Here is a 144179-nt window from a genome sequence, read left to right as displayed (position 1 = left end):
CAGCCACCCCAACCTCCCCCTCCCCCACCCACCAGGCCTGTGCGTGTAAGCCCAATGCCTGCACCCATAGGCCCTGATGCCCGGGCCTATGGGTTCAGGCTTTGGGTTGTGCCTAGCCAGGCCTCGCAGGACTTACAGTCAAGTGCCGAGTAAGGATCACTCCTTACTCGGCACTCGGCCGTAAGTCCTGTGAGGCCCAGGTGCCGAGGTCAAAGCCTGCACCCGTAGGCCCAGGAGCTTTGGGTTTATGAGTGCAGGCTTTGGGCCTACACACCTGGGCCCCGCAGGGCCTACAGCTGGTCGATCCGAAAAGCAGGCTTGGAGCCAATCAGCTCCCGCCTTCCTTTCATTTCAAGTCAGTTTTTGTTCGTTGGAGGTCTTTCTGTTTTGTGCCATCCCAATGGACGATACGAAACAAACACAAATGAGACAAATAGTAACCTTGGTGCAAAGATTTGCTATTTCTCCTCTGTTGTTAGCTTGCACTTCCAATAATCCTGATTCAAATTGTTGTTTCACCAACATTATTATTATTAGTGAGCAAATAGTTGTCCTTGCATTGGGAATCACTGAGATGGAGCAAGAGGATTTAACTTCATGCTACTTGCCCCCCAAGCAGAGAAGGCTGTTTCACTGCTGGTATTAGAAGCAGAGATACAGCATTCTTTTTCCTGCTGCTGCCAATGTCTGATCAGCTGAGGCAAGGAAAAGTAGGTAAAGAGCACTAAAGCTCCAGAGACCATGGAAAGAGCAGACAGGGGTTATGTCCTTGCCCACATGTGGATTAAGACATTACATTATTGGAAGACACTCTGCTTTAGGGATCAAGAGAGAGCTCTGGAGAAGCTGTCAGCAACAGTTTTATCATCAAGCTGGCACAGGGGGTGAGGCTGTGTCTCCTTCAGGTTGCACAGTTACCATTCATGGCATGGGGTCCTGGAATATATGCCTGAGGGGCTCTGACCCCTTTGCATCTATTCTTGCTGTGATCTTCCCCATCCCTGACTTTGCCTTTACATTCCTGATAAAGGACATGGATCCAGAATAGTTGGGTTCAAGTCCTTACTCAGTCTTAAAGCTAATGTATGTTATGGCTGTAAGCCAGAGGCGACTTTGCTGTTAGAATCACCTCATATGGTTGTTGTGTGGATAAAACAGGATAAGCCCTCTATACACTGTGCAGACCTCCATGGTTAAAGTGTAAAATTATTGTTTTTAGAAAATGGTGCTGTATGAGAAGAATACTTTACAAACACCAAAAATAGATACCTAGAGAGTCTCTTCATTTCTTTAGTGGTTGTTTCCTTCATTTCTATGTTTGCTTGATTGTTTAATAACAGAGTGTGTGGTTTATTTTCTATAGCTTGCCTGTCAAACAGCAGAACATGTTTTGCAGTTAACCCTCCGTGATCCCTGGGTATTGCTAGGTGGCGGCTATACAGAAATGCATTTGTCCTCATATATCAGGCACATGGTATGTAGAGCTTTGGGAGGGTATTTAAAGCTGTTTAATGTACTTAAGTCCAGCCAGTTTATAAGGGATTATGAGAAGTAGTGAAACACCTTACTGATCTTGTGCATGTTTTGCAGATGTCTTTGATTCAGGGTTTTTGTGCATTTGGAAGACAAAGTATCCTGGATAGGCTGTGAAATAAAGCAAAAAACCATACCTAGAGTACTGTGTCCAGTTCTGGGCACCGCAGTTGAAGGGTGATGTTGACAAGCTGGAAGGTGCCCAGAGGAGGGCAACTCAAATGATCAAGCCCTATGTGGAGCAGTTGAATTCTAGTCCTTGCATCCTATTACTGTTTCCTACCCAGAGTTATAGTGCTCCACTTATATCGCCCCCTATCCCTAATCTTTCCCTTCTGACATTGCACTTTATCCATCAGCCTCATAAATTATTCTTACTACCCCGCCTACCGAGCCCAGAAACTGTTTACTATTTTAGGTCACTGGTTGTTGTTGCTATTTTATACTGTGTTATATTGTTGTTTGTTTTATATTGTTTTATGAAGCTGTTATGTGAATACTAATATGTTCATTTTAACTATGTCGTTGAGTTTCCCCATGTGAGTCCTGAGTCCTTTCGGGGATATATTATTATTATTATTATTATTATTATTATTATTTATTTATTTATTTATTTATTTATTTATTAAAGAGCTGGGTATGTTTAACCCACAAAAAAAAGGCTGAGAGGAGACATGATACCAATGTAGAAATATGTGAAAGGATGTCCTAAGGAAGAGGGAGCAGGCTTGTTTTCTGCTGCCTTGGAGACTAGGATGCAGAACAACAGCTTCAAACTACAGGAAAGGAGATTCCACCTGAACATTAGGAAGAACTTCCTAACTGTGAGAGCTGTTCAACAATGGAACTCTCTCCCCCGGGCTGTGGTGGAGGCCCCTTCTTTGGAGGCTTTTAAACAGAAGCTGGATGGCCACCTGTCAGGGGTGCTTTGAATGTGATTTCCTGCTCCTTGGCAGGGGGTTAGACTGGATGGCCCACGAGCTTTCTTCCAACTCTATGATTCTATAAAAAGAAGGGCATGTAGAAGGAAGTCGTTCAGCCCCTTGGTTTTTTTTAACAATGCTCCTCCCATGCAATGTTCATGGGTCACCTCCTTTGCAGTTCTGAAAACTGCATATCCCTCCCTCATTGTTGTGTTGTTTATGTTGGAATCCGCCTTGAGTCCCCTCGGGGAAATAGGCTGGAATACAAATAACATTATTATTATTATTATTATTATTATTATTATTATTATTATTATTATTTATCTCAACCACAAAAATAGGGAGAGGAAAACCAAATACAGCATCTCTGGCCATCATCTTTGTTTTCCCCAAAATCTACGAGCCAGAAGTATTGCACAGGACAAGGTTGCATGTTGACATGCTAAGGTACCAAGCTATGTTGAGGTGAAAAGTCATACAACATCCCCCTCCCCCAGCGTGCATTTTGTAAAACCTAAAATATCAACCTGCACGAGTCCTGATATCATCAGGAGAGGCCCTCCTCTCAGTCCCACTACCGTCCCAAGTATGGTTGGTGAGAACGAGGGAGAGGGCCTTTTCAGTGGTGGCATTGTGGCTCTGGGACTCCCGCCCCAAAGAGGTGCAATCATTCCCCTCATTATTGGCCTATTGCTCCCAAGTGAAAACCTTTTTTATGGAAGCTGGCCTTCCCCAATAACGTACAATAGGAGCCATTTCAGTCAGACAAGACTCAAGACTTATATGGCCAAAGATATGGAGCTCTGAACTATTTAGATGAATGATTTAATGTGGTAGAACAACCTCCTTGGTCTGAGGTTTAGAGTTTTAAAATAATAATGTGTTATTTTTATGCTTATTTATATTTATGTAATTTGGGTCTATGCAATGTGTTGTTTTATGGTGGGTTGTGGGTTGTGGGATGATGGTTTTTGTATTATGTAGTTGTTTTCTATTTTGTACTCCACTTTGAGTCCCATTTGTGGGAGAAAAGCAGGAGAAAAGTAAATAAATAATAATATTTAGAACTTATTTACAAAAGGATATGTGAGTTTAGAATCCATTCACAATCTGAAGCCTCAAAGTATAGTTTACTAAACTAATATGTGTCAATCTGACACTTCTTGAAGGCTTTGAGCAAAGAAAGAAAGAAAGAAAGAAAGAAAGAAAGAAAGAAAGAAAGAAAGAAAGAAAGAAAGAAAGAAAGAAAGACAGAAAGACGGAGGGAGGGAGGGAGGGAGGGAGGGAGGGAGGGAGGGAGGGAGGGAGGGAGGGAGGGAGGGAGGGAGGGAGGGAGGGAGAAAGAGACTTCTACCACTCTGTCTGGTGAACAATGGTGCTGGGAGAAGTCCAAGACAATTATAGTGGAGTATGAAGAGTGACAAGGCAGTCATGAGTAAAGGAGAAAGAAAGATTGGAATCTCTGTGGATGTGCTTATTCTTGCCCACACTATAATCCATTGAATATAATAGGACATGCACACAGCTCTGATGCCTATTTGTCATAATTTGCTAGAGCAATGAGTAACACTTTAATAATTTTTCCCCACTTTTTTGTTCTAGACCTCTACTGTGGAAGGAAGTATCTTGGAAGATCTATCCTGTTCTTGGGCAGAGTTCAGGATGGTGGCTGATGCCTTTTGCTCTTCACTAGAGTCTGTAGCTTGCTCCTTAGACCATGACGGAGGCAACATTTGCACAGATGTGAAATGTTTTTGGTCTGTTCCGCCTGATGTCCCCAGCAGATCTGATTGGTCAGACTTAATTTGGAAGTGTGGATGTGGTCTTTGCAATAAAGAACAAGGCCTCCATTGGAGGATGCTGCAGTGCTGTGCCAGTCCTTTCCCCCCACAAAGTTGTGTTCATGAGTCTTCTGTAACCTCCACAAACAATCTGATTCTGGACTGTTTTGCCGCAAAAAAGAATGGCCTGCAGGTTGCAGTGGAGACAGCCAGTCTGCTGCTAGATCTCTCATATATAATTGAAGACCAAAATTAGCAGTGTTTGCAAATCCTAGTGGTGTTCTCCATGTGCAGTGACCTTCTCAGGTACAACATCCAACCACATCTCCCTGCATTCCCAAAGAACATCTTAATAAAGGTTATAAAGCATCCCTCTCCAAAAAGAAAGACATGTAATATTTTATAAGCAGCTATAGGTGGAAAGCAAAGTACTGTTCCTCCTGCTTTAATGTGGAAACTTGCATGTTCAAAAAGATGGCATCTTGCAAAGACACAACACGGTCATTGCTCAATTCAAAATATGTATATGTTGAGCATCCTGTATCCAAAATTCTTAGAACTAGAAAGGTGCCATATTTTGGATTTTTTCAGATTTTGGAATACTGAGATACACACGCACACATATCAGAACCCATGTCTAAACATGAAACTGATTGATATTTTCTATATATACAGGCTTATATACATAGCCTGAAGGTAATTGTATACACAATATTTTTAATAATGTTATTAATGAAACAAAGTTTGGGTAAACTGAACCATCAGAAAGGAAAGGAGACACCATCTCAGACAACCATGTGGGCGATTTTAAATTCTGGAGTATTTTGGATTCAGAATTCTGGATTAGCAATGCTCAGTTTGTACGCCTATTTGTGTGTACACTTAGTCTTACCCCACATGTAATCTGTACATACATTGATAATGCATTTTATTGGGAGGTCTTACAGACTAATAAGATCAGAATGCAGCAAGGTGGTAACTGACAGGAGGCTAAGAAAAATCATATTGTCACAAGACAGTTAAAGTGATGCTGGCAGAAATGGAGCTGAAGTTCCTTTATAGCCACCTTCTGAGATTGTTATTGCTGTTCAAATGATAGCAGAAATCTGTCATCCTAAATGTTAAACGAGTTAGCTGTGAATTCATAGTAAGTTAATTACACATTGCAAAATCAAGCCATATATCAAAAGCAATGTAGGTCACAACTAATTCATTTGAATTTGTGTCGATGGCACATCAAATAAAGCTGTAAAATGACTATTAATTGTATTAATTGTTCTGGAATTGTCAAAGCTTTAAACTATTTTTCAGCCCTAATCTATAGTGTTGTTTTATGTTTGGTGACTGTAATTTAACCAAAAAAAATTAAAAGGATCTTAATTCTGTTGCTTGCTGCTATTTTCTTTGGAGATATTTATCAAAAAGTAGATTGTTTCATTCTCATTTTTAAAAAATCATTTAAATCGGTCATTAAAATAAGCAAGTAGAAAAATGAAATGTTTGTCTGTTTTCCTAATACCAATTTAAAATTAGTCATATTGGATCTTGTATTTTAGCAGAATTTAAATTGGTTTCTGAAGTAGTATCCTATTGTATATCTGTTCAATTTGCATGAGCCCGGTTGTGTGATGTCCTTCCTTGGCTCTGATGTGGTTTCATGCTAACACTAAGATAGCAATCTTTCAAAGATTAAAATCTTTTGAGTCTAATGATTTAATCCAAACAGACACATGTTTATGATTTTAAACCATTTAAATGGTTAAGTAAAGCCTCTTATTTTTACTGTTTTCAATTTTGAATAATTTAAACGGAGCTTATTGAAAGCCACACAGACCTTATGGTATAGGGTGGGTTAAAAATACTGCAATAACACAAATAACAGCATTATTTCCTCTCATGATAATCCTGCTCACGTTTTGTCACTGTCTGGAACTCATCGGTTGTTTGTTTCTTTCCTCTTGACAAACCTATGTCCCTCATTCATGAGTGCAAATGGGTTAAGCACAGTCTGTATATAGTGAGGCTCATTCAGCCTTTGTGTGATGAACTGTCATGTTTTTTCCTGACAAGGTTTATAAAGATTTTTTTCCTTCCTCAACTGCACCAAGATCTTTCCTTAGCTGCCCTGTTGTTCTTTGTTAATATTAATAAAAATGACCACTGGCTCTGAAATTAGAAATCTTTTCAACACAACTGGCGTCTCTTGAAATGATTGTGTAGAGACATGGGACTTTATCAGATGAGAGTGGCATTGAAACAGGATAGTAGTGTGTTTGGCTGGTACTTATTGCACAACATCACATCCAACTTGCTTTTGCTTTGCATCTCATCCTTTACTGTAGTGCAGTTTTTCATTTATGGGGAAAACCTGTCAATGGCTCTTGATATCACTGTCTGTCTGTTACTGCCTTTTGTACAGTCAATCTCAGTTGTGATATGCCGGCAGTTATATGGAATCGGTGAGCATAATATTCCTCCTCTCCCTCACTTCCCCTCACTGCTCCCATGCAGGCTGTTTTCCATTCTTTTCCTTTTTCTCCATATTGCCAATGTTATGAAATTGCAGTTTTTTAAAAAACAAATCTAAAGGCACACTGACTATGGCATACAGATGAGAGAACATAGGACCAGAGATCAGCATAGTGCTCCTGCGAAAACATGTGAAAATTAACATAACTATCAAAGGATGTTTGCATTCCCTTAACTAATGCAATTGCAGTGAGATGTCAAACTACTGTGATAAAATCTATGAAAGATTTACATCAAAGTTCCTCATTCACATAGCTTTTAGAACTAGATCTATGATGGGAGATGTCATTAGTTGTGGGTTCACCTACTTAGAAATGGTCGTGAAGCTCACTGGGCTCAGGCCTGGAAATAAGTTCATTTCAAATGTGCCCCTCAATTCTTCTCCAGTTTGAATGGGTAATGTATTCATCCATTACCTTCTCATCTTCTTTTTGGGCATAAGACCCAATGCAATTTACAACATAAATTAAAATACAAGAACGAAAAACAAATCAATTAAATCACCAAGGAATATTTTCAAAAAAAGGGCGATCATGTTAAAACCAAGCAGTGAATTAAAACAGTTTCAACACATTTGATCAACAGAATAAGAAGAGAGAGGGAGCAGTGTAATAAGAACTTCTTATTACACTCCCAATATCCATGATGAAGCTGCCTTGTTAAGAGTAGCTCAAGGCTTCATGACTACAGTGATAACCACGGGTCTGTCCCAAATAGCATCTGGCACTATTCATGCTGCTAGGACACACTCTAGATTTTGTTTTCTCTGCTAGGTAGGATATAGGATGTGGAGGACTTTTTTTACAAAATAATTCTAGAGTTGCATAGTTTTATAGTTACATATTTCCATAGCTATATAGCTTTATAGTTGTTTTATCGTTCTATTGTCATGGGTAGATTACTTTCTTGTTGAGTTCACTGATTGGGACTCAGCCTTGAGAGGTATGTCTGAGCAGTTAAGATGGCCCACTCCAAGAATAAGTCTGACTCTTGAGGATTTTCCTGTTACCTAGGCTGGTGATTCTGTTAAAATCCTGGTTGATTTCTGTAACGGGTAAGATGGTAGACATTATAGCTTCTGACTGTCCCATTTATGGAGTGAAGCTGTCAGCTTTTTGTTTCTCTAGGAAGTTGTTAGCGACAGAATAAGTGAAATGGCGACAACAGTGACATTGGTGGAAACTCTCTGACTGAACACAGGCTAGAACTTATTTGAAGCCTATTTCATGACAGTATGTGCATTAAAAGCATTTTTCCCCTCTGTCACATTGCATTTGCAAAAAAAACAACAGAATGGTTTCAACTGCTTAGGGGGTCTCTCTTGTACCTTGACCTATATATTCAGAATTTAGCTAGAGCTTTTCCAAACATTTCATGTCTGTGATACACTTTTTAAACATGCATCATTTCACAACACAGGAATTCAGTTTTACTAATAAAAAAACCTGGAGGTTAAACCAACCTTTTATAAGACATACAAACACATACAGTAGAGTCTTGCTTATCCAAACTTCGCTTATCCAGCGTTCTGGATTATGCAATGCGGTTTGCCTCCCGCCCGGATCCAGAGCTGTTTCTCTAGGCAGCAAGGATTGAACTTTTTACGGATTTAACTTCCAACAATGTTGTTACTCTAAGTTTATTTTATGTAATTCTATTTTTATTTGTAGTCAATTATTAGTAGCCAATGTTTTTGTAGTCAATGTTTTCAATACATTGGGATGTTTTGGTGCTAAATTCGTAAATACAGTAGTTACTACATGTGTATTGAACTGCTTTTTCTGTCGATTTGTTCTAAAACATGACGTTTTGGTGCTTAATTTGTACAATCATAATGTATTTTGCTGTTTAATAGGCTTTTCCTTAATCCCTCCTTTTTATCCAACATTTTTGCTTATCCAATGTTCTGCTGGCCCGTTTATGTTGGAAAGGTGAGACTCTACTGTACTTAAATTGTAATAACCAAATATATGGGGACGCAACATACATGATTTGTATGATACTAGCTGTGCCTGGCCACGCGTTGCTGTGGCGAAGTATGGTGGTATGGGAAATAAAGTATTGAGGAATTGGTGGTAGTTAAGGTAAAGGGTAAAGGTTTTCTCCTGACGTGAAGTCCAGTCATGTCTGACTCTGGGGGTTGGTGCTCATCTCCATTTCTAAGCCGAAGAGCCGGCGTTGTCCATAGACTCCTCCAAGGTCATGTGGCCAGCATGACTGCATGGAGCGCTGTTATCTTCCTGCTGGAGCAGTACCTATTCATCTACTCTCATTTGCATGTTTTTGAACTTTATGGTTGGCAGAAGCTGGGGCTAACAGTGGGGGCTCTCTCCGCTCCCCCAATTCAAACCTGCGACCTTTCGGTCCAGAAGTTCAGCAGCTCAGCACTTTTAACACGCTGCGCCATCAGGGGATATTATTTCCTAAAGGTTGTGAATATACAATATTTCTGATTTTTTTGTCTGTTGGAGGCAAGTATGAATACTGCAATTAGGGAAAATGATTAGGATGTAATGGCCTTGCAGCTTTAAAGCCTGGCTGTTTCCTCCCTGAGTGAATTTTTTGTTGGGAGGTGTTAGCTGGCCCTGATTGTTTCCTGTCTGGAATTCCCTTGTTTTCAGAGTGGTGTTCTTTGCAATATTAATTAGATAATCTGTGGAAGAGGCCTAAGTGAAGCCTAACTCTGCCTGTCCCCTGGGGTGAGTCGGTTGCTAGGAGACCAAGTGGGCAGAGCTTAGCCTTCTAACTGGCAGCAATTAGATAAAAACAATTATTCCTCTCCCTCTAATTAGGACTTTATTTTTCTTTTCTTTTTGTTGTATCAACCTAGAGCCGTGGATGATGGGTTATGTTGTCAAATTTCGAGGTTGGGAGGCCTGTAGTTTTGTTGTTTTGTCCGCTGCCCTGATGCCATCACTCTTTTATATACAGTAGAGTCTCACTTATCCAACATAAACGGGCCGGCAGAATGTTGGATAAGTGAATATGTTGGATAATAAGGAGAGATTAAGAAAAAGCCTATTAAACATCAAAATAGTTTATGATTTTACAAATTAAGCACCAAAACATCATGTTATACAACAAATCTGACAGAAAAAGTACTTCATTACACATTAATGCTATGTAGTACTTACTGTATTTACGAATTTAGCACCAAAATATCATGATATATTGAAAACATTGACTACAAAAATGCGTTGGATAATCCAGAACGTTGGATAAGTGAGACTCTACTGTATATAGATACATATTTTTGAAATGTTTGCATGGCATACCTACGCACTGCAGCTGACACATCAACATGTGGCAACACACAGTTGCAGCAAACCTTAGCGCTCTTCTCTGGGTGCTACCATCCTTCCCAGACACATTTAATGGGACTGACAGAGTGGGCCTTCTGCTCTAAGACTCTAGAGGTCCATTACTTGGGTGGCTGGTCTGGTCCCTTCTTTACTGTTCTTAGCAGGCAAATCAATTGTGTTACACAAAAGAAGGCCTTCTTTAGTGTGCTGTACTATTTTTATTCCGATATTTAAATCATTGTTTAAAATTGTTGTAATTCTTTAGATAAATTAATACTATTTTTGACCCTACCTTGTTTTTTACTTCTCTTTTAGATTTTGGAAGCACATTTGGGTCCCATCTTTGGGAACAGGATGGGGGATACATAAAGTAAATACATGCAATGTGATAGATTTCCAAGGCTGGAAAAATGGCACGGAAAAATGATCCAATTTCTTTTCCATTTTAAAGAAAGGAAATTGCATCATTTCTGAATAAACCAGAAGGAAGTGGAGGAAATCTCACCCACTGCTGCTTCTAAGCTAAAATATATTTTCTTTGCAGTTAGTCAACCATATGCTCTCTGTTTCTAATTGATCCATTGTGAAAAATTTAGATCTGGTCTACACATACAGCAGAATGGGGTGGTAGACTGAAAGCTGGGCATTCTGTTTTGTCTTGGTTCTTTACATATAAAAAAATCCTACAAGTTAAAAAAACTATCAGAGTAATGTTCTAAACCAATTATTCTAGTATTCTATATTTGGGAAGTGGTTTTAAAGGTAGAGGAACTTTTAAAAAAATGACTCCTCTAAGTTACAGCCTTTCTTATAAAAACAATACACTCGGGGACAGAGACTCAACATTTTACATGGTTATGAATACAGCTTGTTTAGTTTTTATCTGGTTTCGTTTGGATTGGTTAGGGGTTTTTTTTTCTTTTTTTTACAAACATTGCAAAGGAAAACTGCACACCATTTCTGGTACCAGTATATAACCTGTTTAGGTCAGCTGATTGATCAGCTTTTATCTTTTGTAGAAAGGAAGCATTAAATTAAAGAACAGACCTCGGTTGAGTGCATACGTTCTATGATGGCCAGACTGTCGGCTTTTGATCCCATGCTAATGGTATTCTGGCTTCCTCAACCAAGTTCTGCCTTCTCACCACCCCTGGATCCATTTTGTAACTGACCTCTTTTGTTGGGCACAAGGGACAGCTGGGCTGATGCAAAAGACAATTCCCCTAGACCACAGGTACTTATACCATTTGCTTCTGTCTACTAAACTGACTGCTTGTATGGTCTCTTTAGTAGGCTTGTGCAATTTGACCAAAAGGCATTCAGTTTTGGTGTTCATTTTCAGCTATAACACTAAATATTAAAAAATTATTTCTAACCTGTCCTCTCTCCCCAGAGGGCTAACCCCTCATTCTGTTTATGGGGAAGTTACTCAAATTGAGAAGAGTGTTCCCATTTTCATTCGGCAAAGATTCAGCCCATTGGCTACAGTGGGAAACTTTAAAGGCTTGACCCTCAGTCGTTTTAAGGCCAATCTGCATGCGACCTACCACAGTTTTAGACCCCATTTGCAACTGCAGGTCTGCCAAGTTTCAGAACAATTCGCCAATCTACTAATATTTTAGAATTATTTAAAGCCTACTCTTTAGCACAGGTTTCATTTCCAGAAGGAAGGGGCAGCCAGGGTGTGTTTGTGTGGCCATCAGTTCTATATGTTACCTTAAATTAATTTTGTGTACTGTAATTGAACCTATTTTTTTGAAATAAGGTAATGTGCTGTCGAAGGCTTTCATGGCCGGGCTCACAGGGTTATTGTATGTTTTCTGGCCTGTATGGCCATGTTCTAGAAGTATTCTCTCCTGACGTTTCACCCACATCTATGGCAGGCATCCTCAGAGGTTGTGAAGTATGGAGAAACTAAGCAAGGAAGGTTTATATATATATCTGTGGGAAGTCCAGGGTGAGGGAAGAACTCTTGTCAGTTGGAGGCCAGCATAAATGTTGCAAATAATCACCCTAATTTGCATTGAATGGCTACATCTACTAGCTACTTTCTGCCTGGGGGCATTCTTTGTTAACTGCCCCTAGTTCCCATGTCTCAGAGTGTTGCTTCTTATTTACTGTTCTGATTTTTGAGTTTTTTAATACTGGTAGCCAGAATTTGTTCGTTTTCATGGTTTCCTCCTTTCTGTTGAAGTTGTCCACATGTTTGTGAAATAAGGTAATGTTCTGTTATCTGGATAGTTGCCACAAGGGGGCAGTAGAGAGAGAAGGATAGTGCATTTAACAGGGTGGAGGGTGGGTTAAAGCAGTAAAACCACCCCCCCCCCCGTTTTCCTGTTATTAGCCCCACCCATGCCTTCATTTATGACATGGGAAGGGGGAAGGGGAACAACCAGTGAAAACGGAGGAAAGCATTTCCCTCTTTCAACCCCCCCCCCCCAAAATGAACTATTCTTCTCTCTCTACCACCCCCTAGTGGCCTCCACTTGGTTAATGGAACAGTACCATAAATAAATATTATTATACATTTTTCTTATCTAAATTGTCACTTCAATTTTGAGGTGATTCTTTGTTTTAAAAAATCATTTTTTCACTAGGTCTCTTTGAAAGACATGCCACAGCTCCTGGTAGTAATGAAGCGATGCTAAAAAAATAATCCTACTGACCTGAAACAAAGCCACTAGATTGGAATGGAAATGCAACTTTGAATGCTAGCATCTTTAGATATCAATGTATCTGTAGGGCAAGGATGATTACTATAAAAAAATCTGCTTTTAATCAGCCAAGGCAACAACTTCTGTAAATAAAGTCTTTGGACTAGTGTTCACTTCTTCTGTTTCTGCTTCAAAATTACTAGTTTACTAAACAATGTTGCTAATTTTTTTTTTTGGTAAAAGGTTCTTTAATAACTGATAGTAGCAACCTAGACAAAGAATATTTCATTCAGCCACCAAAACTCATCTCATGAGAGGGAGAAAAATCCCTATATCTCCTTCACTGAGCTAGCTCCAGAGCATTACAACACAGAACATTGCCCAGGGGCTCATCAGTGGTATCATTTAAAACAGGGGTTCTCAAACCTTTAAAGCAGAGGGCCAGTTCATGGTCCTGCGGACTGTTAGGGGGCCAGACTATAGTTTGAAAAAACATATTCCTATGCACACTGCACACATTTTATTAAAGTTAAGAACAATTTTAACCAACATAAACACATCAGTATTTCAATGGGAAGTGTGGACCTGCTTTTGGTTGATGAGATAGTCAAGTTAATTAGGACTGTTGTTGTGTGCCTTCAAGTCTTTTCAGACTTAGCGTGACCCTAAATCTAAAGTTTAGGGTGGGGCAGGAGTAAATGACTACATCTAATCCACAGGCATTAGTTTGAGGACCCCTGATTTGAAATAATTAACAACCATTCCCAACTCTCACTTTCCCCTGAGGCTCCACAGGATTCAATCTTACCCTCCCTTTGACCTTCTCACTCATTTGTCCTCTTCTGCTCTGATCTCTTCCTTCACTATTCCTAGCATCTAACTTTGATAACTAGTACATTAATCCTGAATGACACCATAGGCTCCAAGACCAGCAGAATCCCTATTTGCCTGGCAGTGCTGGCATTTTACAGAAACTCCAAAAAGATGCAACATCAGAGATTTCTCAGCGTGCATGTCCTGGCTGTGTTTGTGTGAGGGGATGACCGCTGAGGATGATATGCTTGAGAACACCACAAATCCTGTTTTCCAGAGTCATCATCCAATACTCTAAACCACAATGTCATGCTGGCTCCTTTGGCCATATTTAATAGGAAGGCTTGCATTAGAATATAAGAAGGATATGTTGCAATAGGTGGCATTTTAGATCTTTGTACAACTCATTTTCATATGAAAAAAATTAAACATATAAGCAGATGTAATGGAATAAAAGCATCAAGAAGCAGTGACTCCAGCACTAAAAACAGTTCCCACCTCATAACTCTTTGGGACAACAGAGCTTCTTAATCTTCCTTCTTTTAATATACCTCTTATCAGCCTAAGACAGAGATTTGTATACTATATACAGCCCTGTGTGGGCACCCATTCACCCACGCTGGTCTGTATATAGTATCCAAACTATTTTGGTAAAAGTGACAGAAAATGACTCTGGTGACACTTCATTTGACAAGCAACCCTCCCCTTCTCTGTCAGCAAAAAAATCACATAGAAATAATAAAGTTCAGTACATAACATTATTATCCATTTGATGCCATTTCATCACATCTCCAGTTGGCTGCCTGAGAAGCCTGCCTCATGCTGCCTAACAGGACAGGTCCTGCCATTTATAAAAGTCCCATTTGTTATTGTTCATCCTTTGAATGCATATGTATCCTTAAGAAAAGAATCAGTGCTTGAAGGCAGCTCTGTTTAGTTTGATCCCACAAGAAGACTAGAATGGCAGAAATCCTTTTCTTTCCCCTTCACATTTCCAGTTGCCAAGGAAGATCAAGCAATTCTTGTTAATGCTTCCCCCACCCCTGCCGCCTTCTTCCAATTTGCCTCATTTTCTGCCCACATGGGACAAGCTGTTTTTTGCATTCTTTATCATAAACTAGGTCTGAATTACTCATGCAGGCAATCTTTTTGTCTCATGCTCCTTCCAATTTGTACAAAGGATGCAACTGTAAGAAGCTGCTTTCTGTAATTCAAATTAAAACATATAATTAAGTGCTGATCTTCCAGTACTTGCCTTTCCCTCTCTCCACCCACTCCCCAAACTCTGTTTTCTTAACTCTGCAACTTTAGGGGCTAGAAACAAGCCCTCCCCACTACCATTTTGCATTTATATGTACTGTTATCCCTTCACATTCATGAAGTCAACCATCCATGGCTTGAATTTTTTAAAACAAAAAAAAAATCTAAAGAGAAAACTTTGATTTTGCCATTTTATATAAGGAACATAATTTTACTACACCACTGTAGAGAATGGAAGTTGAGCATCCACAGAAATGATATCTATGAGGAGCCCTGGATCCAAAACCCAGCAGGTACCAAGGACCTATTATATGAGTAGAAGATAGAAGTAAATGAATGAACTAAACCACAGAAGAATATTTCTAGGCATACCTCAATTAACAACACTTCTGTTGGCGGTGGGGTAGAATCTCTGTGGGCTCAGGTGATAGCAAACTGCCGCAGATTGTGTATTCTTCCTCATTAATAATTTGTGCTGCTTTGGCTATTATTTGAAAACTCAGACCCAAAAATGGAGCACAGATGGTTGATCTCTCAGTGTCCCCGCCTAAGATCAGAAGCAAGAGAGCCCCAAGCCTTGAAGTAGGACACAGAAACCTTCTAAAACAAGTAGGTTGAAATATCAGCTGGCAGTCAATCATTCAGAGACATAATATTTCTCATCTAAACTGATCTAAAACTTCATCACCATAACCCAGCTCCCCATGGTCCCATTTAGGGAGATCAGGAAATCCCATCACCTAAAGGCCATTCCATCCAGATCAATGACTATTGTCCCTATTATCATAGACCAACATTTTACCCAGAAAGTCCCTTTAAGCAGAAAGGGGATGGATACCAGCAAAACAACAAATTCATATTTTCTCCAATAAAACTTTATTGAAGTTTCCACCATACACAATGCATGAGTCACAGCTGTGAAATATGACAACAATTAATGTATATCAAACCAATGAGAAAATGGATTTAAACTTTGAACCCATCAGAATAAAGTCCATTGTTTCTGAAAGACCATAAAATACTGATAGCCACAAACAGAAGGCATGCCAGATCTCAGATTCTCTCTTTCCCCTGGCATCCTTCCTTGATCAACGAAGCAATAAAATTGACCTCTGATTTTGCCCTCATCTCTGTGTGTCTTGATTTGGAAACATTGGAGCTAGCATGCTGAGGATGGACCCAAATTCAGTGGTGTTGTTTGGCCTCACATGTTTTCATTTGCAACTGTTAAATGTTTGAGGGTCTGGATTCTACCACAAATAATTTTGTTCAGCATTCATGTCTGAAGGAGTGCTATGTTTCTGTCTCCTCTCCAGTCCTTAATGCACAAATATATTAAATGTATCCTGATTCTTCTCCTATGTTTGAATTCTGTGATTTATTTTGAAGTGTTTAGCACCAGCATCTCTTCACAAGAGATGCCTTGTCTGTTGTCACATTCAAGGCTGAAACCAAACATTTGAACAGACTACTCATCCTGAAGCAGTGCAAAGAAAAAAAATCACCTTTTTACTGGGAGGGTCGTGATTACAAGCATTCTGTTGCCATCTGCTTAATAAAAAATGACTTCAAAAATACAGAAGTGGGTAGGAGGTGAGAAATGAAAATAATTCTTTAGATACAGTAGGTAAACAGAAGATGTCCCTCTTGCTTTTAGGCATTTAAAACAGGAAGCCTGTTTGTTCAGCCCAAAGGAGATTTGTTTAAATTATTAATATCTTATTGCCATTAGGGCATGTTAAGACTTGGTTAATATTCTCAATTGAGCCAGTGATTTCACCACCAGCTAATGTCTTTCAAACCTCTTCACTCCTACTCCTATTTTTCCTGTCTGCTGAAAAAATCTTTTGTGTCGTCATACATTGGGGAAAGCGGCGAAGGGACTGAAAACAAAAGCATCATTCTTTTTTGCCAAGTGAATGAGAAGAAATGATAGTACAAATACATTCAGAAAGCTTGTATGTAGGGCAGCTAAGCTCTCTGCCTCCAAGACATACTTGATGCATGAATAATAGGCTATGAAAGGATTTTAAGGATCTGTCTTTGCTTCAAATGTACAAATGTTATGCAAGATGACCCCCCCCCCCTCCTCCTGCCCCCTGCTCTGCCACCAAAAGTCAGTGGTACCCATGGAGGAAACATAAGATTGGATTGGATATCTTCAGGGAGGGGGCTCTCTTCCACTCCCAAAGCCTTGGCAGGATGCTTCAGAAAACAACCTTATGAAAGTAATTGCATGTTTTGGTAGCTAATATATGTCCCACACATGCACATAAAGGAAGAAATGTATGACTACAAAAGAGGTCAGATTCTCCCCCCCCCCTACTAACATGGACAGAGAGGCAGAAAGACAGATACATGCAAATGTTAGAAATTGGGAGGAAGGGAAACAACGTTCACCATTATTCTTATCAGAGTCTCAATGTGTCCCCATTTTTCTGGAAAACCAGGAGAATAATACAGAGGAGAATATTTTGTGCAGTTTTTGCTGGTCATTTGCACATTCTAATATCTTTGAAAAAGCAAAACCAATTTATACAAGCCAGAGGGGGGTTGCTATAGCCTCCCTCTGAGGGCCCTTCCACACAGCTATGAAACCCAGAATATCAAAGCAAATAATCCAAAATATCTGCTTTGAACTGGATTATCTGAGTCCACACTGCCATATAATCCAGTTCCATGTGTATTTTATACAGCTGTCCAGAAGGGGCCTGAGACTGAGAGAGTGTTACTTGCATCAGATGAACTAGTGAGTATGTATGGCCAAGTAGAAATTCAAACCCCAGTCTCCAGAATCATTATCCAATGCTCAAACCATTACGCTGTGCTGCCATTTATAGTACTGTAAAATATACCCTGGTATAGCATTACTTTTGATGATCTACAATGAAGCACCTTTTAATCTGATTGTTGCTCACACAGTGCTTGGAGAATTAAGCAATAATTTTTCCTCACTGTATCCTCCTCATTCATTTTTTTCTTGTGATTTCTACCTCTCCTCTACTTCTCTTTGGTTTATAGCCACAAATTTACAGCACTAAGCCACAAACTTACAGCACTATCCCACTGTGGTCTTTCAGCATAACAAACAACAATTCTGACATTTGTCAGAAAATATTATTAGAATCAAACTGTATCTTACCCTCCAAACGTACAGTTTTAGCAGGAATAGTTCCAATAAATCCTCTGCTGTTCTATCTTTTCAGCTGCTTTTAAAATGTCCTGGTTTTTATTTCCTTTGCCCACCTTCCTTTTTTTGTCCTCATCTTATTCAAATCGCTGCAGACAGTGGAAAGTGATGAAAATAGTTAGCACTCAATTAACTTAGGGGAAGGAGAGGTGAAAGGAGTATAATCTTGCCTTTCTATTGACTCAGGCAAACCCAAAGTGTTGAAGCCTCTCCTATTAGTGCTTGTGCCCTTCCTCTTTTCCAGTCTTACCACATTCTGCCATTACTGTATGTACTAGTTTCCCTCTGTGAAATGTTGGGGGCTATGGTGCATATCTCCTCCCAAAATTTGCTGTATGACATTTCTAAAGTTCTAAAATCCATTTACTCAACTACAGTGGCTTTTCTAAATATTAGGGAGAGGAAATTAGATCTGCCTTTGGCAATTTCCATGGATCAGAATTTGGGAATCTTTGCTCATGCTGAAGAGTCAGGAAACTGCTAAAACAAGAGACAGTGCTAAACTCCCAGATGTAGATATCAGGACAGGAAAACAAATGTACAGTTCTGCTCAAAAGATGTAATTTATTTTGTCACTGAATGACACGGGAGACATTTTACAGTGGCATGAGCCATCATAAGTGCCCCATATTTTTGACAGTATATAGACACGTACATATGGTAATTCAGTCCCAATCTTATTTACGCCTCTTAGTTTTTAATCTTTTCAACAAGAAAACCTTTTCAACAAGCAGCCGAAAACTGCTGAAGTAAAGGGAGCAGTAAAGCTGGTGGTAATTACTAGGTCTTACAAAAAAAAAAAAAAAAAAAAGAGAGAGAGAGAGAGGAAGTGTTAGGAAATGTGAGAAATAGATTTCTGCAAATACCCAATGGAGGAAGAGATGCAACTTATTTCTGTGCTGCAGGCAAGAGGATTATTCTTGTACAGAGAAAGTGAAATGCATTTACTTGTCTCATAATCACAAGAAAAGTACCTCTGTCTCTCCATAGAGGGATAAAATAGGCCGATTATTTTTAGGACACCAGGAAGGCTTAAACATTAATAACGAAAAAGCATGTGGTAAAGATTTTAAAGTGTTAAAGTTAAGAAATGGTCGGGTAAAGGGTCAATACTTTTTTTACTGTTTGGATTAATAAAGAAATAGAATTAGCCAGTGTACACATTAAAATGATGGGATTTCAACCTTTGTTATATGATTTGAGCTCCACTAAATCATGGGCTCGAAAGCCTGGAGTGCTAAGCAGCCAGAAGGTCAAAAGAAGCACAGGCGGGTGTGAAGGCTTGAACAGAAGTCTTTAATTCTAAATGGCCAGAGAGGATATCAGCAGAGCTAGTGCCCCAACTGTGAGCACATGGGTTATTTAGGTACAGTGACATATAATGGAGGATTCCCAGAGCGTGTCCAGCTAGGTGCTATCGATGATGCAAGTTCCCAGAAAGAGATCAAAAGAGGGCATTGGGCATCTTCTGTGACCTCTGGTTTAAGTGCATTGTTTGATGATTATGGTGATTTGGGGCATTGTTTCTTGGAGCCCAAGGCGTGGTAAAGCAACATTCCAATGAGACTTGTGAAAGGTTCTTTTGCAGGTAAAGAGGGAAAAAATCCAATGTGCTGTATTTGTATAAATATCTTGGAGAGATTTCCTGTTGATCTGGGAACTTCCCTTTGGGGGTGTGACTTGCTCTGTTTGCTGCTAAGGCTTTTACCTCCCTCCATTATAGGTGGCAGTCTGATTTGTTGGAGAACTCTGTTTAGACCTGCAGGTGCACCTATTGTGAACCTTATAAAAATCAAGATAGTAGCCCTCCTTGGAATTTGTCCCAGTTATTTCAGTTTTTTTTATTTATTGGGTTTTTTTAAAGTGATTTGCAAGAAAGGAGAAAGAATAAAGAAGGGATTGAGAGAATACAGAAAATATGAGCATGGGCAAGATCATATACATTATGAAAAGTAATTATGCTAAGATGTAACATTTATTAACCACCAGTGGTCAAAAGTCTTTATTCCTTTAGCTTTATTTTATAGACATCAACGTTTTGGCCCCAATGACAGCCATTGACACCAGCTGAGGGGGAGAAGAGGACCATGCTTTCCAGCTCTGCCCACACATCCCTGTCATCTGTGAAATGTTTGTCTTGTTTTGGTGAAGGCAGGAGGGAAGTTCTGCTGTCTTTTCCTGTTACTAGGATGGCGACTCCACACTGGGTTTTGTTCCAGACATTTAGAAAAGCTATCCAGAGTGCTGAACTGAAAGTTATGTATTTTGGAGAACTCCTCTAAATGAAATTTGAAAACTCCAAATGGAGTCACGGTTTCACAGATATGGAAACCAAAAACTGCAATTAGAAAATAGGAGTCCGCTCTATGTACTTACAGTTCTGTGATACAGAATTCATATTGTCCAAAGTTTTACATGAAGGGAAAGCAATGGCAGAAAGTAAGCTTCCTTCTTCACACTTCCCACCTCAAGATTGGGTGGCAGGAAAGGGTTTTAATGATGACAAAGGCTGTCCCCTTTGTTAGGCAGATGTGATAGTGTGTCAGGCAACTCATTTCAGGTGTCATAAAAGGGCATTCATATTTACATCATTGAATTTATTGTTTTATGAGCTAAATTCCCACAATTACATGTTAATTTACTACCTTGCCAACTTACTATCATGAATTTAACTAAATTTTAAAACCTTCAAGAGTTATTTTTCTGCTCTTGTTTAAAAATTGTGAAAAAGTTGCCAGTTTTAAAAATAATCAGGTTTTTTTTACTCCTTAACAGCATAGTTAAGTTGTGCATTTCTACCATCTCAAACACATTAACTACTCAATCTTCCCATCTTTTTCCATCTTCTGTTTTGTACTGCAGGCCATCAAAGTCCGAGTATTGCAGAGTTTCTGTTGCAATAAGAACACTTACACATAATATAATTAACAGAATTCATTAACAAGAAGTAACAGTGGCTGAGATCCTGCATCACAGGATGTGCTGCACAATTTTAGGATGATGGAGATACTTCACCAATAGGAGAAGCAACCCTGATGATGACACACAAAGGAGACCATGTGAGGTGTTCCATTATGAAATGAGCCTCCTGCTGCACAATGAAGTACCATAAAAGATGGAGGCATCTCTCCAACCAGGCACAGGCACCCAAGACCTTCCATTGCACTCCATTCTGGATTCCCAGTGGCTTGTGGCTCTGATGGAGTCCATTTTCCTCTCTCCTTGCTCTGTCACTTCATCAGACAAAGGGAGGAGGGGTAGGGGAAAGTGAGGTAAATTGGGGAAAAGTGAAGGGAACTGTCTTACTCTGTTCCATCTTTCCCCATCTTGAGGGATGACCTGCCACCCAACATCCTTACCCATTTTTCCCTTGCGTTCTCTCATCTTAAGGCTGTTTGGAGTTGGGTAACACCCGACTCCTGAAAATGGGTATAGGGCTCCATTTGCATGTGCTGTGGAAATGAAGACCCATGGAGTCTCATCAGAAGTGTTCTTATGTCCTGTGATGATCTCTGTGTGGCTCCCATTGGTCTCTGTTTCCAGACTGCATGGAAACGGTGTCCCTATACCCAATTGATAAGTCCCGAATAAGCTCAACCTGTCCTGCAGAGTGCTGTACTGTTACCCATTGGGTATATATTGCAATGGCCACACTGCTCACTCCTCTGTTCAATGGTCCTGGTAATGCAGCTAGGACAACATTCCCCAGCCAGGCACAGAGCTGAATCCCAAGTTGATTTATGACATCATACATTTCCAACAGGATACCAGCCATTATTTTTAATGAGTTAATTCCAGTTTGACAGCCTGGATTGACAGTGTGTGTAAAATCTCTTAACCAAGGTTCTGGCTTTCTCCGTGTTCATCTCTCCCTCCCTCTCTCCCTTCTTTCACTCCCTCTCTCTTTGTGAGAGAAAGCTAGAGTATTATCTATAGAAAGAATTGTCTACTCAGAACCATATGGATCTGTCAGAAAGAAAGGGGGTTGGCTGGGGTTTCCTCGAAAGATATCCTTAAACACAGACAATTAAGTTGATTCCAGAAGAAATAATAGCCCAACAACCATTTTTGAAAGCTGCCTGTCATCACATTAGTAACACAATATGTATAAGATCGAGTGAGAAAATGCAACAGATGACAAAATATTCCTTCTTCCCTCCCTCCTTTGCCTTGGGATTCCTTTCAATTAAAGAAATGTCCTTTTAGCTCTGCTGACATTTCACAAACTCTATGGTCTTTGAGAACAACTGGAATAAGTAACATATGCAGCTCTGCAGTATCTTTCATTGTTCAAGTCAATTGGAGACTATCAGCTTGTTGACATTTGTGTCACCTCTCTTACTCTTACTGTACTCTTACTGTTTGTAGAGAGGTTTACTTGACAATCCAGCCTCCGCTACATCTGAGACAAATATAAAAAGAAGGAAATAGTTTAAACAAAGAGGAGGATTCTTGCATGCACCAGAATCAGAAACAAGGGGTATATTCCTGAACTTACTGTGGAAAAAGGAAATTGTGGATACTAGCAAACACTATTGAAAGGAATTACTTCTGCCTGATGTTACTACATAGTTGCTCTAAAAGTCTTACAAAATTCCTAGGGAGATATTTTCTATACGAATTTGCTAGTTCCCCCAACAGAGCTCTATGATAACTTTCAGCAGAAGTATAACATAGAATTGCTTGAAGGACCTAGAAAATTCCTAGAGTGGACGTATTTTGTCAGATGTAGGTAGATGAAGCTGCAGTACGGGTTCTGCAAGGATAGAGGACCAGACTGTATATAAATTAAGCCCATGCATTCAGTGTCTTGTACTGAAGATAGCTGCTATCAAGAAAAATCAGAACAACGTGAAATAAAATTTTAAAAAAGGCAGAGGATGTCTTGGCACCGTTCCTTCTGAATCAGAGAAATTGGAGGGCATATAATCAGGAATCACCTGTTTAAAAATATGCAGGACCCAATTTAAGGATGCATTCTATCACATGCAATGAAGAGAACCCAGTAATTCCTGCTCCAAGGTTTAAAAATGTTAACTTTCTGAAAATTAAAAATCTGATGAGTTGCTGTTTTGTTTTTTTGTTTTTAAGCAATAGGTTACCAAGGGCTGCTTTGCACTATGGAAATTTTGACAGGCCTGACTGGATTCATTTGAGATTAGCACTCTATTACATTCCCCTCTTTCAGTTTGAATGTTAGCTTAGCACAGTGAAACCTGTCTAGGTCATTTAAGGAAATGACAAAAATTGTTCTCTTGCAAAACTAACAGTGCTCTTGACAAGCAAAACAAAGCAGAAATGTATGGGGAGTGCTGAGGTCCAAACAACTGATCTAGTTCAAGTAGTGGAAATATAAGAAACTAGAAATCCTAGTTCTTTATATTTGGTGTATCCACGACAGGAGAAAAAAACTGATCTTCTAAAAGAGTGGTTCTTAATTTAGGGTCCATAGATCGCTGTAGGGTTGTGAAGGATTGAAAAAATGCTATGAACTTTTAATTAAAATAGGAAAGAAGGTAAGGTGGCAGGAAGGAAGGGAGGAAGGAAGATGGCTAGGTATATAGATGGGCATTAGACCTGTGCGATCAATGAAAAAAGTTTCATTTCTCATTATAAAATTAGGGGGTGGGGAAAAAATAATTTCTAAAGTGTTTCTGAAATTGGACGGAATCTGTATCATAACTATAATGAGTTAACTATCTTTTTGTTACTATTCGTTAAGTAACTAATTGTGCCAATGGGGAAACTTCAGGGGCATCTTTCTCCCTCATTGTTAGAGCTATTGGCATGACATTTGCTATGATTATAGGACACATTTACTACTGTTAGCCCATCAAGTTTCAGAACATTTCACTCATCCACTGATTTTTGGGAAATTTTCAAAGTTTTTACAAACAACATTTTTTTAAAAAAATCCCACAAGAGCAATCTTCTTGAATTTTATATGCAAGGACAGAAGATAACAAGGACAGAAGGGGATCATCCCACTCAAGTTTCAGAAATATTCATACCTCTACTGGCATTTGGATTTTTAAAAAAGTTTTGACAAAACCATTTTTTAAAAAAGCCACAACAACTATCTCATTGAATGTCTCTCATGTTAACCAATAGAACTTCAATTAAGGGATGTTTCTTCCCAGCCCAGCACTGATTTACTTTCTAATAATAAAGTATCAGTCAGTCCTCCTGTTTGCTGATTCAATAATTTATTGGAACTCTGGCTGCTGCCAGGAGGGACAAATCTCTCCTCTATCCTAATTGAGATTTCTGATGCTGAATAGAATTCTTGAAAATGTAGTTTAGGGCAAGGCCTTTTGAATTCTCTGCCATAGGACTCCTTGCCTTCCCAAACTACATTTCTCAGAATTCTTTGCTATCTCAGTGTCTTTCACTCAGCTCGCCAGTCCTGCTGCTTTCCTCTCCTCATGGCGAGAGACCATTCATTTAAAGAGGACTAGCAGCCTTTTTGTGACACCTCAGGGCAGTGTGAGCACTTGGAATCAGACACGAAGGTCAATAAACAATCTAATATCTTTATTAAGGAAATAAAGGAGACAACTAAAAATAAGCAGAGTATATAGTCCAGCAGTAGACCTTTCAGGAAAGGTCAAATATAGTCCAGTAATATGAAAGTAGATGTCCAGTATTAGAGTTCGAAGTTTTAAATCCAATAACCGAGACACACTCAAACCTTTCGGCTGAGTGGGGATTAAGGCAAGATCTGTCAAAGAATTCCAGGGCTCAAATCCAAGGCTAGGATGCAAGGCAAGGCAAAGTTAGTCATGGTAAAGCTGAATCGCTGTCCAGGCTTGACAGGGAGACGAGATGCAACGCCGGTCTACTCGAGAGTAGCGCGCTGCAGAACTAGAGTCGATGTGAATTCCTCAACTGACACGTTGAACACCGCAAGGGACAGTTGGCGCCCAGAACTTTTATGGGACTTCGCTCTCCTTTCCAGCCAGGTGTCTGAACACTCTTTCCCAAAGGAAAGTGGACTAAGTCAACAACTTGCCAGCTGCAATCCTCCTGGGAAACTCTCAAGGGAACCGGCTTAATTAACGCTTGCTCTCTCCGCTAATCTAGCGCTTCTCCTCAAAATCTGTTTCTCCGCGCGAGATGTTTCCCAAAACAATTTGCGGTCAAACATAGCGTTCTCTGGAGAACCGGGCTGTGAGTCAAGGCCCTTTTTAATTAACTGTGGGCTAAAACTGTCAACAGGGGACATCTGGAAGGGAGCAGAATCGTGCGGAAATGGCACAAACCCCATCTCTTCTTCGGTCTGATCCATAATGGCGACGGGGTCACGACTCAGAGGTCTCTGAGACACTACACTTTTTGGCTTCCCTCACTTGTGCTGGAAATGAAACTGACTTTGATAGGCTTCCAAGCATTATAGAATTCAAATGAAAAAGTATTAGGTGAGTTTTGATTCTTAAATTTTTGCGAGGGGAACCCCCGCCCATGTTTCTTAATATCTGTTCATTTATACAAAACTTACAAATTAGATATGACTTTTTAATTAAAAATGAAATTTTGCACACCCCTAATGGTCATACATTGATCTCAAAGAATGGGAGTCTTTCCACTGCTGATTGATATCATTGATGCAATGTTTCATTACAGTATATCAATCCATCCAAAAGAAAAATGAAAACAACTGTTTACAAAGGAAAAAAAAACATACTCAGGACTTTCTCTGTCTAGATGTGCTGAAAAGATACAAGTGAATGACACTAAGTGGCTGAAAGCACACAGCATTTCTAGGAACTGTTCCTTCCAAATTTCTGGGCTCATTTACAAACAGATTTTCTGGAACTATTGAAGAGGGATGAGAACGTACTGATGCCTTTCATAAAAACATAATTGTTTGAAAAATCGGTCTCTGCTCTCATTTATCTTAAGAATATAGAAACTTCTTGGGAAAGTAATCAGAACTTCGTTTCAGCTATTAAGATTTGTAAATAAAATGCAGTACCAGTCTTCTACATAATTCATTAAGTAAGTAAAATTAACAAATAATATTAGGCCATTGTTAGGTGTTCAGGTATTATTAGTGACATCATAATTATTGGTAGACATAGTAGTATGACATTGGTATAGAATCATTCCAATAAAAGTATTCTAATAGCAGTCTATACCTTTACTTATTTCTGCCTTTTCTCCAGATTTGAAGACCTTTGATACACAACTTTAATTAAATATTTGATGGGTTTTAATCTTAAGTTTTTGTGCTTTATGGCAACAGAAAAGCCTTAAAGGGAATCCATGGTAAAGAAAAGTTTAAGAATCACTGTTCTAAAATAAGAGCCTCTACTTAGTAAGAGTGAGGGATGTTAGAAGGTAACCATGATGAAAGAAGGTTTAAAATAAAACCATGAGCTCAGCAAAAGACCAAACAAAAGAGTTCTCTTTTTCTGGAACTGGTTGAAATTGCACCAAAAGAAGGGAGACACCAAGCCTACTCCATTGGGTAGACTAGAACCATTAACATTTGGCTTTCTACTCAGTGGTCATTCAGCAGCATCATTACACGATTGGCATATTTTGATACCTGTCTTCCCCTCTCTTTTCTTTCAATATCTTTCCCCCTTCTTAAGCTGTATCTTCTAGTTGGGATGGGCACATTCCAAAACATTGTGAACTTCCAGAGAGCCCTACCATGAACATCAGAGCCACCATGGATACTGACTTACTCCAAGTTGTCTTTTGGGACCTTTCTGGGAGGTCGTTTTGCTGCTCTGAGATAGAGGCACCTGAAATAACATTTTATAATGGTTTGGGGTGGTGGTGAATGTTTCTCTTTTGGTGGGCTTTGTGGTTATAAACAGTACATGGAACTACATGTGCCACCCCATAGGGTCACATGTGGTCTGGAGATTGTACAGTTCCCACCTCATTCTAGACTCATAGTATGTCTGAAGGTGAAACATCTGCCATTTTTTAGTGCTTGCAGTACTGTGTTCCCTCACTACTTCACAGTTCACTTTTCGTGGATTCGCTGTTCTGCGGTTTTTCAATAAACTCTAAAAGAATATTATAAATCATAAAAAATTACAATTTACAGCCTAAGGAAGGGAGGAAGGAGAAGCCAAAGGGAGAGAAAAGGAGTCCAAACAGCAACGGGAGGAGAAGGAGGTGATTTATCAACACACAATTGGTTGATAAAGACTTAAAATAGTGTATAACTACTAAAATAATGCATAAATATTAAAATAAATATAGCGTCCCTACTTTGCTGATTTTCATTTATTGCAAGTGGTCCTGGAACCTAACCCCAGCGATAAGTGAGGGAACACTGTACTAGAAAATGTTAGTTACAAGATATACCGTCCTGGATAAAAGTGCAATCCATTGGCTGAAGCCCCTTACATAGCCCCAATTTTTAAAGAAACCCCTTTAAAAAACTGATAACTTTGATTCAATAGAGGTAAAACTCTTGGTTGTTATCACAACAAACATCAAGGTCTTTTCACTTCCATTTTGGGGTACTTTCTTTTCACTACAAAAACAACAACATTGGGGGAAAGAGCTATCACACATATTTGGAGATAAAAGTGCTCATATCTCCATAGCAACATATCTGCAACAATGGGGAAAAAGCAGAACATCACATTGTGGTTGTCTGATTAAAATGGGCCTACTGTTTGAATAAAGGGGGGAGGATGGGGATGGTAAGTGCAAAGAAACCTATTTTTCTGCCTCCCCCCTCCCGCCCCATCTCCCATTAACCTAATAATAAGACAATCAAAAGATGACGTGTCAGTGGCAATGTGGGTTGCGAAGAATTGGCAATCTTTTCCAAAACTTCAGAGAAGGCAAAACTTCATTGGAATTCAATGCGTTTCTCTGCAGGCAAGGAAACCTGCCAAGAATGTTCTATTTAAAAGGCACCATGACCCATTTATGCTATCAATATGGCAGCAGTATCTCACTTAAAAAGCAATGTGGATTTCTGTCACATATAACTCCATTATTCTTATAAAGACATGTTTGAAAGGGAGAAAATATGAGTGCCTCCACTCCCACTCTCAAATTCTATGGCACATCTCCCTGTTGACCTGGCACGTCACCATGTGTGACCTCATCAATGTGATGAGGTCCCTTGACACCTGCAAGAATCATAATGCAACAATATCAGTCACAACCTTAAGCCATAAGCTCTCTCTCTTTCCAATGTTTGATGAGTCCTCACCTCCAGAATGGTACAAGTAACTCAAAAGGTTATAGCTGAATAACAAAAGGAAGTTAGTAAGTTAAGGTAAAGGTAAAGGTTTCCCCTGACGTTAAGTCCAGTCATGTCTGACTCTGGGGGTTGGTGCTCATCTCCATTTCTTAGCCGAAGAGCCAGCGTTATCCGTAGACACCTCCAAGGTCATGTGGCCGGCATGACTGCATGGAGCACCGTTACCTTCCGCTGGAGCGGTACCTATTGATCTACTCACATTGGCATGTTTTCGAACTGCTAGGTTGGCAAAAGCTGGGGCTAACAGTGGAAGCTCTCCCCGCTCTCTGGATTTGAACTGCTGACCTTTTGGTCAACAAGTTCACCAGCTCAGCACTTTAATCTGCTGTGCCACGTGAGCTGCCTGGGTTTGAACTTGGGACCTTTCGGTCTCCAGCTCAGTGCTTTAACGCACTTCGCCACCGGGGTTCCGTTAGTAAGTTAGGCCTTGCCAAATTAGAATGACACAGGTTGAGTATTCTTTTTGGGAAATGCTTAGAAGTGTTTTGCATTTTGATTTTTTTTCCAGATTTGGATTAGGAGGTAGGACCCAAGTCTAATCATGAAATTCATTTATGTTTCATGTACACCTTATAAATATAGCCTGAAGATAATTTTATAACAATTGTTTTTAATATTTCTGCATAAAATAAAATGAACCATCAAAAACCATCAGGCCAATTTTAGATTATTTTGGATTTTGGAATTTCCAGATAAGGGATGTTTATGCTAGAGAACCCTGGATCATCTTAGGCTAGATCTACACTGCCATACACTGCCATTTGAACTGTATTATATAGTTAATGTAGACCCATATAATGTAGTTCAAACTGCATTGAACTGCATTGTATGAGTCTACCTATCCATATAATGTCGTTCAAACTGCATTATATGGCAGTTTAGATCCAGCCTAAGACAGGATTGGTCAGTGATGCTAAGACTGGACACAAATTTCTCCCCTGTACCCATCACTGTGAATCAAAGAATTGGAAAAGACAACATGTTGCTACTGGTTTCATTTTCATCCCCAAATAAGCTTTTTTTTTTCAAGAGTGGGTGGGTTTTGGTGGTGAGTAGGGCACTGCCCAAATTGCTGTATTTAAAGATCATTTAATGATGAGTTTATTTTTGTTTTAATTAAAGAGCAACAAAAAATCCTCCATCCTTCCATGACAAATTTCTAATCTCTCCCTACAGCTGTCTTTCCTTTTTCTTTCTCTAGCTACTCCTCCAATCCTTCTGTTTTTTTTATGTACACGTACAGTCATAATTGCTTAAATAAGAAATATTACCCCCTTCCCCCAGTCAAAAAATTATTTATAGGAAGATGTTAATTGGGTGTGGCTGGATCCAGTGGTAAACAGGGCTGGATTTAACCACCATTTTTTATTACAGAAATCTAATAAACTTCTATCCTTTCTCACTCCTGACTATGATGGCTAGAGCTGATTGGAACTGCAGTCCAACAATCCAGAGGACCACACAGTACCTCTGCACTATGGTATTGACACAGTCCTCCCAATCATTCCCCTACTGACTTAGCTTTCCAAAGATACATACAGCCTGCTGGAAGCAAGCAGGAAGAGAAGGCTACTACCTGTAGCATATATAATCAATTTGCAAGCTGCCATTTTGAAGCCTGCTCTTATCCCATGAGGATGATCCTTCTTAGGCCCCTTCCACACTGCTGAATAAAATCCCACATTATCTGCTTTGAACTGTAATATATGGCAGTGTGGACTCAGATAACCCAGTTCAAAGCAGATATTGTGGGATTTTCTACCTTGATATACTGGGTTATATGGCTGTGTGGAAGGGCCCTTAGTAAGTTAGGTCCAGGTGGTGTATATACAGGTCCTAAATGAAAGTGCACAGAATTGAAATTTGCCAGGAACTCCTCTCACATTATGAGAATGAAGGGGGCGCCTTTCTCCTTTGGGGTGACATCTTCTGCTGTCAAAAATTCAATGACTGCACGTTGCTTAAGTCACATTGACCTGTGCAGGGTTCCATACTTCGCACTTTAACAACACAACTGTTCAATGCTAAGGCTTCCTGCCAAATGGAACTGTAGAGGAGAGTCTACTGAGCAAGCCAGTACCTGTCGCATACCAGTACTGCCATCTGTTGTGGAGTTACGAAGGTGGAGGCATTACTTTTAATTCAACCCTTGTATCTCATAAAAGTCACTAAAACAAATTCTAGTCCATGGCCACAACAATCTTGAGTTCCCCCAGCCTTTAGCCATGTTAGCTGGAGGAGTACTTAGCCATAAACAAGTGACTTTTCCACACTATGCTCCTAAATCAACGATGTGTTCCATGCACACTCATAGAAAGCTACCATATTCAATACTGGGTTTAAGTGTTTCTTAATACCTAAATGTATATGTTTCTATTCTATTCTGATGCTTGTACATTTTCTGTTGCTGGTGATCGACTGTAATAAATAAATATGTGTACTCATAGACAAGGGAGGTCCAAGGTAATTTTCAAGTGTAGGTGAAGAGAAACTTTGCCCCCCCCCCCCAACCAATCACTGGAAAATAAAAGTGTTGATTCTGGTCATGACAACACACAAATAATAATAATAATAATAATAATAATAATAATAATAATAATAATAATAATAATGATCTAAAAGAGCAGGATGTGAAAATAGTTCACATTCCAGGATACCATCCCAGGCTTTTCTGCCTGCTACAGCAGGCAGAAATTTAAATCAAGGGTCAGTTGAGCACCATGACAAGGAGGCAAAGAGAGAGGACCCTTGCACACAGCCATCTAACCCAGAATATCTGGGTTTATATATCTGTGGAATGATGTCCACTGGGAAAAAGAACTCTTTTCTGCTTGAGGCAAGTGTGAACGTTGCAATTGGCCAGCTTGATTAGCATTAAATAGTCTTGCATCTCCAAAGCCTGGCTGCTTCCTGCCTGGGGGAATCCTTTGTTGGGAGGTGCTAGCTTTCCCTGATTGTTTCGCGTCTGGAATTCCTCTGTCTTCTGAGTGTTGTTCTTTATTTACTTTATTTATTTAGAGGTTTTTTTTTAACACTGGAGCAGGATGCCCGGGGCAGGGAAAATGGTGCCAAACTGCCCGGGAGCCTGCATATAGATGCACCTGAGGGGCACCAGGCAGTGGGAGGGGGGCTGGATGGCAGGGGAGGAGGGAAAGTGAGGCAGAAGTGGAGAAGCCCGAGGGAGCTCCAGTTTTCCTGGAGGCTCTTGGTTACTGTTTAACCCCTGCCCCCACCCATGTTTCAGTAGTAAATGGATCCGATGAGTCCAGGGCCCCTGTTCTCTTGGCCTGGCAGCCATTGAACCCAGGGGCTGCCTTCTTCCCTCGAGGCAGAAGGCAAGGGGAAAGGCAAGGTGCTTGCGGCCTTCCCTTCAGACACAGCTCATTCTCAGCCCTGGCCTCGAGTAGGGGTGGGGCCATGAGGGTGGGGCCACAGGGCACAGGGGCGGGCCAGGCCACGCAGCCCCGCCCCTGCACAGCCCCACCCCCTACAGGAAGGCCTGGAAAGGAGGAGGAGGCGGTGGTGGTGCCACCCTCCTGGGGCCTCAATGGCGCCCCCCGACGACGGCGCCACAGGCAAATGCCTCCCTTGCCTGGTGGTTGGACCGCCTCTGCTCATAGAAAATGTTTGAGAATCTGATTTGTGACAAAACTCTCTTTTCAGCATCCTAGTTTTTTACTTTCAGATGTTTTGGATCACATTGCCCAACATTTCCAACCAGCATGGCCAATGGTCCGGGATGATGGAAGCCCAAACATCTGGAGGGACCTAGGTTAGGGAAGATTATTATCTATCATCCTCCATTTATCCATTTCAGGCTTTTGTTTTGTGTTCAGTTCAGTTTAAAGAGAAATGGGATGACATGAATTTCAATTTAATTTCAGTTTTTATTTGAAACGGTGCTCCTGTCCAGTATATATTCTCTACAAAGAGGATCACATTACATAATTCATTATGTTTGTGCCTCACTGACGTTGGCAGCTAATCCAGTTTAATCCCTCACTTTCTTTGAAGAGCTACATTAAAAAAAACCCAGCCAGGGTACATTTTCAGGTCAGATTTTAATGGCTGCAAGCCCATCATCCCCCCTCCCCACCTCCATTAGCACATTGTATGTTGCATCAATCAGTAAATATGAAGATCAAAGATTAGTGCTGAATGAATTGCTGATAAACTATAAAAATACTGTACTTGATTCATGAATTTCAGTTTTCCACTGAGAGGTTGTGATTGGAAGGATAAAGATAATATTGTTGAGAATTTTTGGTGATAGTGCACTGGATTTCCATCACAATGTAAAAAAGGTCTTTATGAGCTTTCCTTCCTTCCTTCCTTCCTTCCTTCCTTCCTTCCTTCCTTCCTTCCTTCCTTCCTTCCTTCCTTCCTTCCTTCCTAATATATAGCCAGCCTTGTGCCTAGGATAGCAATCTAATAAAAATGGGCACAGTTTCATTATTTATGTATGTATTTATTTATTTGCCCTATTTCTACCCTGCCTTTCTCTACCCCGCAGGGGACTCAAGTTGGCTTACATAAGGCAACTATTAGATGCCTTAAAACACATACAAACAATAATATTTTTTAAAAAATAAGATTAATATATATTAAGCATTCAAAAACATTACATTCAATATTAAAATCACACCATGCAAAAATCATAGTCCAAGGCTGTTCCGTCATCATTCTACATATTCCATGTCTATTATTGCATTGTACTAATCACTGAAAGCCTGATCCTGGAGCTAAACTTTTACTTTTCTTCTGAAGGCTAGAAAGGAGGGGGCCAATCTAATGTCACTAGGGAAGGAGTTCCACAGCTGAGGGGCCTGTCTCTCATCCCCGCCAGTCGTGTCTGCAAAGCAGGAAGGACCGTGAGCGGGGCCTTCCTAGACGATCTTCATCTCCAAAGGGAGATATGTTATCCAGGCAGAAGCCACCAGGGAGTGCTAGAGAAAGCTTAGTCCGTTTTAGGGGACTGGATAGTCCATTTCCCCCTGTTTTCCTGTTATTCCCCCCATTCATGTCCACATCGTGGAAACAACCCTAGTTTATGATATGGGAAGGGGGGAAGGGGAATAACCAACAAAAATGGGGGAAATGGTTTCCCTCCTTCAACTCCCTCCCTGTAAAATGGACCATTCTCCTTCTCTCTCTAGCACCCCCTAATGACTCGCACTCGGATAATGAAGACATTTCATTGTCTTTGCCTGTAATAGCCATAATTTATAACTTACTAGCTGTGCCCGGCCATGCGTTGCTGTGGCGAAGTATGGTGGTATGGGAAATAAAGTATTGAGGAATTGGTGGTAGTTAAGGTAAAGGGTAAAGGTTTTCCCCTGACATTAAGTCCAGTCGTGTCCGACTCTGGGGGTTGGTGAACATCTCCATTTCTAAGCCGAAGAGCCAGCGTTGTCCGTAGACATCTCCAAGGTCATGTGGCCAGCATGACTTCACGGAGCGCCGTTACCTTCCCGCCGGAGAGGAACCTATTCATCTACTCTCATTTGTGAGGCCTAACTCTGCCTGTCCCCTGGGCTGAGTGGGTTGCTAGGAGACCAAGTGGGTGGAGCTCAGCCTTCTAACTGGCAGCAATTGGATAAAAACAATTATTCCTCTCCCTCTAATTAGGACTTTATTTTTCTTTTCTTTTTGTTGTATGAACGTAGAGGCCTGGATGAGGGGTTGTGCTGCCAGGTTTAGTGTTTCTGGGATGTGTAGTTTTGTTGTTTTGTCCTAGGCCGAAATTTCATTACCCTTTTATATATATAGACTGTCAATTGCTCCATTTGGAATGGCTATCGCTCAATAGCAGAGCAGCTTTCTTTGCAAAAGTCCCTGTGATCAATCCTTGGATTTTTCAACTATGAATGGAAGGAGGCATTTTCAAAACTCCAACATGCTACTATCAGTCACTGTTGGTAATAATGACTTAGATGGCATGTGGTAACACGGTTTCCAATGTTTTACCTTAATTTGCCTGCTGATATTATTTTGAGAGTTAAATAGAGGCATTAAAAAGAAAACAGATTCACTATCTTGATACAAATACAACAAATACATTCACTCACAATTAGGCCAGGTTGTTCTTCATTTCTTCATATCATGAGGGCAGCAAATTTGAGATATCACAAAAAGACAAAACTGATTCGGCTCTTTAATTATTGGGCTTTTACTGTCAGGATGATGGAGTTAGGCTTTAGTGGGGTTTTCTGTTGCAACTGCTGTAATAACTTGGTTGTCTCTAAGTATTGTTTACCTTGGGGGGGGGGGGGAGATTTTTTGCTCAGGTTTCAAACATAAGAAATATCATAGGCTGTGCCAAGATGTGACCATTTTCATAAAGTATCCAACAGTCTCCTGGATGTTCATAGAATCATAGAGTTGGACGAGACCACATGGGCATCTAGTCCAACCCCCTGCCATGCAGAAAAAGCACAATCAAAGTATCCCCAAAAGATGGCCATCCAGCCTCTGTTTAAAAGCCTCCAAGGAAGAAGCTTCCACCATACTCCAAGGAAGTGAGCTTCACTGTTGAATGGCTTTTAGGGTCAGGAAGATTTTCCTAATGTTCAGGTAAGATCTCCTTCCCTGTAATTTGAACCCATTGCTCTGGGTCCTAGTTCAGAACAATATGGTCAACTTTTCTCAGAGTGGAAAAACAGGCCAACTCCTGTTGTAGCTTCCTCCCTGAAATCACATCCTGTCTCTCTTGAAGTACACGCAAACAGTGTATATAACAGAGACCCCAGAGGTATTTCAGAATAAAGCTTCCAAGTTAAAGTTCCAATGTACACACTGAAGTCTCAGATAGTATATTCCCTTAAGAGCCACTGGTTCCTAAGACAGGAGCAGTGTGCTTTATCTTCTCTAATACATTCAAATCATTCCTACTAGGATCCTGTTCTCTCTGCTTTTTATTTTATCATGCAGTTCTGTATTACACATGTTTTTCAAGTCAGTTTCTATAGATGACTAATTTGTCTTCTCCCACTAATGTCCCTACAGCAAAGAGCGACTGCTCCTCTGATAACTTCCACTTTTAATTGCTCTTCTGATGTCTGTTATGGTGCTGGCTTACATTTATTTCAATTTGAGGCTAGTTAACTGGTATGACCTTCTAAAAAGAATTCTTCTGAATCCTTTCCACCAGGAAGATTTGCATCCCATCATTTTAAAATATATTGGTTAACGTCTCCTGATAAATGCTAGACAAGCTGTCTCCTTCTGAAAATAACAGAATGCCTGAGGAGACAGAATTCATATCATATGCCTTCACAGGAATATTAAAATAGTCTGCCTCTGTTGTGCATACTTGGTCTCATCATTTCTCTCTTGTTTCTTCTTCTAATGTTTCTCACTCGTTTCTCTGTCTTAAAATATATAATTTTGAAATATTGTAAAAGCATAGCAGGGGGTTGGAATGGATGGGCCTTGTAATCTTTTCCAACTCTATGATTCCGTAGTTCTATGAAAATTGCAGCAGGGGAATTTGGTTTATTTTGCCCTGCTTTACCATTAAGCTAATAGAGTTCTTGGAATAGTATTTTGCCTTGGAAATATATCTTTTCTAGTGATAGAACTGCATGCAGTCATTATACTCTAGTACAGATGTCTTGAATGGTCATGAGAAGAGAGTGCAGGACACTCAATAAACATACATCACACACAAAGCTAGTCAGAACATGCACACTCATACACAAAGGCAAAACACACACAGCAGTCCTTCCTAAGTAGATTCCCAGATCAAAAGCTGGAGTTGGTTCCTGTTCTCTTAACTATTGTGAAGAAGACACCACGGGGAATAAAATGTTGCATTTATGATTCAATTGCAATCCAGGCAATTCCTTATCTGGAATTCTGGAATACTGCAAAATCCAAAATTGTCCACAATGGTGGCTGAGATTCAAAATACATTCAAAAATACATTCACTTATTCCTTCTCTGCACTCCCTGTCCTCCCTATGCAGAGCCTGAATAAGATCCAGTGACTGAAGTACAGTGGTTTCTTGGTATTTGTTGGTATTTGGTTCCAGGAAATATCTCCTTCTCCCTCCATAGATAACAAAACATGTGAATGCTCAGGACCCATTATATACAATAGCATGGTAAAATGGTATTCCTTGTATAACATAGCAAAATCAAGCTTTGCTTCTTGGATTTTTTAAATATACATATTTTTTTTCAAGCCATGGCTGGTGGAATCTGAGGATGCAGAATCTGTGGATATGGAGGACTGACTGTAAAATGACCACCCAGAGCTGGTCGTGGAGAGCAGCATTCAGATGAATGAACAAAAGCAAAGTGGGCCCAATTACTCCAAAGGGGGCTGCCATTCCCAGTAGGTCATGCATGCCATGCATCTTTATCTATACAAGCAGTCCCCAAGTTACGAACAAGATAGATTCTGGAGGTTTGTACTTAGCCAATGTGTGTATATGTATGTATGCGTGCACATATATATATATATATACACGTTTTGGGCAGCATAGGGAAGGGTTAACACTCCTGCGGTGTTTGTTTTACTGTCTGTGCCCTTGTTCAGAAGATTCCATCTCACTTTCTGTCCCTGTGATCATTGGATTTGGAAAAAAAATGGCTTGTTGTGGAGACAAGGATTGGTGAGAAAACTTCAGTTGAGATACCTTTCCCACATGGTAACTCTTCCAGGAGTGAATTTTCCTTCCTAGAGGTAGATTTCTTCTCACTTCCCCTTGTCTCACCTTTGTTCTTAGTATGAGTCATTTGTAAGTTGGATATTTGTAACTCAGGGACTGCTTGTAGTACCATTGATATACAGGAGAGTTTTCTGACCCTGTTGCTGCTGGAACTTTTGGAAGGTTCCTTGCCAGTTCTTGGGGAGTTTTCTTTTCCAGGCTATGTGATGCTCCTTCTTTTGCCAGCACTTATAAAAGAAGGAGTGGCAGTGCGTCTGCTCCACTCTGTTTTCTTCAAATGGCACAAGAAGCACAAATGTCTCCTTTCCCTCCCTGAGTCTCCTCTTCTGAATCCAGGCAAGTGCATGGATCCATATCCACAAGTCGATCACTGCTATTCCAGCATCTCCCAGGAGCAGATCTTTGTAAAGTGGAAGAATCCCCATTTCCAATTCAAGCTCAAGTTTTGAATGAGTGACAACACTGGAAACTCACTGTAATAGACGGTTGCTGGAAATTCCATCTCCTACTTATTCTGTTAGTATGAGGGTGGCAGATAAAAGTGAGAGGAAACAGGAAAGCCGGGAAAGATTGGCAGGTGGTGTGACTGTCCCGATTAATAAAAAAGCCCCACCACTGACTCTGCTACACTACATCACATTGAGGTACTGAAGACAGGCAACAGCGGGGAAATTGGTGGGGCAGTGTAGCAAATTCGTGGAGCAGCAGAGGAAATTGACATACATTTGTAACATTTATCTAAGTAAGTGCATTGTAAAAGGGAAGATATGGAGGACATCAGTAGAAGTTGTAGTATACAACAAAATAGTCATTGCTTAGAGTATTTACATTGTTTGGGCCTATTTTCACTACATAATTATAACATTCTGATGTCACTTTAATTGCTATGGTTCCATTCTACAGAATCCTGGGATTTGAAGTTGGGAGGGGCCATTAGAATTGCCTTTGACCAAACCAATTTTCCTCTTTCCTACTCAGCTTATTTCATTTGGTGAATATAGGCACAGTGTGCAAATGTAGTGTGCCATCAATTGATAGATATGCGATGTATGAGATCACTAGTGGGGATAGGACAGGAGTAGGTGGAATCTAACTCCTCCCAGTAGGCACAGGCAAAAGCAAACTGCTGCAGCCTATCCTAAGTTGTTCTGCTCTTTCTCATTAATAATTTTTGTCACCGTGACCACACTCCAATATCGCTAGACCACACATGCTCCAGTTTTCGTGTGTGAAATGCTGACGGGCACAGTGCTGTTGTTTAACATGGAAACAATTCTTCTCTTGAAATGGTCATGGTCCATGGAATTTCAGGCTGCCGTGGGTATTTCCAAGAAATAGGAAGGCTGTGTGTGCTGTATGGCACATAATCCCCTTCTTCCCAGTAGATTGAAACCATCATGGTATGTGCGAGCAAGAGTCAAAATCAGTAGATTAAAGAAGGCCTTCGAAAGTGTCTGAGGTCTATAATTTTTAATATTTTTAAACTAGCTACAAAATGTCAATCACGTCACAAACTGACAGGAGACAGAAGGAATTTCATATTACATGCGGCAACTATATTTAATTTCACAGTTGTTGTTGTTGTTTTAAATCTAGATTTCATTCATGTAGGTTATTTTTATTTTATTTTATTTTATTTAATAACAGCTACTAAACATCGCAGTGATTTTGGTGTGCATAGCTCTAGGTAAGCAACAGAGAACTGTACCAATAACAAACCACATTGGGGGAGAGGGTGGGAGAGAGGAAAGAGAGAGAGAAAGAGAGAGAAAGCTAGAAAGAGAAAGAGAGAGAGCCTTATAAAAATTACATTTCTCTGCAACACTTCATTGGGTAGTAGCCATTCTCTCCCCCCCAAAAAGACAGTCTTTGAAAGCAGCAGACAAACTCTATATATTACACTTATTTCTTAGTTGTTGATGCTCGCTTTTACTTTTTTAAAATAACCTTGACATAGTTTCAGCCAAATGTTTAATTTGCTGGCGATGCTTAAATGATAAGTGCTTAATCAATTGATTTTATTTTGTAATTAAAGTTTGAAGGGGGAAAAGAAGAGAAAAGGAAAGAAATGAACATGTCTCATAACTATATATATATATATATATATATATATATATATATATATATATATAAAATTGACAAGAAGAAATAAAGTGGCACTACTGCAAACCTGCTGGTATAAAATAGTCCTGACAGTGTTCCAATACCGAACATGCGCATTTTTTTGTTTAGTTTTCTTTTGCCGTCGCTGATGTTGCTACTGCCATGGAAAAGTCTCACTTAAGTTAAGGAGTCTAAAAGTCTATTTCTCATGCAATAAATGCATAAATCACATCACTTGTTTTTTTTGTTTTTGTTTTAGTGCAATGCTTGTTATAAGTTATATAATTCCACATTGTTTAATCATGAACTCATAACAACAGATGACAGCGATGGAGAACTGAGAGAACACCAAATCCTTAAGTGCTTAAACAATATGACACCGGAAGAAAAGACTTCTGGGAGTAGCTCTGTGGAATGTTAACAGTTTTACAAGAACAATACTGTATAGTTAGAAGTTTAACAGCACGTTGAGCATTCCTACATTTTTGTCATTCAGCAATAAACATTGTAAAGGTTTAAAAAAACAAACTCACCAACCAAAACAGACAGACAGACAGAAAGAACGGGTGAGGGGAGGGAAGGAAGGAAGGATAGAGAAAGTGACAGGATAAAGAGGGGAAAAACCAACAACAAATGAATTGAACATTGTTATGAGCTATAGCCAGCAAATTAGTACTATATACAACATTTGGAAAGAAATAGATTTGGAAAATAAAAATAAATTTACAAGTATCATTTTTGGAAAGCTGACAACTTACACAGGACAACATTTACAACGGGGGCCCCAAACAGGATTGATATGTGCATGTGTGCAAACCTAGTTGGTAAATACCATGAGAAAAGCATGAAAGGACTGCCCACAGGGACAGTGCTAAGAAGAATCTCCACTTTGCTGCATTTAACCGCTGCCCAGCATCTTTGTTGCACGTTGATTGGCCTCATCAATCCTGGTTTTGTTGGAAACAGCCTAGAAAAGGAGATGATGGAAAGGGAAATTTAGTCATGAGGAAGGCAAACCTGTAACTTGTGGTCTGAATGCAACTCCCAAAGATCACCCCACGTCTCCATCTCCCAAGTCTCCACTGTCTTACCCCCAATTTTGGCAAGCCCTATAAAGCCTTGAGAGAAGGCTTGAGAGAAACATTTCAACATGTTTGGGACGTTTTCCTCTGTTTTAACCCTATAGACGTTTTTCTTCTGGCTTATGCAGACTTTTTATTTTAAAGTAAGAAATGACTGGAATAATCACTTCTGTGGATAAAAAATGTGCTAAATGCTACCTTTCATAGGAAGGAACTAGCAAACCCACTTCTGAGTAACCCTTGTCTAAGAAAATCCTATGAAATTAATAGGGTCACCATAGGTGACAGGTGACTTGAGGGCACATACGCTCACCATTACCAAAGTCTTCAGGCTAAATCTACAGGGTGTGAAAGTGGAGGTCAAATCTGTTTGAAACCCAGTCTGAAAAGTATTTCCAGAAATATGGGTATGTCTACCTATTAGGGATTGAAAACAACTGATTTTACTGTTGTCATTGTTGTTATCTTCCTACAAGACAACTCCAACTTTTAGTAACTCTTGTACAGATTCTTGGAAAGCTTTATTCAGATGAGGTTTGTAGCTGCTTTCATCAATCTATGGCAATGTGATTTTCCTAACACCAGCCAGTGGGTTTCTATAGCTGAGCAAGGATTTGAACTCTGGTATCCAGCAGTCCTATAATGGAACCACTACACCACAATTGCTCCCAGTAACTACATGAAGGCTGTAGGATGTGATAGAAGACCTTACCTTCTCCATGATCCTGTCAATTTGGCGGTTCTGTGTGTCAATCTCATTGCCCATATCCAAGGCCATGTGACGGAGATTTCCAATTATGCCGCTGACCTGTTCCAGGTTTTCATCCATCTCACCTTCTCGGGCATCATTTGTTACCCTGTCGAGAAAGGTGGAATGACATTTATCAGAGCATCACATGGTGATCTATAATTGGCTTTCTTCGATCTTTCAAAGGAATAGTCTTACACAGTTTCTACTGTTCAGCCATGTTTATGAGCCTGCCTGTGGCCTAAGACTTGTAGAGGAAGGCTTTCTCTATCCCAAGCATGTCTCTCATGAAGACAAAAGAGAGAGCCTTCTCGGTGGCCATTCCCATGTTATGCAATTCCTTTATCTAGGATGGAGCTCAGGTTGACCATCTGCCTGCTGTTTTTCCTCCAACAGGTAAAGATCTTTTTATATAATAAAGTATTCAGTTCTACTGTGCTGCAGCTGATAAGGCTTTGAATGGGGTGAAGGTATGTGTAGTGTTTTTATTTGATTATTTTTAAGCATCTTTTAATATTCTGTTTACGTAATTGCAGTTTAAGAGTGTTTTAGATTTTGCATTAATGAGTTTAAAACCTGGTATTGTCCTTTTAAAATGTTACACATAACTGTGAATCCCATACAATTTATATCTCATACTGGGATACAAATTAAGCAAAAACAGAATAGACTGCTGTCCTTGAAACATTTATATTGTAGTGCATACATTCTCAATACAATGACACAAAATCATTTGGCACCATGATACTTGCTCTTGCATATATTCTCTGTTGTTGTGACAGGTTTGCTACAGTTAATTGGTTGTTCTTGAAAACCCTCACAAAAAGAGAATTTCCTTTTTTCTATTCAGTAAGTGACCTGTGAATCCTAAATATGAACCTTCCAAAACAGGCATAGAAGATTAGGCACTCAATGGAGAGATACAAATAAAAGTATATTGAAAGCAAAAACAAAATAGCAAAGGCTAGCAAATTGTTGTAATATCAGGAACAGGGCTGGAGGATGCCAACTTGCTTCTAAATTTATGCTTTACTGCAGAGCTTTCCAAATTATGTGTCACAACACACTGCAGTGTGTTGGCTGCAGTGTGTAGGTGTATAGTATGAACATGACAAGAAATGACAAAAACCTTGGAAATGCATGTCATCATCTTAGAAATAATATATTTTTAAAAATATAAATGAAAGGTTTTCACAAGATATTTTGTATCCCCATAGATTTCATTATTATAATTTAAGTATGTGCCTATATCTTTTATAAAGAGTTGGTTAAATTCCGATTTGCGAGTAAAACCGAATTACTGTATCCTCAAATAGGCTTGTGCAAAATTTTCAGAAGTTCTGTAAGTCTTATTAAAATTCATTAAATCTGTACTTCCAAAGTGATATCTGACACGTGGGTATGGCCTGCGCCTAAAACCTAAGAATCAAAACTTACCCAATCCTTTTTCGTTTTAATTTTGTAATGCTCGGAAGCCTCCCAAAGTCAGTTTCATTTTTATGGCAAGTGGCCAAAAAGGCTCCCATTCCTCTTCAAATTAGTGGCCTTTCCCCATTAGGAGAGGGAAACCGGGGAGCAGAGTTCACTGAGAAAGAGACTGAGAAGGCACCGAACTCTGGGAAATGTAGTTTGGGAAAGCAAGGAGTCCTATGCCAGAGAATTCAAAAGACCCTTCCCTAAACTACATTTCCCAGAAATCTGCTCACATTAAGGGGAGAGATTTATCCCTTTGTAGCAGCAGCCAGCCAGAGTTCTAATAAATTATTGAATCTGCAAAGAGCAGGACTGACTGATATTTCTAATAAGTAAATCTCTGTACTGGGCTGGGGAAGAATTTGTGTAAATGGATGGCCCTTGGGGAATCCTTCCAACTCAATAGAGGAAGTATATTAATTAGTTTAGAGGGGGGATGAGTTTTACTGGTGCCCTTATGCCTGGAAAAAGGCAGTTGGACTAGATTGCCCTTGGGGGTCCCCTCCAATTCTAAGGTTCTATGAAAATGTAGAATTGGGCCTTCTCCGTCGTGCCCCCCCGGCTCTGGAACTCGCTCCCCAGGGAGATCAGGCAGGCCCCTACCCTCCTCTCCTTTTGGAAGAGCCTGAAAATATGGCTCTTCCAGCAGGCCTTCAATAACTAATCCAGTAAGTCTGACCTGTTGCATTTCCAATAATAGTCCCGTATTTACGCCTCTTCCAGCACCTTGAAGGCGACGACAATTTGGATAATCCACCCCTTCCTGATGATTTTGACAAACTAACACTTTGGCCCAGGTTCCTCCAGATTTTATCCAAGATTTTATCTTTTGTCCTTGTATGTGATTTTTTTATGACTTGTTTTTATTATTATTTGATCTGTTTTATTGCTTTGTTTTATTGTTGTGGACTGGGCCTGGCCCCATGTAAGCCGCCCCGAGTCCCTTCGGGGAGATGGGGCAGGGTATAAAAATAAAATTATTATTATTATTATTATTATTATTATTATTATTATTATTATTATTATATTGGTTAATATGAAAGATATTCAATGAGATAGCTGTTGGGGCTTTTTTAAAAAAGTTTTTGTCACAACTTTTAAAAATTCCCTAAAATCAGTATATGATATTTCTGAAAGTTGGGGAAAATGATCCCCTGTTTTTTTGTGCCATTATATAGAAAATTCAAGCAGATTGCTCTTGTAATTTTTAAAAAATATATTGTTCATAAAAACTTTGAAAAATCCCCAAAAATCCAAGAATAAGGAAAGTATTCTGAAATTGGGTGGGCTAACAGTGATAAATGTGTTCTACCATTGTAGCAAATTTCACCCCAATAGCTGTAGAAATGAGGTAGAAAGGACCCCCTGAAGTTTCACCACTTGAGCAATTACTACAACAAAAAGTAACAAAATTTTGTTACTCACATTATAGTAATGAGAGTGGAAATGAAGCACTAGCACCACCACCACCCCAATTTTGTAATTACTTTTGAAACATTTTTTTATCAATCACACATGCCTATTACCAAGTGATGCATGTCTAAAAACTGTGCCATCAACATGAAATGTTTGGAAAGCTCTGCTTTATTGTATATGTTGAGGGCACTTTATGAAAAGTTGGATCAATGTTAAATGAAATGTATCTGTATAAGTATGTTTATGTGCATAAGTAAAGGTAAAGGTTTCCCCTGACATTAAGTCCAGTCATGTCTGACTCTGGGGGTTGGTGCTCATCTCCATTTCTAAGCCGAAGAGCCGGTGTTGTCCATAGACACCTCCAAGGTCATGTGGCCGGCATAACTACATGGAGCGCTGTTACCTTCCCGCCGGAGCGGTACCTATTGATCTACTCACATTGGCATGTTTTCGAACTGCTAGGTTGGCAGAAGCTGGAGCAACAGCGGGCGCTCACTCTGCTCCCAGGATTTGAACCTGGGACCTTTCGGTCTGCAAGTTCAGCAGTTCAGTGCTTTAACACACTTTGCCACCGGGGCTCCTATGTTTATGTGCATATTTGCCTTCTATTTTTTTATTCAAGAGCCAGCAACTACTTTTCAGGCAGAAGCCTTACAACCTGCCCCTCTTGTTGGGATTTGATAGATTATCAGTGGAGGCAGTGGCTCTCTTAATGCCCTCCCATCAAGTCCAGTACCTAATAACTGGAACCTGATTGTGTCTGAGTACTCTTTCCACAATCCCAAGTGGTGGAAGGAGAAATGGAAAAGAGGAAAGAGATGACTGCTGGGTTCTGCTGTGGCAGTATTAGCTCCTAAAGCTTCTGTCAAATTAGAAATTGTCGTGAAAGCCAGGAACAGCTATAGGAGTTCAGGCTCCTCTCTCTCACTTCCACTGTCTTTGCTTCACAGAGGAAAGATTGATTTTACCAACCTATGTTTTCAAAAGGCTGCTAACTTTGGGTTCCTATTGCCTGACCTGGATTAGAGAACCCCTCCCAAGTAGGATGTGGAATGTCAGTGGAAAAATTTGAAACAGTTGGAATAATTAACTTGGCCATGACCAAGTGGGAATAAACAACAACAAAAACACAAAGACCATATGGCAACATTCTCAATATGTCAGCAACAGGAAAGAAGGACGGGGGAGAGACTGAAAAAACAGCAGCAAACACAGTCTTCACCTGCGGATAAATCCACCGCTGATGGCCATCTGTTCTCGTTCATCCACAACACGTGCCGGCTGGCTGGCTACAACTCCATCTTGATTATTGCCCCAGGCTTTTTTATAAGCATCACTTGATTTAAGCCTATGCAAAAAGAGAAGGTGAGTAACAAAGCACCCAATGGGGAGAGACAACTGAAAAAAAGAACCTTGTTATTTCTTCAGGCTAAGAGCTGAGTCAAGCAAAGGAGTGTTTGAGAAGGGGAACATTCTGGTATACCGATATATCATAAACCTTTTTTCCCCAAAAATAAATTGCTGCCACGGCTGTGTTGCTTGCAAATTTAGTATCCAGTGGAATCAATTGTAATTTGGCCACATTAACAACAATTTTGTTATTTTTGCTGGCTTTCGTTTGATAAAAACGAACATCAATAGAGAACATTCAACTGTATTTCATGACAGATGTATATTTGGACACATAACACAGAGAATGCACTGCTAGACAGACATGAAAACAAGTCCATGGAGGGTAGTGTGTACATCACATCACAATAACACACCAATTAAATTTTTTAAACAGAACAGAACAAAACTTGGCTTCAATTTAAGGATATCACCTTGGGGAAGGTTCCTTTCTTTTTGACATGTGGCACTGTGAACCTTTACACCCACCAAGTGTTCAGCTATAATCATGGCAACTTTGTCCTTTTCACCTTACAGAATCATCATTTGAGCAAATGTTTAGATTTTGTAATAATATATCGGTACTTGGGAAAAGTAACAACAGTTGACCCTTCACATTTGCAGGTTTGTATTTGGCAGATGTGATCATTCATAGATTTGATTAAAACATTGTCTTGGAATCTCTAGTGTGCCTGCATGGTCACATTCTGCCAGAGGTTGGTCACAAAATCATATTGGAGGACCTAGAAATTCATAGAGAGAATAGCTCTCTAAGAATCTCTAGGTCTTGCAATGGGATTCTGTGGTCATCTTCTGGCAGAGATTGAGCATAGTGTCTTGCCAGAGAACCTAGAGATTCCTAGACAAGTGTTATCTCAGGTAAAATAAATAGCAATTCTTTATTCATGGCTTTTCATTTTGCAGGGGTCCTGTGCCCCCAATCCTAGTTAATGTGGAGGGTTGACTGTATATATCAGGAGTTGATGTACAAACCTTTGTCCACAGAGACAAAAAGTAAAATCAGGTCATAGTGAGATGAGTGCAGGAAAAGTAATAAAGAAGAATACAAGCATGTGCAGCATCAGAAAGGGAAATTTCTCTATGTGTTTTTTTCATGCACCAACTACAGGCATGAATAAGAAGTGAAGCATTCTCAGTAAAGCATAGCTGCCCCAGTGGTTTGACATTCTCGTGATGGATTCGCAGAAACAGCCTACGCAGCATGTGGGACACAGGCAAAAATGGACCTCCAGCTGCTGCAGAGAATCTTCAACATCAGAAAAAATCTTGGGAGAGCCACTATCTGAACTTAACTGCAGAGAGTTTCAGAGGGGCCATCTTTGACTTAGCCATCACAGAGAAATTAAAATCTAGGCATACCAGGAGTGACAAGTGACATCTTCAGCATCTGTTTGAGTAACAAAACCATCCTAGATTGCAAACTGGATTTGACAGATCTTATGATTTGATATAACAGATCTTATTACAGCAGTTTTGGCAGGTCTCTTCAGATTAAGGCCCCATCTACTCTGCCATATAATCCAGTTTCTGAGTCGAAATTATCTGCTTTGAACTGTATTATATGGCAGTGTAGACTCATATTATCCAGTTCAATGCAAATAATCTGAATTCAGAAACTGGGTTCTATGGCAGCGTAGATGCAACCTCAAAGGAGAAAATTATTATTGTTAATTTATGACCTCATCACACAAGGTCTGGGCTCTGTTGTTGGATGCTTTCAACATGGAGCCAGGGTGGAGCCGGAATCCATCACATGATGCAGGGCTATTTCTGGCGGGGTTCCGTCCTGACTCTGTGTTGAAAGCATCCTACGACTGAGCCTTGAGAACATGGAAGGCTTCCCGTGTTTTCATAAGGTAGCACGGGGAAAACAAGAGGGGAAGGTGGGTGGTGATGCTTCCTTCATGGGATGGGGAAGGAGGCGATGCGGGGTGCAGGCTGAGGGGTTCCCAGCTTGCCCTCCAGATTTGCCCCACTGCCTCATGGAGGGCAGCACGGATTTACTCCACTGCCCCCGCTGTTCCTCAGCTTCAGGATCTCGATGTGATGAGGTCCTAAGTCTGCACAAATCTGTAAACTTTCCTATCTGAGGAAATATCATTTGAAAATTCATGTCAAATGTTCAAATAAACACACATAGGATAATAATACATTTGATAATGTTTAAGGTGCTACAAGATTTGGCCATTTCTCGTGTACAGGATGAGGTTGCATATGAATTTAAAAAGGCAAGTAAATAACTATGAAAGTGAATACTAGTATGACTTTAAAATAGCCCAAAATATAGGCATGAATGACTTTATAGTGCTAAAAATTAAGAAAGGAGAGCCATTTACATGAAACGTGATTCAAATTTGCTTTTTGTATGACTACATTCTCTTCCTTTCAATGTGCATATTATTGGCGGGATCCAGTAGTCCACCACAAAGTGGTAGTAAGATGAGGGCTGCAATCCTATAGACATTTATAAGAAAGTAAATTTCATTGAAGTCCATGGAACTTAACTCTGAACAAAGATGCATAGGACTGCACAATGCCCTACAACTGTTGCAAACAGCACTATCCAGTAACTAGGACCACCTTGTATTTCCACACAAGCACAGACTTATCTTGTTTAACTTCACAAAGAGCCTGTGACTAAGTAGCACACCATTGCATAGGCATATGTATTAAGCTGGGTAGCTCTGTTTGTATTTTCCCTCTTTTCCTAAGAATTTATTTTGTCAAGGTGCTTTCTCTGAATGATAGCTGATTGGAGTCAAGGCCCCAATGTAGGCACCAAAGATAGTAAACTGCAGAATTTGTTTTGTATTAAATGGGCCACTATTTGCAATGGATGGCTTTCAGTTCTTGAAGGCTTCTAGGTGCAGCACCTCATCTTTTTTGCTGATTTTTTTTTTCAGGCAGCATATAGGTCTCAAAAGTGGCTTTGGGGGCCACCACTATGATAACAGAAGAATAACTACACAGATAGTTGTGCATAAAGATACTAGCATTCATTCATGTGGATTTTGTAAGGGTTTAGAACCCTCCTTTGTGTTTTATAGGAAATTTGACCAATTTTCTCTACTCACGCTGGGATTGCTTAGACAGATTGATCTTGCAAATAAGTGAAAGGAATATAGCAACTTAGAAACACATTTTTTTTAAAAGATCTTTGCTGCTTTTCACCCACACATATGTACATCTCATGGAGCACTGTATCATTTGGTTTTAGTAATGTAATTACTCAGTGGTAAATCACGCAAGATGTGTGGGTGAATAAATACAAGAAATTGAGCTCTAGATAGACAATGGTCTATGAGTCCACAAGGCCAAAAGACCCAAAAATGAAAACATTACATAGGTGACAGATAAACATATCATTTTAAGGTTGCCTACTCATAGACATTTTTAGTTATTCATTCATGCAACAACCCAGTGCATGCTTAATCTCTTACCCATAAAGAAGCCCACTCTTTCATGTCTGCATTCTTACTTCAAAATCCACACATCACATTTTTATGCTGCATTTTCATTTTGTGACACTAACATGCAAGCAAACTCAGCATGTTTCAACATTTCTGTTTGGTGTACACAGCCAATTTAAGGCATAACAGTGGGTTCGGTTTTCCTGCCAATTTTTAAAATAAAAATTCTTCTTAATTTGAGTTCAAACAAGAAGTCAGGATACATCATCTAACTGTGAGTTGAATGATATTTAATGAAATATCAGTGTGGTGTCATTTTGTTCCAAAGGATCACTTTGAGTATTTTTGAGCCACAAGGCTTGAGCAAGAAAGACTTCCATTTAAAAATCTTTGGAGGTAAGGGAGAACATTCAGAAATAAAGAAGCATAATAGTGCCATAATATTTGAAACATAGATTATTAACGCAATGTAGTACACACATTGTAAAATGTTGAAATTTTCATCACTAAAGTGTTCACAGTAAAGATCTCATTGTGGTATGCCTGATTTTAATGCAGCTACAGTAATCCCACTATTGTCTACACCAGTGGTTCCCAAACAGTAAAACCACAAGAAACGGTTGCTTTCTGAGATGACAGGAAGTGGTTAAGTGATCCACATTTATCCCAGCCTCAACTAGTCCTCCATGTCACAGCAGTACCATCCATGGAGGGGAAGAGATAGCTGAATTGTCTCTTCCTTTTTTCTACTGGGCCTAAGGGTTGGCCACAGCAACTTGTGTCAGTATTCAAGTTTCCAGCCAATTATTTCATAGGAGGACAGACTCAGAAATGGATCGTTGCCATCACACCGGATCCCCACTAGTTGGGAATTTGAATACTGACAATGCGGTGAGTAGAAGGTGGCTTGGGAAGAATGTCACGGTCAGGGCAAGAATGCATTGTTAGCTTGGAAAGTTTGGGAACCCCTGGTCTACGCTATGAGATGAACGCATTGGAACCAGGACTGTTTTCTCTGCATGCCACATGCTCATCCTGCCCAGGTGCCTTAAGCAAGGATGAGCGTCACAAGGCTTGGTGCTTTTGAAGGCAGCCTTGAGTGCTCAAGAAATCAGGCAGGCAGGCAGGCAGGCAGCACCTACTTGTTACATGGACAGGCACAAAGACCACAGAATTTTCCTAGGTCCGTCAAATTCTTTTCTGCTTCTTTCATGTCCTTATTGATTTGGTCCATTCCCTCTTCGATGCGTTCCAGTTGTTCTGATTAAACACAAGTATTTTATCCCCACAGTATGAAGCGGATGGAAAGGGACAAAGAAAAGAAAAAGACAAAAAGGAAAGAAAAAGAAAGAAAACAACTTCAGACATTCACTCATGACAAAGAACTGGACACTTACAGAGCAAAGCTGGTACCCAATACCTACTTGTTACAAGGACATATGAAAAGGCCACAGCATTGCCCTAAATCTTTTAAATTTTTCTCGGCCTCCTTCATGTCTTGGTTGATATGGTTCATGCCTTCTTCAACACGATCGAGTTGTTCTGGTCAGGACAAAGGGATGACAGTGTGGAATGAATTGAATTTTGTTGTTGCTGCTGTAGCTGTTTTTCTTCAACAGAACATGAAAAGATGGTGGATGGAAGAACTGAATCACTATGGAGGCATTTCAATGCATAAATTGCAGCTGATGCATTGAAGCAAAAGTGAAAGTGAACTTTGAAACTAAAGAATGATGCCCTTTACTAATATGTTAAAGCGCACATACATTCACATACAAAATAAGTAATGTTTTGATGTCTATTAAACTGAACAAAAATGTAAAAGTGGAGGAGGAGCTACCAAATACCTCAGTGTGAAGAAATATAATACAATACATCCAGTTACTAAGACATCAATGACATCCAAGAGAAAGAAAAAAAATGAGGTTATTACCTTGTATTTATGTATGTTAATAAAATATTTAAATGATTGCCTGTCATGGAAAATATCTACAGTACTTTCACTTACAAATGTATTTGACTTGGACAATGGTTGAAAATGTAATTGGTTTGATTTTGAAAATTGGTGGAAGAGTACACAGTTATTAATGAGGTTAAGAATGGATATGAGTAGTTAAGATCCATGTCCAGATACAAACTTTTTCAAAGACTGAGGCTCTTCAGATCTGAATTTTTGGCTGTGGTCCATCTTTAAAGAAGAGAAGACCATGGGTCTTATTCCTCTGTCAGTGACATTGTTATATGTCAGGAGTAACCCCAATGGAGTGAAAGGAATTACATAAATCACAGGACCCAATTCCATGTCCAAAGAAGCAGATAGACAGATGATCATAGACTGAGGCATTCAGAGCACATGATATAGATGCATAAAAGACTAAAATTATATTTTATTTTCTTGACTGCCATCATAACTATTTTGTTGCCTACCTGATCTTCCCACATCTTCCAGGACATGATTAGGTCAATGTTATTCCTTTCACTTTAATGCAGTTACACCTGATTTGCATCAGAACAGTATAACTTAAGTATCAAACACACCACAGAGGACTTTTATGCAAATAATGAATGACTTCCATGAACTGCAGTGGTCTGTTTCTTGCTTAGGCTAGGCACATAGGCTATATTTTCACAAGTAAAGGAGAATAATTTTGTATCATCATCATCATCATCATCATCATCATCATCATTACTACTACTATATTCAAATGGGACAGTTATGTCAAATATTCCGGGATTTCCAACTATACAGTAAGAATGCACTAATAGACAGGCAAGATATTCCAATTCATGTTTACTTTGAAATTAACCCCACTGCATCAATAATACTCCCAGATAAGGATGCCTAAGATTCCCATGGAACAGTGTAATCCTATACATGACTATTCAGAATTATCATTGAAGTCAATGAGCCTTATTCCCAAGTAAGTGTGCATAGGATTTGCACCTCAGTGACCGCTTCTCAATAGTTTTGCAGTACCACAAAACCTTTGTTTAATCAGCACGTTACCAGCTAGCCCCCTCCCACTGAGAATCTGATTCAACATCCATTTTTCAAACAAAGTATGATGGACAAATAGGAAATAAAACATTATAATCAGAAGAAAAGAATTATTCCAGCTATATAGGTTTAAAAGAGAAAAATTAATATTAGATTTTTGAGGCAGGTTTAGTTCCCACTTTCTTCAATAGAATAAAAAATTACAGATTCACATTTCCATAAATGAATATGAAGAAGAAGAAAGGTGCCACCATTCATAAACATGTGATAAAAAAACCAATATTCAAAACCGAACAAAGGGAGAAGAGAGGGGAACTGTACTCTGCAGTGATGGGGAACTGTGGTCTTTTGGCTTCTGAAGGTTTTTTTTCCCCTTTTTCTTGAAATCTTTATATCGCAAATGCTGGGTAAGGAGTAGGAATAGTAATGTAGAAAGTCCTATAGACTTATTATAGCCTCCAGAGCTGGGGAAAGTTTTTTTCCAAACAATTCTTAGACTCCTCTATGATGCCAACATGGCCTCTGGGAGTTGAAATCCAAAAAATAGCATTCCCAAGTTTTTTACATGATGCAGTTCAACAGATGAAAAAAAATCTGGTACTTTCTAGAGATGTTGAACTTTAATTCCTATTGCATCAGCAATAGTATCTTGACATAATAGGATTTGTAGTCTGATACTTCTGGATGGCCACAGATTCATGAAAGCTGATATAAGGACACAAAGTTCATTTCCCAGAATATTTGAAGCAATTTTGTTGCTTATATAGTCAGATATAGTCTGATTTGGAATTTGACCTAGATCAATGGGATCCAGTTATCTTAAATCTAGACATGTTAATTTCATATCTGATTTTGACTTCAAGACTGAAGGATACAATTTGAAAGATATCTGCCAGAGGGAAAAATTGTTTTGCCCCCAGTAGGAATATGTTGTTTTTGGGATCTCATATGAGCCACCACATCAAAACAATTCTGAGGGGGATCAAACTAAGATAAAATCAATAAGGTGCATGTAGAGTTACTAGTGATTAATTGATGTAGCCAGTGTTTCTCATAAAACAAAACTTTGCCCACTATTAACTGTGGAGGATTCCAAGAGAATGTGCCCTAGGATCATTAAATATCTCAGTCTACATGTGTACAACCTCACTTTGGGAATACAAGAAAAACATGGGAATAAAGGAAGATCTTATATGGGTTCTCCAAAGAATTAGACAATGTTTGATCATGGAATACATTGCCTCATAGCATGGTGAAATCTCCTTCTCTGAAGATTTATAATTAGAGGTGGATGGCCATTTGTCAGATATGGCTTTTCTACTAGAGAGAGCAAAGAAGTAGCGCAACTACAATAAAATCTTTGCCCCCTCACATCCTGACTTCTTATGACTAAGCCAAGAAGTAGTAGAATGATCTCATACCCTGATCTCCTGAATACCCATGCTAACATGAGCAATGTACCTAGCTGTGGCATTGATGATTTTGTGTGCGAGACAGCTTTTTCTATCAGATTTAGACTGAACAATAATGTTCTGTGGATTGTGTAGCCACCCATGGCAAGCTTTTCCGATGACTATTTTCAGATTCTGTCTAATTTCTGAGTACATACATAAAACTGTGCCTTGTGCAATCCTATGCAGTTTTATGCAGCCCTATGTCCAGAGGGGTGTATTCTTATGTTAACCTATTTGGATTACACTGTGTCTTATTTTATCACCAGGCAAGACATATTTGACTAGTTAATCTTACTTCTATATAGTAATATCAGAAGATTTCCTGTGCATCCAGTTCTCTGGTTTGTTGGCCCATACAATTACTCTAAAGCTATTTTTATCTAGAGAGGGAAAAGACTGGGGAGCATGGAAGTTAAACTTCAAGGAGCTTCAGGGGCCACATCAGTCATTCTCATGAAGTAGGAAACACCTAATAGGCCATTTCTGGTTTGAAAGCTTTTTTAAAAGCTGGATTTTAAAAAGGAAAACAAGCTAGACTCCTATGTTGTTTTTAGAGGATAACCATGCACTCTAGATTCTCCTTTTGGATGGAGGGCTCTAGAGGCCACTAAACAGATTTGTGACCCTGCATGTGGCTCAGGGACCACATGATTGTTATCTTCATGTAGGGGATATGTGAACATGCTTAATGAAAATGAACAATCCACACATGCTTCTATATGACCTTATGGAGAGGATTAATAAAGTTTTTCTGAGGTCATTATCTGAAAATATAAGCATAAGTTAAGATAGAAAGAAAGTGATGTATAATGCTTTTGGTGCCAAGGCTGTACGTTAGAGTATGCCCTTGCATTTTGTATCATCAAAAGCTAGTCCTCCATGTGGGGCCATTATACTCAGATCAAATGATCTCCTCTTTGCATCAACCCTTTCTTTTTCAAGCAAGGAGAACCAAATTTGCCAAATGCTTCTCAAAAACTCACAAAATGCAAAATCTCAAATGTCTATAGAACTTGTGAGTTTGTACAGCATAATATGAAAGAGATCTCTATGATGAGCAATGTTTTAGGATTTCAAAAAACCTGTCATTGTTCTCCTTGTCCTCCAGTCCATTAGGATTTTAATTGGACTTCTTCTTTGAATGAACTCTTAGATCTTTCAGGTAGCAACAAGAGAACTATCAGAAGTGCTCTATGGCTTAGCATGTGGCTTATGGTTTGCCCCTGGATCACCCCTGCGTTGCCTAAATGACCTCAGAGATGTTTGCTTTGCATGCCAGAAATAAACTCTTGCTCTATGCTAATTATACTGACAATCTCTCATGGAGCTTTTTTTCTTTCTTGCAATTCCCTGCATTATCACAGTAAACAGGTAATCTGGGAAACCTTAAGACATAAGAAGGGAAATCTGAAAGAGATGTGATCTTCTTTGTCATCTCCAAATTTAAATGATCCATGTCCTTATTTAAATAACACCTAACAATCTTCCTGCCAGGGTCATCTGAAAAAAGATCACTTGCCAAGGGTAACGGATGGTTTCAGTAATCGGATCATCAGCTAAGACAAGGATGGTTTAGACACAGAGCACAAACAACAGCAGGGTCCCATAAGTAAGCAGAGATATGGCTGTTTCAACTACATACAACAGGTAAATTACATTTCCCCACAAAATATTGAAAAATAATTTATCTAGCCTGCAGAAAAGTGATACAAATTTCATTAGGGGGCATTAAGTGTAATGCAATAGTCACAACGTTTCCCAAAATATGACCAGTCTTCCACTTAAAAAATCTACAAAGTACCATTCGATGAGTAATTACGCTCATACTAATTTGGAGGGGGGGGGGGGGGACTGAGACATCATACCTTTTCTATTTGCAATTTAGCTGCATTCCCATATGATCAGAATTATTCAGTGGGTCTCACTGTTCAATAGATTCTTGTTCTACCAAAGTAGTTAGCACAGAGGTTAGCAATGGTTTTGTTGGACAGATTATGTTGGACAGACATTATCCCTAACTACTATAACTAATAGTCAGGAATGCTGGGAACTGCATTCTAAAAACATCTGGAGATCCATCGTTGGGTATGCCAAATTAGAATTAGCCTCTAGAGTAAATGTTTTTCATGCCTACATGTAATTCCCATGTAGAAGATTTGTAAGTGTGAACTAATGTGAGAAAAACAATCCTGTATCAGGCTGTGATCTCATCTGTACACCAGAGTGATTTGTAAACATGTTTGAAAAAGTTATAAATAGTTCAATCAAACATATTTTGGACATGCCTTGATCCAGTCACTCTGGTGTATGGATGAGATCTCCACTTGTTACTTCACATATTGAAAATGTCATAGACAGGAAGTACATATTTTCATGAAAAAGCATGCAAATTACTTGTAAATTATCCTATCTAGAAGTCATTTCAATGGCAGAGTATTCTTTTTGCATGCAAAAGTGGCAGGCCCAATCTTTTTAACCTCCAGTTAAGTCTGGGAAAGAAGGCCATGATGTCCAAAATCTTGTCTATCATGCTCTGTAAATAACAATGGGCTAAAAGGACCAGTGATCCAACTCGCATAAGACAGCATCATATGTTTCCTACTGCACTGTGATTGGCGTGAACTTCATTGAGGTACATGTTCAGTTATTTGCATAATATTCTATAAACAGTTTTGAGACCTACTATACAATGAAATGTTGAACATCCACAGTATTCTGAAATTTTATGAACTGGAGCAGAATATTGATAAAAATTCCCTTGTTGTTTAAGATGCTAATTCCCAAAATATTATTCTTTATTTTAGAGTTATTTTCTTGAAGAAAGAGGTTTGATTACTATAATTTGTTATTTTTTATACCAAGTTTGGAATCCATTAAGAAATTCTTGTTTATTTTACTGATGACCAGAAAGCTTATTTCGGGTTTCTATCTCTATTAGCCAGAGTCATATTTTATTTGGTTGTAGATCAAGAACCACAAGTAAACAAACACTCGTGTGTGTGTGTGTGTGTGTGTGTGTGTGTGTGTGTGTGTGTTACCAAGACCTAGTTAATTATTAACTTCAATATAACTAGGTTTCAATTTCTTATGTAAACAATCCAAACTTACCTCCTTGCTCATCCAACATAACCAAAGTCCTGATACCAGCATCTTTGCTCTACATTCCAGCAAGAATAACAAGATGAAATAAAGAAACAGAGATAGAAAGGAATTAGTGAGAAAACAAATAGTTTGAAGGGGAGGGTAGGGTGGGGTCAAAGATAAACAGCAGAAGTCATGGCAAAGGGTGAGAGATACAATAGAAAGTGGTTATACCCATATAAAATGTAGAAGAAATGTAATATTCCATTCGTTTTCATTATGAAATATCAGTCCAGTATTTGGCCCACTTTACATAAGAGCCACCAATCCCTACATGTTGATGTTTATTCTCTCTCCTACAATTGATGGGAGAGTGAGATCACTTCTCTACTGATATAGCATGCATATTCTGTGGGGTGCCCCCAAAAAAGGACACATTAGCATGGAGTCTTCACATTCAAATCCAATGTGTGTCTATCTCAAAAGTGTGATACCTGAGATTAGGGGTGGGAATTGTATGGCTTTTCAGGCATTGTTGGATTGCATCCATAGCCAGCAGTCCATGTTGAAGAAAGCTGGAATTGCAGTTCAATATCTGGCTAATTGCATGTTCCCATCCCTTTGTTAGATACACCCCAAAAATTGACCATGCAACCTGATCTCATTGGATGTTATATGCATGGTCTCTTTCAAAATGCAACATTCATCTGTTGACAGCCAGACATCTTGGAAGGAGGACAGATGAACCAGAAGGACAGGAAGAGAAGGCATATTCTTACTTTTCAGTCATTCATAAGAGAAAGACTGAGGAATAGCACCATCCAAACAGATTCCTAGATCTTTCTCCCAAGGGTGTAATGAAGCAAATTTAAGAGCAAAATGTCCTTTATTTTCAATTATTTAATGTCAGTCAAACTTCACGAGTGGCAGAAACAGAGCCTGTCATACACATGGTAATATTTCTTGCCCAAAGATGAACACTATAATGAGCAAGAATCTTTTACTTGACTGACATTAATTGGTTTAAATGTATAGCAAACTGTGACTAATAGAAGCCCACCTACTCCTAAAGATATTACAATATCCATCATGTTCCTTTTTTCTTCCATATCATGGAAATACTAGTTTGTACTAGAAACAACTGGGCATGAAAGGTCCTCAAAATTATTTATTTATTTATTTATTTATTTATTTATTACAATATTTATATCCTGCCCTTCTCACCCAACAGGGGACTCAGGGTGGCTTACAATAAAACACACATATAAAAACTGTACAATACACTATAAATCAGTTTAAAAAATTAACTTACGTAAAACTAAGATTTACTTCAAATTTATTACAAGGTAAACTAGGAGAGCAACAAGATTTCTACTCTGGAAACTACATACAAGCATGTTGGTCTGGAGTATTGTACGTGAAGGGATCTTGTAGCACCTTAGAGACTGAAAGAACAAAGTTTAAAGCAGACTGGATACTTCCTCAGAAGCATCTAAGAAAACTTTTCCACTTTAGAAGAGCAGAGAGAGACAGGAAGAGGAGAGGTGGACAAACATTGCTAAGAGTATCAGTTGGCATCACAGAAAAAATGGGTTACGTAGAACTAGAGGAAGGATACTTCAGTCACTCAACTTGTCTAATCCTATTCTTATAGTCAGCTGTGAGATATTCCTGGGTCTTTAGTACTAATAAAAGCTTTTCCAACATAACCTATATTATGATTGGATATACAATTGTCCATAAAAGCCTTCACTCTGTTAATAGATATTAAAAAAAGACAAAAACTGAGAGAGCATTGACAGAGTGGACATCAGTCTTCTTATTTTGGACTTTTCAAATTTGGCATGCACATTATTTTTTATTTCATCTGCTCTAACATAATGGTTTTGTTTTGAAGATGACTACAGAGACATTAATCTACTAGGACAGTGTAACACTGCCAGAAGCTACAAGACACTAAAGGGATGTGTCAGTTGCCTAAAGATACAAGGAGGACTTGTGGAACCTTTTCTTAACAAGAGAGTTATCATTTCTGCTCCTAGTTCTCTCAGTCCTCAAATTTACCCCAGTTGACAAGACCACCATTTATTTTAAAACTATGGTATTTTAACAATATGCTAATTAGCAATATGCTAATGAATTTCTTTAAAAGGAAACATGATTTTCCATTCAGTTTACCTACACCATTCAAATTTTCACTGTATGTAGAACTTCAGTATATAGGCATTTATTTGGTAAGCTTCCAACATGGCTCACACATTATGAGAATATAAATATTCATTGTGTACACACAGAGATAAATGGTGACATCTATAATACAACAACAACAGCCATACTAAATCTATATACACAATACAGAAATAACAGAATGAGCAGTCACACTATGTATGCATGCTCAATCTTCCTCTTCTTAGATTTTCTTCAAATAATAATAATCAATTTCCCCTTTTAAGCTGAATAAATATTTTTTGTGTTAAGAGAAATTAACTTCTGGCAGTATCACTGCAGCAAATAATACCTGCTGTATTGATGCCTTTTTACAGCAGAAGACCTTCTTCACTACCTCTCACTTTATAAAATGTATATTTACTTTCCACTCTGCTTCCTTCCACTACTGATCAATTCTAAAATTGTTCACCAGTATAAAAATGAAAGATCTTTTCTATGGTATAGGATCTCCTAATTTTATCAAGGTTTACGAAACAGGTTCCTGATCATACAGGAACATGTTCAGAAAGACCACAGTGGGTTTCTGTTATGGTCATGTTAGCAGAAAGGATTGAGCTCAACGTGGCCTTACTGATGAAACCTTTTGGCTCATCCATAAAGTGAGCCCTCTTTGTATAGATTCTTTACTTATATCAAGAGGTTTCCAGTTTCATCAGGAGAATATGACCATTTAAGGCTACCAGCAGTACGATCATTTCTTTTGGCATGCTCTTTGTTAATGATGTATGTATTGTGTGTACAGAGAGGAGGGATAAGGACTCTACAGCCAAAGAAAATATGCAGTATGAATCAAACATATATAATTTAATAGAGGTAGAATTCAAAGATATTTTCTTTGAGTTATGCTTAAGTAAGTGAATCTTCACCCTCTGGCTTTAGTCTAAAGCAGTGGTTCTCAACCTGTGGGTCCCCAGGTCTTTTGGCCTACAACTCCCAGAAATCCCAGCCAGTGTACCAGCTGTTTACTGGGAGTTGAAGGCCAAAACATCAGGGGACTCACAGGTTGAGAACTACTGGTCTAAAGTTTAGGGGATCTTTTTAAGCAGCAGAACTCTATCTTCAGGACCATGGATAGACTGCAGTAAAGCTTGGCATAAGATTCACTGCTCTACTGTCATGGGGATGCCTAACTCACAAGGTAAAAGATCTCTCTATCCAGGGATGTACTCTTGTCCTTTGTTCATCCTCATTCACCCAGTCCTTTTAGATAATTTTTAGGAGGCAGGAGGATCTCCTGCAGAGAGACTGTAGGGAAATCTGCTTCCACCACACTCTTCTGCCTGCCTACATCTAGACTAAGTTCTTAAATAGCATTTCTTGAATACCATCATTATCTTTTAAGATAATATTTTAATATAAGCTAAAAGAGTTAATTATATAAGTTCATTGTCAGGGCTCACATCATAATCCCCAAATTCCTTTCAGTTGGGATAACGTAGGTGGTGTAAGAATTAGGGTACTCACTGTAAAGTAGACTGGTGTGCCATTGTTGTAGTGAAAGCAAGGGGCTGTTTCACATTAACTTGGATCCATTCTTAGTCATAATTAGTAAAAACCCATCCTAATGAATGGGTTATAATTTAGTCATGATTTCAATCTACTCTAAACAAGACTAGGTCATACACATGATCTTTTACAATTCACCCTTCATATTCTGGATTTTAAGCAGTTTTGAGATGGTTTCTCTGCAATCCAAGAACATTTATGATAGTCTAAAACCATTTCTTTGATAGGTTGGCCTTATGGTTGTCATAACAACTTGAAGGCATATAATAATTCATGCTGTTAAACTAACTGCTTTGAAAAGCAAAACCATTGCTTTTGGGAAGTTCATCATATTTTGCTTCTTGGTCTTCAAGAGGGATCAATTCATACAAAACACTAGATGTCTCAGAAAAATATTAATCAGAAATTACAACATGCTTACCTCTTCAACAAGTTGCAGCATACGACGAGTGCTTTCAAGTGACTAAGAGAAAAAAGGAAAGAAAAATAAACAATTGGTAAACTCATGTTACTCATAATTATTGGTTACAATGAGTAACCTTGGGCACATTCAGGACACCAGAGAGATCAGAGATAATTTTTGGAGGATCTAAGGATGATAGTCATTCTATCCCTATGCCCCCCTCATTTTATCCTGACAACCACCCATGATTTAAATTAAGCTGAGCTATAGCAGCTGCCGCAAGGTGAACTGAACAAGTACTTTGGTGACTGAGTAGGGATCTGAGTATTTCCACAGTCCTGACTGAACATTCTCCCCGTTACACCATATGATTTCTCTTCCAATTGGTTTCCCAAAAACAGAACATGGATGCTTTAGGTTTGATATGACTGAACAGGTCAAGGTTCTGACCTGGCTTTTAAGAATGGGATGTTGCAAGAACCTTGCAGCATTTGGATCTCAAGGTGATTAGACAATGCTATATGGTTATCAGCAACAGAGGGCAGTTCTAAGTGATGGTGGCCCTTCATGGGTCAATTTCCAAAAGGAGCAATCAGTCTTTAGTGATAAGCAAAATAATTCGATGCAATCCAATTTTACATCACCCCGCCCTCAGGAGCACTCAGTTGCTTGGTTATAGACACCCAGACGATAGACAGATAGTTCTAAGGAATCTGTGGTCCTCAGATGTGTTTGAACTACAATCGCAATCATTTTTGACAATCGATCATACTGTCTAGGCCTGATGACAATTTAATTTCATTATCATCTGAGGAGTCATTGTTTTCTCACCTCTGGTCCATACCTACGTAGGTGACATTAGAAGAAGGGCTGTGATCTATTCTGTCCTACATGCTATTCCAACAAGAAGCCCATTGAAAGCCACAAGAAAACTAGCTAGCTACATTAATGGACTTTTAGTGGCAAAACTTAAAAGAGCAATTTAATGCCCTTGAAATGTGTTTGAGTAAAGCACCCACTATCCCTAGGCATCATGAATATAATCTTCGTTGGAACAATTCCAACACTTTGATGACTTTTCTAAATTGGGACAGTTCTAAGATAGTGGAAGAGCTGTAGTTGAATGGAAGAATGCTTGCTTTATATGATGAAGCTCTCAAGTTGAACCCTCACCTTGTCCGATCCATAAGATTATAGTCAGTAGACCTAGGAGATTGGGACCTCACAAACCAGTCTTAACTCTGAATGTATTTGGGGGAAATCTCAGCTGGTGGACATGATGAGATTTTCTTGCATTGGGTTTTGACCACATTTCCTCACCTCATCAGTCATCTGATCAGCACGCTGCTGCATTTCTTCCAATTCATTGCGCATATCAGCATCTTCTGCCATTTTGGCGGTGAATGTGATGCCCCGGCTCTTCGATCAAGAGGTTTTCTTTGTCTTGCCTGTAAGCCTAGTTTAAAATAAATACAAGTTTAAAGTTAAAACACGTTGCATGCTGGAAAGCAACCTGATCCTTAAGTTTTCTCAAAACACAGTTGAAATAGAATTCTCACCAGCAACTAATTTTTGATGATGTGTTTGTCAATGCCAGCATTTTCAAACTCCCTCTTAGATTATGGCTCTCACCATCACATCATTTAATATTGGCTGGCAATTCTCATGAGCCAGAGAACACTCATAGATTGTTCCCAAGATGATGTTGTTCTATTTCTGGCCTGTTAGTCATTCTCTTGAATAGGAACCCAAATGTATGCTTGGTAGAATCATGAGGCAGAACTGATTCATTTCTCTTTTATAAAGACAATAGATTAGCCTTCACCGAACAACAACCCTAATGGAAAAAGTTCACCAAGTGAAGAGCTGGGATCTGAGTTTTACCCCAAGCACTCAGAACTTCTCCAAAGTTGGTATAAGCATATAACCAAGTTTTTTTAAGGACAATATGCATTGTCACGAGAGGCAACAAGGTTTGGTGGTTTGAGTGTTGTTCTACAACTCTGGAGGCCAGGGTTCGATTCTTTGCTTGGCCAGGTGAATCACAATCTCTCAGCCCTGGAAAACTTACATGATAGGATCACTATAAGCTGGATATGTCTTAAAGGTACAAAACAACAATTCATCACCATGAGTGCTTTCTGAGAAATACCTCATGGTGCTTCCAGTTAAAATACATTGTGGAGCTACTCTGCTTTATCTCCCTAGTGGATTTTCTGTGGTAGGCAAAACAGGAAAGTTGCAAATGGAAGATAACACTTTCCAGATGGAGAGATTCCGTTGCTCACCACCAACAGAGCACTGTGCAGCAATTTCTATTTGATGTTCCTTAATGGAGTTGCTTCAATACAAAAAAAGATGGAAGAAATTATTTTAAAATATTATAAAGTATTATGGTGAACCAGTGCCCCACATTGGAGCTTGCTAGCAGCTGACACTTCCCCATCACATATGGAGAAGTGTCACTGTGCCGCTTCCCCATGCGGTAGCCCTGTTGTTCCTAATGGAAGGTTAGCAGTGCAGCGGCGTTGGATGCTGCTGCCCCAGTTGAGCCACAGAGGCCCATCGGAAGTGAGGCTACATCGTGTGATGGGCAGCATGGGGCTCCATGACTCAATTCTGGTAGAAGCATCATAGGATGCTGAAATTTCCTCATGTAATGAGATTGTATGCAAAGCATGAGAAAGAATAATTGATTGTAGCAGTCCAAACTTAAATAATAATTTGCCTATAGGTGAGAGATGGAGAAAATGCTATGTTAGATTAATGAACGGCAAGACCCATATGTACCTCCTAAGTATGATATGAATATGAACTCCACATCTGCAATACAGGAAGAATACAAGAGAAGCAGGTTATCTTTTGCATCTAAGTTAACTATTAGATAGGGGAGGCCCAAACAGTATCAATCATTAACACAAGTTCCCATAAAATAAATGAAAATTCCACTAGTATTATTTTTATCTCTTTATTTTCTCTCTCTCCTCCCCTATCTCTTTGTTAACTATGCTGGTTTGGCGGTGAGATGATGCTTGGTAGCTCAATAGGTATTCTTTTGTAGAGTCTCGCTTATCCAACCTTCACTTATCCAGTGTTCTGTATTATCCAACACAGTCTGCCTTTTAGTAGTTGATGTTTTTGTAGACAATGTTTTCAATACATTCAGATATTTTGGTGCTAAATTCGTAAATACAGTAATTACTACATAACATGACCATGTATTTAACTGCTTTTTCTGTCAATTTATTGTAAAACATGATTTTTGGTGCTTAATTTGTAAAATCATAACATAATTTGATGTTTAATAGGCGTTTTTTTAATCCCTCCTTATTATCCAACATTTTCGCTTATCCAATGTTCTGTCGGCCCATTGATGTTGGATAAGCAAGATTCTACTGTAGCTATTCTTCCCAACCTATTGCTTTTTGAATGTGTCAGGCTGTTATTCCATGTTTTCCAGGATGTATGTTCATGTGGAGCAGCTGAAATAGCCACTTGGAATGAGAACACAGCAAGTGATAGGCCCCAGAGTAGCCTAAATAAATGAAGTAAATTAATGTTCCTTTAATCTGACTGTGAGAAGAATTCAGTTTTGGCAGACTTTATATTAATTTTCAAGCCACCACTAATGTTTGCTTTTCCTCGATGACAAATCACCTCTGTCAAGGAGAAAGTATTCTTCCTGTTAATATCCACCCGTTAATTAAAACTGAACCAGAGGCAATTGCTTGATTGTTGACATAACTGCTATCTCACACACTTGACAAACAAGGCCCATGAAATCGATAGAGGGTATTTTACAGTTTATTCATATGTGGTGTGTTTTTAAAGATAGGGTATTATTTCATATCAACAAAGTATCTTGCAAACCATCACACAAATCTAAGGAAAAAATGAAAAACAAAATACGTTAATATGGTCAGCCTGAAATTGCTATTGATTTTGTCTCAAATGTATTATTTCTCGTTATTTCTTTCCCCCTTTACTTCATTTTCTTTATTTCTCTATTCTATTTTTTATTGGAATGGGCTTTTTAAATTTCTTTATTTCTTTTTCTTTTTCTTCATTTCTTTATTCTGTTTCCTTATTCAGATAAGGCTCAAGAAATAAAAATGTCAGGAGTAAATCAGTCCCCTTCTTTATAAACACCACAGGTCTATGTCATAAGTGGTTCTAAATATTGTCTTTCATATCCCACTGCAGTCTTAACTGTGAACTATTTCTTATATTACTCTTAACAAACAGGGCAAAAATGGGCAGAACATCAGAATATCCTGAAGCCTGTCTAACACTTATCTTATTTCTTCACAATAAGAGGAAGGGGCGATGGAATGAGTGGCCACAAGGAGATGCAGGTCTTATAGACCAATATCTTGGAAAAGTCACAGCCCTGTATGTTCAATCTTATTAACCATTATTCTGTTCTGTAACACCTTTTAGACAGCCTTGAATCTTGGCAAGTTTTAGATTTTTTATTTATAGCATTGTAGCTTCTAATGAGCTATAACACCCACAGCAGGAGATAATTTAGGAACAGATGACTGTAGCTTTTCAGCTACCTTAGAGTTACAAGGGTCAAAACAGATGAAGTATTTCATAATCTGTAGTTCTTTTAATTTTCATTTGTAAAAGAAAAGCAATTGTGTATTGGTGTTTACGCATAATTCATGGAGCTCCACGGGACAGTTGACTCATCTTTGTTTATTAAAGAAAGAGTCTAGTGATTGAATCAGATTACTTATTTGCACTTAGAAGTATCATTTTTTATTTCCAGTTACAAGTCCTGCAGAGACAACGCAGTTCACTTCTGCATAATCTCTTTGGAATCAATTTTCTTAATTATGTGCTATTAATGTCACAGCTCTGCTGCAGACTACAAGCTAGGAAAAATGAATTGAGAATCAACATTTGACTGGCAAAAAACTTAATCAGATTGGGAAAAAACATGTTTCTCACAGTGCTGAGGCAAAACTGGTTCATGGAATGATGTTACTTTTCATATACAGTAGAGTCTCACTTATCCAACATTCGCTTTATCAATGGATTATCCAACATAGTCTGCCTCCTGCCCGGATCCACAGTTGTTTCTCTAGGCAGTAAGGTCTGAACTTTTTATGGATTTAATTTTCAACAGTGTTGTTATTGTAAGTTCATTTTATGCAATTCTATCTTTATTTGTTGTCAATTTGTTAGTAGTCAATGTTTTTTATTAAATGTTTTCAATACATTGCAATGTTTGGGAGCTAAATTTGTATATACAGCAATTATTATATAATGTTACCGTGTATTGAACTGTTTTTTTCTGTTGATTTGTTATAAAATATGATGTTTTGGTGCTTAATTTGTAAAATCATAATGTAATTTGACGTTTAATAGGCTTTTCCTTAATCCCTCTTTATTATCCAACATTTTTGCTTATCCAATGTTCTGCCGGCCCGCTTATGTCGGATAAGTAAGACTCTACTGTACTATATATACTCATGTATAAATCTAGAAATTTTAGTCAAAGAATCAGTCCCAAAATCCAGGTTGGCATATCTATTGGTCAGTGTAACTATTGCATCCTAACTCTTATTTTTTAAAAGAAGCCTTCTTCTTTTCTGAGTTGAGTGGTGAAATGCAGGAGCTTTGTTAATCCTAGGAGGACCTAAAGAAGCACTGAAGTGCATTGATAGATGCAGTGCTGAAGTTTGTGGTTCTATCACTGCCATACGCTTTTCCCAGTTATTTTCCTCCCATATCACCATGGCAGCTTAAAATTGATGGATCTCTGGTATGTTTAAGAAACAAAATTCTGGCCAGGGAAATACAATTGTTGCTAAATAAGTGATAGTATAAAGCAGGCATCCTTCAACTGCGTCCCTCCAGCTGTTTGGGCCTCCAATTCCCCAAAGCCCTAGCCACCAACTTGTTCAATGGTCAAGAATTCTGGGAGTTAGAGTCCCAACCAGCTGCAAGGCCAGAGTTTGGGGATGTCTAGTATAAAGCTTCAGGCTCCTGCTTGAATCCTGAGGCCCCTTCCACACAGCTGTATAAAATTCACATTGAACTGGATTATATGGCAGTATGGACTCAGATAACCCAGTTCAAAGCAGATCTTGTGGATCATCTGCCCTGATATTCTGGGTTATATGGCTGTGTGGAAAGGTCCTGAGATTAATGCAGTACATTTTTATCATTAAGACCATATATTATAGACTATATACTTCCATGTCTATATATATGTGCCTTCAACATATCTATCAGCCTATGCAACCCATGAATTTCATAGAGCCCTCCAAGTCAAGGAAAACCCAGAGATAATCCTGCCAGCCATCTCCTCCAAAACACAGCCACACAACACCCTTAACAGCTTTGAAAACGTAAGAAGAAACCCTTCTAATCAACTATTCTGGATATTCTACTATAACCAAGAAAATGAGTGATTTTGTTAAATTTCATGGAGGATTTTGCTTTAACAAAAAGGAAAGATTAAATTACTGGCATCTGTCAGTATAACTATAATGGGCACAGTAAACACAAAGTTAGTCCATTTTAATGCTCATTGCATGTAATCATAAAAATAAACATATGCTTAATTCTATCCAGCCAAAACCAAAAGCAACTTAGATGGCCTTAGCTCAAAGGAAGGGAAAACTGCTAGAAAACCCTCTTCCACATGCTTATTCTCAGTATGACAAATCCAATGGTATGAATGAGATCCATCCCAATGTCTTCCAGTCAGTTGCTTGTGATAAACATGATATCAACTGTTCATCTTGAAAAATGATATTTTTCATCCTTCCTTGGTAAGTGTGATATGGATATTATAGATAAGAATATTTGCCAAGAAAATACCCACAAGAAACTGCAGGGATAAGGAATATTGCATGTTGCTGCCCACAGTTCATTACACATTGCTCTCAGCCATTTTCCTTTCCCAGAAAGAGGTTCTGAAGAGCAGGTTCCAAACAACGGAGGTAATTAATAGATTTTGCCATTGCCATCTATACATAAAATTTTACTACTTGAGTCTACAGAATAGAAACAGCTGTGGTTCTGAGTATAGAGGGCCTTTGATATTCACTGCAATTTAATTCCAAGACACCCTATGGATACAAAAATCCATGGATGCTCAGGTCCTATTATATACAATGTCCCTTGTATATGACAAATCAAGGTTTCCTTTGGGATTTTTATTTTTAATAGTTTCAAGTCATTGATGGTTGGTTCCATGGATGTAGATTACCTAGAAACAGATGACTAACTGGATTTCTGTTCTTACAAATTCAGTACAACTAAGCCTCTTCTACACTGCCAGATAAAATCCAGATTATCTGCCATGAACTTGATTATATGGCAATGTAGACTCAGATAATCCAGTTCAAAGCAGATAATGTGGATTATCTGATTTGATAATCTGGATTCATATGGTAGTGTAGAAGGGGCCTAACTCTAGTTGTGGAAGAAATTCCCAGTTTGGATCCACTCTGTGATAAATCTATTCTCACTAGAAAGACACAAACTAATCTATGATTTTCCTTCTTCCTCTGATATAGCAAGTTAGAAAGGATTTAGGTGTGTCTTCTCATGCACCCATGTATTTACACCCAACAGATACATTTAGATAACAGATCAGATTATCTCAGCCTTCTCCAAACATAGCTTCTCAGATGTTATTGGACTACAATGATCAAAATTCCCAGTCTGTCTAGCCAATGGTTTGGGATTATGGCACCTGCACACACCTAAGGTAGTATTTGGGGAATACATTGGTACACAACCAAACAATACTTCCTTTGAAAAAACTGTCAGCTACCATGAGATTTTTTGACCCAATACAAAAAAACAAAAAAACAAAAAACAAAAAAACACTAACGGCATTGTTGGCAGCAGCAGCGGAGGCCACCCCAATCTGAACTTCGCATTGCAAGAATGAAAGAACAGTTACATTTCTACCAATGAGCACAATAGTCCAAATTCCAGATAAAAAGAAGCAGAAGTTAAGAGCAATACAGAGTTCTTCTACTCTGACTTGATACTATAGCTTACACTGACTTTTAAAGGAATGCACATTGTTGTTGTTGTTTAAATCTGGCCTATCCTGGCCACTGTATACTGAAGATGGACCAAGTGGACATCCACAGACTACATACATGTCAAGATCCTTTTTGCCACCCCAAACAGTCCCCATTTTTTAAAAAACAAAAACAAAAGAAATGCATACATTTTGAAGATGATTTTTAATAATTTGATTTTAATGCTGAAATTCAACAGTGAGACACAGAGATGAGTTACAGGACAACATGGGATGTCTTCACTAGCAATTATTCACTAAAATTAATGAATTTAATCATTAAGTCCATCAAACAACATAGAGCTACTTCTGGAGGGGCTCCATCCCCAAAGTTTGGTGAAAGTGTCATACGATGGAGCAAGCATGAGGGGAAGTGGGAAGCACCCACTGCCTGCTGGATTCTTCACACTGCCTGGAAAATTCTGCTGCTGTCACCCACACTGGCCGACATCATGTGATGAGGTTCTTAAAGTATGTTAGTAACATACTCCAGCATAAGCCTTATTTATATTTGTATATGCCATGCTGGTGGTTCAAATTCTCTTCCTCCCTTGAGCAGTGATTGAAACCTCCCCTCAATCTACCTTTTCAACTAATTCACCCACTCACAGGTACTTTGTGACCAGTGGACAGTGGGAGATGTCTGGGGAGCATCTGGTTATGTGAGTATCGTCACATGGGTACAGAGCAAGGCATTTTCTATGACCTGGAGGCTTTCTGAGGATCCTGAAAGATGACATTGTCACTGTGAGTCTGTCTGTAGTTATATAGCCAGATACTTTTCAACTTTCCCCCCTCTCCACTGGCCACTACTCACCATGGTGGGTGTAGTAGGAAGATGTGTCCTGGAGCAATATAGCTCCTGATGGATTGATGGTATCAATCAGTGTTGTAAGAATAGATTTCCTGAACAGTCACCTCATTGCAGAAGTTGGTGTCCTTTGCATGAGCCTTTGAGAGGATATTATGATTCAGAGTGATTTGCTTCCATGTGAAATTTCAGCAGGTTTTAACCTCTCAACCTTGCCAGTAGTCTTCAGCAACTGTCATTTTGTACTTTCAAGAATTAAAGAGTCTCTTCTATGAATTCTGTGCTAATCACTTTGTATAGCATTAATTCAGTTTCTTAGGTTCATTTAAACCAAAATCATAAGTTTTCCAAAAATTCTGAGGTGGATTTCTTAAGTCCTATTTATTCATGTATCCAAAACTACTTTGACATACCCATTTAGATTTTTTCTTCAGAATGGGAGCAAAGATATCTGGCTAAGATAGTGTCTTGAGTCTGGTAACTCTGGACAGCTATGAAGTTTGCCCATTCCATGGTCCATTAATCCAGAAGAAGTAAGCAAATAGCAACATCAGTGAGCTTCTAACACAAGCATCCAAAAATTGCCATCTGAAATAAAACCTCTAGTTTTCTAGGTGTGGTTCATTAAAAAAGGTACAACTGGTTTGATTTAGCCATGTTACTATCCCCACAGGTGAGCACATTCAAACATTTGAATGGCAAAAATCACATAAACACTCACAAAGGACCATTAATTGGATGTCAAATTGCTCCCAATAGTACAATGCTGAGATCAGTGACTGTATAAAACATATAGCTTTGCCTTTCATAGATATTTTACATAGCTCAGTATTTGTAGGTGGAGTAAGACATTTTATTAGCCACAGGACTCAATACTTATTTGTTCATTTTCCATGCAGACTGCTGATTTGCTTTCATGACTCAAAATTTGTGGCTATGGCTCACTTTCTATTCAGAAATCTTAATAAGATGAAATCCCAGAAAGCTACACACTGCAGGATGTAGCAGCATTTGTGATTACACGTCCCTAATTCAGCAAGTCTCTGTAGAATGCTAATACAAATCTATATTTTCATCCCCAAGAGTATTCTATATATGTATATATATACACACACACACACATCTTTTGTATTGCACTAGTGATTAAATCAGCAACTAGCAGGGGAGGATTTATCTTGTGCTAATAGAGATGCAAAACATCTTTTCATCTTCTTTGCCCAAGGATATGGATTGTGCTCCCTGGGCATAATTTTCCGTCACATGATTGGCAGATTAATGGGAATGTGCAATGAAATCCTACTCAGATTCTTTCAAATGATCATGGCTTTTTCTTGTGACTTTTGTTTCACGACTGTGCATTGTTATGTGCTGAGTTTCAGGCTACAAGCTGGGGGTTGGTCATAAAGTGCCACAAGCTGGGGGTTGGTCATGTTTTCCTACATCAGGCATGGATGCTGGATTTTATTTCATACATCTACGGCAATGCTCCTGGAGATGTACTATTTCTCATTGCAGACCTAGAGTAATGATGCCATTAGAACCAAACTGCGGAATAAACTTTCATGAGACAATCTTAAACTCCAACAATAACTGAATACAAAATTGCTACCACCCTGAGGTCCTATTGGTTTCCTTTCTGTACAGATTCCTGGTTTCTAGTATCATTGACAACATTATCTTGAAAAGTATTTGTCCCTTTACTGACATTTCTGATTCTAGGGAAGGATCACCTTATTTGTAGAGTGCATATTTTACATACAGAATTGAATCCATGGTATCTCTAGTGAAAAGGCTCAGAGAAAAGTCTGTGTTTAATACCTTGGAGAGCTGCTCCAGTTACAGCAAGTAACAGTGCAACAGAATGACCAAACGTTTGATTAAGTTTAAGGCAGTTTTGTCTGTTCACTATACCTGTGAACAGATTACTATAGATTGTTATAGGTATTTACTATGCTCTTGATATCCTCTAGGGTTTGTTCCAGGATCCCCAAAGGAAATCAAAATCCATGAATGCTCCCGTCCCGTTGTATAATGTAGTAATAAAATACTGTCACTTATATAAAAGGGCAAATCAAGGTTTGTTTTTTGGAATTTCTTTAGCGTTTGTGTATGTGTGCATGACATTTTCAAGCCATGGACAGAGGAATCTGTGGATGCAGAATCTATGAATATGGAAAGCCAACTGTATTCCACTTCAGTGTAATCAAATCACATATATTTGGCAAAAAGGTGGCCAGGAGTTATCAAACTGGCTGTCTTCCTCTCACCAAATCTATATTCATTGAACAGCCAAAATACAACAGATGTGATCTGAGAGAAATTGTATGGGCAAATAGTCTGGCTTGCTGCGTTTCCAGTTCCAGGCTGTCATCAAGAAATTACGAATCTGAACTCTATAGAACAGTTCTTACTTTGGTTCTCAGTTGAGTTTTTTTTTGTCCAGAATCCCTGAAGACTATGGGACTTGTGGGAATTGAAGTCTGGAAGACCAGAATTTGTGAGTCACTACCTTAGACAAAGGGCATCCACATGTAGGAGACAAACAACAGCTGTGACAAATCAGATCTGTGAGGCTTTATAGGATAATTGATTCAGTTTAAGCGGTATAAACAAAATGCAGCAAATAGAAAATGAATCCCTGTTGATCCTGATGGAATCAATGGGAAGTTATTTCCCCCTTTATAGAAAATTAGAAGTGGGTCTTCTACCCAATGCTAATAATGATAGAGAAGCCCTTTCCTCCTCCAGGGCAGCTCATCCCTCTAAAGGCAATTATGCTGCAGTTATCAAATGGTTTGTTTACTCCTAATGACTTAAGCTGATCCTCCAGTGGATCTCCCCCACCCACCCACCCACCTTTTTATCTTAGAGATTTGAAACAGTTGTTTACCTAATGAGTAGTGCTCTATTTGTCTTATTTATTATACAGATATTTTAGATGATCCAGTTAAGGTTGGCTGCCACAATTTAATATTAATTTATTAGTGATTGCTGTGTCACACTGTGCTAATCCAGAAATGATCTAGTGTCACTTCTATAAAATACAATTGATATGCAGAACACTGGACACAGAAATGATATAGCTGGTGAGGTTATATATGCCATGGTGTTTTAGTCAAAAATGCTGCTGATAGCATTTCATCTGAGATATGCTTTTCTAAATAGGAACTGTGGTATCAAAACAAGTTTTAATTTTATTTTTTATTCATTTATACACTATATTTACATGTTTTAAATGTAAAAAATGTAGAATACCCATAACTAAGAAACAAATGTCTACAGCAGATATAATAAAATCATTGTTATGCATATAAAGGAGGGAAGTGGAAGTAAATTATAAAGCTGAGCCATGGCTATATCTATCAAGTATTGTGTAGTGGTTTGAGCATTCAACTAATATTCTGAAGAACAAGGCTTGACTTCCTACTTCCCAATAGAAGCCACTAGATAACCTTTGGCAAGTCTCTCTCTTCCTCAAAGGAAGATCTGAACAAATTTTGGCAAGAAAATTCTGCTATAAGTTTGCATTGGGGTCACCATAAGCCAGAAATGACAAAGGAGGAAAGGGGAAGGAGAAGGTAGAAACTGGGACATTTTAGAAACAACTGAAAGAAGTGAGTGAAAAAGGATGAATTGGGATTTTCCCTGTTCAATCCAGATAATGGCTATTTTGATCAGTTCAGCCCATGATAATGTGCAACTTGTAAATAATCTCATCAGCAATGAGAAATACACCTGAGGCTTTTGATTGGACTTAGTTATGCTGCACAGATACCATGTTAAAGATTTCGGCCTGAATTTCTCACTTATTATGCCCAACCTTTTGAGTAAAAAGGATGTTTAAAATGTCAAAGCTGTTATAGAGCACTGAATCAGAACATGATCCTTGTTGCCATTGTTTGTCTTCAAGTCAATTCCAACTTGTGGCAATCTGAAAAAAACATATCACAGGGTTTTCTTGGCAACATTTGAGAAGCAGTGGTTTGCCTTTGCCTTTGTCTGAGGCTGAGAGAATGCCACTTGCTCAAAGTTGTCCAGTGGATTTTCATGGGAATTCAAACACTGATCTCTAGAGTTGTAGTCCAACACTCAAATCACTATGCTGCCCTGTTCTCCTATTAGGAAGACATGCAATTATTAGTCCCAGTTGAGTAGACACATTAAGGGCCTTTCCACACAGCCATATAACCCAGAATATCAAGATGGATAACCCACAATATCTGCTTTGAACTGGATTATCTGAGTTCACCAGGAGCCACCGGTGGTGCAGTGGGTTAAAGCCTTGTGACTTGAAGGTTGGGTTGCTGACTTAAAGGTTGCCAGTTCGAACCCAACCCAGGGAGAGCATGAATGAGCTCCGTCTATCAGCTCCAGCTCCATTCAGGGACATGAGAAAAGGATGGTAAAAACATCAAAACATCCAGGCATCCCCTGGGCAACTTCCTTGCAGACAGCCAATTCTCTCACACCAGAAGTGACTTGCAGATTCTCAAATCACTCCTGACATGAAAAAAAAAATCTGAGTCCACATTTCCATATAATCCAGTTCAATGTGGAATATTATACAGCTGTGTGGAAAGGGATCCAGTCAATGGGATTTACAGAAGAGTTGACTTATTAAGTTCCCACTGATTTGGTGCTTCTGTTCTAGTTAGCACTAACAGTAGGAACTCAGAAACAAAATATTTTAATGACTAAAGAGGTAAAAATATATTTCCACTATTTCAATAATTGTTGATCAGAGATTAATTCCTCCCTTGATGTGGTTGTTTTGTTTTGTACCTGAGACCAAAAGCACCGTATATTTATTTTTACCTCACATGATACAATTCTTAATAGCAGAATAACTTTTAATAGGTTTAGAATACAGTACATGCCAGGTCAGAAAATCACAAAGCCCTTTGGATGTTAATTGACTATAATCCTAGCAGCTCCAGCCAACTCGGCCAGTGGTGAAGAATGTTGGAGATTGCAGTCCAACATTGAAAGCACCACATGATTTCCATTCCTGATGCAGGTGATTGTACAATTTAGTCTACAGCATGTGAGAACAGTATCATGGGTAAAGTGAAAACTTGTAGAAAAGACAAGACATAAATTACCAGAATGAAATTGAATGTAACAATTTTATCACTACCAATGTATCCACAGAGGGTCTTAACCTATTCCAGGTGGATACAGGACTAAACTGTACAGTGAAAAATGACAAACTATAAGTGGCATCAAAATACTAAAAGGGAGAAAAAGACATAAAAGTCAAAACAATATATAGTTATATAGCCTCTTACATGTAAACCAGTTTAATTCTCTCATGAGAAGAGACATCAGTGCCCCGGCATCTGAGCAAGGCCTGCTGCTTATATTTGCAATGGGCTCCCTTCGATTCCTCCCCACCCCACCATTTCGTATATCCAGCTGCCAATTAATTGTGATGAAATACTACAATGTGCAACTATATCATGCACATTGTGTGGAATTAAAATGGCAACTAAGTCCAGAACTGTTTGGAGTATTTCTGGTGGTTGGATAGTTGGGTTACTGTCCACTGGTGGGCAAGACAACTAAGAGTGGTGGTGGTGGGAAGAACTAGGGCCCTTCCACACAGCCATATAACTCAGAATATCAAGGCAGATAATCCACAATATCTGCTTTGAACTGGATTATCTAAATCCACACTGCAATATAATCCAGTTCAATGTGGATTTTATACAGCTATGTGGAAGGGGCCCTAGAAGGCATTTTGACAGGGCAACATCCAAGGGGTACTTTGCCCACAGCCCCCTCCAACCTGCAGCCAGCCCTGGCTGTGTGGGGAAAAATGGGTTTGTGCCTCCAAAGACTCCATAGGCTATGTTGGTTCTTATTTGCATGCACAGAAATCCAAAATAACCTTCAGTGAAGTTCAGTTGGAGTCCTGTCATGAGGAATTACAGGCAACTTTGGCCGAAGGGCAAAAGAGATAGGAATAGAAGTGGCTCCACGGCAAGATATTAAAACAACAACAGCCATGACTCAGGGCCAGCTGCCCTGCTGTGAAGGAAAGCAAAAGGGCATCCTTTTTTGTCAGAAGGCTTTCTGAGCCTGGCTGACCACAGGGCAGCGCTGAGGATGTTGAGCTTAGAATTCATACTGCGTCACACCGAGCCAGTCTGATGAGGAAGCGGATTTGACAGCAACGCCGAGGAAACAACACACAATATATTTATAAAGATCATCACGGGTACAATGCTACAGGGAGGCCTCTTTCAGAAAGCCAGCTGGGGTTCGAGAGGGAAAAGCATGAGTAAGACAAATGCCGCAGTTGACATCCACTGCAGTAGGCTCAGCGGGAAACCAGACACCACTGCTGATTACGGGGGAATTGTGCAAAATGGATCTCTCTGGGTGACAAAGCACTTTATTATTTTGGCCTGTCATCTATAGGGTGATAACCTGATAGCTCTCAGCTTCTGAAGGAAGCAACTGACTTTCCATAGGCCCCTTGCACTGTCTCCTCAGAGAGCTTGTCCAGCTCTGTCCCTCACCTGGAAGGCTCTGCAGTGTAGCCTGACCTCAAATGGGACTGCAAATCCCTAACGCCTACACACCACATTAAGATCCCTTTCCCCCTTACCACCTTGGTGCAATGCAGGTTCACAGGATGAATCTCAGAGCAGGTGCTCTCATTTGCTGCCAACATTTCTCATTATGTTCATATCCTGAGAACCTGAACTACAGTGTCAGTGTCCTTTCAGTGTCATTTCAAAATGTGGTGCAATACATCACTGTAGGCTCTGGTTTGCAGGCTGCAAAACCATCAGAACTTTCAAGAAGACTTTCAGCCTGCCAGATCTACCTTTTTTTTTACTAGATTCTCAAAACCTGTTAACTGGATTATGACCAAGAAGTCACACCCTAAAATGTAAAACAATTGATAGTGGGGATTTGTTTTGAGTATATAACATAAGGGGCCCTTCTGATCTTCCATACAAACCTCCACTCACAATTACCTTTCTTTTTATTTTAACAAACCAACGAGTTAGGTTAGGTTTCAGAAAAAAGGATCAGTCCAAAGTCATTCAATGAACTGACTGGGGCATTTTCAAATATATTTGCTACAGGAAGATCGCCTGAAAAGAGGATGTAAACTTCTTGTCTCTTCATGGTTAGCTGCCATGTCACTGAAAATTTGTAACCATCAGCAACCTGCAAACCTACTATTATTGGAACAACATTGCTCTAGCATAGCATTTTGCTCTCATGAAACACAATGTCAGAATTACTCTTAAACCAAAGACAATATGAAATGCTGACACTGAGCAACCTTAGGGTGTATCTACTCAGTAGAATAAAAGCAGTTTGATACCACATTAACTGGTATGGCTCAATGCTATGGAGCCATGGGAGTTGTAGTTTGGTGAGGCTCTAACAGGTTTTGGTAGAGAAGGCTAAAAACTTTGCAAAACTACAGCTCTCATGATTATTGTATACCAAACTGCATTAATATAGATGTATCCTTATTCTCAAAGCAAAGAGCTCATTACAATAGTGCCACTATTAGCCATAGCAACTAGCAGAAATGCTATTCAGGTCTATAGCCAGTCACTACCTTGGGCCTTGGTTAAGAAAGCTTAGCTTTATTGGGTAGTCAAAATGGACAAACAAAAGAGATAAATCCAGCTTCATCTTCATATAGAATAAATTCATTAAAATCAATAGCAGTTGTAACTAAGGGCCCTTCCACACAGCCCTATAACCCAGTATATAAAGGTTGATAATCCACAGGATCTGCTTTGAACTGGCTTATCTGAGTCCACACTGCCACATAGTCCAGTTCAATGTAGACTTTATACAGCTGTGTGGAAGCGGCCCAAGAAGGGTCAACATTACAATGGACTAATATTGGATAATCTATTAGGACTGGGAAACCAGAATTGGAAACTATATTTATCTTGCAAACTATGCTTTGTGCATGGTTCAATGCATTGTCTTAATGGACGAGCATCACTCGAATTGACAGTCCTTTATCATGAATATAAAAATCTGAATGCATGAAATTGAGAACTGAATGATAGAAATAAAAGGCAGCCAGCCAGCCATAGAACTTGGTTTGTTTGTTATGTATTTGAAAGCCTCAACCACAGTTGGAATTTTAAACTATGGTTAACTGAAACCACGTCTAAACAAAAATAGCAAGCACTTCATCTTGAAAACAAACTGAACCTTACAGCCTAGGACTTTCCCCTCCATTTTCTAGCAGTCACCCTTAACTGCCTTTTCCTTCACTTTCATCTTTGCATAAAGTCTGACTGCTAGCTGGGTATTTGGAATTAATTGTCACTGTAACATTTTACCTCTTTTCATTGCCAGGATATATAGAAAATATTTAAAGAGGCTGATTCATGCCTCTCATTCATTTGTATTCTAGGCTATAGTAAGAGGCGAGTGGGTGTTATAATTTGAGTATGTGTGCATATAGAAGCTACAGGTAGAAGCATGAGTAAAAGAGGGATTCCTTGTTGAAATTCTGTTTGGAGAAATGAAGGCAAGTCCCTGCCCTGCTGTGGTTCCTGGACAAATGAATGTGTTTAACAAGCATATCATTTGGCTGACTATACCACAATTATCACATGATAACGTATTTGATATCTATTGAAATATTCGATGTATCTATTCAAAAAGACATCCCATTGAGATGAGGGAACCTTATTATCTGGTAAATGTGTATAAGATTGCAGCCATGATGATCATTATAGTGCTTTATCTTGAGATGGCTAGCTCATTTTCCAAGTGCACTAGTGGACAGTGGGTCTCAGGCAATAAAACCACCATCTTTTCTGGTCCCTCTGTTTACCATATATTTTATTTACTGTCCTTACTTTAGCATGCACATATGAAAAGGATCTTGGAGTCTTGGTAGACCTTTACCAAATATGAGTCAATAGTGTGATGCAGGAGCTAAGGAGGCCAATGTGATTCTAGGCTGCATCAATAGGAGTATAGTGTCAGATTGCGGGAAGTCATAATCCCACTCTATTCTGCTTTGGTCAGGTCTCTCTTTACCACATACTATCCAGTTCTGGATACAATTCAAGAAGGACATTGAGAAGCTGAGATTTGTCCAGAGATGGGCAAACAAAATGGTCAAAGGTTTGGAAGCCAAACCCTACGAGGTATAGCTGAGGGAGTTGTATGGAGAAAACAAGGCTGAGAGGGGACATGATAGTCATGTTTAAGTTTTTGAAATGATGTCACACTGAGAAGGGAGCAAACTTGTTTTCTGCTGCTCTGGAGACTAAATACAGAGCAATGGAATCAAACAGCAGGAAAAGATATTCCACCTAAATGTTAGGACGAACCTCCTGATGGTAAGAGTTGTTCTGTGCAGCAGTGGAACCCATTGCCTCAAAGTGTGGAGGTGACACATTCTCTGGAGGTTTTAAAGCAGAGTCTGCATGGCTATCTGTCAGGAGTGCTTTGATTGTGTTTTCTGCATGGTAGGAGGCTGGACTGGATGGTTCTTGTGGTCTCTTCCAACTCTTATGATTCTATGTATTTTAGGAAACACTGACTACACTGCAGCAGCCTATAATTCAGAGGGAGGAGTCCATGGCTGCCCAATGGTTGTTGGACTTTATACTCAGAATGGCAAATCATCAGGGATTATGGGATTAGGAATTTAATGACATCTAAATAGAATCTTTGCTTTTATTACTCAATCCATACTGCAAAATTCCCTACTTTCCCATTTTTTGGCTAAAAAGGTCGAGTAATGTCATAGAAACGCTAAATGTCTATTATAAAATAAACCATATGGCAAAATGTTTTATTTTGACTTGGCAAATGCTACATATACATTTCCAAGGTTGTTCTATGAGTGCCTTAGAATAATAGAATCATAGAGTTGGAAGAGACCTCATGGACCATTCAGTCCAACCCCCTGCCAAGAAGCAGGAACATTCAAAGCACCCCCGACAGATAGATGGCCATCCAGCCTCTGCTTAAAAGCCTCCAAAGAATGAGCCTCTGCCACATTCCAGGGCAGAGACTTCCACTGATGAACAGCTCTCACAGTGAGTAAACACACCCAGCACTTTAAGCCACTCCTCATAGGGCTTGTTCTCTATCTAGGAATGCTGGATGTGACCCAATATTCTCCTGTTCTTTGGTATTCTGGAATGGAAACTGCCAGCACAGATACCTACAGATATGTGCAAAATATAATAATTATAGTCTTCACATTTCTTTGGTTCAGGGCTGTTTGAAGATAAAGGTTTGGAGATTCAAATGGAAGAGTAAACTAGTAGTTCATTATACAGATGATTTCAAAGGTATTGATTAATTTTAAATGCATTATATTTTCTACTAGCATATATTCCCAGCATTGGTGTCATTAGTACCACTGCCTATTTTCTCCCTTCTCCAACTCTGAGGGTACCTATTTCACAATGTTTCCATTGCAAAGCTCTGTCAACAGTGGGCAGGCTCTCTTTGTGGGTCTTTTCTTCCTTTCTCCCTTCTCCTTATGCACATCCCCTTGTTTCCCAGTGATATCACAGAAGGCCATTTCACTTAGCATTGTAATGAAGAACCAGCTATACTGTAATGAATAACCAGCTATCATCAATCAACAGATCAAACCCATTAAAATTACACATAATCCAGCTGATACTAACATTGACTGGGTCATAATCATAAGACAACAGGCAAAAGTGGGAAATCTCAGAAATTTGAGGCCCTAGTTTTCTGCCCTCAGACCCTCTAGGAGCCACACAGGTTGCTTAAATGGCAAAAAAAAGGAACACAATGAGTGGCTAGAAGTCCACTTAAAGTGAGGTTATAGGGCTATAGCCTATTTTAAAAGTGAATAGCTGCTCCTAGATGCTTGCAGGACTGCCTATTCACTTCTTATTTTGGCCAAAGAAGAAGAAGAAAATTCAGAGGCGAACAGCTTTAGGTGGTCAAATGCTGCTCCAGAGCCATGTGTTGCACCTCTGCTGTAGCAAGTGAGGTGTGAGACTTTTGTACTGAGTTGCCACTGCAGTGAGGCTAGAAGTTGGGTACTCTGTCCATTACTGGAAACAACCCCACACAAAGGTCCATGGCATTTCTGTGTGGAAAGAGCAAAGCACGGAGAGACAATGAAGTCAAGTGCATTCCATCACAATTCTTATATTATGTTGAGTTTTCTTGCCACTCCCATAGACAGAGAGACATGCTGGCACACCCCAGCCATTATCATGATGTGCACTTTTGTTAGCTGTAATATGAAGAACAAAAAGTTAGGATTTCTTTTATACCTTTGAGAAAGGCCTTCTCTGCATCATTGTTTATTCAGCAGCGAAGGAGTTCCACAGGTTGATGAAATAAAAGGTCATAAGACTCTCATGGCAGAGTGAGCCGGAAGACTTAACTGCAGCACTAAATAGAACCACAGCTGTAACTAAAAATAAAAGCATCACTTATGCTTGTTAAAACTACACTGACCTTAAATTAGGTGCCATTTGGTCAGTGTAGGGTGCATCTACACAGTAGAAATAATACAGTTTGGCATCTCTTTAACAGCTACGTGGTTTGGTGAGGCACCAACACTCTTTGTCAGAGAAGGCTAAAGACCTTTGTAAAACTACAGCTTCCACGATTCTACAGCATTGAGCCATGACAGGTAAAGCAGTGTCAAACTTTCACTCTGGCCCCTTCCACACAGCATTCACACTGGCCCCTTCCACACAGTTGTATAAAATCCACATTGAACTCGATTATATGGCAATGCGGACTCAGATAACCCAGTTCAAAGCAGATATTGTGGATAATCTACCCTTATATTCTGGGTTTTATGGTGATGCAGAAGGGCCCTCGACAGTGTAGATCAGTGGTACGCAACCTTTTTTTTGACCAGGGACCACTTGACCAGGGACTACTCTCCAACATTACTACCAAAGGATTACGAATCGGTTTTTGGTCAACTTTAGAGTCAGTTGGGTTATTTGGGGTGTTGATTCAGAAAATGCATTGCATATACCACATCAGCTCTAGTTTCTGACACAGAACATATGACATCCAGTAGTCGCCATTTGCTTGCCCACAGAAAACCATATTTAATAATCTAGAGCTGATGTGATCTATCCAATGCAATTTTCTGAATCAGCACCCCAAATAACCCTAGGAACAGACCTAAAAACAAATACATCAAGGCGCCCCCACTTCCAGGTACCACATGGAATGGCTCTGCTCAGGGAGAGGGAGGAGGAGGAGAAGCAGCAGTCAGGAGGCTTGTTGTTGCACCTTTCATCAGCCTCTCTCCTCCCGATATCCCCATTGCCTCAGCACAATAAGGGTTTATGAGACCAGTTGCTCTCGTTGCAATGGTGTAGTAACGGTAAGGCTGTGGACCATGTTTTAACTCTTGGGGACCACGGGTAGTCCACAGACCACAGGTTGGGAACCAATGGTGTAGATCCACTCATAGCCTGTTGAGGACCATTCAGTATTGGTGCCTTGACATTATATGCATTTGAAATATGACCTGCATTCCAATATAGATTTTTAACAAAGCAAATTCCTAATGCATTTAGTATAAAATTCAACATCAGTTTGAAGCTTCTGTTTTAATATTTAATGCTAACAGCCCTTTTGCAGCATACCAACTGTAAAAGGAATTGCTGGTTGCTGCATGATGTTGGTTTAGAAAGTCCCAGGCATCAGAATAAATTTGCATTGCATTGCAAATGTAGGAAAGATAAGAAATGGAATCAGATGGAAGAATGATTCAACCCCTTCACTCTCATGTTCGACAGTGGCTTTAAAGGTGTGCAAAAACGGTCATTTTGTTTTCATAAAGCAATGCTTGCTACGTTGCAGACTTCTTGGACAGCAGCCATTTTGTAAAGCGCATCTTGCAGAAGAACAGGCAATCGCTGTGCTGCATGAGTTACGCCTTGCTTTTCAAGAATACTTCAGATAAAAAAGTACAGAAGGCTGTGCTGTATAGACAAACTAGAAACAACAAACTGGTCAGAATTGGTTTTGTTCAGAAATTTAAAAACACAAGAGATTGTATTATGTGGAAGGCTGATATGTTTTTATGGAAAAACTTGGGATTTGAAAACTCTTCAAGACCATAACTGCAGGTTCACTTTACCAAAATATCCTTAGCAGGTGATAGATAGATAGATGGAAAAATCCTTGTAGGCTAGTAGTGAGTCTTCCCAGTAGCAACATAAACCTTTGGAAAACTCCCAAGGTGTACTTTAGATAAATAAAAATTGAATATGAGTCCAAGTAGAAATGGTGACAACAGCTAAAACTGCTGGGCATATTTTGATATCTTTCTGACCATTGAGAAGAATTTCCTTTGGTCCCTGTCTCACCATATTACCTGGTTAGTCTGTTCCCTGGACCCCCTATAAGGGTTACTTTCATATTACTTTCCACAAAGCTATTGCCCAAGAAGTAGTCCCAGGGCCCTTCCACACAGCCATATAAACCAGAATATGAAGTCAGATAATCCACAATATCTGCTTTCAATGAGATTATGAGTCCACACTGCCATAGCATCCAGTTCAATGTGTATTTTATACAGCTGTGTGGAAGGGGCCTCAGCCTACTCCAACTCCTGCCACCATCTGTGATATTTGAAGAACTCAGTCCAATCTCATCACAATGGCCTATCCTGGTGAGAGCACAAGAACCCATCTCCTGGTCTCAGGGCCCTTCCACACAGGCATATAACCCAGAATATCAAGGCAGATAATCCACAATATCTGCTTTGAACTGGGTTATCTGAGTCCACACTGCCATATAATCCAGTTCAATGTGGATGTTTCACTAACTATAGTTTACCTTAACTGCAGCTTAGAATTAATAACATGCCAACATGAAGTTAATCTAAAGTGTAAGCAAAAGCTCTTGAACTCCTACACTAGAAAAAAAAGCAGATTTGGGAGCCATGTTCAGTTTGCTCATGTTAAACCACTATTTTCCAAACATGGCAATTGAAATAATCCATCTAAATGTCAGGAAGTTATTGAAATGCCTTGTTAAATCAGAAGACCAGGGTAATTAATAGAAGAACCGGATGAGCAATATAGAGTTGACATTCACATCTGCAGATTTAACTTTTGTAAAGGTAAAGGTTTTTCCCCCGACATTAAGTCTAGTCATGTTCAACTCTGGGGGTTGGTGCTCATCTCCATTTCTAAGCCAAAGAGCCAGTGTTGTCCAAAGATACCTCCAAGGTCATGTGGCCGCATGACAGCATGGAGTGCCATCACTCTTGTACATTTGATTATTTGTGGATTTGATTACAGTAATCTGTTCTCTCTAGGAATCCCTAGATTCTCTAGTGTGACAATCCTCAATGTCCAGTGGAAATCGATCACAAAGTGCTGGAGGACCTAGACATTCCTACAGGTCTCAGGGATCTTGTGATTCTAAATCCTGCTGAACACTAGCATGAAGCATCAAAACAGCCGATTAAAGTAATGCAGATATCATGTAATGCCATCTGTAATCAAAACACTAAAAAGGTAAAGGTTTCCCCTGATGTTAAGTCCAGTCATGTCTGACTCTGGGGGTTGGTGCTCATCTCCATTTCTAAGCCGAAGAGCTGGCGTTGTCCATAGACATCTCAAAGGTCATGTGGCTGGCATGACTGCATGGAGCACCGTTACCTTCCCTCCGGAGCGATACCTATTGATCTACTCACATTGGAATGTTTTCAAACTGCTAGGTTGGCAGAAGCTGGAGCTGACAGCGGGCACTCACTCCACTCCCGGGATTTGAACCTGGGACCTTTCGGTCTGCAAGTTCAGCAGCTCAGTGCTTTAACACACTTCACCACTGGGGCTCTCAAAACACTAGAAGTATATAAATTTGATATCTGAAGTCAGTTGTAAGGTAGTCAGAATTATTCATAGAAATTCAGCAATGCATTACAAACATACTTGGCATGCATGTCTTGGAACAATTAATGGACTACAAGAAAAAAGAAGTAACATTTCACTAGATACATTCTGTACTGCAAATTCTATCCCGCTGCCCAGAACTGAGTCATATATCAAACATTTTTACTCCATATGATCTTATGGTTGCTGATAAATATGATTGCTGAAAAACTGACAAATTATTTTGTTCCCTATGACATTCTGCTTAATAACTCACTTTTTCTGTTAATTAATTGGGAGTAGTTCAACCTTTTTTTTTTTTTAAAGATGAACTAAGTACAGCTTTAGACACAATGTAATGTTAATCCAAGCACTTCATTCCTGGGCATGATTTCCCAAATGCTTTTTCTGGAATATTGGTTCCTCAGCCAATAAATGACAACCCAGATTTTTGTTTTTGCATTGGACTTTGAATCTTTAGCAGGAATGGAAGCATTTGTCCCTCCCATTTCCTCCAAGGAGTAAGAGCCCCAAACATTTATAGGGCTTCACAACCAAAAACTCATTTTGAATTATCTGAAAATTAGAAGCTAAAAGAAGAATGTGTTTGACTTAAGAGCAGACCAATGTTTTACAGACTGGACAAGGAAAAAAGAGTCAGGGCTGCAAGCTCACCTCCATACAGCACTGGATTTCAATGACAGCTGATGGCTTCCCCTTCAAAGATGCAGTAAATCTGCTCTGAGAGGTATACCACTTGTTAAAGGAATGTACTATGTGAAACATGTTGGATAGCTCCTTAAAGTCTGTAACATGATGAAGAAGCCCACTGACGCCCTGGTCAAACACCAGTTACCAATTATATTCTGAGTCCATAGGACTTTGCTGAGCCCCTTTGTTACTTGTGAATCCATTATCCATATTCATTGGGGTGTTTAATGTTGCAGTGCCTGCAAAATGGTGGTTATCATACTGTGCACTAATTTCAAAGGGAACACAGTAATTGAGGATTGACTTTTGGGTCAAGCTTCTAAGAGTTCATTGGCTGTGCATGCATGTACTGGACTTGAATTCTCCGAACTCAATTATTAAACATAATTGATGTCGGCCTTCACTGACTCCAGTTAATTCAACACCAATGATATGCATTTGGAAATCAATAGGTTGCATCGCCAAATTCACTATGGATAAAGAAACCGAGAAGTTGTCAGTGGCAAGTGAATAAATGCTATTATCCAGAATCTGCCAGGACTGAAATTAAACCCTATCAAGTTAAACCCAAGCAAAGTTCTTCCTGAACCTAGCATAAAGCAAACGGAGGTAGAAAAGAAGGACCTAATACAGCTGGATGAAACTCCAGAACTGCCCCTCTGGTAGGGATCCCCTCCTCTTCCCATTCACTAGGTTGAACATTTTCTGTTGTAAGATCACACTCCACAAATGTTTGTTTGCTCAAATAATTGGCCCTGGTCTTCCTAAAGCTTAACATCCTTCCTAAATTCTTTGACTCAACATCCTTAGTAATCCTTTCTGTGGTTCCTTCAGTCTCCTCCATGCTTGTAGACTGGTTTAACTTTAATACCTAAAAAGAGAAACTCTCTCTTGTGCAGAGAGTCCCTTTGTGTTATTATGTTCTCCTTTTTTTAAAACAAGATTTTGATTTTGATTTGTGTTCAATTACCTTTAGCCTTTGTGGGTCCCCCCCCCCCCCCGCAAAAAAGCAAGACGTGGGTTAAATAAATACAGCTGCAATAATTATTCACGAACAGTTTTCAGAGCCATGTTGGTCTGTTTAAGCAAAAGTAAAAGGAAGAGGAGGGGAAAGGATGAGGCTGCAAAAATAATCCACTATAAGCTTCAAGAATGACTTATTTGAACATGCAATGCAACTACAACGACCTCTGTCAATGCCGATTAAATAGACTCCTCTCCCACATAAAACAGTTTCAGCATCTAGTTCAAGAATCTTCAAATTATTTGAACAAAATATCTTACCACGCTGAACTAATACCCCAGAAAAGGGAGCATTGTGACATTCTTTTTTGAAATCTCTTTTTTTTTACTTTGCACTAACGCTTTCTTTCTTATCCAAATGCTGAAATTGTAAATTTCAAAACAAAATATATGGATTGTTGTATATAATTCCCTGATTCATAAAAATACCATTATGTTTTTCAGAGAAAGTTCCATTATAGCTTTGACGTATCCTTATTATATCAAAATTTTACATATACTGTAGTTCTTTTAAATACTGTAGTTGATGCAGCTATATTTGCTTTTCTTTGGTTTGGTTAACTATTTTGAGCTTCTTTTCAGCAGGAAAAGTAAAGTACAAATAAGTAATGAAGAATTATTTGTTTGTCAAGAAACTCCAAGCATTGGATACAAACCAATTTATAATTGTTATAGAACATAATTTTCTTTATCATGTCAGAAGTCACTAGAGAACATACTGAAAGTAGCTTCTGGTGTGAGAGAATTGGCGATCTACAGAGACGTTGCCATGGGGATGCCTGAATGTGTTACCATCCTTCTGAGAGGCTTCTCTCATGTTTCTGCAAGCTAGAGCTGACTGACAGGAGCTCACCCCATCTCACAGATTCAAACTGGCAACATTCAGGTCAGCAACCTAACCTATAGGTCAGCAGTCCAGCCAGCACAAGAGTTTAACCCATGGCGTCACCACAGCTCCTATAGAACATGATGACTTGGGAGAATGGTCAGAGCAATATTAGTGGTCTAATTTTTTTCTTCATCTTTTTGTTTTTAATGGCTATGTTTTAAAGTGATCTTAAGTCTATTGACAGCTTAATTATATTTTAACTTTGTGTATATTTTCACTGATACCTGATTTGAGGTGTTAAAGTTTTGTAACCCACCTCATGTTCCAGTTTTGAAAGATTTAAATCTAGCTATCTCTCATTCTGCAAGATGTTTAATTTCTATGATTTAATTTTTTTTGTTTAAACATTTTAAGCATCCAAACTTTTCTAATATGTGCTTGGAATGCATTGTTTATTCTGCAGCCTGCTTTAATATTCAGAGAAAGAGAGAGAGAAAGTTGTGTCTGTTTGTATAAGAGAGAGAGAGCCAGGCATCAATCAAGCATGTTGAATGCCACACCCACAGCATTAGTTCTTGTTTTGTTCACAAACCTACCCCTCCGATACATCTCCATCTGAGCTGCCATAAAAGAGCTGTCCTCAGCAAACACTGCATTCATGCGGACATTAGGGAATGCAGATTCTGTCTCTAGCTGTACTAACAGTAACAAAAACTAACATCAGACTGGATAATGAGCAAGTGTCATTTTGGATGAAGAGCAGCAGACAAGTTCATGGAGTGGCCATTTGTCTAGAAAAGTCTAGAGAGGAAGTCCAATGAATGCTTTTGGTCAGGGGTGAGGTATCTTTAGGCTTTACAGTCATTTGGCCTCTGTTGCTCTCAATCTCTTATTATTGGCTATGCTGGTGGGAGCTACAAGACCAAAGACGCTAAGTCACAATCCTGGACACAAACCATTGGCATTCATAAACACATGTATTCATATAGAGAATATGATGTTAGCCATGGTGATAATTGGAATACAGTGCAGAGCACCTTTGCTCAATGAGTTACATGGTTCAATGAGAGTTTGAACTAGGGCCTCCCTTGCTGCCCAGACTCTTCTTCTCGCCGCCCAGACTCTCCCTCCACCTACTTTGGTTCCAAAACCCTATTTTCCTCACACTGCTCAGGGGGTGCATTGATTGTGTTTTTTCTGCATGGCCGAAGGGGGTTGGACTGGATCACCTCTGGGGTTTCTGTTACTACTACTACTACTACTACTACTACTACTACTACTAAGGCTGGGTGGCCATCTCTTGTGGGTGCTTTGATTGTGCTTTTCCTGCATGGCAGAAGGGAATTGGACTGGATGGCCCTGGGGGTCTTCCACTGAAATACTGTTAAGTTTATGCTGGTTAAAATTGTTCTTCATTTTAAATATTGTATTGTTCATTCTTTCCTCTTTTTGCACTGTGTGAACTAGTTCACACAAATACTCTCCATCCACTTGCCACTGGGCCAGGCCCACACCTGATATATACATTATATATAATATAATATATAATATATAATATAATATAAACATTTCTTGAGGCTTCACAAGAAACTTTTGATTCAATAAAGGCTCTGTGGCTGAAAAACTTTAAGAACTCCTCATGTAGAGGAAATGATATGAGCTAGGGCTGTAACTAGTATACAAGCCAGAGTTTAAATTCTTATTGAACCATGCAGTCCATTGGGCAACCTTGGGCCTGTTCACTTCTCTCTTATCTACACCCACCTCACTGGGTTGTTGTAAGGATAAAATTGGGAAGAAGAGTGCCATGCATGTTACTTTAAATGTATATAAGGAAGGGCATGGCATATGTAAAATGAAATAAATAGGAAATGAATACCCATGGATGGCTAAATATACTTAGCATCCAATTCTATTCACAGGAAATTCTCAGCAACTCTGCACGAATGTCATGATACTCCATAGTAAGTGCTTCACCAGAAATCAGGTCATACAATAAACATATGGCAAGTAACATTACATAATTACATAAATCTTGCTCTTTAATATTAAATTATATAACAATGTAAACCCCTCTCTTTTATCTCTATGCATGCATCCAGCGCATAAAAGGGAAAGTAGTTTCTAGCATTGTGCAAATTTCCCTAGCGTTGTGCTAGGTACACATATTTCATCTCCTCTAGGAAGCCCATCTCTGCCATCTCATTGTGGCATGAAGAGGAGTCTGGATTCTCAAAGGTTGTACCAGCAGACCATAAAGTTTGACAGGATCTACCAGTCTCACAAGGCTTTAGAGCCCAAGGGAAAGACTGTGCATCCATTATTTGAGAATTTGCCTATCTAAGCATAGAAAGAAATATGTTTCATATTGGCCATAACAACCACACATTGAAATGTTGCAATCTTCAAGGGTAGGAGAGACTCTATACAGATAAAACAACAAAGCTTCGTGGTATATTATCCACATTGAACTTTTTACTAATTTTCAGATGCTAACTTTCTCTTTAAAAAGCACATAAGGAAGGGAATCATATATGCTTACATGCAAACATATGTGTTGACCTTTAGCTGTTGTTGGACTGCCATATCCATGATGCCCTACCAGTATAGTCAATGGCCAAAGGTGAGGAGAGCTATGGCCTGACATCTCCTGGATGTCACTGTTCTTCCTAGCCCTGAGCTAACTGAACCAGTTGTACCTCTTCAGATGTTCAAAGCAATTACAATTGTTCAGTTGGTCAACACTGACACGAGATTCATCTCTTGAATACCTCCCTTAAAATCAGTTATAATAACATCTTTTAAAACCAGATCTAGAATCACTAGAGTCTTGATGTGAGTCTTGATTTAGAGAACAAACCTCAACTATGCAGTTTGTCTTTAGCCAATGCCAGCATCACCTTTGTTATCCTTCTCACCATTGAAAAGAGGGAAACATTTCCTGCATTCACAGTAACCTTCAATATTTATATTCCAAAAACTGTAATACACAGACTGTATGCAAACTTGAGATAAAATCCTTAGTTTGTATGAATGTGACTGTGGATATGCAGTGAAATGAAACAGACACATGGTGGCCTGCAAGCTTGCACATTTCCATTCTGTATCATTAATGTGGCGGTAATGGTTTGATGCTGCAAACCAGGTTCAATTTGTATCAATGCAGACTCTTTAAAACACAAAATGCACATGGTTTGGAACAGTTCCAGGTGAAAAAGAAAAAAAAAAGCATTTATGACATCAGCCAGCATAAATTCAATTTGGCCCATGCCAGATGAGCATTTGCCATCCAAAGTAACAGAAAAACATTCATGACAAATTGCTCCTGGTCTTTCTTTTCTCTTGCATTTGCATTCAGGCTCTTTTTACTGAATTAGAAAACATGCCACATTTAACATGAGCAAAGAAAGGATATTATAAATACGGTAAAAATCACATGTCCTCTTAAATGTTGTCAAACTGCAGCAATAACCGATAACAACAACATCTGTATGGCTATGTGATTCCCATCTTTATTTAAGGGAATACTTCAATCAACTTGAAGGATGTGATGTTTCTTTGCTTTTTAATTACAGACACAATATTCCCTATATTTGCAGCAAAAGTAACCCATAGAGGTTTGATGGCATGTTCCAGTCATTTATTTATTTACAGCATTTATATTCCGCCCTTCTCACCCCGAAGGGGACTCAGGGCGGATCACATTACACACATAAAGGCAAACATTCAATGCCATAACATAGAACAGAGACAGAGACAAGACGCAGGCACGGGCTGGCCTCGAATTCATGACCTCTTGGTCAGAGTGATTTGTTGCAGCTGGCTTGCTATCCAGCCTGAGCCACAGAGAAATAAATTAATATTACATCTTGAAATGGCATGTTTTGACTTTGTACAACATGGTGGGTTTTGTACATCCTTGCTGCAATGGTGGCAAATGTCAGCACTCCATTGTTCATCCATAAAATATAGATTAATTAGGAGTATTATAGCCCTAGGGCAAAAATATTGAAATATACTTCTGCCTAACAAGGTTTTCATATACGAGCCAAAAACATTTGAACACTACTTGCTTTAGAACAGCATTGCTATAAAGAGTAACAAATGGACAAATATTTCCAGATACAGATATTGCTCTCCCACACCTAGTGCAAATAGCTTATTCTGTAATACTGTTCAGCACCAAAAAAAAAAGTTCATCAGTAAAAATAAATTCAGCCAGAAGGGAAGATTGCCCAAGCAAATGGACAAGAACAAAACCAGAGCAAATGAATGACAGCAGAATACATTTTCTTTACTGAAGCCATTTACGTCAGTAATGATATTTCTAGATTCTATAAAAGGTTGCGAGACTGAGCTGTAAGGCATAAAGGGCAACAGGATGCTTCTGAGAGCCAAGTTCCACAATCGGCAGCCTCATAAAATATGTTGGTGGTGGGACTATACCATTTCCACTAGGGTGGAAGAGTGATGGAAATTTCCACCACATCACCAGCATATAATTGCTCAGTGGAAAAAGGGTATAAATGCACACAATAAAATAAATAATTGCATGCCAAAGATGCAGTTTTCTAGCCCTGGGCTTTTAGGGACTTTGATTTTGTGTTTCCTGTTCAGCAGAGACTGAAATGGAACATTCCAGCAAGAGATTCATCACGTGGGAATTCCCATTGTGTGTGTTTTATCTCTGACCTGAAGCTTTGCTTCAATATTATGTTATACTTCAAATGTCATTGCACAATTTAGAACTGTGCTTAAATTCACTTAAGTCACATTCACATTAAAGATAAATATCCCAGCATTCATGCATCCCATTGGATTTCAAATATTTTTAGACTGTAAGTCACATCATCTCTTACTATGGACTATGATGATGGGAGATGTACACAAAAACACACCTGGAAAGCTACTATCGCCCATTACTGAAGACTGACCTGCTAACATGAATGGGACTTGTTTACATGTAACTAGGTCCAAAAAGAAAACTGAAAATCCTTTTACATGAAACATGAAATCCTAAATTCCTTGCCTGTCTAAGAAAGGGCAAACTATTTATCTACATCTATATCTTTATCTTGCTGCACCATCCAAATTAATCAGTTACTATGATTCAAACATCAATTCACATGATTCAAACTTTCAATTCACAATAGTGTCATGGGAGAATGAAATGATTATTTCATTGGACTATATACTCTAGGATCCCTCCTGCCACCCAAAATAGCATAGATATGGTCAGAAAAAGTCATCATTTTTAAACTGAGGATATTTAATGTTCTGCTTTGCAAAGCTGTCCCTGACTTTGAATTAGGCTGCCTTCCATGGACTTTCCCCAGCAATATAAACTCAGGAGCAAAATATTGTGCATCATTTCAGTGGAGAGGGCTTTTTCTGATATTTAAGAATGAAGATGACTTTGGAAAACAGTAGGGAAATAACTTAATGCAGCTATTCCCAGAGGGTGAAATAAATCATATTTCTTGTCAAATGGTTCCTAGCCCTTCGTATTTCCAATTCTCCACCAACCCGCAGTTCCATTACACCATGAATATAAATGGGATCCTGAACCTTTTTTTTTTTGCTATTTGCTTTCCAGCCAGATCTTTCCTCTTTCATATTATGCAATTCTGTTTCTTCTCCCATTGAGTTTTCTGTTGCTGCCCCAACTGCCAGTGAGCATTTTATGGCACCTGAGCATGCTCTGCATTTCCCTACATCTGTCGATCTCTCCCTCTTCTGCTTATTTTGTTTACATAATAATAGATACCTGTGCCTGCCTGGACACCAGTTGCAAAGATAATGAATCCAGGGAGACAGAAAAAGAGCATGGGCAGATGGGAATAGGATATAAATATTAAAGCCTAATAAGATGTCATGTTCAGATAGACCTACCCTTTCTTGTTTTCCTCAGATAAGTACTAAAAAGGAGAAAGAAAGAGTAGCACAGACAATTTTTAGCAGTTCTAGACTTATTATACCAGTTTAATCCTTGGCCTAGAAAACTGAATCCCTTTAATGTCAAAATGGCTTCTGGAAAATTTCTGCAGCTCAATGGTACAGCACATGCTGTGTGCTCAAGGTCCAATATTTGATCTCTAGCATCCCTATACATTTGGGAGTCCTGTCCCCCACCAAAAAATTGGATCTCAAGTAGCAGAGCTGGGAAGGTTGTTTGCTAGAGGCCAGAGGGTTTTTTCCTAATTGGAATTTTCCAATGGTACTGTTCCATTATCCAGGCAGACTCCAAAAAAGGGGCCTAGACCCCCCCTTCACATATCATTAATGACTGTTGTTTTGATGGCAACATGGGTGGGGGGGGGATAAGAAAACAGGGAAATGATTTTACTCCTTCAACTCTCCCACCCCCATAAAATGGACTATCCTTCTCTTTTGGCCTCCGTCCAGATAATGGAACAGTATCTCTACGACTAATTGGAACAACAGTTTCTATCAACCAAGACTGACATGGCCACTGTTATCTAGACACAGGTGCCATTGTGTATGTATGCAAAATAAACATAAGAAGGCGAGATTGCTCAAAATTCCCATTTAGGGAACTTTAGATTGGCATCTGCTTGATCTTTCTCCTTTTTAAATGCACTCTCCTTAATGTTTTCTTAGTTCGATTAAACTTTAATAGAGGATATAGATCTATATCAATATCTCTATTTATGCAAGTATCCGATTCAGAGTTAGCCATTCCTGAAATTTCTAGATGTACAACCAGCCCTCCATATCCGCGGATTCTGTATCCATGGATTCAACCAACCACAGCTTGAAAATATTAAAAGGAATTCCAAAAAAGCAAACCTTGATGTTCTGTTTTGTACAAGAAGCATCATTTTACTATGCCATTGCATATAATGGGACTCGAGCATCCACATTCGAATTGCTGATTATGACTTTTAAAGCCATAGGCAGTTCAGGTCCATGCTATTTGGCCGACCACATCTTGTATGAACCTGCCCAGGCCCTGAGATCATCAGAAGAGGCCCTTCTCTCAGTCCCACCTCCATCTCAAGCTCAACTGCTGGGAACGAGAGAGCAGGCCTTCCTTCTTGGTGGCTGCACCTTGACTTTGGAACTCCCTTCTTCCCAGCGAAGCCAGAATGGCCCCCTCCCTGATGTCTTTCTGGCTGCAGGCTAAAATCTTTTTATTCAAACAGGTTTTTAAAGAAGGTTTTAAAGATTGTTAGTGGCTGCTGTGATTTTATATGCTTTTAATGATGTTCTAAATGGGTTTTGTATATTTGTATATTTGAAGTTGTATTGCAATGCTTTTAGTTGTGAGCCGCTTTGAGTCTCCATAAGGAGAGAAAAGTGGGATATTTATTTATTTATTATTCAAACTTATATGCCGCCACTACTCTAGGGCTCGGGGCGGCTTACAAGAACAGGCTAAAATCTAAAGCAATTTAAAAATAGCAGTAACAGAAATCAAAAACATAAAATAATAATAATAATAATAATAATAATAATAATAATAATAATAATAATAATTGGTGTCGGTATCTACAGAGGTTCCTGGTATCAAGCCCCAGTGGATACCAAGGGTCTACTGTAAGTTGCAAAAACATTTCATACATCCTTAGGTGAGGATAATAAGTGAACAGAATTATTATTTTGAAAAGCTATTATCCATCTGGATTCCTATTGAAGGGGCTTTCATGACTTTCAGTATCAGTGGCATTGCGTTCAATAGAAACATACACCTTGGCTGACATTCTCTTCTCATGGGAGTGATATCCGCTGAACCAAGAAACCAATAGGAAGTTGTCTTTGGTTTTGTCTACTTCAAAGATCTTTTCATTTATCCAGGATGGGCTAAAGTTCATGCTGTCTTGGTGGAGTCTCCTTCTCTGGAGGTTCTCTGGCTGTAGTCATGTGTGCAGTAACTGTTTCTGCCATTTAATCCATGTTTTCATACAGTTTCTTTCATTCGGATGGCACGATACGATAACCCCCCTCCGGAATGAAAATAACCGCAAAACAAAAGAAAAGTTTGAACTGTAACTATTTGTGCACCTGCTTTTCATGAGCACAGTCTAATCTTGTTATTAATCGCCCAACAGACAAAAAGAAAACCCACATTTACTCTCCTCTTCCAGGAGGTCATCACTCTTCCTTATCTGCAAGTGGGAAGCCTCCTTAAATTGCCTTGGAGAGAATGTGTGTGGCTCCTCCTAGCGCCATTTTGGGTCGTTGCTTGTTGTTGCTGTCTCGTCTGTCATGAAAGGAAGGTGCCTCCAACCCCCTCCTCTTCCTCTTTCGCATCTCTTACTTTTGGGTAAGACAGGCAACAGCAGTGACCTAAGGCAGCAGCTCCAGGAGCCAAGGAGGGGGAAAGAGGAGAGGGCAAGAGCCGCAAAGGATGAAAAGGAGGGGGCTGGAGGCAACTTCCTTGTATTAAAGACAAGAGGAGGAGAGGAAGGCAGGAGCAGCAGCAAGCAAAGACCCAAGACAGCAGCTCCAAGGCAAACCATGCCATTGCCAAAAATGACGGGGGGGGGGGTGCCACCAGTTAAAGAAGTGAAATAGTGGGGTTCAGTGGGCACTGGGCTGTGTATGTCATGTGTGGAGCATCTTTGACAAACATTTCATTTGGCAGGAAGGAAGGGTGCCCTGCCATGCCTGCTGCTGCTGGAGAAGTTAGAGGGAGGCGCCAGCAGGGGGAAAGAGGGAATGTTTTAAAGGATTATTTATAGAAAGAAAAAAAATCCCTAAAAATCAGGGGGTGACCCAAACATGATCAAACTTGGTCGGCTAAAAGTGGTCGATGTGCCCTCCATATGTAGTCATTTTCACCCCTCTAGCCCTAAAACTGAGAAGAAGGGGAGCCTGGGAAGGCCGCCCATGTTGGCCAATGGCCCAAATTTTTTTGTTCTTTCGGACCTGGAACAAAAACACTCATTCGGAAAGATGCCTATTTTCGGGAGAGGTGCTCAAAAACAAAAATAGGGCCTTATGGATGAAACAAACAGAAACAGATAGCGCTGCTATACAAATGCACAAGACTAGCTGAATGGCTATCTGTCGGGGGTGCTTTTCCTGCATGGCAGAAGGGGGTTGGGCTGGATGGCCCTTGGAGTCTCTGTCTTCCATCTGTGAAGATTCTCTGATTCTTGGGAGGCAAAGGCAGGCAGTCCTCTTCTTCTCACTCTCCCTCCTTCCCTGGAGCCACGCGCCATCTGAGTCATTGCTGCCTTCTTGGAACAGTCTCCTGGCTGCTCCAGACTCTACTCACGCAAGCGACCCTTGGCTTAATCCAATTGCTGCATTTTCTGGCAGGCAGAGGAGCCCTTGTGGAATCCCACCTTGGCAGCAGGGCCCCACGGAGAGATTCCTTCTGGGCTCCTCATTGAGTTGCCATTCCCCTCCCAATCCCCATCGCTACTCTTCCATTTTCCCCCTCTTCCCCCCCCCCCCAATTTCTTTTTCTGGGTTGCTGTGAGGTTTCTGGGCAGTATGTTATGTTCCAGAAGCACTTTCTCCTGATGTTTCACCTGCATCTATGCCAGGCATCCTCAGAGGTTGTGAGATCTGTTGGAAAACTATTCAAGTGCAGTTTATATATCTGTTGAAAGTCCAGGGTGGGAGAAAGAACTCTTGTCTGTTTGAGGCAGGTGTGAATGTTGCAGTTGGCCACCTTGGTTAGAATTGGAATAGCCTTTCAGCTTTAAGGTCTGGCTGCTTATTGCCTGGGGGAATATTTGGTTTCTTCCTTTTTGTTGAAATTGTCCACATACTTATGGATTTCAATGGCTTCTCTGTGTAGTCTGACATGGTAACTTTTTTTCGTGTCAGGAGCAACCTGAATTGCTTCTGGAGTGAGAGAATTGGCCATCTGCAAGGACGTTGCCCAGGGGACGCCCGGATGTTTTTGATGTTTTACCATCCTTGTGGGAGGCTTCTCTCATGTCCCCGCATGAAGCTGGAGCTGATAGAGGGAGCTCATCCGCGCTCTCCTTGGGTGGGATTCGAACCTGGCAGCCTTCAGGTCAGCAACCCAACCTTCAAGTCACAAGGCTTTTATCCCCTAGGCCATCGGAGGCTCCTGACATGCTAATCAAGCTGGCCAATTGCACCATTCACATTTGCCTCAGGCAGAGAAGAGTTCTTTCTCCCAGTCTGGACATTGCACAGATATATAAACCCCACTTGCCTAGTTTTCAACAGACCTCACCACCTCTGAGGATGCCTAACATAGATGTCGGCGAAACGTCAGGAGAGAATGGAACATGGCCATACAGCCCGGAAAACTCACAGCAACCCTGTGATTCCGACCCTGAAAGCCTTCGACAACAATTTCGTTTTCCTTCTGAGTCACGAGGCACGCCAAGGACGCCAGGAAGGAAGCTAAGGGAGGCGTGCTTCTCTGCTAGAGGGGCGTCCTCCTCCCCCGCGCGCCTCTCCCGCGTGGCCTCTCCCTTCCCCGCTTTGACTGGGGGCGGGCCATACCATTCCAAAGCGGAGGGGGAGGGAGAGGAAAGAGAGACGCTCTGTTGGGCTGCATCTTCGAAGAAGGCGCGTGCTGTGCTGGTCACGTGGGACCGGGCCGCTGTCGCAGGTTTGAATCACAAGCCCCGCTCAAGAGCAAAGGAGCCAAAACGAACGAAGGAAAGATGTGTCGTCAAAGGCTTTCATGGTCGGAATCACTGGGTTGCTGTGAGTTTTCCGAGCTGTATGACCAAGTTCCAAAGCATTCACTCCTGACGTTTCACCCACATCTATGGCAGGCATCCTCAGAGGTTGTGAAGTCTGTTGTAAACTAGGCAAGTGGGGTTTATATATCTGTGGAATGTCCAGGGTGGGAGAAAGAACTCTTGTTTGTTGGAGGCAAGTGTGAATGTTGCAATTAATCACCTTGATTAACATTGAAAAGCCTTGCAGCTCCAAGGCTTGGCTGATTCCTGCCCGATGAATCCTTTGTTGAGAGGTGTTAGCTGGCCCTGATTGTTTCATGTCTGGAATTCAGGATGTTGTTCTTTATTTACTGCCTTGATTCTAGGGTTTTTTTTAAATACTGGTAGCCAGATTGTGTTCATTTTCGTGATTTCCTCTTTTCTGTTGAAATTGTCTCCATGCTTGTGGATTTCAGTGGCTTCTCTGTGTAGTTTGATATGATGGTTGTTAGAGTGGTCCAGCATTTCTGTATCCTCAAATAATATGCTGTGTTGAGGTTGGTTCACCAAGTGCTCTGCTATGGCTGACTTCTCTGGTTGAGTTACTCTGCAGTGACTTTTATTTTCCTTGGTCCGTGTTTGTTGGACCAACCTGGACACAGCATAGGATATGAGAACACAGAAATGCTGGACCACTCTAACAATCACCATGTCAGACGACACAGAAAAGCCACTAAAATCTACAAACATGTGGACAATTTCAACAGAAAGGAAGAAACAATGAAAATGGACACAATCTGGCTACTAGTATTAAAAAAACCCTCTAAAATCAGGACAGTAAACAAAGAACAACACTCAGAAAACAGAGGAATTCCAGACATGAATCAATCATGGCCAGCTAACACCTCCGAACAAAGGATTCCCCCAGGCAGGAAGAAGCCAGGACATGAAGCAGGTAAGGCCATTAATTCTAATCAAGGTGATTAATTAAAACATTCACACTTGCCTCCAACAAACAAGAGTTCTTTCTCCAACCCTGGACCTTCCAGAGATATATAAAACTCCTTTGCTTAGTTTTCCAATATATCTCACAACCTCTAGGGATGCCTGCCATAGATGTGGGTGAGACGTTAGAAGAGAATGCTTCTGGAACATGGCCATACAGCCCGGAAAACGCACAGCAAAGCAGGAAAGATGGCTCCGTGCTATGGAATTTGGGGAGCTCAAAGTTGTGCTGTTTGATACAGAAGGCTTCCAACCTTGTGAAATGACAGCTCTTAGGATTCCCTAGCCCTGAGCCAAGGCGATCGGAGTCCTACCAAGCGATCATTCTTTCTACCGTGATGCACCCAAAGATGCGCCACGGAATTGGGGAGGGGGAGGGGGCGTGAGAGCCACCGTCCGAGGAACGTGCTTCCTCTTCCTCCTCCCCCTCCGCCTTGAATGCCGCAGATGGACGCAAAGAGTGGCTGGCGAAACGTGATCAAGGAGAGAGGCTTGCTCAAAGGGGGGCGGGTCACAAGGGGGGCGTGTTTGACGTATATCTATATCTATGGGAGGCGGGATGGAGACACTGGCTCCTCCGGGGAGGGTTTCTCAGTCACCCTCCCTCCCTCCCTGATGTCGATCAGCCTTCCAAAATAATAATAGGCGGAGGCACTAGATGGAAACATCAATCTCTCTTGGAGTCTTGGTTCCCAGAGAGCCGCCATGGCATGTTTGTTTTGAAACTACCCCCCCCCCCCCTTCCTCTTCCTGCAGAGAGAGAGAAATAAGGATGGAAAGAGCTGAAATCCCCGATACTCTGGCATCTTTCCTTTTGACGCAGTCGACTAAGATAAATGGTGATAATTGATGCCCTGATTCTTAGCGTCATTATGTACATAGATAAATAGACAATGACACTAAATAAGTATATATCTATATGTGTAGGTGTGTGTGTATGTGTGTGTTGCTGTGAGTTTTCTGGGCTGTATAGCCATGTTAGCTAACCCACTTGTATTTTATGGCTGCTATCATACATCTTAAATGAACCATTTTAAGGCTGGGGTTGTTGTATGTTTTCCAGGCTGTATGGCCAACATTCACACTGGCCTCCAACGGACAAGAGTTCTTCTCTCACCCTGGACTTTCCACAGATAGATATAAACCTTCCTTGCTTAGTTTCTCCATACCTCACAACCTCTGAGGATGCCTGCCATAGATGTGGGCGAAACGTCAGGAGAGAATACTTCTGGAACATGGCCATACAGCCCGGAAAACATACAACAACCCTGTGATCCCGGCCATGAAAGCCTTCGACAACACATTTTAAAGCCATTTTAATGTAATTGTATCTTAATTGCTTTTAGGGCATATGTTGTAACATTTTACTCATGTTTTAGTTTACTATGTCTTATTGGATTGTTTTTGATTATTTTCATCTTAATGCTTAATTTTTTATTGTAAGTTTACTGTTCTTACAGTGCATTATCTTGTATTATTTTGGTGTATTTGTTTTCATTTGAAGTACTGAATGTTTGCCTTTTTGTTTTGTGTCTGCAAACCACCCTGAGTCCCTTCGGGGAGAGAAGGCAGTCTAGAAGTATATTATTATTATTATTTTCCAGAAGCATCCTCTCCTGACGTTTTGCCCACATCCATGGCAGGCATCCATAGATGTGGGTGAAACATCAGGAGAGAATGCTTCTGGTACACAGCCACACAGCCCAGAAAACTCACATCAACCCAGTGATTCCATCTATGAAAGACTTTGACAACTGTATTTCTTCAATTGTAAGACGCCATCAGTTGTAAGACTCACCCCAGTTTCAGTAGCAGCACCACCTACAAAAATACACAAGATACACCTGCCATTCTAAGACGCACCCCATTTTTAGAGATGTTTATATAGGAAAAAAGTTTATCTTGGAAATGAAGAAAGACAGCATACACACACACACACACACACACCTCTATTTTTTAAACAAAATAGACCCAAGGGTTTCCCTGTCCTGCCTTTTTGAAGCAAGAGAGAGAGCGAGGGAGGGGGGGGGGAGAGAAATGCCGCCGGAGCCCCCGCTGCCAATCCGTTACATAAGATGGCACGCACCCGGTTGAGGGAGCTCTGCAGCAGCATCAGGGCCCTCCTCCTCCTCCTCCTCCTCCTCCTCCTCGTTCGGCTTCCCTCCCCTCTGATAGAGAAAGGTGGGTTGGGGAGGTGGGCGGGAGAGCTTTGAAGCCCATCTCCAGCACCCATCTTCTCTCCCTCCCTCCTCTTCCTTAAAGACTCCCCACAGGTTCCTGCCCATAATCCGGTTTCAGAATGGCCTCCCGACATGATGTCGTAGTAGGCAGGAAACATGAATGAAGCCTCCCTCCCTCTGGCCGTGGCGAGAGGAGAAAGGGATCAAAACCACTAGGAAGCGAAATAGGAACCCTGTAGCATTCCCTATTGCCTGCTCTCTATTTGGAGCCCCCATCGTGATTGTTATTCCACTGCATATTGGAAGGATCTCTTCCTAGATAAACAAAGGTCTGTAGTTTTGATTGCGGGGGGTGGGGGGGGGGAGAGAGAGAGAATAAAAAGTAAGGACGAACACTGGGTTGCTGTGAGTTTTCCTGGAACAGAGTTATATGACCATGTTCCAGAAGCATTCCCTCCTGACGTTTCGCCCACATCTATGGCAGGCATCCTCAGAGGTTGTGAGGTCTGTTGGAAACGAGACAAGTGGGGTTTATATATCTCTGGAAGGTCCAGGGTGGGAGAAAGAACTCTTGTCTGCTTGAGACTAGTGTGAACGTGGCAATTAGCATTGAATGGTCTTGCAGCTTCAAAGTCTGGCTGCTTCCTGCCTGGGGGAATCCTTTGTTGGGAGGTCTTAGCTGGCCCTGTTCATTTTCAGCAACAACTGAACGTTTTGCAACAGGACTCTGCAATGGCAAGGTTGGAGAAGCTTTCCAGCTTCCCTCAGTGGCGATGGATGTGGAGATGAATTTGTTAAGAGGCTGAAGAAGGGGGGTGAGGCATGTAAACAGCCTTGATCGGACCCTAAATCTGGAAAGTCAGGACCCAGTCCCACTGTTATCCTCCCCAGGTAGAGCAGACCTCTTGGAAAAAGCCATAACTGACGGAATGTCACATTGAATGAGTAATGAATGACTAAACCCCAGATAATAGACCAATTGGATGAGTAACATTTTGCAGACCTTGGTTCAGTAGGTCTATGCGATGGAGGCTAAGTCTTGAATTTAGCTCGATGTTTCTCAGTCGTTGTTGTTGTTGTTGCTGTTTTTATTATGATTATGCGTAGCCTTCTGGCATCGAGGCAAGAGGGTGGCCTCCTTTCCTTCTCTGCAGTGCCTGCGGGGTTTTCCTTTGAGCCGGAAACCCAAACACTTCCTCAATGCAGGCAGGGAGATGTCCGAGGTGCTGAATCCACCCCCCCCCCCCCTTGTATTGCCGCTTCTGCGGCATCAAGGCGGGAAGCTGCTCTGAGACGGAAAACCTGCTCCTTATCCTTAATGCAGGCAGGGAACTGTCCGAGGTTCTGAATCCAAGCCCCCTTGTATCGCTCCTGCTGTTGCTGCTGCGGCATCAGAGCTGGGAGCTGCGCGCGCAGCCCCTGATGGATTCCTGCGACGGAGGTTGCTGCTGTCCATGGTCCTGAAAGTGCAGCTGCGGCGGAGGGCCGCTGGCCGCTCTATAAAACACAAAGCGCACTATATACCTGGTATACCACATACACATCCTTGCAACTCTTTCCACCATATTACGAGGCAGCCAGAACAGCGCTATGCGTCAAAACGAGAGAGAGAGACTCCAGCAAAACAAAAACAAACCTTTTGCTCAGTGTGTTGTCGAAGACTTTCATGGCCGGAATCACTGGGTGGCGGTGAGTTTTCCGGGCTGGATAGCCATGTTCCAGAAGCATTATCTCCTGACGTTTCGCCCACATCTATGGCAGGCATCCTCAGAGGTTGTAAGGTGTGTTGGAAACTAGCAAGTGGGATTTATGCATCTGTGGAAGTTCCAGGGTCGGAGAGAGAACTCTTGTTTTTAGAGGCAAGTGTGAATGCTGCAGTTAATCACCTTGATTAGCATTAAAAAGCCTTGCAGCTTCAAGGCCTGGCTAATTCCTGCCTTGGGGAATCCTTTGTTAGGAGGTGTTATACGGCCCTGATGGTTTCCTGTCTGGACTTCTCCTGTCTTCTGAATTTTATTCTTTATTTGCTGTCCTGATTTTAGAGTTTTTAAAATACTGGTAGTCTGATTTTGTTCATTTTCGTGGTTTCCTCCTTTCTGTTGACAGTGTCCACTTGCTTGTGGATTTCAGTGGCTTCTCTCTGTAGTCTGAAATGGTGGTTATTAGAGCAGACCAGCATTTCTGTGTTCTCAAATAATATGCTGTGTCCAGATTGGTTCCTCAAGTACTCTGTTATGGCTGACATCTCTGGCTGAGTTAGCTTGCAGTGCCTTTCATGTTCCTTGATTCGTGTCTGGGCAATGCTGCATTTGTTGGTCCCTATGTAGACTTGTCCACATAAACCCTTTGCTTATCCTATGCAAGGATCCTGGGATAAGAGTGCGCCCAATGTTTTAAAAAGAGCATCGAATGCATTAATATTACTTTTACCCCTCTGCCTATCTTCTCTTTCACCACGATTGGAGATATTTCTGCTGCTCCTTCTCAGACTAAACAGTAAAGAAATGAATGTTTTTTCTCTCTCCATCTTCCTTCTCCCATATTCGGAGAGGTTACTGCTTCTCCTTCCCTCCTCGGCCTAATATGAGTTTGTTCCCCCCCCCCCCTCTAATCAGAAAGAAAACATCAGGATTGAAGAGATTTAGACTCCCCTTCCTCCCCCCCAAACCTTTTAGCAATTGAAAGAAAAGAAGGCAGGCGCTAGCGGGTAAAGAAGCCCTCCTTACCTGGGCTCCAGAAGCGGTGCTTCCTCGCTAAGCCTGGCTCGGCAACCGGGGAAGGAGGAGGAGAAGAGCCGCTCCTGACCTCTCCGAGTCTCCTTCTTCAATGAAACGGGAGCTGTGCCCTCATCAAAGATGGCCGTCGCTCCCAACGTCAGCAGCTTTTAATAGATATCTATTGAGGGGCGGATGGGAGGGGGAGGAAGCGAGAGGAGAGGGAAAGGAGGGCGCGCGCGCGCACGAGGGGAAGGGCGGGGGGAGCCGGAGGAGCGCCAGGGAGGCGTCTGGGGGAGCTTGACTCATCAGAAGCTGCTGCTGCTGCTGCTCCTGTCGCTGCTGCTGCTGCACCGTATACCGCAATCCCGGGCATTTCCCTCCCCCTCCTACAGAAAAAGAAAACAGAGAGGAAGAGCTCCGGTTAAAAAAGTAGTTAAAGGACCCACGAAGGGGGTGTGATCTTCCGTGCAGGCGAGGGGGAAAAGTATTTGTTATGATGGGAAGTTTTGGCTTCCTTCAGCCCGAGGTGGGAGCGACACTGCGGTAGGGATTTGTTTTCGCGAGAGCAGTGGTCCGAAAAGGGTATTCCTCTGAAGACTCCAAGACTCCATATATGGCCCGTTGACGTGGCTTTCTATTTTTATGGAGAAGGATGCTTTTCCTTGCTCCGAAGAAGCCACATTCCTCCGTTGGGGGGGGGGGGGCTTTTCAAACAAGACAAATGAGACTCCCCAGCAATCCTAATGTTTAGGATGTGGGCTTATTTGTTGTTGCATTTGTTGGACCTTGTAATCTGTGTTTTAATACAATGCAGGGTTGACAAAGAGCTGATTACATATTCACAGCGATGCAGAGATGCCATAGATTCAGCCCACAATCACCTACCTTGTTTAGTTTGCTCATCTTCAAACCCTGTTGGGAAGTCCCTTCATTTTGCTTTCTGGAGGATGCCAGCCTGCATGGAGTTAATAAAGACATCTTTCACATTGACATGCTTGTGTTTTTATGTCAAGTAATCAAAACAGGACAAATCTCCCTTCTCTCTCCCCATCCCAAAATACTTCCCATCGAAGAACCACTGTGGCCCAATCCCTAGATTCAGCCCACAATCACCAACCTTGTTTAGTTTGCTCATCTTCAAACCCTGTTGGGAAGCCCCTTGATTTTGCTTTCTGGAGGATGCCAGCCTGCATGGAGTTAATAAAGACATCTTTCACATTGACATGCTTGTGTTTTTATGTCAAGCAATCAAAACAGGACAAATCTCCCTTCTCTCTCCCCATCCCAAAATACTTCCCATCGAAGAACCACTGTGGCCCAATATTCAGCCCACAATCGCCAACCTTGTTTCGTTTGCTCATCTTCAAACCCTGTTGGGAAGCCCCTTCATTTTGCTTTCTGGAGGGTGCCAGCCAGTCTGCATGGAGTTCACAGAAAAATAACAACATGTATATGACTCCTAAAAGCAGCATATGTCTTTCACATTGACACACTCGTGTTTTGATGTAAAGGAATCAAAATAGGACACATTTCTCTTCTCTCTCCCCATCCCAAAACCTTTCCCATCAAAGGCCCACTGTGGCCCAGTCCTTTAAAGGAAATCAAAGATTGTGCAACCATTTTGACAAAGTGGGGGAGCAGGATGTGTGTCTCAATAAACCTTGAGTTCAGGTGGACCATGAAGAAAGGAAGCAGAAATACCAGTGACCCGCCCCCTCTTTAGTTCTGCTGCTTTTCCTTTTTCAGTTTGACATGATCATGAAATACTGTGGTACCCATTCATGAGCTAAAATTCCAGGACACCTGGTTCTGCTGCAGAAACCTCATTTAAATTTAGATGTTCTAAAACTGGAAGAAGAAGAAGAAGAAAAGGAGGAGGAGGAGGAAGAAGAAGATCTTTGAGAAATGTAAGAGGCAAGGCATAAGAAGGAGAAAAGACTCCAGGATGCCTGCCTGTTATGTGCCTGCTATAACTAGTTGAAAAGTATTTTAAAGGAGATTAGACGCAAGGCCCCTGCTACTGAAAGCAAAAGCAAAACTCGCATTCTTGAAATGGAACTCGTCTGCAACCTCAAAATGACTGCAATCTAACCCAGTTAACTAAACAGAGCTGAGTGCAGGCCCTACCATTGGGCAGACTGATGCAACCCCTTCAGATAGAAAATGCTGAGAACAGTGACAGCCCCTTGAGTAGTCCTTCTGAGCTCACTGGGTATTGTCTTATATAAAAGAACACATCTATGCAACGTGGCTTCTCCTGTCTACTAAATTGGCCTGCTGCTCTACGAGTAATGGATGACAGGAGACTATTTCTCCTCTAATAGTAAAAGTAACATTGGATTTTGAGTCTACGGAGAGGTTGCATTTGGAATGTGGGATGGGACCAGGGCTAGCGTGTGTGTGGGGAGCTTGTCCTTTGTCTGAGGCAGTAAAATTTCCTCAGCTCACCTTGATTTTTGTCACAAGTGTCTTAGAAGAACCTTTACTGTTTTTTTTCTAGTATATCTCATAATTAACATTACCTAGTTTACAGGGGGCACAGAGGGAGTGTATATAACATTCAATGACAGTGGCTGAGCAAAGATGGTTGTCCCCAAACAGCTCCCTAGTCAAGGCAAAACAAGGCATACCTCTCTTCTAAGCATCAGCAGATCCACATTGTACATGTGTTGCTTCATACTTGGGTAGAAATGTGTAGATGTTCCTCTTGTCATTAACCAACTATATGCTAATCCTTTCCATTCTATGGGTCCCTAGATCCTTTCAGAATCCTTCACCATTGGCTATGCTGCCTGGGTTTTTTTTGGGAGTTGAGGTCTAATAGCATCTGGGAAGCCAAGGCTGGAAATGATGGGTACTTTTAAAGGGATTCAAGATATCCATAACCAAAATCATGGAAACATTGAGACTCTAGCCACTTTCTGCTTGCCCATTTGTCACAGATCCATCGGCCTAGGAATGCAATCATTTATCTGTGTTGTCACTTCCCCTAGACTTCTGGGCCTACCATATGCTTCCTCTCTTCAAGGATAAGACTGTGTGGCTAGGATGGTCCAAAGAAATGAGCACCCAAAGTACTGGCCTTCCCCCCATCACTTCATGTTCACAGTTGTCTGGAAAGAAAATATTATTCAATGTATCATTCCATCTGGCTTCTTCTTTCTTTGGTACTTTCACAAAATTACTGAGGATGTATAGCAGATGTGTGCGGGCGGCCCTGAAGTAAGGCTGATGGTGGCAGAGGGGAGGGGAGAGGGAGGTTCGAATGTCAGGCTTGTTTCCAGGCAACAAAGACTCTCCTGGGAAACAGCAACCATGAGCAAATTGGGAAGGGAAAAAGTGGGCCTTGACTGGGAAAGCAATGGAAAGGGGGCGTTGGCAGCCTTTGAGAGCTAGCCATCTTGGGGGATTCCCTCAGAGCACAACTATGGCAAGTGGGAGTAGTAAGAATGAAGAAACATTTCTGGGAACATTCTGGAATGTGCGCTCTAGTACATAGTGGTGTCACAAAGGCTTGGTACAAAGGCTTGAAAGTGATTGTTTCTGTTTGCTTAAACTGTATTATTGCTGTGAGACAACAGGTTCGTGTGATAAAACCCTGAATAGAGGAAACTATGGACCATGAATGTTACCCACTCTGCTGAGTCTGGTGGTAAAAGAACAATAGAGATAATTCATGAGTCACATTTACAGGGCACCACTGCAGACTGTTGAAACAGGAGACTCTGATGGCACAGCAAAGATCCTGGAAAAAATTAAATTTGTCTGGATGTATTCCAAAACATAGCACTGGGAGGAGGATTCAATCTATTGGAACCTAGCCAGATATAAATATGACCCATCATATTAAAACTACATTTGGAAAGAGATGTCTCCACAAGAGTGAAGAGAAGGGATGGATTGCATGTGTTACAAACCAGGATAACACTGGCTCAAAAATGGATCTTGATGGAAAAAACATGCTTGGGATGGGCAAAACAATATTTTCCTGCTAATGTTTGGGCTGGGAGCATGTTCCTTCTAGGTATGGTTGATTCTAATTTTTTGCAGCCTCTGAAAGCTTGGCAAATGGCTATGGATGATGGGAACTGTAACAGCATTTAGGGGTGGAGGCATAGGCTTTCCAATTCTTTATTCATAGAGGGATATTGGCCTTCAGCCTGGGACATTTGTCTTAAAGTATTTGAATAAAGCTTTGACTTACTGGAAATTCCTGGCAAGTCCTTCCTGGCCTCTATTCCCATTCTATTAAATTGGGGCATTACTGGCCAGTTTTATTTTGTGAAAGAATGTAACAGTTATAATTCCAAAGAAGTGTGTGACTAATGCTTTTTATAAAAAAAAATCTCCCACATTACATTGCATTTTCCTTATCTTGCCTACCAAGTTACTTCTGAATCGGGATCTGCATTTGCACTGAAGCTTGAGAGGAGGAGGCTTGAGCTGGTGAGCAGAGGAAAACAGTAAAATCTCCCTGTACACATCCAGGTCTTTAGCAATTGCTAAGGGAGCAGTCTGGATTAGAGCCAAGGTGGTCCCTACAGTGCTGTGAAAGAATTGCATTCTAAGAAAAATATCATTGGGTCAGAATTTGAATACTTCTTTTTGTGGCAGCAAACCAGGGAATGAGTGCAAAAGAACAGGGGTGGCTTAGCTTTGTTGTGTACTACTACTAAATTTGATAGGCAGAACTTGCATTATTCCTGCCTCTACGCGTGCTTGTCTGGTTAATGTCTGCATTCCAGTTATGCCCACATATCTACTTCTGATTGTTTAAGCATAAGAGTGCAAGAGATGAGCCCCCAGAACTTCCTGGTTAGCCCTGGTCATATTGACTGGGGATTCAGGGATTTGTTTTCTACAAAAGTATATTCCCCAAACTCTGTTTCTATCTTCCTTTTAAAAAAATAAAGTCTAAAGGGATTGCGGGAACAGTCTTAAAAATAAATTCATATTGAAACGTGTATAAGAATTTCATTTTAAAAATGAATAATTATGGTTCTTAGGAGGGTTCATGGATGTTTTGTTTTCCTTCTCTTCCTCTTTCACATGCTGGTGAGATGGCTGTTCGGGTGCATCTATACTGTTGAATTAATGCAGTTTGATAGCACTTAAACAGCTATGGCTCAATGTTATGAAATCATAGGAGTTGTAGTTTCATAAGGTTTTTAGCCTTCTCTGCCAAAGTGTGCGGCTGCCTCACCAATCTACATTTCCCTTCTGTTTTTCTTCATTGCTCCAGTGATTGATCTTTTTGTTTTTATTTGTAGTCTGGAAAATGGACCGATGCCAACAGGCTTTGAAAAACATCTCCCATTACTATTGGTGGCTAGTGGTTTAGCTTTGAATAAGTCCTCATGGCTCTTGTGACCAAAAGTGAAAGGGCCACATGGTGAGGAACCTCCATGGAAAGGAAAGAAATTGTATCCCTCACCTCCTGTCAGCATAGAGAAATAAGGTAGTAATTTTCAATATCTTTTTCAAGATTTGAGTAATAGCTTGACAGAACGTCTTACCCCAGTTTGTATAGATGCTATCTCCCATGGAATGCCACCTTCACAGAATAGCTTAGGAGCATGTTAAAGAATGTCTGTTGATCCTTATAATTGGCCATTTATATACACAGTGAGGAATACTTCATTTATAAGCTAAAGATTTCAGAGACATGGGGAGAAAAGAAACTCAATTAACCATCCTTTCAAAAAAGGGTATCATCCCATGACCTCTTTAGGTTATTTCCATTAACAACAGTGTCTTCCATCGAGGTCCAATTTCTCATTCTCTTTCTTTTTAAAAAGCACTGCATTGCAGCACTTAAATCTTCACAGAAGCTCTTCCAACTATGGGATTTTTTCAGCTGTTCAGGAAACTGATTAGCTGTACAGGAAACACAGAACATTACCCATTGGAGCTTCTCTTTGAAATGAGTGATATTCTACGTGAAATCCAATCTCACATGAGTAAACTTGCAATTGTGTGAAGAGACTTTCCCCCTTCTTCTCCTCTTTCTTGCATCCTTCTGCTCCCCCTTCCTTATAATCAAAAGTAGATTATAGAGATGAGGGGCAGGAGACTCCCCTACTTTTAGGAAGAAGGATATAATGACATGGAGACTTGATCCAGAAATAAGCATTGGTCTTGGTTGATATCCCAGGTCCCATTCTACTATTGATCAGTTATGCATATTTTTGGGATTTCATCATAGTTGTTCACATTAAAAGCAACTTTTAAAGCTCTACCCATTCTATGCAGACAGATACCCCTCTTCCTGATCTGTTGTTGTTGTTGTTGTTGTTGTTGTTGTTTGTCTTCAAGTTATTTTCAATTATTGAGTGTTCTGAGGGTAAGAGCATGTGACTTGCCCAAGATCGCTCAGTGGGTTTTCAGGCTGCAAACCTATTCTCCATAGTTATAGCCCACCACACGTACCACTTTACCACTCTGGCTCAAATGTGTAGGGGAAGTTAATTGGATGCCACCCTATGACTGCTAAAGCTCTTAAATAACACTCGAACTTTTCTTAGTTTCTGTTTAAATCAAACTTAAGGAACTGACACTGTTGACTCTGAACCATCTGTCCCTCTAGAACAGGATATATGACGTATTTTCATGCAAAACCATAAAAACAATAAAACCATAAAACAGTGCACAGACTATGTTTTATGAACACTTGGGTTCCTATGGAGAACCAAGAAACTGTTTCCTGTGCCTCATATCTCCTTAGTCTTATATGAAGTTGGTTCTTAACACCACAATTCTATATGTTGACCTAAATCCAACTGTTAATCTCATCAAGAGCAGTCCCATGGGTGTTGATTTACCAAGATGCCATTGATTCAATTTGTCTGAAGAGGATGTAGGATGTTGTCTATTCTCTGTGTTAGATCCACTAAGTTCAATAAGACTTTTTAAGGATTGCAGTATAATGATGATGATGATGATGATTATTATTATTTTATTGTATGACACAGCAAACAAGATAGACATCCTGGATTTCATATCACAAAATTACAAGTCGAACACTTCCCAAGTGTCTAGGACTGTGTGATGTATTTTTGGATGATGCGTGCAGATCCCAGTAGGGACTTGGGGCAGCTCACATGGGGACAAGCACGATCAACACAGTTAATATATAGCATAGGATTCATAAAAGCAACATCATAATAAACAAAATAGGCAGCACACAAAATAACACAATATAAAGCATCATCGAGCCAAACACCAATGGCTTTAATAATAAACAGTTCTGAGGGGCATAGCAGGACTAGTGCAATCCAGTTGCAAGGACTAATAGATAAAGTGCAAGAGCCAGATGATGAAATTGGGAGTGGAGGGCAGTGTAAGAGAGAGCCCTATATCTCTGGATGGAAAGCGATAGTAAAGTGCAAGGGGTAGACTTGGGCTATGGCCGGGCCAAACTTATCTGGGGTACTGCCTAATCAAAAGCACAGTGGAACATCCAGGTTTTTAGACCTTTATGAAAGGTGGACGGGGAGGCACTAGTCTAATCTCCCTGGAGAGAGTTCCAGAGCCGCGTGTCCTGTTTTGTCTTTCAAGAACAGCCTTAAAACAATGTGGTAAGTAAATGAAAACTGCTTTACTTCAGCAAAACATAAAAATCAGCATACTCAGTTGCATAATGCAAAAGAAAGTAAAGTAGTCTTAGGGCAAACACAGTTCTTAAGTCTCTGATAAATTCACAAACCAAGTAGCAGTCTTACTTCAGACAAAGAAACAGCAATAAATCCTTAGGAGCAGTTTCCCAGATGCAGACTCGAAGCAGTCACAAGGAGAGCGAAGGCTTAGGCATTAGAGTCAGTTTGTTACCAGCAAAAGCTGACTGCACCTGCTTCTAATTTATAGCCCACAGCTGCTAGGGTGATTCCCAATTACTCAGCTGCATTTCTGGTAACTATTCTAGCTGAACAACATCTCTGCTCTGTTTCCTCTTCAGATTCCAACTGCCCCTCTGATTCATGAACACTTTCCTGCTCCCCTTCCTCCTCTGAAGAGGAATCCCTAACACCAGGGGGCCACCACTGAGAAGGCCCTCTCCCTCATCCCCACCAACTGTGCTTGTGATGGAGATGGGAGCAAGAGGAGAGGCTCCCCAGCCGATCTTAGGGATCGGGCAGGTTCATAGGGGAAGATGCAGTTGTGAAGATAGGCAGGTCCTGAACTGTTTAGGTCTTTATAGGTGATAACCTGCACCTTGAATTGGAACTGGAAACATATCAGCAAGCAGTGGAGCTGTTTAAATACAGGGGTTGACTGCTCCCTGTAAATTGCTCCATTTAGTAACCTGACCACCGACCTTTGCACTACATGTAGTTTCCGGACCGTCTTCAAAGGCAGCCCCACATAAAGTGCATTACAGTAGTCCAATCTGGAGGTAACTAAGGCCACTGTAGTCAAATCAGCAGCTGGGAATACAAGCTTTAATTGCGCAAAGGCCCTCCCGGCCACCACTGACACCTGAGCATCAAGCATCAGCACTGAGCCCAGAAGGACCCCAACACTGCAGACAGAGGCGGTCCAACCATAAGGCGAAATAGGCATTTGCCTGTGGCGCCATCGTCCCGGGGGCACCATCGTCCTGGGAGGAGGGCACCACTCTCCACCTCCTTCTCTTTCGGGCCTTCCAGCGGCCGCACTGGGCCTTCCGGCCAGCGCAAACCCACCTTCGCACCACGCAAGCCCACCTTTGGGGCCTTCAGAGATTGTGAGGTCTGTAGGAACTTGGAAGCTAGGTATGTGGGGTTTATATATCTGTAGAAGGTCCAGGGTGGGAGAAAGAACTTTTCTTTGAAGCAGGTGTGAATGTTGTAATTAATCACCTTGATTAGCATTTAATGGCCCTGTGGCTTCAAGTCCTGGCTTCTTCTTGCCTGGGAGAATCTTTTTTTGGGAGGAGTTAGCTGTCCCTGATTGTTTACTGTCTGGATTTCTTCTGTTTTCAGAGTGTTGTTCTTTATTTATTGTCCTGATTTTAGAGGTTGTTTTTTTTTAATACTGAGGGCTATCTGGGTTATCTAAGTCCACACTGCCCTATATCCCTGTTCAATGTTTAGTGCTAAATTTGCAAATATAGTAATTCCTACATAACATTACTATGTATTGAACTGCTTTTTCTATTGATTTGTTGTAAAACATGATGTTTTGGTGCTTAATTTTTAAAATCATAATGTAATTTGATGTTTTATAGGCTTTTCCTTTATACTTCCTTTATACTTTATTATCCAACATTTTCGCTTATCCAACGCTTTTATTTTTCAGTGATTGGTTTGGGGGGGGGGGGACCAAAATTCTGTTCGCCTACACTTGAAAAATACCTAGGGCCGGCTCTGACTGCAGACCTGTGCCTTCAGGAGGATTGTAACCCCATTGAACACTGGTTGCCACCCTTTACCCCGATCATCCAAATGACTGACCTAGAGGACCTCTTTCTTGACAGGATTAAGCTTCAGCTTGTTAGCCCTCATTCAGCCCATCTCAGCAGCCAGGCACTGGCCCAGGACCTGAGAGGCTTTCTTGGAATTTGGTGGAAAAGAGTAATAGAGTTGAATGTCATCTGCATAGAGATGACACTGAACTCCAAAACTCTGGATGACCTCCCCCAGCGGATTCATGTAGATGTTAAAAAGCATGCGGGATAGAATATTACCTTGCAGGACCCCACATATCAAAGGCCAGGGGTCCGAGTAAGTATCCCTCAGCTTCACCAGCTGGGTGCGATCCTTCAGGAAGGCCCATTCTGGAAAGTCACCCCAGAAGGATGCCATGGTCGATGGTATTGAAAGCCGCTGAGATGTCCAAGAGAACCAACAAGGACACACTCCCCCTGTCAAGTTCTCTGTGGAGATCATCCACCAAGGTGACCAAAGCCATCTCGGTACCATGCCCAGGCATGAAACCAGACTGTGATGGGTCTAGAAACTCAGTTTTGTCCAAGAATCCCTGGAGCTGAGAAACAACCACTCACTCCAGAACCTTGCCTAAAAAGGGAAGATTTGAAATTTGCCGGTAGTTGCTCAATATTGAGGGATCAAGAGATGCCTTATTCAGGAGAGGTCTTACTATTGCCTGTTTTAGGCAAGATGGAAATTGCCCTTGAACTAGCGAGGCATTTATGATCCTTACAAACCACTTGGCCAATCCCCCACTGGCAAGTTTGATAAGCCAGTAAGGGCAAGGGTCTAGTGTACATGTGGTTGCTCTCATCGCTTCCAGGATCTTGTCCATGTCATCAAGCTGCACAAGCTGAAACACATCATAGAATCATAGAATCATAGAATAGTAGAGTTGGAAGAGACCTCATGGGCCATCCAGTCCAACCCCCTGCCAAGAAGCAGGAAATCGCATTCAAAGCACCCCCGACAGATGGCCATCCAGCCTCTGCTTAAAAGCCTCCAAAGAAGGAGCCTCCACCACAGCCCCGGGGAGAGAGTTCCACTGTCGAACAGCCCTCACAGTGAGGAAGTTCTTCCTGATGTTCAGGTGGAATCTCCTTTCCTGTAGTTTGAAGCCATTGTTCCGTGTCCTAGTCTGCAGGGCAGCAGAAAACAAGCTTGCTCCCTCCTCCCTATGACTTCCCTTCACGTATTTGTACATGGCTATCATGTCTCCTCTCAGCCTTCTCTTCTGCAGGCTAAACATGCCAAGCTCTTTAAGCCGCTCCTCATAGGGCTTGTTCTCCAGACCCTTAATCATTTTAGTCGCCCTCCTCTGGACACTTTCCAGCTTGTCAACATCTCCCTTCAACTGTGGTGCCCAAAATTGGACGCAGTATTCCAGGTGTGGTCTGACCAAGGCAGAATAGAGGGGGAGCATGACTTCCCTGGATCTAGACGCTATTCCTCTATTGATGCAGGCCAGAATCCCGTTGGCTTTTTTAGCTGCTGCATCACATTGTTGGTTCATGTTTAACTTGTTGTCCACGAGGACTCCAAGGTCTTTTTCGCACACACTGCTGTCAAGCCAGGCGTCCCCCATTCTGTATCTTTGATTTCCATTTTTTCTGCCGAAATGAAGTATCTTGCATTTGTCCCTGTTGAACTTCATTTTGTTAGTTTCGGCCCATCTCTCTAGTCTGTCAAGATCGTTTTGAATTCTGCTCCTGTCTTCTTGAGTGTTAGCTATCCCTCCCAGTTTTGTGTCATCTGCAAACTTGATGATCGTGCCTTCTAACCCTTCGTCTAAGTCGTTAATAAAGATGTTGAACAGAACCGGGCCCAGGACGGAGCCCTGCGGCACTCCACTTGTCACTTCTTTCCATCAAACAAGATTGGACCGACAGATGCCTCAGTTACCTCACTTGGAACTACACTCAAGCTGGCATATTTAATATTATGGCATATTTTAAAAAGTGATAGCATCTGTGAAAATTAATCACTACTTCAGAATATGAAAATATTTAGACCTTAAACCAGTTCTCAAACTTTTTAAGCAGAGGGTCAGTCCACAATCCTTCAGACTGTTGAAGGGCCAAATTATCATTTGAAAAAAAATATGAACAAATTCCTATGATCACTAAACATGTCTTATTTGTAGTGCAAAAAAACCCCAACAACAATGAAAGAACAATTCAATATTTAAAAATAAGAACAATTTTAACCAACATAAACCTATCAGGATTTCAATGGGAAGTGTGGGCCTGCTTCTGGCCAATGAGATAGTCAAGAGAATTAGGATTGTTGTTGTTGTGTAGGCTTTAGGGTGAGCCTAAGTCTAAAACTGAGGGCGGGGGCCAGGTAAATGTCCTTGGAAGGCCACATCCAGCCCACGGACCTTAGTTTTGGGACCCCTGCCTTAAACCCTTTAGGTGAAACCATAGACTTCCATGAGAAACATTGTAGCATCCTCTTTTGCTTATAATAAGTTTCTGGTCCTCATTCATTTTTTTAAATGACAAATTACTGCCCTTTTTCTATATTCTTACCACAGAAACTAAGCAATGACATTGAGACATTCTCCATGAAACTCAGGCTGTTATAATCAGCAGCACCATCCTTCCTGAAAGCAGTTTACTTCACCAATATTCCACTGAGACAGAGAAAGAGAGGGGGGGGGGAGAGAATATGAACAAAGAACACAGACAGAGCAATTTTTAAAACCCTCAAAGGTGTGTACACTTCAGAGGAGATAATTTTACAAGCCTTTATTGAGCTTGAATTGTCCAGATAGTATTTGTGGATACTTCTTTCGGAGTGGTGGTGGAGGGGAAATACTGCTGCTCTCTGTCCAAATAGTGAGTTGTGAGACTGGTGACTCAGCAAACTGAAAGAAAATAATCTGTAAGAAACAAACCAGCCATACACACAAGTTCTTGCAACTGGCAGCATAAAACAAAAAGAACAGGAAAAAATAGAGAAATGCTTGCTGCTTCTGCTACAGGCAGTAGTAGCTGGTGGCCTCTGTCAGAAAGAAAACATTCCAGACACTGAGCATATTTGAGGTTTTACCTCCCAGGTGCCACTGATAATGGTTTTCTTCTATTTGCCTCTCTCTGGCATCCAAATAGCCAACCTGGTTCCATGGACATTGGGTCTCCAGGAATGTTTTCCCCTGAAATTTTGTTGTTGTTGGTACTTCTGCAAACCTTGGCTGTGCCTCAAAGCTCAGAACGTTTCCTGTTAGAAGAAAGATCTCTCTTGGGTCTAAAAATAGCATGGTGGGCCAAAATATGAGAAACATTGCTCTCCAAAGAGGGCATTGGGGTAAAAAGTGGAATTTTGGGGTGGGAAATAGCAGAAATGTAGCTCTCAAGGATCCCTTGGGGAGTTTGATAGAAATACAGCCACAAAACCCTGACAGTTGGCAATCATAATGCGTAAGGGAAATCCTGTTGGAAATGATTATTAATTATGCTGGCTAGGGGATTTCTGGGAGTTACAGTGAAAATAGTTCTCCAATCTTGTTCAGTCGCATCCATGAAATGTATGCATCATTTTTACAAAAAACAAAAAACAAAGCAAAAAACACCCACATTAGGAAACTCCATAAAATTGTACAAACACTTGCTCATGTAAAAATTTAATAAACATTCCCAAATGTTGCAATACCCTTCAATCCTTCCAATCCAGCCTAAAAACATGGATTTTTAAACAGGCTTTTGATCCTGGGTAGACTGAAATGGCAAATAGGAGGTTGACACTCTGGCACTTTAGTTGTGAATTGATCGCAGCTAGCTTTATCTACAGATGTTGTGCTATTTTGATTAAAAGTTGTATGTGTTGATAGTGGTTGTTGTTATAATTTTATGTGATATTGTATTATACTCATGTACCGTTTTATGTTATATGCTGCACCCTTTAGGTGTTTATTCACTTAACTTGAGGCTGAGAGTCTGCCACTCATGCAAATCATGAATGAAGCAAATTGCTTGTACTTGCCTTCAAACTGGGGAATTTTTTTTTCTTGTCCTGGCTTATGTAATTTAGTGGATGCTCACTGGGCATGTATCTCTTAACCATGGTCCTAGTTGAAATTACTACAGAATCAAGGTGCAAAGCAATCAAAAACTCCTTCAGTATGCATAATGGCCAATAATTGCTTCAAGGTTCTGAAATCCCTTTAATCAGCATATCATGGTGGTAGCAAACTTAGTATATGTGGGAATGGGGATGGCTATAAAGCACATTCTTTTCTCTATCCTGAATTTATTGCCTATCTGTTTCACTTTACAACCCTGTAAAGTTCTAGTCATATCATGAAAGAGTCAGCAAATGTCTCTTTCCATCATGGTTTAGAAGCCTTTTATATTTTGATTAAATGGATTGGTCAGTTTGCTTTATAATATGCAGTTTTGTTTTTGTTTTGTTTTTTTATTTTTCTGGATGGCTTGAATTGCAATTGTATTGCACAGTTTTATATTTTGTTATCACTGCTTCCCTCTGCATGTGCATGCACATCTTTTTAGACCATATTTCTTTGCCATTGCTTTTTTTTTTTGGGTTGTTTTACTCTAAAGTGTCATGTACATTTGATGACAATATATAAACAGACAACAATAATATCCAGTCCCTTCATGTCATGAACAAGTGGGAAACATCTATTTCAGGGAAGGCAAAATTATGGCCTTGCAAAAGGTGTTGGATTCAAATGTCCAACAGCTCCAGACAGCATGCCTAGTGATTGGGGCTGCTGGAATTTCTGGGGAGCTACAGGTATACTTATTATATAACCCTTATACATTTAACCAAAAGGTTTTCCAAACACAAAGACATTCTTAATAGGACAGGAGTTCTTCATTATCTTGGTGGTTCTGATGGCACTTTTCCTGCATCAAACACAGTCATCTGGGAGTAAATCACACTGGATTTAAATATCCGGAGGACCAAGCATTATGGAGGGGTCAAATGTCACCCTTCGAATACCCACTGATTCTTCAAGTTCCATCTAATTAATTTAATAAAGTGTGCTTTTTAAGCTGAAAAAGCAATCTCTATTAGTTCTTGGTCACCCAAAATACCACCTGTGAGGTTGTACTGCAAGCCTCCCAGCCCCAATGTCTTCCCAAGTGGAGCTCTAGTGTTGTTCTTCTAGCTAGACTTCTGTTTCCTTCTAACTGGGATCATAGCACCAGAAGCTATTCTGTACAAAGCAATGCACTGAAGCATTCCTAGCTCTCAGTGCTGCCCAGTCAATTAGCCTGCCTGAAGGGAGTCCACCCACCTTTTCCCTCCTTCAGAAATAACTTTAGCACTTATATAATAACTATTGGCCTGAAGCATGTAATTTCTCATGCATTTCTTATGAGTGATTCATTCACATGTCACATTTTACTCTACCATCATTCAACAATGTTATTAAGTGGGGATTTATTATTGTTATATAATGATGAAATATCTATAATAAACACTGCAATGCTCTGCCTTTCCTTCTTACAGCATTGTTTACTATGGCAAGCCCTGAGTGTGCATTACAGCATCAACTCTTGCCCTCCAAAAGAAATGTAGGATATGTGTTCTCTTTCTCTTCTCTCTTCTGTTTAACAATTTCACTAATATGCATTCATCAAATACATTGCAGTTTATCAAGCAGTCTAGTTCACTGGTATTAAAAAATCATGCTCCAGGGCTCATCAATCAGAAAATCAGTATAGTTGTACCTCACTACCTGCTACAGTTTGGTTCCAGGCTATCCCTGGATACCATAATATGTGAATGCCCAATTCCTATTATTATATCATAGTAAGGTAACATCATTCAGATAAAATGGTAAAATCAAGAATTGTTTTTAGGAGTTAAAATATTTTCAAGCATTGACTTGTTGAATCCTTAGAAGCAGAAGCCATAGATTAGAGGGCCAATGTACTTGTGAATGTGCTTCCAGAAGAGCAGCAGAAAGTCAGATAGGTTGTTTGATGAACTCTTAAGTGGGAGAAACTTAGGGGACACGAAGATGGGTTAAGCAGCCATTTCAGTCATTATTCACTAGAGATGTGCAAAGCTTCAAACCTCCATTTCGTAATTCAAAGATTTGTATGATTCGTTAATATGAATCTCTGAATAACTAATTGGAAAGGGAACTCTGAAGCTTTTGGAGAGATTCATAAAGATTTGTTGTTTTGGAGTTAGGCTGGGCTACTGGCAGTAGCTCCTGGTTCCTGAGGCAAGTGGAGGGCCTCACTGCCTCCTCCTCCTCCTCCTCCTCCATGAGTGGTTTCTTCTGAAGTCGAGGCCAAGGCTACCCTCTGAGGTAAAAATGGGCATGACTGAAAGAATGAGTGCAAAGGAATGAAGCTGTGAGGGAAAACAACGGTTGGTGGGAGGAGGGAGGGAGACCTAGTAGCCCCATCCTCCTCACTGTCTGCCCCCCCCCATCAGCTGTGTGTCTTACCCCAAAGTTATATTTTCCAAATCCAACTCCCTTACCTTCCCCTAAGTTCTCTAAAAACTGCAGCTCTGTGCTTCTGGAGCAAGCAGAATTCTGGGGAAATTGAGTTTGGCAAGGCGAGGACCTCTGTGGCAGAGTATTAAAAAAAAAACCCACCCTAAACTACATTTTCCAGAATTCTGCTCGTCCCTGAAGAATGGGACTGCTCACAATAAAATATTTGAAATCAGTAGATAAACTGATTGTTCTGAAACTTGGCGGGGTTGCTGCCCTGCTCATGTTGTCTCATTGTGCCACAATTTGAGTGGATGCCTCTTGTAGTCTTTTAAAAATATTTTTAATTTAAAAGTACTTTAAGAAATTTCTAGGAATCAGTAGATGAACTAATCTTTCTGAAACTTTGCAGGATTGATGCCCTGCTTATATTGCCTCATTGTGCAGAAATTCAAGGGTAGTTTTAAAAAAATGTTTTGTAAAAAAATATATAAAAATCTCTTAAAAGTCAGTGGGTGACCAAAATGTTCTGAAACTTGGTAGGATTAAAGTAGTAAATGTTGCGTACAAGAGTGCCAAGTTTCATCCTGATAGTTGTAAAATTGACAAAGAAATTAGGCTCACAATATTCCCCATTACTGCTAATGGAACGAATTATGAAGTTTCAAAGATTCAAATAAATTACAAACCAAATATTGAGTAATTGAAGTAGGGCCCATTTTTCTTTTCCACAACCGTGAGGTCTGGTGTGTTGTGTTCCAAAAAGTTGTTGTTGTTGTTGTTATTATTATTATTAATATTAATATTAATATTAATATTATTACAAAGACTGGATGGCCATATGTTAGGGGATGCTTTGGTTTGCGCTTTTCCTGCATGACAGAAAGGGGTTGGACTGGATGGCCCCTGGGGTTGTTGTTGTTGTTATTATTATTATTATTATTATTATTATTATTATTATTATTATTATTATTTTATTATGACACAGCAAACAAGATAGATATGTTGGATTTCATATCACAAAATCACAAGTCGAACACTTCCCAAGTGTCTAGGACTGTGTGATGTATTTTCGGATGATGTGCGCAGATCCCAGCAGGGTGGCCTTTTGCAGCTGGCAGATCGTAATTTTGTCAATGTCTATTGTTTCCAAATGCCGGCTGAGATCTTTTGGTATGGCACCCAATGTGCCCATCACCACCGGGACCATCTGCACTGGTTTCTGCCAGAGTCTTTGAAGTTCAATCTTGAGGTCCTGATAGCGGCTGAGTTTTTCCTGTTGTTTTTCGTCAATGCGACTGTCACCTGGAATGGCGACATCAATGATCCAAACCTTTTTCTTTTCCACAACTGTGATGTCTGGTGTGTTGTGTTCCAGAACTTTGTCAGTCTGGTTAGGGTTAGGGTTATGGTTAGGGTTAGGGTTATTATTATTATTATTATTATTATTATTATTATTATTATTATTATTATTACAAATGCTGGATGGCCATTTGTTGGGGGTGCTTTGATTGTGCTTTCCCTGCATGACAGAAGGGGGTTGGACTGGATGGCTCTGGGGGTCTTCCACTGAAATACTGTTAAGTTTATGTTGGTCAAAAGGTTTGCCCATACACACATACACACTGTATATAATATAATATTTAATACAATATATAAACATTTCTTGGGGCTCCACAGGAAACTTTTGCTTCAAAAAGGGCTCAGCAGCTGAAAAATTTTCAGATCCCCAGATCTATAGTGTTGAATCCCACAGTGGAAGGAGTCTATTTTTATTGAGCATGGTATGTTCCTCAGTGCATGCACAAGAAGATGTAGTCTTTATTTCTACCTTCTCACAATGCAATGGTTTGGAGAATATCTGAAAACTTTTAGGGATCCACAGAAAACATGGTGGTGGTTTTGGAATACATCTCTTGCAGATCTGAGGATCATGCTTCCTTTAGTGGAGATATCAACAGTTCCATTTTCTGCAAGTTTACTTGGAAGCATGCTTATTCACTTTTGAATAGGTCTAATTGAGTTCAGTCAATTTTCCCATTGAGTAAACATGCTTTGGTTTGTGCATTTGCATCCCTTGTGTTGATGCTGTGGTAGTTCTGATAACAGAGTTTAACTATTTTATAATTTTGTTGATGGAACACATGGCTGCTTTCTAAAATTTCTTCTAGTAATAGGTATTGTGATGGCTCCTTAAAATCTATGTGCCATTTCCCTCAAACAATGTGTAACTCTTCATGTTTACAAGAGCATTAAAGTCAGCAAGAATATTTTAATTATCTACTTTTATCATGCATGTTGATCTGATAATTACTCAACTGATATTAGAAGATTTTTGTTCTGTGATTACTGGCAGTGGAACCTTTTCCTTCACTATATGTTTCATCCAAGTGTGTGGGAGTACTGTGTCAACACTTTCAAAAGATACAGAGTTGCACAGTATGGAGAAGTTGGCTCTATTTTCTTAAAGGACCTGCACATGTTAAATACAATTGCAAATGAAAGATGATGATAAACACATGTATTCAAGATGGAGATTAGCTGTAGGAGTTCCAGTATAGAAAAACATCTAAGGATTTAGTGTGCAAAATTGCTGAAATGTGAAATTGCTGAAACTGCTGAAATGTGAATGTACTCTGTGCCAAGATAGACCACTGAGGAATGTGTGTAGATAATATTCTTATAGAATCACATTTCACAGATGCATGTATCTTATCTGGTGTCAGCGTAAGATCGTAAAAGGGTTGTCAGATCCTGATTTATGTATCATCAGCTTTCCTGGGAAATCTATAATTATTCATGTAATATTTAAGTACCTTTGTCTGGCTTTAGAGAAGGGATGATTCTATGGATTATTCTTTTCTTGGATATAGTGACTATTCCAAGGTCACATATACGGATCTTTCTGTATTCCTCTCTGTGTTCCCCATGGTCTATCCCCTTTGCCAAGAATTATTCAATTGTAAAAATGCTAATCCAAGAGAGGAACTGGCTGGGCCCTTTGCCTCACCTGGAGACTCTCCATCCAGCCCACAGAGGGGCCCATAAGTTTCACCTTGCCCTGAAAGCACATATTTATGGTGTAATGGAACCTCTACATGTGCCACTTGCCTCCCCATCTGGGAGGGCAAGAGACATATGTGAAAAGCTCAGTGTTATTTCTGGCTTTGCTGCTGTTTAAAAAGAGGTTATGGAGCTAGGCTTGTTTTAAAGTTTTTTACTACCTAGTGCAAATGACAAGATGGCAGTCATCACCATGCCATGTAGGAAAACCAACTGGGGTGAAATGTGAAGCTGACATCCACAGAGGCAATGAGAGACAATTTTCCACTATGCCTGGAGAAGCTGCTTTGGAAAATATATTCCGGTCATCCACACAAGAGACATGGGTAAGACCATGGTGGTGGTGTTGAGTGGGCACCCAGTCTCTGTCTCTTGACTCAGTTGCCTCATTCTACCTAACACCAGCGCCAATCCTGATACTAATATGTAAACATCTGGACACACAAAAGTACACATTACACAGCAGCCATGCTGACCAGGGAATTCTGGGATCTACAGCCCAACAGAGTAACCCCATGTTTAAGAAACAAAAGCAGGACTGACAGAGAAGATGGGGGGGGGGGGGCACCATGAGTTTAGTAATCAGCAATTAGCATTTCCAGAGCTGCATTTCCACACCCTCAAACAGAATTTTCAACAGATGTACTTTTGGACAGATGGCAGTGATATTTTAAATGTAATAAACAAATTCCCTCTCCTGTGCTAATAAATGCAAGGACAGTGACATTCCAACCAACTATGCAACATTCTGCCATCTGTTTTGCAGCCAGTGCATGTGCAGTGTACACACTCACTTATGCACACAGGTCTATAGCAGGAATGAGGAATATGGTCCCTTAGGTATTAACTACAACTCCTTTATGCCAATGGTGAGTGGTTGAGGAAACTACAGCCTAAAACCACACAGACAGCTAGACAGTCACCATCCCAGTGCTTAACACTAGTTCTGCCTGACTGGCAGAGGATCAAATACTTGATGCTATATGCTAAATCTCTGCATTGTTTTTGTTGATGATTTTGGATACTTGCAGTACTTAAAATAGACATGCGCATTTAACATCATTTGGCAGCAAAACAACATATTCTGCTAGCAAGGAAAACATCTCCAAATGTTGTTTGCTTTTAAGATTTTCGCTTTGGACCAGTTCATCAGCATGCCCTTTAAGGATGTTATATCTTTTTCCTGAGGTCACAGCTCCTCAAAATCAGAGGATTGTAGGTCTTGCTTACTGCAACATTTTGATTCTGCTCATTTTTTTAGTGGTCCATTAGTATGCAGAAGAGATGAGCATGTGGGCAAATTCTGAAGGCTGGAGCACCTTGTGTATCCCTCTATCACAGTCTCACTTGCCTTTTTGAATGGAAAATATCTCTTTGCTTGCTCACCTGCTTGTCAGCTGCTAGTTTTTGCCCCTCTGGCTTTCTCCTCCTTCGTCTGGGATCCCTGCCATGCTATGCACCAGTTTGGCTGTTTCTTTGGCAATTATAGCTGCTGCTGCTTCTTCTCTCCCTCTCTCCTTCCCTTGCTCCCCCCCCCCCCCTCTGTCTCTCTAGATCTCAGTCCCCCACTCCTTCCCTACCTCCTACATGGCACAGAATATGCATCTACAAGAGAAAGGAATTATCCCACACATCACAGAAAGAACAAACTTGCTGCCAAAAAAACAGTCTAAAGCATTACATGTGCATCTGGATTTGTTGTAAAATGTGCATTTTAACTCTTCCTTCCATATAATGGAAGCTATACAAAAATGATCATCCCACAGATAGTCTATTCAGGTATAGGCTTAACTATACAACATTATAATATATTTTATACTATACCCAAAATATTATTTTGTGCCCTCAAGCCATTTCTGGGTTAGAGCAACCCTAAGATGACTTTGTCATATGACTTGTGGTTTGACTGCTGAACTGATACCCAAAGTCCAGGTTTTAAATTCCCGTCCACCCATGGAAACTACCAGGATGGTAATCTTAAAGATGCAGAATGACAATATCCAAATACACTATGAAATAGTTTTTGTAGTCATAGGTCTGCAAAATGCTTTAATCCTACAGCAAAATAACATTCTGCAGTTAAAACTGCATTTATCAAGAATATGGGAATGCTTTTTCATCAAAGATGCAATAAATAGTGAACATGTAACTGCTTTGATGCACAGATGACACAACAAAACATTTCTTGAGTAAAGCAAGCTATTCACCACACTTCTCAATCTCTGGAAAGTATGAAACTTTCCTTCCAAATCAGGGGTGATGAATATCAGTAAAGAGAACACACAATTTAAAATAGAAGCTTCTTGTATCATTCTAGTTCCCCAATCTTGGCATCCACTGGAGTACAAAAACATAATCTATTTCATCTGCCTCATGGCAAGTTAAAACTTTAGAACTCTTAGAATCATAGAATCATAGAATAATAGAGTTGGAAGAGACCTCATGGGCCATCTAGTCCAACCCCCCGCTAAGAAGCAGGAAATCGCATTCAAATCACCCCCGACAGATGGCCATCCAGCCTTTGCTTAAAAGCCTCCAAAGAAGGAGCCTCCACCACAGCCCGGGGCAGAGAGTTCCACTGTCAAACAGCCCTCACAGTGAGGAAGTTCTTCCTAATGTTCAGGTGGAATCTCCTTTCCTGTAGTTTGAAGCCATTGTTCTGTGTCCTAGTCTGCAGGGCAGCAGAAAATAAGCTTGCTCCCTCCTCCCTATGACTTCCCTTCACGTATTTGTACATGGCTATTATGTCTCCTCTCAGCCTTCTCTTCTGCAGGCTAAACATGCCAAGCTCTGTAAGCCGCTCCTCATAGGGCTTGTTCTCCAGACCCTTAATCATTTTAGTCGCCCTCCTCTGGACGCTTTCCAGCTTGTCAACATCTCCCTTCAACTGCAGTGCCCAAAATTGGACACAGTATTCCTTAGTTTGAACTGGTTTAAAAATTGTGTGTTTTTATAGAAGTCTTCATAATTTAAATAATAACTATCATACAAAAAGGATGATTGGACAAATATTATAATGGAAAGGAAGAACAGAACTCTACATGTATTTCTCTAACCCAAAAGATGGGAAGTCACTACAATGAGAAAGGTAAGGGGAGGAGGGAAGGGCATAGATATAATCACTGTACAGATGTGAGGAAACATTGCATTTGTTTATGTATATACATGTGCATAGATTTTATTGTTTTCTTTGATAAAAATGTAAATTAAAAAGGATATGCTGCAGCTATAATGAGCAGAGAGTATTTATTTGTATTCTGCCCTATCTCCTTGATGGGACTCAGGGTGGATTCTGACATACAATGGCAAACATTCAGTGTCTCCATAAAACAAACAAATACTGACATAAAATCCCAGAGATATATGAAAATAATGTTAAAAACCTAATATCAAATCAAAACCTACCATCAGTAAATTAAATCTAACATCAATAAATTAAACTAGCCATAGTCAAACAAAATTATATAATAGCATAAAATCTAAGCAAACAACCACATTAATTTACAACAGCCAACTAGATTTCACAAAACAGTGTGGGCTGGCTGTGTAGTCAAAAGATGATATTTGGGCTGGCATGGACTAAAAGAGTCCAAATCCAAAATAGTTCTCAACCAGGGGTCTGGTAGTGATCTCTCATTGTCTAATCCTCCTCCTCTCCATATGCTAGTGAGCATAAGTAGGTCTTCAGATGTTTTTTGAAGGAGAAGAGGGAGAGAGCCAGCTTTATTTCTTTTGGGAGGGAGTTCCAGAGGTGGGGGGCGACCACGGAGAAGGCCCCCTCTCTCGTTCCCACCAGCCGCACTTGAGATGGGGGTGGGACTGAGAGCAAGGCCTCCTCTGCTGACCTCCCTGCTCATCATTGTTTCCTATCCGCCTCTTCGCATGTGTCAACAAACATCAACATATTAAAATGCAACATATGCCATCAGCTAAAAAGCACATAACATCAGTTAAAAACATGAACCAATTGACATCAGTTTAAAGGAATATATAAAATCATCACATATTAAAACAATTAGCATACACTTTAAAGTTCACCATTCAAAATATATAATTTGAAAATCATCCAGGTAGATTAGCTGGAAGAGACTGGTTAATGCTATTTAAATTCAGACAGAATATCCAGCTGTTGAAGTTCTTCCAGCAGGCCATGGCACAATCTAGGGACAGCCAAGGAAAACATCTAGGTGGCTGTTGCCAGCCTAACCTTGTTTTATGGAAGTAAAAGTCCTGAGGAGTTAAGTGTTTGAGATGGAAAAAGTGATCTCCTGGGCCCAAACCATGTAGGACCACAATGTGTTGGAAACCACAGATTTATAGCACAACCTCCCCATCTAGATTCAGCTACAACACACACTGATTCCATTTATTTTTGCTTTCCCATTCTCCCCTTATACCTCATCAATTTGTTCCCATTGCTTCTGCTCCTTTATCTCCTCTACCCTAAGAGAGTGAGATCTGTCTGACTGCCTACAACTTTTCAACAGCTCCTCTTCTCGCTTTCTTATTTCTTACCAAGAAGCCCCCAGGGAACTGACCTGTTATATCACTGATCTTATGCTTAGAGAACGGTTCCACTGACGTGACTAGAGAGAGACAGGGAGGGAGGCAGGCAGGACCTCTATGCTTAAAGGAATAGAACCCCTGAAGAGAAACTACAGTGAGAGTAACATTTGTGTCATCTCATTTAGACCTTTCCTGTGAACTTTTGTCAAGGAAACTTCAAGGGAAAATCGAGTGACAGTGGGAGCTTGTTGGTTTTGATGTCAATGTAGCAGCAATTCCACTCCAGGTGTTAGTCCAAACTTTAAATGAGCTTTCCAAGGTGCTGAATCTTGTATCCCATGGTGCACTTTGGAGAGGCCCTGTAAATTTCAGGTCTGGATTCAATACATCACTGTGTTTTATGCCATTAGCTGCCACTATTATGTAATTGGCTAGTCATTTAGAGCCACTATTCCCAAATTTTGGTCTTCCAGGTGTTTTGGATTTCAACTCCCAGTAAGAAATTCTGAGAGCCGGCATCTGGAAGGCCTTTGAAATAACCAATTGTTTTGATGGATACTGTGGTAGCTACAAAGTTTGGAGGCTAATTCTAAATTGCACCCCCCCCACACACCCCAATATACATTCTAAAAATGTAAGAAGATCCTGTTTGGATCAGACTAAAACTCAAGAAGAGTTTTCACTATAATTAAGTCTTCAAAAGTCAAAAGGCCTTTGTCAAAAGTCCTAAAAGTTATATGTACAGGTTTTCAACACAATTATTTATTATCCCACAATACCATAATTAATAATAATAATAATAATAATAATAATAATAATAATAATAATAATAATAATACAGTCAGCCTTCCACTTTTTTTAGGTTTGGCTTTTCCAGATTTAATTAATTGTGGATTTGATTTAAATGTTAGCTCTAGAAATCTCTGGTCTTTCGGTATGATTCTATGTTCAATTTCTGACAGAAAAACACAAGCAGGTAGCCCCCTTCATCTAGCATAAATTTGCTGGATGATCTAGTGATTCCTGGAGTGCAGTTATCTCCAGTTAAAAACCCCTAACCTCAGAAAATGTGGAGTGCTGTATATGTATGTATATATATATATATGTGTGTGTGTGTGTGTATAAATCAGAGGGGAAACAAATAAACCCACTTACAGATATTCTGCACCAGCCATGATACTGCTTAACAGCTTGATCTGAGAGCAATAAAATAATCCTAAAAGATCCGGAAACACATGCCACCCATCAATGGCAAAGAATACTTTTTAAATCTGAAAGCATGTTGACATTAATGGCATAAACACAGCTTGTCAGCTGATCATACCTCGATCAAACATTGATGCACCAAAAATAGGCTAGCAGGAAAGGCACACTGCTAAATACAGTTTGCCTGAGAGTTGCTGTAAGATGCCTTTTGGGAAAGCAGTTAGCATCAATAAAATGGATGTAAAGGAGATTAAGTTGAATTACAATCTGCAGCACAACATTTGCGCTCAGGGAGACTCAAAATATCACAGTGAGAGAATTTTCCTTCTGGAGAGCGAGCCAGCATTTGGCAACAGCGATCTAGGAAAAGGAGTGCAGAACAGCAATGCAGTACATAAAGAAAAGCAGCAAAAGAGGAGAGCTAAAAATACAGCAAAGATGCCACTGCCACACAAGCTTCCCTCGTGTTCCAGAATGTGTGTCATGGTGGGGGTTGACTCGAGGAAGGTGGCAGGGCCAAGTGGGGGCGGGGGTGTGCATGGAAAACACTGGCTTCCTGCTCTGTGCTTATGAAATATGAGCAGGGTGGGGAAGGTCTGAAGAAACCTACAGGCAACTGCTGTTTATGCATCATTTCAAAGATCTAGCTGGGCAATAATGAAAAAGGGGTTGGGGAAATGGCCAGAGAGAAGTATAGGCAATATATCTAGGGATATGGTCCACTTCTTTATGCAGTATCAGGTCTCAGTAATACCCATCTAACTCAACTAGCTTTCATCAAAGCTTGAAAATGGTCCTATATGGTGTGCAGCTCCTAGAATCCCCCAGTCAACATGTTCTCAGGCTCCCACTTTTCTGCTCCATACATTTGAGTCTTTCTGCTGGCAATTCTTGTTCCAAAGAGTTCTTCATCAAAGTCTCCATGTCTAGGAAGGTTTGTTTTGGGATTCATGAGTGTTTCTTTGAGCATGTGCTTTTGAAATAGGATGGAGTAATGCTATAAGGCATAGAAGAATTTCAGAATTTCACTTTTTAATAGGTGGCATTGTTCAGAAATTCTAAGAACAAAACTAGGTCATTTTGTGTCTGGAAGCAATGGTCTAAGGGTCCTTCCAGACAGGCCCTATATCCCAGAATCTGATCCGAGGTTTTCTGCTTTAAACTGGATTATATGAATCCACACTGCCAGATAATTTTGGATTAACAGAAAACCTGGGATCAGATTCTGAGATATAGGGCCTGTCTGGAAGGGCCCCAAGAAGTGAATTTTAGATTCTGGGCCCAATGATTTTATGCTGTACCCACTCTTTATGTTATCATGGATTGGGCTCACCTTCTTTCATTAGCAGAAGTAGCTGCTGGTGGCTTCCATGTCAATGAGGTGGTAAAACTGCTTCAGATTTTGGGCTAAATGTAAAGAGGCTAACCAAAGGGCTGAACCCACTCTCAAACAGACTCAACATCTTGGATAGTTCCTTTCAAGTTCAGACAAAAAAACAAAGTTGCCAGTGGGCAGAAGCTGATGGAAAGTAGTTGACAGCAGATAGACTCCCTTTGCAGCTTCCAGGGTTACCTCCTGCACTTTTCCAGAGGGCCTTCAATCTTCTGGAGAAGATGAGCAGAAAGTGGGACTGCTGGGATCAAGGGTATCAACAAGGATCACCCACTTTTCTGTCTTATCAGTAGAAAGTTTCCTTTTGTGGAAAGGATGCTGGATGCCAATCCCGACGGAGTATTACTTCATTTATTTTGAAATGTGGTGAGCCAGTTCTGTTGTTCTGTGAGCTTCTCCTGCTCGTTTTACTGAATGGGTCTCCAGAGTCCTGACACCATCCCCTGCAAGTAACATGTCATCTAAAACAGATCATGGAAACAGAGGGAAAGAGAAGAAACAAGGATAAACAGATGTGAATTTAGGCAAATGTTGACTTCATATTGGGAATGAGGATTAAGGGAATAAGCAAGAGCCATGCAGGAAAAATGGATTGTGAAGAAGTGTTTGGAGGAAAACATACACAGAGAGAGGTGTCTGTTGTTTAGGGGAAACAAATATAAAATTCATCTCATAGGTGCAAGTCCTTAGAGGTGCTGAAAGGCACTCTGTGGAAATCCATATTCGCTCAGCTTTAATATTCCAAGAAAGACCAGTATGCCAGCCAATAGTATTTGGTCTCATTCAAAGATTAGAGCATCCATGATAAAATTTCAGGGGAATTTTAGACATTAGGGACATTTTTAACACCAGAAAGCAGCACTGAGATGTGAGTCACCTCTGCATAGGCACTAGAGATAAGGGCTGAATAATCACATTGACAGCTTAGCTGCCATGGGCTAAATCAGGCCATGTATGTCCTTTCCAACTTTCTTGCAGGCACTCTCAAAGTCAGCTAGGGCAGAAATATTTGGCTGCAAGCCATAGCCAATGTGATCCAGAAGAGTCACACGAAAGGATATAGAATTAAACCTGTAAAGATAATTTTTGGACATTGTGTATATTGAGGTGCTCCAATGTGTGTGACTGGAGGCATCTAATACTGGGGAACCGAGTGCATCAATGACAGATCAGAGGCTAGCACATAAAAGATCCCACAGAAGGGTTTCTAGGTTGATTTGATTTTTAAAAGTGGGCCTCAAGTAAGGCACCTAGCAAAACCTTTTACCTGGGATTATAGACAGCTGTTGCCAAGGTTAGCTTCAGGTGATGGAGACCCTCTGTAAATGCCATCTTTTGGGGCTTCTGCCAGTGGGCCTTGAAAGTTTTTGCATAGCTTCAATGCCAGTTAAGTCCCTGAAGAGCATTTTAATAAGTAGAGATAACCCAAAACTTTCTGCCATTCAAGGTGAAGAACAGAACAGTTTCCCCATTTTGATTCCACCTGCAAAGGGTAATCTTGAATTAACCCTGGTGATAGGATAACACTTTCCAATGTATTCAAAGGTTGCCAGATTAGAGGGAGTCTGCTAAAAGCAGCCCAAGAGAACCATATGCCAAAAGGTGCTCTTCTTTTTGGCACATGATTCTCTTCTCTCTTGGACTGCTTTTATAATACCAAAGATATTTTTAATGTTAGACCTGGGTCTACTCTGGTTTTTATTTGTGATTTTTGGCATTTGCAACTGGAGATTTTACTGTGCCTTGGGTATATTGTTAGTCATGCTGAGCTTTTGAGGAAAAAAGAGGGCAGTATAAAGACAAAAGATGGATGAATGTCACTTTAAGTCCCAATTTGTGGGGAAAAGTAAGATGTAAATAAATATAAGGAGGACAAAGAACACTGCTGCCATGTCCCAGCATCTGCATCACTCTGCCCAATGGTAGAGCTGATCCTGGCAGACAGTATTGGGGATATAGAAGTAGATGCCTTTTCAGTTCTCCTCGGTCTTCTTCTTCCCTTTTGTGCCCCCAGCCCACAAGGCACGGCTCCTTGGGCTCTTTTAAGGAATGAAAATTGCATGTTACTCAACATTTTTTCAAGAACTCAACTAGGAGGTTGAGGAAATCAAAGGGATACAGGACAAATATCAACAGTCCCTGTAAAGGAACCAGATACTGCTGCCAATGCTTACAACATCGGCCAAATATGTTTTTGGAGCATATTGAAGGAATGTTTCACTAGCACTGTGTCAAATGTGATTTTTAATTAAAAAATGTAAGGTGGGAAAAGTAGTGGTGGACCCTTGGGAAGCAGCTAAATAAGAAACCCTGGGTGGCCACCCCTGCTCCATGCGTAGGAAAACTATAGCACTACAACCACAGGATCAAAACGGAAGTTCTAAACACAACATATACAACCCCAATATCAAAGTGATGGTGCCAATCCTACTTCTTTAGTGGAAGGAGGAGTGGGTATAAAAGCAGTCTTTGGAATAGTTGCTTTCACAGACACAAGAGAAAGACATTTTTAGTGGTCAAATGTGTCTCACCACAGTTAGCTTCTATAAAGCAAAACCAGAAATCTGGTGAAAGCACTGGGTATCGATAACTCCAAAGGAAGAAGCAATGGAGATGGCACATGCACTATGGAAACAAATGATTCAGATAGAGTCCTGGAAAGTTAAAATAGTTCTGGCAAAATAGCTCTGCCCTTCCATTCAATGATGTCTGAAATTAGTTGTTCATGAGGACCTTTTGCCGTCTCTTCCAGTTCTATACCATGGCAGTAAAGATTGTGATGGCTATGTAAAAGAGCCAAAATGATATAGCGGTTTGAGTGTTGGAGACCAGGCTCTGAATCCCTGCTCAGTGATTGACCTTGGACAAGTCACATTATCTGAGGCAAAGGCAGATTCCTTCTGAACAAAGCATACCAAGAAAACCTCATGATAGGGTCACCATAAGTTCCAAATGACTTTAAAACATTCAATAACTACAATGCTGGAAAAGCTGGACAACCTGGAGGCAAGGTTAAGGTCAAAGGAAAGGAATATTATGACAGGGAAAAAGCAGGAGGCCCTGTTGTTATGCATATGCATACATATATTGTTCAGTTTGCAAGGCTACTTGACATATATTATAATTGATTTGGATTCTTGGAGAATCCAAATCAATTATATTATAGTTATTCGTGCCTCTAATGGCAAGGATAGCATCAATTTATTCTGAAATTACTTTTTGGCATATTACTGTCTCATTTTTCTAGACTGCTTGGCCTCAGATTTTAATTGGAATAGTAGTTTATCTATTTTGATCAACACTCAGAATAAGAATTCAATTGGACCTGCAGGGTTTTTTTCTTTCAAGATTCGTCTTTTTTATACCTAATCCAGAATCCCCAAATCCAAAGTACCACTAATGCCCAGGAACTGGCAGTTATCTCAGCTTTATTGGTTGGTTATCCGGGTGTCCCCTGGGCAACGTCCTTGCAGACAGCCAATTCTCTCACTCCAGAAGTGACTCAAGTTGCTCCCGACACACACACACACACACACACACACACACAAATTGGTTGGTTTGATGGTTGGTTTATTTTGCTATAATGTTCTTATTTTATTCTGTTTTTATGTAATTGTCTATGTACTTACTGTGTATTATGTATGTACATAGTATGTTATATTTTATATTTTAACTATGTTGATTGGGCTCGTCCCCATTGAGTCCCTTCAGGGAGAGGGAGGCAAGGTACAAAAATAAAATTATTATTATTATTATTATTATTATTATTATTATTATTATTAACCCACACATGTCCACATGGCTGGTTGAGATAGTGACACCTTTCCTTTCTGGTGGTTCAATGTACACAACCTTTGTTTCATGTAAAAAATGATTTAAAATACTGTGTATCAAATTACCTCTAGGCTATGTGTAAAAGGGATCTATGAAACAGAAACACATTTTGTGTTTAGACTTGGGTCCCATATCCAAGAGAGCTCATGATGTATATTTCTGGTAATATAGAACCAGAAATCCAAAAACTTCTTTCCCAAATATTTTGGAAATGGGTTACACAACCTGTTTGTGGATAAGTGGTGTTTGCTTATGTTCCCTATATATGTCATCTTCTTCACCTTCAGATGTTTAGGAGAGGGAGGGAGGGAGAGGGGGAGGGAGAGAGATGGAAGGGGATGGGAGAAAGATGGAGGGAAGGAGGGAAAGAGAGAAGTGACAGGAGGGACAAAGGAAGAGGAATTGAAAGAGGGAGAGGGAGACATAGAAGTAGGAGGAGAGAGAGATGGGGAAAGAAATGTGGGAGAAGAGGGGGAGATGGAGCTAGAGAAATGGAAGGCTAGGGAGAGACAGCACTAGATGGAAGGAGGGAGAGAGAGATAGAAGGAGGGAGGGAGGGAAAGGGAGAGAGGGAGACAGAGATGGAAGAAAGGAGGGAGACAGATATGGGAGAGAGAAAAGTGGAAAAAGAGAGGGAGAGACGGAGCTAGATAGATGGAAGGTTAGAGAGAGACAGCACTAGATGGAAGGATGGAGGGGAGAGATGGAAGGGAGGAGTGGGAGAGAGAAGTAGAAAGAGGGAAGGAGGGAAAGGGAGAGAGAAATGGAAGAAGGGAGGGAGAGAGAGGTAGGAGAGACAAAGGTGGGAGAAGAGAGGGGGAGATGGAGCTAGAGAGATGGAAGGCTAGAGAGAGATAGCACTAGATGGAAGGATGGAAAGATGGAAAGGAGGAAGGGGGAGAGAAGTAGAAGAAGGAAGGGAGAGATGAAGCAAGGGAAGAAGGGAGAAAAATGGCAGACAGAGGTGGGAGGAAAGAGGGAGAGATGGAGCTAGAGAGATGTAAGGCTAGAAAGAGACAGCACTAGATGGAAGGATAGAGACGGAGAGATGGAAGGGAGGGGGAGAGAGATGTGGAAGGAGAGCAGAAGAAGGAGAGATGGAGGGAGGAAAATGGGAGAAAGAGGGGGGAGGAGAGAGGGAGAGGTGAAGCAAGAGGGATGGAAGCTAGAGAAAGTGACAGCACTAGATGGAAGGAGGGAGAGATAGAGATCTAAGGGAGGAGGGAAAGGAGAAGGAGCAGGGCCGTAGCCAGAAAAAAAATTCAGGAGGGGTTTTGAAAATTGAGGGGGGGGGGGGTTGAACCCCTAGCACCCCCCCCCCCTGCTACAAACCTGTCAATATCTGCTTGAGATAGTGCCTGGAGGGACTCTTAATGTTTTGCGCCTCATAGACTTAGCATGGGGATTTGGTTAACCAGTTAAAATTCATGAGTAAACCAGGTTTTTTTTAATAACCTGAAAAATTGGGGGGGGGGGGGGTTTGAACCCCTAACCCCGCTCCCCTCGCGACAGGCCTGAGAAGGAGGGAAGGAAAGGGAGAGAGGGAGAAAGAGATGGAAGAAGGTAGGGAGGGAGAGAGAAACATGGGGAGAGAGGTGGAAGGAGAGAGGGAGAGATGGAGCAAGAGAGATGGAAGGCTAGCAAGAGAGGGGCAGTACTAGATGAAAGGAAGGAGTGAGAGGGAGAAAGAGATGGAAGAAGGGAGGGAGAAAGAAAGATGGTAGAGGTGGGAGGAGAGAGGGAGAGATGGAGCTGGAGATGGAAGGCTAGAGAGAGATGTAGCATAGATGGAAGGAGGGAGAGGGAGAAAGACAAGGGGGAGGGAGGGAAAGGGAGGGCCCTTCCACACAGCCATATAACCCAGAATAATCAAGGCAGAAAATTCCACAATATCTGCTTTGAACTGGGTTATCCGAGTCTACACTGCCATATATCCCAGTTCAAAGCAGATAATGTGGGATTTTATTCAGCTGGGTGGAAGGGCCCTGAAAGAGAGAGATGGGGGGACAGGGAGAGACTCCTGCAACCAAGAGTTGCCTGTCTCCCATCCCATTCCCGACCCCCGATGTTCTTCTCTGAGACCCCTTTCAGACCTTCTGGGGCTTCTCCCTGCCTTCCGCTCCTACAAACGCCTACAAACGCAGACGAGGGCAGGCGGCAAGAGGCGCGTTTTGACAGGCTAAGGAAGCCAGGAGCGCGCCGGGCTCGCCATTTCCTCTCCATCCACGGAAGCGACAGCAGCAGCAGCAACAACAACATCAGCAAACTCCCGAGCCTTGAGTCACGGAGCGACCGAAGGGAAGGCGGCAGCCAAGCCGCGAGGTCCAATGGATGCCTTGGAGCGCTGCCTTGGCCCCGTCTCTCCGGATCGTGTCCTTGGCCCAAAGAGGTCGCGGAGTTGCTCTGCGCGGGCCTGAGACTGAGAGAACTGCAGGAAGTTGCAGAAAACCCCATTGGCACCATTCGCTATCCCTGGCAGGAACAGTATCCTACAGCCAGCCCTCTATATCTCCACAGATTCTGCACCCATGGATTCTAAGATCGGTGGCTTGAAAACAGTCCACACACACTCACACAAATATACAGACAGACAGACAAAAAATCGATAAAGCAAATCTTGATTTTGACCTTGGATATAACAGACATTACTTTTTTTTACACTATTATACATAATGGGGAGTTGAGCATCCATGGATTTTAGCAACACAAGAGAGGACATTAAATCCTAACAGAGGCAAAGGGTCACTGTAATAATAAACATGGAAGTAGTAATTTATGTATTTATTTATTTATTTACAGCATTTATATTCCGCCCTTCTCACCCCGAAGGGGACTCAGGGCAGATCACATTACACATATAGGCAAACATTCAGTGCCTTTTAACATAGAACAAAGACAGACAAACATAGGCTCCGAGCGGGCCTCGAACTCATGACCTCCTGGTCAGAGTGATTCATTGCAGTGATTCATTGCAGCTGCTCTCCAGCCTGCGCCACAGCCCGAGCCCATTTAAACTATTACAATCCAGATCTGTTGCCTGGGACATCTACTTTGTTGTCACCATCATTTCATAATCCTTTATCCATCTATCAACTATCTATCTAAATATCTATATCTATCTACACTTTTATCTAATTCAGTGTTTCTCAACTTGGGGATCCCCAGATGTTTTTGGCCTACAACTTCCAGAAATCCCAGCCAGTTACCAGCTGTTAGGATTTCTGGGAGGTGAAAGCCAAAAACATCTGGGGATCCCAGGTTGAGAACCACTGATCTAATCTATACACATAATAAAAGTGAAAATGTGTATCCGTGTATGTGGCAGGGGTGTCAGATAGGCTCCCTCCTCCACTACGCGGGAGACTCCCATGGTCCTCCCTCCACTGACATTGCAGGTTACAGTGAGCACCACATCCCAGGGTTCCTTTCTCTCTCCATTGGTGTGGGATTTGCATGACCCCGTCCACTGCCTCCCCCTTAACCCTTTCCTATAGCACACAGCAGAGGAATTGATCAGCAACTAAACATTCTTGAAGGGGTTGGGGGACTGGCCCCACAGGATGGAAGATGTAGTTCACCCTGCATCAAGACACAGCACTGTGACCACGAATGATGCACCTGGACCAAATTTGGCACACACTCCCTATGATGGACTTTATGTCCTGATGAGGGTTGAAGGAGGATGCACCACAGACGGATTTGTAGTATTTTCACCCACTTCCACAGACCACTGAGACCCCCATGAATGATGGACCTGGACCAAACTTGGGACACAAAACCCCCATGACCAATAGGACATACTGGAGGGGTTTAGGGACTGACCAACCATGTAAGAGTTATAGTTCACCCTGCACTCTGAGCACTCTGAACCCCACCAATGATGGATATCGATCAAACATGGCACACAGAACCCTGGTAACCAACTGAACATACTGGAAGAGTTTGGGGGAGGATTAACCCACCTACATGGGAGTTGTAGTTCACTCTGCATCCAGAGAGAATTCTGAAGCCCCCAATGGTGGATCTGGAACACACATGGCACACAGAACCCTGATGGCCAACATAACACACTGGAGGGGTTGGGGAAGGAATGACCCACCATTTGGGAGTTGTAGTTCACCCTGCATCCAGAGCACTCTTAACCACATCAATAATGGATCTGGACCAAACTTGGCACACAGACCCAACATGCCCAACTGTGAATACTGGTGGACCTTGGGGGGTGATTGCCCTTTAAATCTGGGAGTTGTAGTTCACGTGCATCCAGAGAAACTGTGACCCTCAACGACAATGGACCAGAACCAAACTAGGTACAGGGAAGCCCCATGACCAGCTGAACAAAGTGCAGGGGGTTGTGGGAAGTGACTTTGACTTTGGGAATTGTAGTTCACCCTTATCTAGAGAGCACTGAACTCAGCTAATGATAGATCTGGACCAAACTTGGCACACAGACCCAATGTGGCCACCTGTGAATACTGGCAGGGTTTGGGGAGGATTGACCCACGATTCTGGGAATTGTTCATCCACATCGTTATGTATTTTCTAATGGGAGCATTCATAAAAAATGAAATCCAAGATTGGCTTTTTCTCTAATAAATAGTGTTACTAATTAACTAAATGATATTACCTAACACCGCAAAACAAACAATGCTTTTTTGAAATAACCCGGGCACTGCTGGGTCTCCAAGCTAGTTGCTGATAAAAAGGACAAGGATATTTTCTCGGTGGTGACTGGGGACATCCATGAATTGACAATACTTTCAATACCAATTCAAGGTGCAGGTTATCACCTACAAAGCCCTAAACGGTTTGGGACCCACCTACCTTCGAGACCGCATTTCCCCCTATGAACCCGCACGACCTCTTCGCTCGTCGGGGGAGGCCCTCCTCTCGCTTCCACCAACTTCGCAGTTGCGGTTGGTGGGGACGAGGGAGAGGGCCTTCTCCGCCGTGGCCCCCCGGCTGTGGAACTCGCTCCCCAGGGAGATTAGGCAGGCCCCTACCCTACTTTCTTTCAGGAAGAGCCTGAAAACTTGGCTATTCCAGAAGGCCTTCGTTGACTGATCCTTGTGGGATCATGTTATTTACCTATTAAGCAGTAGACCCTCTGGATTGTTTTTAGGATTCATTCAGCACTTTAAGTATTACACCTGCTGTATAATTATCCCTCCCTGATAACTTGATATTGCTTTGCACCTTGGCCTGGATCTTTTGACCCAAATCGGGATTTTAATATTATTGTGTATATTGACTTTTATGACTGTTTTTAATCATGTTGAAGTTTTACTGCTCGGTTTAATGTTTTATCTGACTTGTGCTGTCGTGTCTGGGCATGGCCCCATGTAAGCCGCCCCGAGTCCCTCCGGGGAGATGGGGCGGGATATAAGAATAAAATTATTATAATATTATTATTATTACCTTGGATAACTCCTTTAAAATTCAGACTAAAACTCAGAGCAGCTTCATGAGACACAAGTTGTTAGCCACTGTTATGTTTCCTTAAGGTGCATTCAGACTGCATAATGAACACAGCTTGACACCACTTTAATTGCCATGGCTCAATACTGTTGAATCATGGGAGCTGTAGTTTTTTTCTTTCTCTGCCAAAGAGTGCTGGTGCCTCACCAACTGCAACTCCTAGGGATCTACTGGATTGAGCCATGGGAGTTAAAGTAGTATCAAACTGCATCTGTCTACAGCGTAGAGCCTCTCTATGGGGAGAAATGCAGACTTAGAAGCATACATAGGAAGACAGATAACAAAGTTGATGGAGAACACTATGTAACAAAATTTCAAAAATGTCTGTTCCTGGTTTGAAAGTGTTATTTCATGTTTAACAGTTCAGTACTTAGCTTGAAAGTAGTTGCTATATACCAGAAATTTTGTTTTTGTGGCAGCCACAAACTATGTTGAATTGGTTGAGACTCAATGAGATATTCATTGAAAAACTAGAGTAAAATGTGCTGCAGGATGTCCCACAAAAAAAAAAGTTTTTGCAGTTCAATAAACTTTTTTCATGTTTTTATGATAGAACCAATTAGGAAATGACATTTATAACCCAGAAACAAAAATCATGTTACATAGTATAACAACACATTCCCAATGGGCTGCTGACCTAGGAAAAATTCCAGAAATCCTAGCAATGTGTACTTTTTTATTTATTCAAACATTTAGGTGCGGCTTCATAATTTTTAAAAGCTTGACATGATTTACACATTAAAAAAGTATCACATTATAAACATGAGCACTATGCATTCCAAGGGTAGTAAGGCTTGAATGAGCTTAGTCACTTATTAGCTGGAGAAAGGCCAGAATAAATTGATGTAGTCTTTTGGGGGGTGGGAACAAGCTTGTCAGTATTGGATGCCCTATAGAGAGAAAGTCGTTCTGGAGGCTGAATAAAACTAGAGAGACTTTTTGCCTTGACTGTTTGTGTGTGTCAAGACTGGAGAGGAGCTGTGAGCCGTGGCAAGCTAGAAATCAAGACTAAAGGGCAAAGGTGACAAGAAACTGAGAACTGAGGAATACCTTGTTACTCAAGCAAGGCTTGAAGGAAACAGGGAGCAAGCTTATTTATTTCATATCTTCTTATCTGGGAAAATCACACAACCAGCATAAGTAAGTGATGTTTGTCCAGGGCCTGAGGATATTTACCTACTAAAGGTGATCCTGCAGCATGTGGTTTCCTAGCTCACCACTGGAGGCAGCTATATAGATATTAGAAATTGTTCAGTATGCACTCCAGTAGGTTCTGGATATACTAGTCTTGCTGCTGCCAGTGATGGGGCTGTTTCAGTATTCTAGTGTTTCTCACATTTGCATTAGACACATGCTCTCTTCCACAAGACTTCATCTATTTGCTTGCCCTAATATAACAATATCAAGAGGGTCTTCCTCCAGGGGCAAACCAAGAATGGGCAACTTGGAAGTCCCTGAACAGATTCAGAAGTGGAGTTGGCAAATCAAAAGACGACCTGGCAAAATGGCACTACCTAGAAGAATCCTCCACTTTTTGTCACTGTGGAGCAGAACAAGCAACTCAGCATCTGTATGCTTGCTCACAATGCCCTGCCTCATGCACAAAGAACTGTTTAAACCTACGGACAATGCAGTCATTGTTTCCTGTTTTTGGTCTAAAACTATTTAGCAGCTTGTGATCCCTTTAATTTATCAGTTTTAAACTTATTTATTTATGCAATGCTTTTGACACAAAATAAATAAACAATATAAATAATGGTTAATGCTCAAGTTAATGGGTAGTGACTCTCTTCCAAATCTTCATCCAGGCATTGAAAGAGTTATCCAAGGTGCTGAATCCTATTCCCCTCAAAAAGTTCAAAACTTTGGGGGGCTCCTTTCAAGTTAGCTAAAACCTGGAATGGATTCTTCACTCCATTGATATGAGTCATCAGCCACTACAGGGTTAGTTGAATGCACTGCCAGGCCATTTCATGGTCAATAGTGTTAGGAGATTCAGTAATAAACTTAGTGATTGGAACCCAGAGTAAAACCATTTATACAGCACAAGTGCCACCAGGTTAGTCCTTCTCTGTGAGCAAAGGCAGAGACAGCAGAGGATGTGGGAAAAGAAGAGTTGTTTCTATTTCCACTCATGTTGGGAATTGTTGGTGTTTGAAGAAGTAGAAGTGTAGTTGCAAAACCAGTGTATCTGTAAGTATCATGAGCTCTTTGTATTCACAGGAACAAGATTTGTGGGATCTTAAGGGCTACCACACTGATTGTTGCTTGAACTTTCTTGAATCATAGCTCTCTATATCTGAGCTGAGTTTGGGCAGCTAACTTTTTGAAAACTCCAACTTTCAGCATCTCTCAGTCAACAATCTCAGGAGCCATGCTGACTGAAAGGTTTGAGGAGGTGGAATCTGAAAGAGTAACTTGCCCAATGACAACACCAAGTATTATCCAGGATTTCACATGTATGTGCAATATACTTGGTTAGGGCAGAATTCTGTACATTAGGGTGTGAGAGAATTTAAATATGGGAAATCCTGATAGTAGCAAGTCAGTTGAGAGCCACTGTGGCATACTTGGTTTGAGTAAACTACAACTCCGGATGCTAGGGTTCAAGCTCTCACTTGATATGGAAACACAGTGGGTAACCTTAGGCAAGTCACTCTCTCTCCAAGGAAGGCTAACCTCCTCTGAACAAATCTTGCCAAGAAAACCCCTTGATAGGGTAACCACTGTAAGTTAGAAACAACTTGAAGCATACAACAATAACAAAACAAGTCATTCACTAATCTTTTCTTGGTAAGACAAATGTTTTAGCACCTATTAATATAATCTAAACAAAACAGACCCTTGAAATCAATTGTTGGTTATTGAATATCAACATTTACATAAATCCCATGAATCAATGGGCCTACTCTAGTTGAGACTCCCAATAGGACTCAGGCTGTAATATGACAATAAATTGTTTTTATTCAATAATATACTAGTCAGGGTTGTAGCCGGGGGGGGGGGGGGTTAGGGGTTCAACCCCCCACTGAAAATGTTCAGATTTTTTTTAATATAAAAAAACCCTGGTTTTCTCCTGCATTTTAACTGATTAACCAAATTCCCATGAGCGTCCACTGAAATTTATCTGTCTTGAGTGTCCACTGAAGTTTATCGATGAAGCCTGATTTCTTAATTATTTTGCATTATGAAACTACTCTTCATGATTTGCTAAAAAAGAGTTTCCACTTCCCCCAGAAGTTTTTTCTGGCTATGGCCCTGCTACTAGTATATTGAAGTCTCCAAATGAAATTAGTTTTCTTTTGACCTTAGTTTTTATCATTTATTCAGCAAGCATATTTTAACATATAAGGTACCACAATTTTTGGGCAAAAGCTTATGAATCTGATGAAATTGATCATAGTCTGTAAAAGCTGTTGTTATATTGTTACAATAAGATATTACTGGGCTTTTACCAGACTAACTTGACTATTACTGTTAGAAAGTGTAGTCACAAATAATGTAAAAACAGATTCAGATTTATCTGTTAGATTCCCCACCTCCCAATCCCATGCAATGACTAGCTAGGTTGGAAGAAGTACCATGATTCTATGTACATTCAGATTGTACCAAATTAAGCAATAATATTTTTGCCTCCAAAAATTGTACAACTGTTCCCACTGAAATGTATTTTTAGAAGCATAAAAAAGCAGTGTATTTCCTCATGCAATTTATTTCTGCTCCAGACTGTCAAATGCTATCAAGCCAGTGACATCCGTTTTTTAATAAATCGCTTGTTAATATCCCTGGGTATCTTTTTTTCTCCAGTCATTGACAAAGTATATTTAAACATGAGTTGACTTAAAATAAATCCCTCCAAGATGAGAGTCATAATCAGCAAGGGACCATTTGGTTGAAATAAATGACTGGCCCACCACAGCCAGGCATTCTGAGAAGAGTTTGAATAAAATGAGATAAAACATGAAAGTCAAATGAATGCCAGCCCAGAAAATGTTACTACATATTTCTTTTCAAAAACAATGTTTATGTAAGTTTCAAATGGTATTGTGAGATATCAAAGGGCTATTCTATTTTCACCAAGGTCACAAATTCAGAATAAGTATGTCAATGTTTAGTGTTATGGATAAGAAATCTGCTTCAGTACACTATATTATTTGTGCTGTTGTTTCTTTAATTATTGTCATGGGATTTCAGGGCAGTGTACATTTTTTTAAGTAGGCAATGTTAAATAGTTCCAATCTAAAATAATGTGAAGCTTGAATAAGATATATTAAACATGACAAAGGGTTAATACAGAACTTGATCAGAATTTCCCCAAATTGGCAAAATTGTTCTATTAGAGGAAGAAAGAGCTACAGGTTTCTACAGTTTTGAAAGTGGCAGATTTATTCCAAAAACAAACGCATTTATAGTCATCACTTAAATGCAAATAGTGGTAGCTGGTATATTCTGTTAGGGCTGTACAAACAATTCAGCTGAATTTGAAGATCCACATTACATTTTTTTTCATCCCATACTGTTTCCTGGGAACTCCTAGCATTTTCAAGGACTATTCACGTATACTCCCCAAGGCACTTTAAATTCACCCAGTATTTCCCAAATAAAATGTAATATCTGCTTTGTAGTCTGTTTGTATTATTCTAGGATTAGCTTAGATAGCTGTGCCAATCAGACATAGCTCTTGTTTATAGAAAATAGATTTAACAGCGAGAAAGAGGAATGTCTGCACCAAAACAAAATGATCCCAATATTTAGCTAGTGTAATATTGCAGTGGAGCAGCAGGTTAAACTGCTGAGTTGCTGAACTTGCTGACCGGAAGGTTGGTGGTTCGAATCCACAGGATGGGGTGAGCTCCCACTGTTAGCTCCAGCTTCTGCCAACCTAGCAGTTCAAAAACATGCAAGTGTGAGTAAATCAATAGGTACTGCTTCAGCAGGAAGGTAACAGCGCTCCATGCAGTCATGCCAGCCACATGACCTAGGAGGTGACTACAGACAATGCAGGCTCTTTGGCTTAAAAATGAGATCAGCACAACCCCCCAGAGTCAGATGTGACTAGAGTTATTGTCAAGAGGAAACCTTTACCTTTTTAATGTTGCTAAAGCACTTCAGCACTTTGACTAGAACTCCTGAATGACTACAAACAAGATTCAGTGGAAACTGGTGAAAATCAATTTCTGAAATGCTGCATGAGTCCAGAGGTGACATATAATAAATGGAAGGGAGAACACAAGGTGAAGGAGTGAGAGAAACCTGGAATATTTCAAGAAAAAGTTTGGTTGCACAGCTGGGCATATGCAGGTAAAATCAAAAGAATTAAGAACTAGAAACTGTCTGTGCTTTCAGAGTCTTTCTTTTCTCTCTCTCTCTCTCTCTCTCTCTCTCTCTCTCTCTCTCTCTTTCTTTCTGAATGAGTCCTGAATAAGCATGATTATGTTCAGCACCTTGGACAGCTTCTATAAATGTTCCTGTAAAACCTGAAGCGACTTCTATAAAACTCAGCGTAGATTCACCATCCCAAATCAATGGAGCCATCTCAGATTCTGGGCACACTTTTTAAAGGTCTCAAATGGATCTGTACCGAGTATCATTATTTAAATAAAATATTAACATATATCTGCACTTGTATCTGGAATTCTTTTTTTTAGCTTAGTTAAGTTTAGATGGCAATAATACCAGAACTACCCTAACATAGACAAAGGATTTCAATGATTGTATATCTCTGTTTGTATATCTCATGATTATATTCACATCACGGAATTGACACTATAGCCATTTCTTCCACAAGAGAAAGTAATGAATAATACCCTTAGGACTTTCACGAAGCCAGTATC

General features: G+C 40.4%; 2 protein-coding genes and 1 long non-coding RNA gene across 4 annotated transcripts in view; 1 reads left to right on the top strand and 2 right to left on the bottom strand.

Annotated features, from left to right (window-relative positions):
* The window catches only part of mkks (MKKS centrosomal shuttling protein), a 10794-nt gene extending 5170 nt beyond the window's left edge, over positions 1-5624 (top strand). The window contains exons 3-4 of the mRNA XM_062957693.1: positions 1364-1474; positions 4059-5624. Coding sequence (XP_062813763.1) covers positions 1364-1474; positions 4059-4493 — 546 coding nt within the window. The 3' untranslated portion in view covers positions 4494-5624. The remainder of the gene's footprint in view (positions 1-1363; positions 1475-4058) is intronic.
* Positions 5625-38358: 32734 nt separating this feature from the next.
* snap25 (synaptosome associated protein 25) lies at positions 38359-103202 on the bottom strand. 2 transcript variants are annotated; one of them, XM_062957686.1, is made up of 8 exons: positions 103044-103202; positions 61537-61672; positions 60235-60276; positions 56106-56154; positions 49970-50087; positions 44948-45073; positions 40801-40945; positions 38359-39973 (listed from the first exon to the last, which is right to left on the bottom strand). In XM_062957686.1, exons 2-8 carry the CDS (start codon positions 61606-61608, stop codon positions 39905-39907), a joined length of 621 nt encoding a protein of 206 aa, XP_062813756.1. In that variant the 5' UTR covers positions 61609-61672; positions 103044-103202; the 3' UTR covers positions 38359-39904. The 2 variants fall into 2 exon arrangements, with proteins under 2 accessions (XP_062813756.1, XP_003215353.1); XM_003215305.3 differs by lacking the exon at positions 49970-50087 and adding an exon at positions 49688-49805 and having other exon boundaries at positions 103044-103201.
* Positions 103203-114764: 11562 nt separating this feature from the next.
* LOC134292514 (uncharacterized) lies at positions 114765-135873 on the bottom strand. The gene is made up of 3 exons (XR_009999760.1): positions 134961-135873; positions 123315-129494; positions 114765-115310 (listed from the first exon to the last, which is right to left on the bottom strand). It is a non-coding gene; the product is annotated as an uncharacterized LOC134292514 (long non-coding RNA).
* Between the last annotated feature and the right edge of the window lie 8306 nt (positions 135874-144179).

The sequence above is a fragment of the Anolis carolinensis genome, chromosome 1, assembly GCF_035594765.1.
Source record: "Anolis carolinensis isolate JA03-04 chromosome 1, rAnoCar3.1.pri, whole genome shotgun sequence".
NCBI lineage: Eukaryota > Metazoa > Chordata > Lepidosauria > Squamata > Dactyloidae > Anolis > Anolis carolinensis.
This window is presented reverse-complemented; position numbering and strand designations above follow the sequence as displayed.

Coding starts and splice junctions, on each gene's coding strand:
- snap25 (XM_062957686.1), bottom strand. CDS start 61,608: ATGGCAGAAGATGCTGATATGCGCAATGAATTGGAAGAAATGCAGCAG. Junction 60,277..61,536: donor CTGATCAGATGACTGATGAG/GTGAGGAAATGT, acceptor TTTTTCTCTTAG/TCACTTGAAAGCACTCGTCG. Junction 50,088..56,105: donor TATGTTGGATGAGCAAGGAG/GTAAGTTTGGAT, acceptor TGTCCTGACCAG/AACAACTCGATCGTGTTGAA.